Genomic DNA, 136,721 nt, shown 5'->3' on the forward strand with positions numbered 1-136,721 from the left:
CAGATATTAGAGGAAACTAGAAGAATTCAGGATCCAATCCAGTTTGTAGGTAAAGATCAAAACCTCAAAAACAATGAACAGGGCTAGAATCTAATAATGGGTGCACTGTAATTGTCTTCTGAAACTAATTTTTCTCTATATAGTCACCCCATTTCTATCAAAGATGTTGAAGTAAGACTAATTTGTAGCATAAGTTTAGGTTGATTAAACTTGGCCTAATTACTTACTTAAGTGCCACAACAATAGTGATTGAACACATAGGCTTTCTTTAAGTTTGCTTTGCTAGGACTTTTAATGGGCATCTCAGATTGGGCTTTTAAAAGCCTTGCCAGGCTAGGAAGCCAAGCCAAAGCCTCACGATCATACTTCATTTGCAATTGTTATAGGTTTGGGTGAATTCCTCTCTTTTTGAGGTCTGCCAAAATATCCTGACATTCTTGGCCCTGTCAGGAAGTGACTTTCCTTACTCACCTACAAGGCAACCATGTGACCCATGTATTCAAGGTATCAAACCCATTTTTCCCCAAGGGCTTTATTGGTTCCATAAAGTCATCCTTAGTTACTTAAAGTTGTCTGGCCATATCTGAAAATATGGCATTCCAGTCAAAGCCTTGGTAATATAAACAGCATTTCCAATTGTGTCCTGTTACAAAGAGAACAGGTTCTTACTGAACTTATGTAAATAAACATATTGTCATGAAAATAAAAATACTCATGAATAGTTTCTGAATTATGGAAGGATAAGGTAGAGAGAAAAAGTAATTGTTTCACTTTTGTTTACAAAGGCATACTTTACCAAACTGCTGTAAGCTATGGATAGCTTAAAAGAGAGGAGAAAAAAAAAGCTTCCTTAAATCTGGAAAACAAAACATTAACGAACCAGCAATGTGTCAAACAAAACATACAAAAATTATCCTGGCTGGGTGCAGTGGCTCACACCTGTAACACTTAGGGAGGCTGAGATGGGAGGTTCACTTGAGGCAAAGAGTTTGAAACCAGCCTGGTTAACATAGTGAGACCCTATCTCTACAATAAAATTAAATAAACAAATAAATGTCATTGGTTTATTCATCGCCATGTAATTTATTCTTGTTCTGTTTGATCTCGGTCAGCAGTTTCATGAACCCATCAGTGTCGTCATTCGAGTTCTGAAAATTCTGGCCAGGCGTGGTGGCTCACGCCTGTAATCCCAGCACTTTGGGGGCCAAGGCAGGCAGATCAATTGAGGCCAGGAATTTGAGACCAGCCTGGCTAATATGGTGAAACCCTGTCTCTACTAAAAATATAAAAATTAGTCGGGCGTGGTGGTGGGCGCCTGTAATCCCAGTTACTCAGGTTGCAGTGAGCCGAGATTGCGCCACTGCACGCCGGCCTAGATGACAGAGTAAGACTCTGTCTCAAAAAAAAAAAAAAAAAAAGTTCTGGAAATTTTTTTCCAGAGTTCTTGAAATTTTATTCAAGCAATTCTCCTGCCTCAGTCTCCTGAGTAGCTGGGACTAAAGGCACGCACCAGCATGCCCAGCTAATTTTTGTATTTGTAGTAGAGACAGGGTTTCACCATGTTGGCCAGGATAGTCTGCATCTCTTGACCGTGTGATCTGCTTGCCTTGGCCTCCCAAAGTGCTGGGATTACAGGTGTGAGCCACAGTGCCTGGTTCCAGCCACATTTTTTAAGTAATCAAAAATCTAATAAAAAACAACATGAAGAATAAGGAACTATCTTGATATAACACAAAAATCTTTGTTTCCAAGGTCAATTATTTAAAAGGTAAACAGAAATCTTCACAATCTCAAATACTCTAAGAAAACTTTGTCATTTTAACAAAGAAGACCAAATTAAAAGTTCTGCATCATCGTACTACTAATAAAGCTAATTTTAACGAAACCTTATAAATGAATCCATCTAATCTCACACAAGATAACATTTATTTTCCAAGATTTCTTTTCTATAGATCTTTTACAACTTAAAAAAATATCCGGCCAGGCACGGTGGCTCATGCCTGTAATCCCAGCACTTTGGGAGGCCGAGGCGGGTGGATCATGAGGTCAGGAGATTGAGACCATCCTGGCTAACACGGTGAAACGCTGTCTCTACTAAAAATACAAAAAATTAGCCGGGCATGGTGGCGGGTGCCTTGTAGTTCCAGCTACTCAGGAGGGTAAGGCGGGAGCATGGCGTGAATCTGAGATGTGGAGGTTGCAGTGAGCTGAGATCGTGCCACTGTACTCCAGCCTGGGCAACAGAGTGAGACTCTGTCTCAAAAAAAAAAAAAAAAACTATCAGTACTTTTTTTCCCCTACATTTTCTTTCTCATTCTGAAACAACCAGTTACTATATATATTAGCACAGCGTCAGTTATTTCTTTAAGGGGTTTTATAAATTAATTTGGTGCTACTATCTGGAGGTAGAAAAATATCATGTATACATAACATACAAACATACATATGTAGTTGCTCTGCAACTATAGTTGGCAGAGGCCAGACGCGGTGGCTCATGCCTGTAATCCCAGCACTTTGGGAGGCCAAGGCAGGCAGATCACTTGAGGCCAGGAGTTTGAGACCAGTCTTGCCAACATGGTGAAACCCGGTTTCTACAAAAATACAAAAAAACTAGCTGGGCGTGGTAGTGTGTGCTTATAGTCCCAGCTACCTGGGAGGCTGAGGCAGAATAGCTTGAACCCAGGAGGTGGAGGCTGCAGTGAGCTGAGATTGCGCCACTGTACTCCAGCCTGGGTGACCCAGTGAGTCTCTGTCTCAAATTAATAAATAAATAAATTTGACAGAGTATACAGTCTGGAGGGGTTTGAGGAGAGGGGATTCAGGTGACTGAGAAGTTCTGATGGGAGAAGTAGGATCCAATAGAGAGAACAGAGAGGCCTCATAGTGAACTGGGAAGAAGAGACTTCCAGCCTATGAGTCAGGGAGCGAATCCCCATTCAGAACAAGGAGCCAGGAGGAAGACCTTCCAACCCAGGAAGTTTTATACTTTTCAAAAGAAGCCTGGGACCTTAAAAATCAAAATCTGTCTTTACCAGTTAGAATAAAAGTTTGTCTACAGCCATGGCTCAGGAGTTTAACTCACCAATACATCCCCAATCAGCCAGTCAGGAGAGAAGACAAAGGCTGCAAAGTTGCACACTGAGAGTCCTGGGTTAGGCCGGGCACGGTGGCTCATGCCTGTAATCCCAGCACTTTGGGAGGCCGAGGCGGGCGGATCACGAGGTCATGAAATCGAGACCATCCTGGCTAACACAGTGAAACACCCGTCTTTACTAAAAAATACAAAAAATTAGCCGGGCATGGTGGCAGGCGCCTGTAGTCCCAGCTACTCGGGAGGCTGAGGCAGGAGAATGGCGTGAACCCAGGAGGCAGAGCTTGCAGTGAGCTGAGATTGCGCCACTGCACTCCAGCCTAGGCGATAGAGCGAGACTCCGTCTCAAAAAAAAAAAAAAAAAAAGAGTCCTGGGTGAGCGTCCTGTGGCACCACAATCATTAAAGAAAAAAATTATTCAGCCCTTGTCAAAGCATGGTAGGGAAGGCCTTATTCAGGAACACTGCCACCGGCATATGGACCACAGGCAATGGGGTTTTGCTGCAGGGGAGAGATCCAGCTCAACTCTGAATACAGCAGGGACAAGCGTGAACTGGTGGAGGGTGAGTGGATGGAAAATTACTAAGAGGAAACGTGAGTGATAAGGGGGATTCTGGCTAAGCTGACCTAAGAGGATTCTTGCTGAAGACAGGCTGGGGTGATCAGATATCACCTAGAGGATGGTGGAGGGATGAGGAATTTCATCAGTATTGTGGGGAAATGAAAGAGAGATCAGCCTGTTACTGTGTCTACATAGAAAGAAGTAGACAGAACAAGACTCCCATCTTGTTTTGTATTTGAGATGCTGTTAATCTGTGACCCTACCCCCACCTTGTCCTTGCAAGAAACATGTGCTGTGGTGACTCAAGGTTTAAAGGATTTTGGGCTGTGCAGGGTGTGCTTTGTTAAACAAGTGCCTGAAGGCAGCTTGCTGGTTAAAAGTCATCACCATTCTCTTAATCTCAAGTACCCAGGGACACGTATACTGCCAAAGGTCGCAGGGACCTCTGCCTAGGAAAGCTAGGTATTGTCCAAGGTTTCTCCCCATGTGATAGTCTGAAATATGGCCTCGTGGGAAGAGAAAGACCTGATCCTCCCGGAGCCTGACACCCGTGAAGGGTCTGTGCTGAGAAGGCCTCTTGGCAGTTGAGATAGAGAAAAGCATCTGTCTCCTGACCGTCCCTGGGCAATGGAACATCTCGGTGTAAAACCCGATTGTATGTTCTGTTTACTGAGAAAGGAGAAAACCTTAGGGCGAAAGGTGGGACTTGCTAGCTCAATGCTGCTCTTAATGCACTAAAAAGGTTTATGGAGATGTTTACATATGCATATCAAGGCACAGCACTTTTCCTTAAAATTAAGTCACAGAGATCTTTATTCATATGTCTTACTGCTGACCTTCTCCCTACAATGATCCTATTATCCTGTCACTTCCCTTTTTCTAAGATGGTAAAGATAATGATTAATAAATACTGAGGTATAAAAAAAAAGAAAGAATTAAAAAAAAAAAAATACTGAGGGAACTCAGAGACTGGTGCCAGCCCGGGTCCTCTGTATGCTGAGCACCGGTCCCCCGGGACCACTTTTTCTTTCCCTATACTTTGTCTCTGTGTCTCATTTCTTTTCTCAAGTCTCTCGTTCCACCTAATGAGAAACGCCCACAGGTGTGGAGGGGCAGGCCACCCCTTCAAGTATTGAGGGTGATCAGATATCAAAAGCAGGGTGGTTGTTGCTAAACTGGAATTCACGCAGATGGACCTAGGTTTAGGAGCCTGATAAACTTTGGCCAAGCAAATAATCTTTTGTCAATACAACACCACAATACTTTTCACTTTTTTTTTTTTTGAGACAGAGTCTCGCGCTGTCTGCCAGGCTGGAGTGCAGTGGCGCGATCTCGGCTCACTGCAACCTCTGCATCCCAGGTTCAAGCAATTCTTCTTCAGCCTCCTAAGTAGCTGGGACTACAGGTGCGTGACACCACGCCCAGCTAATTTTTTGTATTTGTAGTAGAGACAGGGTTTCACCATGTTGGTCAGGCTGGTCTAGAACTCCTGACCTCAAGTGATCTGCCGCCTCGGCCTCCCAAAGTGCTGGGATTGCAGGCATGAGTCACCATACCCGGCCTTGCCCACTGTTTTTTTTGGAGACAGTCTCCTTCTGTCACCCAGGCTGGAGTGCAATCTCAGCTCATTGCAACCTCCACCTCCCAGGTTCAAGCGATTCTCCTGCCTCAGCCTCCCGAGTAGCTGGGATTACAGGCGCCCCGCCACCACGCCTGGCTACTTTTTGTATTTTTAGTAGAGACAAGGGACAAGGTTTCGCCACGTTGCCCAGGCTAGTGTCGAACTCCTGAGCTCAGGTGATCCGCCTGCCTCGGCCTCTCAAAGTGCTGGGATTACAGGCCTGAGCCACAGGGCCCGGCTCACTATTTTTATCACTCAAGATTTTCGTCTGCAGCAGCTATTATTGGGGTGGCTACCTAATGGGAAATTTTTCTATTTCCACTATTCCTTCCACATTTATTGACAGGAAAGTTAGTCTCAGGAAGAGCTGTACCCTCACTTACTCATATCCTCCTTTTCCTTTTTTTTTTTTGAGACGGAATCTCACTCTGTCACCCAGGCTGGAGTGAAAGTGGTGCTATCTCGGATCACTGCAGCCTGGAACTCCTGGACTCAGGCGATCCTTCCACCTCAGCCTCCCGAGCAGCTCGGATTACGCCTGTAATCCCAGCACTTTTGGAGGCCGAGGCAGGCAGATCAATTGAGCCCAGGAGTTTGATACCAGCCTGGCCAACATGGTGAAACCCTATCTCTACCAAAAACATAAAAATTAGCCGGGCGTGCTGGTGGCGCCTGTAATCCCTGTTACTCGGGTGGGTGAGCCAGGAGAATCGCTTGAACCCGGGAGGCAGAAGTTGCAGTGAGCTGAGATCGCGCCACTGCACCCCAGCCTGGGCGACAAAGCGAGACTCCGTCTCAAAAAAAAAAATGTAGATACTGGGGTCTCACTATGTTGGCCTGGCTGGTCTCGAACTCCTGGGCTCAAGTAATCCTCCTGCCTCGACCTCCCAAAGCTCTGGGATTACAGGCGCAAGCCACCGCGTCTGGCCTAACCCTCCCTGTTTTGGATCTCCTGTTATAGTATTAGCAAATGAAAAAGCTCCAGACAGTTGAGCACACGCGTTCTTTGTAAATGATGACGTCTGATACAGTGATGCTTTTAACCGGGTCCTGTAACGCCTGTGTGTGTACAGTCTCTTCTGCAGTCTCCACTGAAGGTGGCCCGTCTGCGCGTCCGCTCCTGGCTTACCCTGCTCTCCCTGTTCCCTGCATTCCCGGCGCTCCCCGCGCTTCCCGCGCTCCCCCGCTCCCGGCATTCCCGGCATTTCCAGTTCCCGTCGCTCCTCGCGGCCGCCGCCCTCCGTCCGGCTAGCCCCGCCCGGGCAGCGACTGTTAGCGCGACCGCGGCCTGGGGGGTCTGGTCCCGCCCGCGCGGCCACGCTATTGGGCCGCGCGCCGCGGACACGCGCGCTACGCGCCACCGATTGGCGGCCTCCGCAGCCCGCTCCGCAGCTCCCCCAATGCGGGGTGGCCGCTTGCGGGGATTGGCCGCACGCCGCGAAGGTCCGCCCTCCGCTCGCCCGGCGCGGCAGGCGGGTCCCGGCGGCTGGAGGGCCTGGACAGGCTTTCCAGATGGCTGCGGCGGTCGGTCGGTGAGGCTCTCCCGGCTGTGGTCTGGCTGCGGGCGGCTCGGGCAGCCCGCGGGCGCCTCAGGTAGGTGCGGGGCGCGAGGGGCGCCCCGCGGGCGGGCGGGCGGGCGCTGCGGCCTGCGCGAGGGCGCGCCCTTCCCTCCCGCCTCCCTCCGGGACCGAGGCCGCGGGCGGGGCGGGGCCGGGGCGCGGAGCCCGGCCTTTGTGAGGCAACATGGCCGCGGGCGGTGGGGAGCGCGGGGTGGGGACCCCTCCGGGGCTGGGGGGCTGGCCCCGGGCCCAGGCGTTGCCGACTGTAGTGGCTGTCCGCCTGGGTAAAGAGGCTCCTCTCCCCGCGGGCCCGAAGCCTAGCATCGCCTTCAGGCGGGAAAGGTGTGGACAGGGACAGTGCTCGCCTGGGACCCTGCCGGCGTTAACACAGTTTGGGAAATCCAAGAAGTCGCCTAAGTCTTTTTGTCCATCAAATGCTCACGGGTTGAGTGTCACGTAGATAATTGGGATACGGTTTTATTGTAACAATGAGCATGGCGGAAATAAATGGAAGGTGGCAACCTGTTGACAGTGATGTCTGTCTGGTGTTAACCGATGGACTTGGCTTTCTTGTGGCAGGAGTCTGATTTGCCTTTTTGCATGCTTGCATGTACCTTGTTCCTGCACGGCAGTCCCGTCTATGGCTGTCGACTGTTCGAGGCCAACCACCAGGCGAGGATCCACTGTTTCCTGTCCAGACTAGACTCCTGGCTGTGGGAGTGGCCCAAAAAAAGGGAGTTAATTCACAAAAGGGAGTGAATGGCCAGCGCGGGGTACCCAGTGTTGTCTCTAAGTGCGGCATGTGAGGCCTGTTGGAGGATGACAAAAGGAACGGATGAGGTCATACTGCCGCTGGGTTGGGCGGGAGGCTGCAGCGGGAGAGACTTGACCAAAAGGCAGCATCCATGGCGCTGGCACTGGTGCTGGCCCGTCACAGCCAGTGCCTCGATTAGCCAGCACAGCAAGTGGACTAGGAAGAAAGGTGTTGTCCAAGTGTATGGGTTTTCTCCCCGTGCCAGGGGTCCAGGGGAGCTTGCTGTGAGCCCGTTCCTGTCTGATGGTCCTGTTGGCAAGTCAGGGTTTGCATCCGGTGTTTGGTCAGCTGGAGCAGTGGGGAGGCCTATGGGTGGAGAGCTCCCCTTTGAGCCCTTTGCGGCCAGGCACTGTGTGGAGCACTTCCCAGGGGCTGTTTTGTAGTCTCACCATGACCTTGGGGTAGGAAATGTACTTTCTGGCTGGCTTGCCCAGTCTTAGACTCTCTTGTTGTAGCCCCCTCCTTTGTGATGTCATCCAGCCTCCTGGCTTTAATGCCAACTTTCCTTGACGTCTTAACAGCTCCAGCCCTGGCCTCCCTTCTAGGCTCCAGCCTGGTGTTTCTGGCCATCTCTTCTATATCTCCGTGTGTTACTCTCGCGCCAAATAGCCACATCCAAACCAAACTCAAATCTTCACCCATGCCAAAACATTCCTTGGCCTGTCTAAAGTCCCTTTGAGTCCTCTCTTTCTTACACCTTCATGCAGTCCTAAGGAGGCCCTGTCAACCCACCTTCTATTTCTAAGCACAGACCGTTTTCCACCACCTCCAAGTTAACATCCTGGCCCAGCCTACCTGGTGAACCTCTAAGTCTCTTTACTGTCACCTTTGGTCCTCACTCCGTATCCACCACCTATAGTTTTTCTGGACACAGAGTGATTCTTCTTCTTCTTTTTTTTTTTTAAAGACAGAATCTTGCTCTGTCGCCCAGACTGGAGTGCAGTGGTGCGATCTCAGCTCACGCAACTTCTGCCTCCCGGGTTCAAGTGATTCTCCTGCTTCCGCCTTCCAAGTAGTTGGGACTGCAGGCTTCCACAACCACCACGCCTGGCTGATTTTTGTATTTTTAGTAGAGACGGGGTTTCACCATGTTGGCCAGGCTGGTCTCAAACTCCTGACCTCAAATGATCTGCCTGCCTCAGCCTCCCAAAGTGCTGGGATTACAGGCGTGAGCCACTGTGCCTGGACACAGAGTGACCTTTTTTTTTTTTTTTTTTTTTTTTTGAGATGGACTCTCAATTTGTTGCCCAGGCTGGAGTGCAGTGGCGTGATCTCCACTCACTGCAATCTCCGCCTCCTGGGTTCATGCCATTCTCCTGTCTCAGCCTCCTGAGTAGCTGGGACTATAGGCACCCGCCACCATGCCCGGCTAATTTTTCGTTTTTTTAGTAGCGACAGGGTTCAGCATGTTAGCCAGGATGGTCTTGATCTCCTGACCTCGTGATCCGCCCGCCTCGGCCTCCAAAGTGCTGGGATTACAGGCATGAAGCACCGCGCCCGGCCCAGAGTGATTCTTTTAAACCATAAGATGGAATAAAACAGAGGTGATGTAGATGCAAGCCAGCTTGCCTGCTTGTAAAGCAGTTCCATCACTTCTTAGCTGTGCGACCTTGAGCACATGAGTGAACCTTTCTTTCATAGTGCTATGTGAGAACTGGGTGAGTTAAAATGCTTAAAAGTGCTTAGAACAGGGCCTGGCTGAGGGTTGGTTGCCACCACTATCCTGGAATCAGCTGATGCCACTGCTTGGGCCTTCCTATCCGGTGGCCCATCTCTCTCACTAAAAGCCAAAGTCCTGGTAGCAGCCTTGGAGGACCAGCCCTGATCCATCTGCCCTCATGGACCTGGCCCACTGTCACATCCCCTCAGCACACTGCCCCAGCTGGCCACACCACATTCCTGACCCCAGCCCTCTGCGTTTCCTCTTAGTGTCACGTGGAACTTCCCCTCCTCCCAGCCCTATTACCCACCTGGCTTACTCCTCTGCCTTCACGTGGACACAGACCATGAGGCCTTCTTGGATCCCCCTTCCTAAAACTGCCTCCCCTTCTTCAGGCGCTTTCCTTGTTTTGTTTTTGCTTGAATACTTCTTGGCATGTGACAGTGCACATACTCTTCTTAGTTGTTAGCGGTCCATCACCCCTGCTAAAATGTGAGCTCTGTAGAGCAGGGTTTTGTCCACCTTGTGTCTGCAGCATCTAGGATGGTGTGTGTGTGCGATGAATGGAGAAAGCTTGTAGAGGGGAGGAAGGAACTTGACCAGGACTGCCCACCACTGAGCTCTGGGACCGGGCAGGTTTCCTGCTTTCCCAAGGAGCTCACTCATTTGCATGGCGCCAGACTTCCCTGCTGTGCATTTCTTCAGGGCCGCTGCTCAGCCCCTATTAGCACCTTTGCTTGGAATGTCTACTCTGGCTGCTTCTTTTCCTTCTGTGGTAGCAGGCTTCCCCATTCCGCCACACTGTTGGTCTCTAATCCCCTGCTCCTTGTAGCTTCTTCAAGTAGCTTTTGTGTCCCAGAATCACGATTGACTCACCAGGGTCTCTGTGGGACTGCCAGATTCTGAGGTGTCTGGCACTGGTAATCTGTGGCACTGGGCGCATTGACCCCTCGGTCTGTTCTCTGAAATGGTCTTTCTTGGCTGCCAGGAGACTGACCTCACCCCACTTAGTGTTCCTCGTGCCTGCCTGGTTGCCGTCCACAGCCTCCTGAGCGTCTTCGGCACTTTATAGTCAGTTATTAGCTATGTGCTATGTTTCCTGGATCCTTAGCACCTTTGATGGACACATCTTTCGGGACCTACTGTGTGAAATTCCCATTGGATTCAGAAATGTTAGGACATCCTAGAATCCAGGAAATGGGGTGACAGCACAGTGGTCATTGCCCTGCCAGTGTGTCCAGGCCCTGTGACCTTGTCTCCATGTAGTGCGTTCCTTAGAGTAGATTGCAAGTGGATAGTTGTTCAGTGTATTGAGTAAACCTAAACTAGTCTCTGGTTTTCATGTCGTGTCCCCTTCGAAGTACAGCCACCATACCCTATCCCTTGTTAAATGCGTGATGTCTGCATCTCCTGTTCTTTCCGGGAATCTTGGGAGGATGTTATGTCATGCAGTGCGGTTTGCATGTGTGCATCTTTACTGGTGTGCATGCATGTGCATGCACGCGTGTTCCTATGCACGTTCTGGGAGTGTGCATGTGCGTGTGTCTGCATGTGCTCCTCCTGCTCTGATGCAGGATTTTCCGCCTGCCCCCTCAGACCCATCTTCTCTGTTTCATGTTGTCCCTTTCTTCATGCTTCCTCTGTAGTAAAGCTTCCTAGAGTTTCATCCTTAACCCTCATCTCGAGGTGGCCTTCCTGCTGTGGGTTTGGCGACTACCTCCTCAGTGCATCCTGGCCTTCCGTATCTGGGCCAGTCATGGCTCCAGAGTTGTGGCCTTGGCACCTTCAGAGCCTGCCTGGAGGTCCCCTCCGTTCTCCTCGCTAGGCTCCTGCCTGCATGCTGGAATTTGGTTGTCCTTCCTTGTCTTTAGTTCCCTCTTTTCTCTGCTGTCCACTTCCACTGGGTCAACAAGTGCGGTCAGTTCTGTGACACTGTTCTTGGCCCATTGCCTGGGCCTCTTTCACACCTTTGTCCTCTGGCCTGGAGGACTGTCCCCGTGCCTCGGGTGCAGTTGCTTCTGCCTGGCACAGCTGTGGGTCTCCCCTCTCAAGTAGGAGCCTACTTGTGGCATGAGAGTCGCTTCACCTTCAGTGGCTCCTTATTGTCCCCAGGGCGGAACAGGCTGCAGATGGCACCCAGGCCTCTCTGTGCCTCGGCTCCAGCTGTCTCTTGTGGCTCCCCACCCCAAATCCTGGCAGGTCCCTTCCCCACAGCCACCCACCCCTCTCCTCCATCGGGAACAGAACTATGCTGCCACCTCTGGTGACCTCAGCACGCTGCATCACTGTCCCCGTCCACGTGCTACCCTGTGGGCCCAGGAGAGCCCTGGGGTCCCTGAGTAGCAGAGCGCCTGGCCATGCCTCTGAGGCCCCTAGTGCCGCAGAGTTGAGCTGAGGGTCTCGCGCTCGCCCTTTGACTGACCCAGCCCTTGCAGGTGAGTGGATTGCTGTGCTCCAGTGGCCTGAGGGAGGCCACGTGGCTTCTGTGTGTTCCAGAAAGGGTGCCTCCCACCGCATGCTTGCTTATCTGAGTTAGAAGAATGCTGTGGTGGAGTTTAGTGTAAATTTTTAAAATATTTTTTGAGCCTTATGATTATATAGTTTTTGTGTTTCTGAAGTAGGAATTAAAGTGGGCAGTTAACAAAATATTTAACTTTGGATTTGTTATAATTCAGGTTCTGAAGAAAAAAAGTAAGGTTAATTTGTTCTGATGCCTAAAAGGTCCTCTTAGGGAATATTATTTGAAGCCCTTTACTGTGCTGTTAACAGTGCTTGACTTTTAACTTGGTACCAGGGAAGTGGAAGGTTTCTGTCATTTTGTGATGATATTTTTAAATTTCTTTGCAGGTAGAAGAAGAAAGGTGCCACTCCGGCATGAAGACAGACTCGCTTAGTCGCCAGTCACTTAAGCTGAGTGCATTGTGATTTCCAATAATTGAGGCAGTGGTTCTAAAAGCTGTCTACATTAATGAAAAGAGCAATGTGGCCAGCTTGACTAAGCCGCCAGCACACAGCGCGGCAGGACGCGCCTGGGTCTCAGCGGACTTGTGCATGTTAGCTGTGTAGATTTATGTGAGGGCTTGTAAAACTCTGGTCTTGTAAACTAGTCTTAAGCGCTTTTAATATGGAGACAGATGAGAGCCCCTCTCCGCTCCCGTGTGGGCCCGCAGGAGAAGCGGTGATGGAGAGCCGAGCTCGCCCCTTCCAAGCGCTGCCCCGTGAGCAGTCTCCACCACCTCCCCTGCAAACGTCCAGTGGTGCAGAGGTAATGGACGTTGGCTCTGGTGGTGATGGACAGTCCGAACTCCCTGCCGAGGACCCCTTCAACTTCTACGGAGCTTCTCTTCTCTCCAAAGGATCCTTCTCTAAGGGCCGCCTCCTCATAGACCCGAACTGTAGTGGCCACAGCCCGCGCACCGCCCGGCACGCACCTGCGGTCCGGAAGTTCTCCCCTGACCTTAAGTTGCTTAAGGATGTAAAGATTAGCGTGAGCTTTACCGAGAGCTGCAGGAGTAAGGACAGGAAGGTGCTGTACACAGGAGCAGAGCGCGACGTGCGGGCGGAGTGCGGTCTGCTCCTTAGCCCTGTCATTGGGGACGTGCATGCTTGTCCCTTTGGCGGGAGTGTTGGTGATGGGGTAGGCATAGGGGGTGAGAGTGCTGATAAGAAGGATGAGGAGAATGAGCTGGATCAGGAAAAGAGAGTGGAGTATGCAGTGCTCGATGAGTTAGAAGATTTTACTGACAATTTGGAGCTAGATGAAGAAGGAGCAGGCGGGTTCACGGCTAAAGCAATCGTTCAGAGAGACAGAGTGGATGAAGAGGCCTTGAATTTCCCCTACGAGGTATGTTGGCAGCCCCTCCTTTAGAGGGCTCTTAGCAAAACCCAAAGAGAGATTTGGGAATTGCAGCATCTTTTGAAAGCAGGGAAATTAAAAAAGAAACAAAACCAAAATCGTCTCTGAGGTGGAATAACGTTAATGTGGAGAAGAGAAAGATGTAAGGAGTCCACATTTTTAAAGTTTCCTAATGAAAAGTTTGGCCCATGGATAGACCTTGCACCCCTGATCCAGCACCTGAGGCAACAGGTGCTACTGAGACGCTCCTTGGCAGTGTGTGCCCCGGACCAGGCGTGTTGGTGTCAGCTGGTAGCTTCATCCCGTTTGTTTTTCAGATGATCATGCACCCTAAGGGCACATCTAGGCCCCGTGAGAGCACCTTCTTTCTGTGTCTGTTCTCAGGAATGCTGTTGAGCTCTCCTGGTGCAGGAGCATGAGCGCCAGGGGCTCTGGTGTCTGAACAGCGTGTTTTGCAGGATGACTTTGACAACGATGTGGATGCTCTGCTGGAGGAAGGCCTTTGTGCCCCCAAAAAGAGGCGAACAGAGGAAAAATATGGCGGAGACAGCGACCATCCGTCCGATGGAGAGACGAGTGTGCAGCCGATGATGACCAAGATTAAAACAGTGCTCAAAAGTACGTGGGTGGGTCAGAAGTGGTGGGTATTCCAGGGCAGTGGAAGGGTGGTTACTTCCTTAGCAGAAATGCTTTGAGAGAGCTCTGGTACCAGGTAGTGGGCTGGGTGGAGGCATGTTTGAGGACAGGACAGTCATGTCTGAGGAGGGAAACACAGGATGTAAGGTTGCAAGGACGTCCTGGTGCATGACCCAGATTCAGATTCTGGTGTGGGCTATGGAAACCACAGAGCAGCAGGCACTGTGCAGAGGAATGGGAGGGGACTTCTGAGGGGGTCAGGAGGAGATGTTGGTGCATGCCAGGAGCCAGCATGACCATCAGCTGGAGGGTGTGGAGGCCAAGGGCAGAGGTGGGTGCACAGTGAGATGGCAGGTGATAGTATGTGGTCCAGGTTCTGGTTCTGTACCAAGTGTCACAGGAAGCCACCAGAAGCAAGTGGTGTTACCTGATTTTTGTTTAACAACATGGCTTCTGGGCCACACATGGTGCGTTTACTTCAGGTGGGCAGGGTGGAAGTGCCCTGGTAGATGTGGCACTTCCTCAACTTTGAGTTGAGGGCAGTGGGGAGAGCACTTGGGAGGCACCCAGAGTTGCGCTGTGAGGCTCTGTCGTTGATGTAGTGCAGGTGTTGGGGGAGTTGGAGTTGGTGGCTTGGAGGCACCTGCGAGGGTCCTGGTGGAGATGTGGGACTTGGTAGAGGGACTGAAGAGATGCACGGGGACTCGTGCTCACAGGTGAGACCCCAGGCTGAAGACTGAGGTGCAGAAGGTGGCAGGGTGCGACTGGGAGCAAAGCAAGGGGCGGGTGGCACATGGCCATTCTCCTTGGGCCATTGAGGGGACAAGTCAGCCATGCCAGGTGCCACATGTTGCTGCCTATGTCGTGTTGGTAGCAGTTAAGCAGGAGGGCTTTTGGGCTAGAAGGTTGCAGGCAGGGTAAACCTGGGGCTTCAGCTTCTGGGGCTGGGGACAGGAGGCTTGACCTCGGGGCCTCTAGGAGGCTGGTTTGGTGCTGCAGTTTCAGCAGGCTGATTCAGAAGGTAAATCCACGTTCGTCCTGCACAGCTCACAGGTCAGCAGCCATTCTGGCCTGGATGCCTGGATGCTCACAGATGGACAGCTGCATGTGATCCCTCCCTCAGGTGGCTGGGCCAACTTTGTGTCCACTCACAGTCACAGAGGAGCAGCCCCAGCAGACCCGTGGCCTGTCTCTTGCCTGGCTCCTTATTCACTTTGCTTCTTTTCCTGACTTAGCCCAAAGCTGGCAGGAGGCAGCTCCATCTGGACCTGACTCCGTGGGGAGAGCACCCCCGCAGTGTGCGTGCACCCCGACCTTTAACACTCCCTTCCTGGATCATCACCTGATGGTGACCTGGGTGCAGGTGTCAGGTCCAGGGTCAGGGCCACTTGATGGGGACCTGGCCCTGAGAGTCACTGGCCCTTTTTCCCCTTATGTATTTTTTTTTTTTTTTTTTTGAGACGGAGTCTTGCTCTGTCGCCTGGGCTGGAGTGCAGTGGCCGGATCTCAGCTCACTGCAAGCTCTGCCCGCGAGTTTACGCCATTCTCCTGCCTCAGCCTCCGGAGTAGCTGGGACTACAGGCGCCCGCCACCTCGCCCGGCTAGTTTTTTTTTTATTTTTAGTAGAGACGGGGTTTCACCGTGTTAGCCAGGATGGTCTCGATCTCCTGACCTCGTGATCCGCCCGTCTCGGCCTCCCAAAGTGCTGGGATTACAGGCTTGAGCCACCGCGCCCGGCTTTCCCCTTATGTATATTTTTTAAGATTTAATTTGCTTTCTTCTGTTTTCTAATTTTTTTGTTTGAGGTGAGGTTTTGCTGTTACCCAGGTTGGAGTGCAGTGGCACGATCATAGCTCACTGCAGCCTCAGCCTCCCAGGCTCAAGTGATCCTCCCCCCTCAGCCTCCCAAGTAGCTGGGACTATAGGTGTGTGCGGCCATGTCTGGATAATTTTTTTTTTTCTTTTTGAGACGCTCTGTCGCCCAGGCTGGAGTACAGTGACGCGATCTCGGCTCACTGCAAGCTCCGCTCCCGGGTTTACGCCATTCTTCTGCCTCAGCCTCCTGAGTAACTGGGACTACAGGCGCCCGCCACATCGCCTGGCTAGTTTTTTTGTATTTTTTTTAGTAGAGACGGGGTTTCACCGTGTTAGCCAGGATGGTCTCGATCTCCTGACCTCGTGATCCGCCCATCTCGGCCTCCCAAAGTGCTGGGATTACAGGCTTGAGCCACCGTGCCTGGCCATGTCTGGATAATTTTTAAAAGGTTTTTGTAGAGTCGGAGTCTTGCTGTGTTGCCTAGGCTGGTCTTTCTAAGTTTTTAATTTGTTCCCAATACCTGTGAGAAAGTTAAGTTTTAGTTACATCTTTGCTTTATGCTCTTCTCAGCAGTCAGGCCTGGTGGCAGGTGGCAGGTTGATAAATCGTGAACCTCTTCCTCACAACTGCCTATAAAGCAAAGAAGGGGTTGGGAGTAGTGCATTAAACTGACTTAGAAACGGAATCATTTGAAGCAGTGTTTTGTATGCTGCTGAGAGTGCAGCTCAGTTACAATGAAGACTTGTCACCTGGTCCCTGGGAGCAGTGGCTGACAGCCATGCAGTTTATTAGCAAAGCTCACCCAGCCCCAAGGCGCCTCTGGCCACAGCCAGGCAGGCAGGAGAGGAGTCCAGTGTCTACAGTGCTTACCAGATGTGGAGGCAGGAGCTGAGGCTGGGACTTGTATCTTGCACGGACCTGTTCTGTGCTCCTTCATGTGCTGGTTTGACACGTGTAAATTCCCACCTCAGGCCACATGCTATCTGTCCTAGGCCTAGAAGCATAGCAGTGAGCAAGGAGAGAGGAACTTCGAATCTTTGTGAAGACCCAGATAAACACATGCATAGTACCCAAGAATTTCTTGTGTGGGAGGTGCTGTGACAACAATTCCAAATGTTTTTACAGTGATTATAGGATGTTCTTGTCTTCCTGTGCAGGTCGTGGCCGCCCACCTACAGAACCGCTGCCTGACGGGTGGATCATGACATTCCATAACTCTGGAGTCCCAGTGTACCTACACAGAGAGTCTCGGGTGGTCACCTGGTCCAGGCCATACTTCTTGGGAACGGGAAGCATACGGGTAGGGGAGGCATCAGTCGTGACTTTAGGCTTGTAAGTTCTCAGACCAAAACGTGCACATCCCCACACACGGCACCGCAGCCAAGCAGAGGCCGGTGAAAGGCATCAGAGTTTCAAACTCTCGGGTTGTCCTTGTAATCCATATTGCAATTTCACTATCCACAGAAACACGACCCTCCTCTGAGTAGCATCCCTTGTCTGCATTATAAGAAAATGAAGGACAACGAGGAACGGGAGCAAAGCAGTGACCTCACCCCTAGTGGGGATGTGTCCCCTGTCAAGCCTCTGAGCCGATCTGCAGAGCTGGAGTTTCCCCTGGATGAGCCTGACTCTATGGGTGCTGACCCGGGGCCCCCAGATGAGAAAGACCCACTAGGGGCTGAGGCAGCCCCTGGGGCCCTGGGGCAGGTGAAGGCCAAAGTCGAGGTGTGCAAAGACGAATCTGTTGGTGAGTTTTTGAAGGACTCTTCCCTTCTTGCCTCCTGGGACCCATGAGCTTTGTTTTTCTAATGAAGGCCATCATTGTTCCTAGTTGTACTTGTCAGCAAGGGGCTGCGCACCTCCACTGTTGATGTGGCTGAAAGGCTTGTCTTTCTGTCCTTGCAAGAAGCTGCCTGGGTGCAGCACCCTAGGCTCCTGTCCCTGGGCTCTGCAGGGCCTGCATGCTGGGGAGATGGCTGCTGGCACTGGCAGTGGGCCCTTTTCTCTCTGGTTGTATGATCTTTCCCTAAGTCTTGCTTTTTCAGTAGGATGTGCTCATGTGGCATTGTTTTGATTTATCTTGATGAGCTCAGTCAGCCTCTTTAATCCATGACTCAGTGTTGGGAAACTGTCACCATTTTGTGGACAGTTCCCTCTTCAATCCTGCAATTGCTTGATGGATGTGTACTGGTGTTTCCCATTCTCTCTTCCGTGTCTTTTAGCCTAGTCCCACCATTTAAGTCTTAGTTCTCTCTTCAGGTGCGGCAGGTCTCTGTGAACCCACCTGCTGGATTACTTTGAAAGAGCACTTTCCATTTTCTAGGTTTCTGTTTGTCTGTACATCACTACCCAGCCTGTCTCATAACTCCGTGGAGTGTGGGGTGCCCTAGAGGAGCCTGTGATGGGGGCTCTTGCTGAGGATGGGGAAGTGGCCCGGGAGGAAATGTGACAAATGCAAGACCCTGTGCAGGGAGCTGCCTGGGTGTGTTGCTGACTACAGAGGTGGCCAGGATGGCCAGAAGGAAAAGAGGTGGTCAGAGGTGGCGGGCGCATGGAGCCCGGGTGCTGTTGGCATTCGGGCACCTGTTTTGATGCAGGGAGGAAGTCCTGAAGGCCATCTGACTTTTTTAAGCTTTCTTTTTTCCTTTTTATTTTTATATTCTTCTTGCCCCAAATGTAGTAAAAGAACGTCTCAGAAATTCATCCAGAAGGGACCTGCCAGAATAATCTGAGCTGCTGTAGGGAGGGCTTCATTCTTTGCTTCCCTCCACTTTGAAAGGGACGGGGAAGAGAAGTAGTGTAACATGACCTGGGCCTGCCCCACGCACTGGGCTGTGAGAACCTGACTCCTATGTTGGAAGTTAAGTAATTTGGTTCTCTGGTAAATCTGGGACAGATCTCGAGGAATTTCGAAGCTACCTGGAGAAGCGTTTTGATTTTGAGCAAGTTACTGTGAAGAAATTCAGAACTTGGGCTGAGCGGCGGCAATTCAATCGGGAAATGAAGCGGAAGCAGGCGGAGTCCGAGAGGCCCATTTTGCCAGCCAATCAGAAGCTCATTACTTTATCAGTGCAAGATGCACCTACAAAGAAAGGTATAAGCCTCTGCATTTTAACATCAGCAGACTGATTCTGTTTTTATTTCTAATGTGATGTGTTGAGGGCATGTTTTATGAGTTGCATTTCGTTCAAAGCTTATGTTTATCCCATGAATGCAGGGGTCTGCCACATTCATGGTGGCGAGCCCCTAGTTACTGACATGGTAACAGGAAGCTGTGTGCTAGCTTGTGGCACTGCTTCACACTTGCTGAGATGATCCTTTTTGTCACAGAATTTGTCATTAACCCCAACGGGAAATCCGAGGTCTGCATCCTGCATGAGTATATGCAGCGTGTCCTCAAGGTCCGCCCTGTCTATAATTTCTTTGAATGTGGTAAGTCTAACCTTCCCCATGTCAGTCCTAAAGAATCACAAGGTGTCACTTCAGTCAGGCCTGGGGAAGCAGGTGCTGACCACTAGCCCTCCTCTACTGGGATGGGAGGGAAGGGAAGGTAGAGAGCAACGTGCTGCAGATGGGTGGCTGGTTTCCTGGAGCCACGCCCCGTCCGAGTGGGTGGCTCTGCTTTCCCCCGTCCGAGTGGGTGGCTCTGCTTTCGCCTTCCAGTCTGTCCCCTCTCCCCACCTTCCTTTTGTCCTGCCCCATCTGCTTTGCTGGTTTCTGATCCTGTGTTGTCATAGACAGCCTTATTGCAAGCAAGTCCTCCCCACTGTGCACTGGGTCCTTTCCCTGGTCTCCTGGTGCCCCTGGGTGTCTGAAGGGTCCTTGGGCATGCATTTCCCACCAGCTCTGTTTTCCTTGGGCGCCCTCATCACACACCTTTGTGAAGACCAGTCTGTCTTCCCCTTGGAAGCCGGAGCCTGGGGGTCACTCATCCTTTGGGGTGGTGTTTCTTTGGCAAGCCACATCTTGTGCTTTCCCATTCCAACAGTCCTGTGTCCGTCTTTCATAGACCTCAGTCCCTGTCATAGGAGGCTCTGCCCCTCAGCCTTCTGCCACCCCTCTGGCTCACCATCTCCCACGTGCCCCATTTCCCTCCACTTTCCCAGCTGTGCCCTTTGCTGCTGCCTGTCCGCTGCCCATCTCCAGTCCTAGGGAGCCCCAGGTCTCTGCAGTTAAACACAGGCTGACTCTGTTCAGGGACAGCCCCTGACTGCGCCTTGTCTGTCGCTGTGGGCAGACTGTCTACACGCTTTTAATGTCTTGACTAGTATGTTTTAAAACAAGTAATTTTAATTTTAAGAGAACCCAAGTGAGCCTTTTGGTGCCTCGGTGACCATTGATGGTGTGACTTACGGATCTGGAACTGCAAGCAGCAAAAAACTTGCGAAGAATAAAGCTGGTAATGTGCTTGCTTGGGTGTCAAAGATACGTGCTGCCTGCCGTGTCTGCCTTGCTGCTTGGTTAGGGAGGGGCTGAGCAGTGGTGACAAGTGGGGGGTATGGGTGGGGCATGTTTATTTTATTTATGTAATCATCTACTTTGATTTTTAAAATTGCATGCTCATTAGAAAAGACTCAAATAGAGTAAAATGTGAGATTTAAAAGTAGAAGGCCTCAGCCGGATGCGGTGGCTCACACCTGTAATCCCGGCACTTTGGGAGGCTGAGGCGGGCGGATCACGAGGTCAGGAGATCGAGACCATCCTGGCTAACATGGTGAAACCCTGTCTCTACTAAAAATACAAAAAATACAAAAAATTAGCCGAGCGTGGTAGTGGGCACCTGTAGCTACTCGGGAAGCTGAGGCAGAAGCATGGCATGAACCAGCGAGGCAGAGCTTGTGGTGAGCCAAGAGTGCACCACTGCACTCCAGCCTAGGCGACAGTGCGAGACTCTGTCTTAAAAAAAAAAAAAAAAAAAAAAGAGGCCGGGCGCGGTGGCTCAAGCCTGTAATCCCAGCGCTTTGGGAGGCCGAGATGGGTGGATCACGAGGTCAGGAGATCGAGACCATCCTGGCTAACATGGTGAAACCCTGTCGCTACTAAAAAAAATACAAAAAACTAGCCGGGCAAGGTGGGCGCTTGTAGTCCCAGCTACTCGGGAGGCTGAGGCAGGAGAATGGCGTGAACCCGGGAGGCGGGGCTTACAGTGAGCCAAGATCGTGCCACTGCACTCCAGCCTGGGCGACAGAGCGAGACTCCGTCTCAAAAAAAAAAAAAAAAAAAAAAGAAAAAAGTAGAAGGTGTCTTTACTGAGTGACAGCTGGGCCAGTATGTCCCTCCCTAGTCCTGGCCCTGCACATATTCAGGGGTGTGCCTAGAGCCAACTGGGCTGTGCTGGGCACATGCTGTAGTGCTTGTTTGTTTTTAAACTGAGCAGCATGTGGGTATGCCAGGAGGGAGGAGAAGTGGGCCAGCGTGCTGTCGGCATCCTCCCCCAGTGGTGCTGGCTCTTAACAGCACTATTTCCTGAGTCCTCCCACTCCATGTTTGTGCCTAGCCACACAGAAGACCTGGCACAGCACAGCTCTGGGAAGGCCGTGTGTCCTGGTGAAGACCCACTGCCCTTTTGTACCATGCCCTTGCCATTTGCATTCATGCCCTGCATTCGTGGTAGTTGACATTCTTTCACGAAAAGCCATTTGCCTCAGCGTCAGGGTTAGTTGGCCTCTTGTAGGGTGGTGTTGGGTGTACAGCAGGCCCTGGCACCCACAGGTCGGTTCTTGAGGTATCTGTCATTGCCATGCGTTTTCCAGAAGACCAGCTGCCCATCTTAGAGAGATTCTGCCTAAGAGACTTTTGCAGCTCAACAAAGTGGGTGTGGTGGAGGTTTTGACAGATAACTTGCAGTAGGGTCTTGTGTGGGGGTGGAGATGCCTTGAGCGTGGCTGTGTGCTCTTCCCTCTGCGGGGTCACCCACTTTCCTCCCCATGTGCTGGAACCCACTTCCCCTGCCCAGACTCTGGCTGCCCTATAGACATCTTGGCTCCATGTCTTGCCAGCACTCATAGCTCTGTGGGGTCTATGGAGCCATCAGCCCTTGGCTATGGCACCTCTGACCCCAGTGGCCATGCCTGTGCTCTGCCCTCCGGCAGCCACCTCTAACGTCTCTCAGACCTGGCTGCATCTCTCCACCCACGCCAGCCACTGCCGTTGCCACCTGGTCTAGGTGCCTGCAGCAGCCTGGTCTCAGGCCTCCCTGTGTGGTCCAAGGCCCACAAAGCTGTTTTCTCGTGTACCACCAAAGTGGTTCCCTAACACACAGCTCTGAGCTCCTCCCTGCCTGCTCCCAGGACCCCAGGGTGAGAGCGCACATACCCAGTATGGCCTGTGAGGCTTTCTGGCAGCCTGCCCCACGTCTCTTTTCCTTAGAACGGGCTTTTCGTCTCTCCTGTCCTGACCCTGTCTCTGAAGTGCTGCCACTCCTCAGGGCCCTCCCTCAGCCCCTGAGCTGTGGGGATGGGAGGCAGCAGTGCACAGTTCACTCTGCAGGATGGTGAGAAGAGGGCAGTGCCCAAGCTTTACCCTCGGGCTCTTTTTTTTCATAGCCCGAGCTACACTGGAAATCCTTATCCCTGACTTTGTTAAACAGACCTCTGAAGAGAAGCCCAAAGACAGTGAAGAACTCGAGGTGAGTGTTGTGGTCCTGCCCTACTGGGAGCTGCGGGTGCAGTGTGGCTACCCTGCCCTATTAGTGTGAGTTGGGGGTGTCCATGGGCTGTGCCCACGCCTTCCATGCCCTGCAGGTTAGTCATCCAGCCTCCAGGTTCTTCTGTTTGTATTTTCATAAAAGAGGAAACTTGTCTGTCTCTGTATAAGCAGAGAAAAAAATGTCCTTTTTCTTAGAGATTTTTGTCCTCTGTTTTGCAGCATTGAGTGTGCACCGTAAATGTTGGGTACATGTAGGTTTGTGATGGGATTGAATCTTTGAGGCAGAGTCTACAAGATTTAGATTTATTTTTTATTTTTTATTTTTTTATTTTTATTTTTATTTATTTATTTATTTATTTTTTGAGACGGAGTCTTGCTCTGCCGCCCAGGCTGGAGTGTAGTGGCCGGCTCTCAGCTCACTGCAAGCTCCGCCTCCCGGGTTCACGCCATTCTCCTGTCTCAGCCTCCCGAGTAGCTGGGACTACAGGCGCCCGCCTCGTCGCCCGGCTAGTTTTTTTGTATTTTTTAGTAGAGACGGGGTTTCACCGTATTAGCCAGGATGGTCTCGATCTCCTGACCTCATGATCCGCCCGTCTCGGCCTCCCAAAGTGCTGGGATTACAGGCTTGAGCCACCGCGCCCGGCCTATTTTTTATTTTTTGAGATGAAGCATTGCTCTGTCACCCAGGCAGTGACAGACTTTGATCCTGACCCCACTGCAACTTTCACCTCCTGGGTTCAAGTGATTCTCCTATCTCAGCTTCCTGAGTAGCTGGGATTACAGGTGTGTGCCACCATTTCTGGCTAATTTTTGTATTTTTAGTAGAGATGGGGTTTCACCATGTTGGCCTGGCTGGTCTCGAACTCCTGACCTCTGGTGATTCACTCACTTCAGCCTCCCAAAGTGCTGGGATTACAGGCATGAGCCACTGTGCCCGGCCCTAGATTGTTCTTTATACACTTGACCCTTGAGCAATGTGGAGGTTAGGGGCACCAGCCTCTCATGAGGTTGAAAATTCACGCATCGCTTTCAGTCCTCCCAAACCTTAACTACTGGTAACCTACTCTTGACCAGAAGCCATACCAATAACATAAATAATTGGTTAACACATATTTTGTTATGTACATATTACTACAGCGGTCCCCAACCTTTCTGGCACCAGGGATCAGTTTCAGGGAAGACAATTTTTCTACAGACTGTGTTGTGGGGCGGGTATGGTTTCAGGATGACTCAAGCACGTCACATTTATTGTGCACTCTTAATTTTTATTGCTACATTATAATATGTATTGAAATAACTATACAACTCACCATAATGTAGAACCAGTGGGAGCCCTGAGCTTGTTTTCTTGCAACTAGATGGTTCCCTCTGATGATGATGGGAGACAGTGACAGATGATCAGGCATTAGATTTGCATAAGGAGCGCACAACCTAGATCCCTTGAATGCACCGATCACAATAGGGTTCATACTCCTGTGAGAATCTAATGCTACTGCTGATCTGACAGGAGACAGAGCTCAGGCATAAAATGAGTGATGGGGAGCAGCTGTAAATACAGATGAAGCTTCACTTGCTCATTCACTCCGCACCCCCGCCCCCTTCACTCGTGTCCTGCTGTGCAGCCCGGTTCCTAACAGGCCATGGATTGGTACCCGTCCATGGCCTGGGGGTTGGGGACCCCTGGTATATACTGTATTCTTACATTAAAGTAAGTTACAGAAAAGAATGTTATTAAGAAAATCATGGGCCGGGCGCGGTGGCTCAAGCCTGTAATCCCAGCACTTTGGGAGGCCGAGACGGGCGGATCACGAGGTCAGGAGTTCAAGACCATCCTGGCTAACACGGTGAAACCCCGTCTCTACTAAAAATACAAAAACTAGCCGGGCGAGGTGGCGGGCGCCTGTAGTCCCAGCTACTCGGGAGGCTGAGGCAGGAGAATGGCGTAAACCCGGGAGGCGGAGCTTGCAGTGAGCTGAGATCCGGCCACTGCACTCCAGTCCGGGCGACAGAGCGAGACTCCGCCTCAAAAAAAAAAAAAAAAAAAAAAAAAAAAGAAAATCATGAGAGAAAATTTATTTACTATTCTTGAAATGGAAACATCATAAAGGTCTTCATCCTCCACGTCTTCATGTTGAATAGCTGAGGAGGAGCAGGAAGAGGAGGAGTTGACCTTGGTGTCTCAGGGATGGCAAAGGCAGAAGAAAATTTTTGTATAAGTGGACCCATGCAGTTCAAATCCATGTTGTTCAAGGGTCAGCCGTATGAAGAACCATTTAAAACTAGCTGTAAACCGTTTTGGGTAAATGGTTATTTGTAGCAAGGGCTTCTGAAATTTTGAAGGCTACATTCTTATTTATATAATAGCTTTATTGAGATAGTTTACGTACCATAAATTTGACCTTTTAAATTATATAACTAAGTGGATTTTTGTATATTCAGAGTTGTATAACCATCGTAACTACCTAATTTTAGAATATCTCATCACCCCCAAAAGAAACTCCATACCCATTAGCATTCACTCTTAGTTCTCTCCAACCACCAAAAGCCACTAATCTGTCTTCTGTCTCTATATTAATCTGCCAACTCTGGACATTTCATATCAGTGGAATCATACGATATGTGGTCTTTTGTGACTGGCTTCCTTCACTTAGTGTGCTATGTCAGCTGTAGGTTTTTATCAGAATAAGGAAATTTCCTTTTCTTCCTGGTTTGCTGAGAGTTTTTGTAGGGATGTTAGATTTTGTCAGTGTTTTTTTGCTTCTATTCAGATGATCATGTATTTTTTTTTTTTTTGTCTTTTATTTTAGTAATATAGTGTATTGGTTTTTGAATGGTGAGCCAACCTTGCATTCCTGGGATATATTCCACTTGGTCATGACATATAATGAATTTTTTAATATGTTGCATTCATTTTGCTGGTATTTTGTTAAGGATTTTTGCATTTGTAGTTATAAGCAATACTGATCTGTAGTTTTCTTGTGATATCTTTGTCCAGTGTAACAACAGGTGCAGGTATCAGGATAATACTGGCCTCATAAAAATGTTTGGAACATGTTCCTTTTTCTTCTGTTGTGTGGAATAGTTTGTGAAGGATTGGTGTTCATTTTTTAAATGTTTGATAGACTCTGCTCAGTGAAACCTTCTGGGCCCAGGCTTTTCTTTGTCCAGAGCTACTTAATTGCTAATTCAATCTTACTTGTTATAGGTCTATTGTGATTATCTATTTCTTCTTGAGCCAGTGTTGATAGTTTGTGTCTTTTTTGGAATTTTTTTCCCATTTGATATAGATTATCTAATTGATTAGCATATATTTGTTCCTAGTATCCCCATATGACCCTTTTTTATTTCTATGTGGTTGTGATGGTCCCTTGCTATCATTCCTGATTTCAGTAATTTGAGGCTTTCTTCCTTTTCTTGGTTAGTAAATTGTTACACTTGATGATACCTCACAGGTCTCTGAGGCTCTGTTGTTTCTTCTCTGTTCTTTTTTCTTTCTGTCCCTCAGAGTGGATTATTTCAGTTGCCCTGTCTTCAAGTTTGCTCCTCTGTCTTCTGTCAGCTCAGGTTCTGCTGGTGAACCCCTCTAGTGACTGTTTCATGATTTCTATCCTTTTTTTTGAAATTCTCTATTGGGTAATGTATTGTTTCTATACTTTAATTCTTTTTTAAAAAAGTTACATATATAGGGTCGGGCGTGGTGGCTCACGTCTGTAATCCCAGCACTTTGGGAGGCTGAGGCTGAGGTCAGGAGATCGAGACCATCCTGGACAACGTGGTGAAACCCCATCTCTACTAAAAATACAAAAATTAGCTGGGGCGTGGTGGCAGGTGCCTGTAATCCCAGCTACCCGGGAGGCTGAGGCAGAAGAATCACTTGAACCCAGGAAGTGGAGGTTGCAGTGAGCTGAGACTGCGCCACTGCACTCCAGCCTGGTGACAGAGTGAGACCTCTATCTCAAAAAAAAAAAAAAAAAAAAAAAAAAAATATATATATATATATATATATATAATCTTTATATATATAAAATATATATATATATTTGCATTTTTTTGCTGGGGATAGAGATGGGGTTTCGCCATATTGCTCAGGCTGGTCTCAAACTCCTAGGCTCAAGCAGTCTGCCCACCTCAGCCTCCCAAAGTGTTGAGATGACAGGCGTGAGTCACTGTGCTGGCATTATACTTCAGTTCTTGAGACATGGTTTCTTAGTCCTTTGAGCATGTTTTCTGTAGGTGATGTAAAATCTGTTTCTGGTAAGTCCAGTCCTCAGAGAACGTGTATATTAAACCGCCTTTCCCTTCATGTATGGGCTGTCTCTATTTTCCTATTTCTTTGCTTGTCTCAGAATTTTTTGTTGTTGTTGAGAATTGGACATTAAAATACATGGCAACTCTGGAAATCAGATTACCCCACCTCCCTTAAGTTTGTAGTTTTTGTCATATGTCCTTGCTCTCTATTTGTGACTGTATCAGTCTGCTAGGGATGCTGTAACAAAGTATCACATACTGGGAGGCTTAAATGACAGAGATGTATAGTCTCAAAGTTCTGGAAGCCGGAAGTCCAAAATGAAGGTGTCAGAAGGCTAAGAGAAGGTCTTTCTCCATGGGTGGAGGATAGCGATCTTCATGTCGATAGCTTTCTCTCTGTGTGCATGTTGGTCTCCACATTCCCCATTTGTTAGAGACACCTGTCTCACTGGATTAGGCCCCACCCTAATGACCTCACTGTAACGTGATGACCTCTGTAAAGACCTTGTCTCCAAATACTGTTGCATTCTGAGGGACTTCAACATGTAAATTTGGGGGTGACAGTTTGCCTCATAATAGTGACTTTCCTAGATTGATTTTGTGAAGTGTGTATTCTTGTGATTTGTGGCCACTGAATACACTGGCCCCTTTAGCTGAGTGGTCTCCTGATGCTTGGACAGGGATTTTCTTTTTTTTTTTGAGACTGAGTCTCGCCCTGTCGCCCAGGCTGGAGTGCAGTGGCGCGATCTCCACTCACTGCAAGCTCCGCCTCCCAGGTTCACACCATTCTCCTGCCTCAGCCTCCCATGTAGCTGGGACGACAGGCGCCCGCCACTGCGCCCGACTAATTTTTGTATTTTTTTTAGTAGAGACGGGGTTTCACGGTGTTAGCCAGGATGGTCTCGATCTCCTGGCCTCGTGATCTGCCCGTCTTGGCCTCCTAAAGTGCTGTGATTACAGGCATGAGCCACCGTGCCCGGCCTGGACAGGGATTTTCTTAAATTCCCTGAGCCAGTAAGTCTCCCGGCTCGTGCTGAGGTCTGTGGGTCTGTGGGGCTCACCTGGTGTGCTCCAGTGGCTGCTGTCTTAGCCTTTGTCTGCCACCTGCACAGAGCCCCCAGGTCAATCAGCTGGGAGGTTTTCCTGGGCCCGCATGCAGTCATCTCCAGACATACGCTAGAGCCTTTCAGAGCCCCAAGGACATATCCAACTTTTCCTTCTCGGGTTCTTGGCCAGCCTCTTGTTTGCCCCGCTAGTGCCCCAGCCTCTTGCAGCTGCAGGGTGAAACAGTTGCTACTGACTCCTTTTGACAAATGCCCTGAGGAACTGGGTTCTTTTCACTGATTGAGGTCAAATAAAGGCAAGTCCTGCCATGAGGTTTTTCCAGAGAGTGGCCAGGTAGACCCAACAGTGACAGTTCTCTGGGCCTGGGGCCTTGAGGACCCATTCTGCATTGAGTGGCTACCACAGAGCTGGGGAGAAGGGCTGGGAATGGGGCAAGTTAAGATGCCAGCAACTTCTTGTTCTTTGCAAGACTCAGTGTCTTTCTTGAATCAACACTCCTCAGATTGTTGAAAGCCTTTCTTTAGTTTCCAGGGTTCTGAAAGAATTGATTCTGACCATTTTTGCTAGTGTTCTTGTTGCTTTGATGGAGGAGAGCAGATTTTGAAGATCCTTATTCAGCCATTCTAGAACTACTTTATGGTTTTGTAAAGTTTTCTCATCTTTGTGTACTGGTGCTGTTGTAAAATATGGTTAAGTGTCCATGGTAGTACTAACTTGCTCTTAAGTTTCTCGAACTCCTGGCTTCAAGCAGTCCTCCTGCTTCAGCCTCCCAGGGTGATGGGAGTACAGGCGTGAGCCACCACACCCAGCCTCTTGCTCTCAAGTTTCTACATGTTTTCTGTGCTTTTATGTAACTGCTTCATCGTGGACAGGCAGACAGATCGCAGGCCACACTTGGATCAAGCACAGTCTCCAAGTACTAGCTGCTCCAGGAAGAGTCACATTTGTCCCTTTTTTTTTTTTGAGATGGAGTCTCGCTCTGTCGCCAGGCTGGAGTGCAGTGGTTCGATCTCTACTAACTGTAACCTCCACCTTCCAGGTTCAAGCGATTCTCCTGCCTCGGCCTCCTGAGTAGCTGGGACTACAGGCGCATGCCACCATGCCTAGCTAATTTTTGTATTTTTAGTAGAGACGGGATTTCACCATGTTGGCCAGGATAGTCTGTATCTCTTGACCTCGTGATCCATCCGCCTCGGCCTCCCAAAGTGCTGGGATTACAGGCGTGAGCCACCGCGCCCGGCCACATTTGACTTTTATTTCTGAGTGATCCAACTGTGGGAAGAAAGATGGCTCCCAGGGAGGCTTCCAGGGTCCTCTGGGGAAGCGCTTGCGTAGACCCCAGCCCACCAAGACTCTTTAGCATGGGTTGTTGCAGATGATGGTGCCTGAGTTGTATGGGTCTCACGCCACCTTCCTGTTTGAGTAAAAGCCCTGCCTTTTCTTTGCTATGGGGTGGTGGAAATGTCCATGACCCACTATGGGTTCTGGCGCCAGAAGAGGGCCCAGCTGGGAGTCAGGTTCTCAGCCTCCGTTCTGGGGCTCTTCTGTGAGGTGGAGAAGCTTTTCAGAAACCATATTGCAAAGTAGTCTGAGAAAGAAGAGGTTTCCCCAGGTGGAGAAGGACATGGGGGTGGGCCACGTTGCCTGGGGCTTTTTCCACACCCTCCTCCAGGCCTCCCACGCTACAGTCTGTCTGGAGCTAGCGTCAGATCTCCCCAGGTAAGGAGCTCAGTGGAACTGCCACCACTTCCTGTGCCAGGTGCAAATGGGGACCCTGCCACCCAGCACAGGACCCCTCCTCATGCTTGGAAATTTGCTAGGACTCAGGGAACTCAGGAAAAACATTTTACATACGAAACTTATTTTTCATGAAGGGCTGAAAGTTCCTCCCCTCTGATGACACATTTGATCTCTCTGGGGAGCGCCCCCTGAGCCATCTCAGCATAAGCGCTGTGGTGGGGTCGTTTTGAATCACAGACAAACTTAGCGCTCAGGAAATCCTCAGGGTTTTAAGAGCTCTGTTCTGGGAACCTGAGAGAAGACCATGTATTTTTATGATGCCATGCCTTGGTTTAGGGTGCCTTTTGTATGTGTCCCTCCTGAGAAGCTCTTTGACCCTCTGATGTGTATATATGTCATCTGTCATGTCCCCATTTAAAAATCTGTCAGAGGGGAAAGTAGCTTTTCCCTCAGTTGTAAGGTGCAGGTATTAGACAGGGTTGGCTGTCTCCTATTCCTGGAAGTTCCTATTTGCTGGTCCTCCTGAGCGAGGCTCTCAGGTTGTGCTCCTGCCCCCTGCCCCTCCCAGCTGCCTGTGCAGAGGTGCCAACACCTGTCCTTGGACTGTCCCCTGGACAGCCTGGGGCGTGGGGTAGCATCCCCTCGTGTGGACTCTGGAGGTGGGGCAGACGTGTCAGGAGGGGTGGCTTGATGCCTGTGAGGTGTGGTGGCCACGTATGTGTGCTACTTGATTAAAAAGGGAAAAAGAGGAACAGAACTGGCATCATTTCCTTTTCATAAAGCTTGTGGTGATCTCTTCTTGGTATTTTGTTGCTAGCTTTGGGTTGGTGTTTCATGGCTATTAAATTTAGGTATTAGTGACCAAGTGTTTTTTTTTTTTTTTTCAACTTATTTTAAAATTTACATAGAGTTAAATTCACTTTTTCATGCAGTACTATGAGTTTTGACAAATGCAGTCATGTAACCAACACTGCAATCAAGATGCGGAACATTTCTGTACACTCCCACATGCTCCTTTGTTGGCCAAACTCTCCCACCTGTATCCTCTGGTGGGCACTGAACTTCCCCTGTAGTTTTGCCAGATCCTGAATGTCCTCTCAGTGGAATCACATGGTAGGTGGCCTTTGAACCTGGCCTGTGGCTTGGTGTGGTATGACGCATCCGTCACGTGGTCATTTGTACTCCTGAGTGCTGGCCACCAGGTGGCTGTGCCCCTCAGTGCATCTCTCCATTCTCCCTTGAGGGACACTGGCAGGTTTTTGGGTTTTGGTGATGGGCAGTAAGGCTGCTGTAAGGCTGTCCAGGTCTGTGTGTGATGGACAGATTCGTTTCCTTCAGGTAAACCGCTGGGTTGGGGTTGCTGGGCCATGCGGCAGGTGCACGCTTACGTTAGCATTGCCCTCACACCTTTCTCAGTCACTAGGTGACCGTGGAAATGTGTCTGTTTCGGGGCTCTCTACTGTCTCTTGAGCTGTGTGTCCTTTCACTGATGCCACGCTTTGCTGATGACCTGAAGTCTTGGAATCAGATAGTGGGAATCCTCCGACCTTGTTATTCTTTCTCAAAAAATTGTTTTGGCTATTCTAGCTCCTATGCTGTTCCATGTAGACTTTAGAAACAATATGTCCGTTTCCATAAAAAATTCTGGGCTGGGTGCGGTGGCTCACGCCTGTAACCCAGCACTTTGGGAGGCTGAGGTGGGTAGATTACCTGAGGTTTGGAGTTCGAGACCAGCCTGGCCAACATGGTGAAACCTCATCTCTACTTAAATACAAAAATTAGCCGGGCGTGATGGCGGGCACCTGTAATCCCAGCTACTCAGGAGGCTGAGGCAGGAGAATCGCTTGAACCCAGGAGACGGAAGGTGAGGTTGCAGTGAGCCAAAATCGTGCCATTGCACTCTAGCCTGGGCAACAAGAGCGAAACTCCATCTTAAAAAAAAAAAAAAAGCCTGCATTTTGATTGGAATTGATCCTGTAGATCAATCTGGGGAGAATGGACATCCTAACAATATTAAATTTTCCAAATCATAAATATAGTTCATCTGTCCATTTATTTAGGTCTTCTTTGATATCTTTCATGGGTGGTTGGCAGTTTTCATCACATAGGTTTCATCACATCTGTGTATATTCTACTAGATTTATAGTTAAATATTTTATGTGTGGCACTGTGGTGAATAGTACCTTAGTTCTGATTGATTGTTTATTGCTAGCATACAGAGCTAGAATTTATTTGTACTGACTTATTCTAGTAGTTTTTCTGTAGATTCCGTATCCAATTTTCTTCTTTTATTTGTTAATATAGTTAATTATGTTGGGATTTTTAAAAAATGTGTTCCTGGAATAAGTCCTACTTGGGCAGGGTATATATTCCTTCTCGTGTGTTAATGGCTTTAATTTGCTAGTTCCCCACTGCATCTGTGTTCTTGATGTTGATGTCATGGTACGGTTATTGTCGTCAAGTGAAGGGGAAATAGCCCTCCTCCTGAGTTTTTCAGAAGGGCAAGAGAGATATAGAATTGGTATCATTTCTTCCTTAAAATTTGGGCCTGGAGTTTTCCTAGTGGGAAAGTTTTAAACTACTACTGTATGAACTACTAACTATAACTACGACTACTCTGAACTACTGTTGAGTTTCTTGAACAGGTGTAGGGCTGTTGAGGCTACTGAGATAGTTTGTGTCTTGCCAGGCATTGGTCCATTTCATCTAGATAGTGGAATGTACAGGTGTCAGGCATCTGTGGTGCTCCCGCACGGTCCTTTGGCATCTCCCAGGCACTGATTGCTTAGGTTTCTTCTGTGCTGTTTGTCAGAAGCAACAGGGATTTGTCTGCAGGTCACTTCTGCCATCCATCTGCTCTCACGAGTTGGAGCCTCCACCTTTCCCTGGCGGGTTAACCCTCAGTAGCACGTATGGCTTTAGGCAGCTTGGTGCCAGGCATCCTGGCATAGGTCTTTTGCCAGAAACTTCTGAGCGTGCTCTCTAGCTTCCACAGCCACGGCTTCTCCAGGTCCAGTCCCGAAGCCACGGGGTATGTGGGTCCTTGTGGGCCAAGAGCACTGGACGTTGCTAATTGGTTGGCTGGTTGACAAGCCCTTGAGGTTCCAGGGCCTGATATCCTGGTGAGTGACCTTCCCTGGAAAAAGACCCGTGTTGATTTGCCCACTTGAGAGGAGCAGTGTCTTCTGAGGACCTATTTGAAGACCGTAGCCAAGCCATACCGTGAGGATTTTTCGCTTGCCAACCTCAGTGCTAGTGCCTTCCTCTTCCATGCAGTTGCAGCGAGTTGGCGTTCTTGCTGCTTACTGGAGTGGTAAGGGCAGAGGAGCTGCCTGCTGCCCTGTCTGTAGGGCCAGCATCCCTGGCCTTGGGGTGTGGGAGTGGGCTTGGCACACTGTGGGGCCTGCACGGCGAGGTGTGTGAATCATTTGATTCTAGGCTTCCTCTCTGCCCATGGGCCAGGCAGACTCCAGGTCCCTGCAGACCTCTCCAGAACAGGGCCGGTGGGGGAAGCTCTGTGAGGGTGTGGCTGATAGGTAATCTCCAGTACTTCAGTGTGTGGTCTTTTTTGGAAAGAGGATGATTGCGGATAGAATTAGTTGGGTTAACATGAGATCACACTGAAGCAGAGTGGTAGTGTGATCCAGTGTGTCTGGTTTCTCTAAGAAGAGGGAGGAGGGGCAGGGCTAGTAGTCCATATGAAAATCAGAGCAATGCTACCTACCATAGCCGAGGGGTGTCGGGGCCATGCTCCGTGGAGGCTCCTGAAAGAGGATGGCCCTGCTGAGGCCTTGATTTCAGACTTCAGAATGGTGAGAGAATAAACCTCTTGTTCTAAGCCACTGAGTTTGTGGTATGTTGTCACAGCAGCTCCCCCAGGGAAGTTGTCCATGCTCCAGAGTGGGCTGGATGGCATCTTCCTTTCACCCAGGAGGGGCTCTCAGCTTCAGCCAAAGGCCTAGTCGGGGAAGGCACAGCGGGCACTGCCTCTGCACCTCAGCTCAGTGCAGCTTCCCTATGCCTCAACTGTGCAGAATCTCCCCATCCCCTCGAGTGTAACTTAGGGAACTTGTTTACTTGTATGCCTCTCTTGCCCTTCCTGTGTGTGTTCTTGGGTTGGCTGCAGAGCCTGGGTGATGACACTGTTGGAAGCTGCACTGGGCTGGGCCCCTGCTGGCCACCTGGGGCTGGGCTCTGTGTGGCTGTGTGGGGCTTTGGCCTTTGGGGAGCTGGGCCTTTTAAGGCCAGCTTTTAGGTCTGGCTGACTTTCCCTCTCTTGTAGTCTCAGTTGTGGCAACAGTAAAACCTCTCTCCAAAAGTGCTTTATCTTTATATAGAGTTCTGAGAAAGGTGACTTGTAGATCAGAATCAGATCCAGATGAGGTGGGCCTGGCCAGCCAACCATGTGCCTGGTTGGGATGCCAGACTCCGTCCCACAGTGCTCAGGGTGGAAGGGTGCTGTGGGCTCTGGAGATGGGCAAGTGGATGGTGAGGTACGGAGCGTGTCCCATATCCGGTGGGTTCCTTGCAGAGTTGAGGGTATGATGTGCTAGGCGAGCTCACAAGAACAGATATTAAACATCTGGGGAAAGCCAACCCCAGGCCCAGCCGTGAAGAGGCCGGCGGCCCTGGTGGGGACTCATGAGCCTCTGCTTTGTGTTGTAGTATTTTAACCACATCAGCATCGAGGACTCGCGGGTCTACGAGCTGACCAGCAAGGCTGGGCTGTTGTCTCCATATCAGATCCTCCACGAGTGCCTTAAAAGGTAGGGTAGGGGGGTGCTTCCCCTCCTGAGTCAGGTCAGGGGAGCTCCTCTCTGGCGTCTCATATTCTCGTGGCTGTTTGTCCTAAGGCAGAGGCATGGCCAGGTTTCCCTGGTACACAGCAACTCCTTGGCCCTGGCCACCAGTCAGTCCCGCAGGCCTGAATAGGGCATGTGGAGAATTCCCCCCTCTGGCTAAGACGCAGTCGGGGGAGAGGCTTGGTCATTTCCTAAGGGCTTCCCAGAGCAGGCCTCCTCAGAGGCAGTTGGCTGCTCTGCTCAGGGGACACCACCTGTTGTCTGTTTTCTCTTAAAGAAACCATGGGATGGGTGACACGTCTATCAAGTTTGAAGTGGTTCCTGGGAAAAACCAGAAGAGTGAATACGTCATGGCGTGTGGCAAGCACACAGTGCGCGGGTGGTGTAAGGACTCCTTCCCTGCTGCCTGGTGGCTGCCGGGCAGGCGGCCCCTGGTGTGGCCCTGTGCCTCTGTGGCTTGGTCTCAGCTGCTGCCCTGGCATTGTCCCTGAGCCCAGCTGTGTGTGCTGGCCACCACACATTCAGCCTAAGGCAGACTTGCGGCCGTCCTGCCTGTACTTTCTCTGTCTTCTCCCTTTCCCCCCTGCCATCCCTGTCTCCGTCCAGCCCTTGTCCCTATGGCAGGAGGAAAGGCCCTCCTTTTCAAATAGCTAGCAGAATCCTGCTGCTCCCTGTTTCTGGAGGTGTGGGTCTTGGCGGGAGTGAGGCTCTCAGCTGCGTGGCTTTGAGTGGTGGTGGACTCTGAGGGCTACTCTCAAGGTGGCAGCTGTGTACTGTGAGACTCAGGTGCCCAGAGCAGTGGCAGAGTGCTGCCTGTTCCTGTAGAATGTGCCCTTGCTGGCCCTCGGGGTGTGGGTCAGGAGGGCTGGGGGCAGCAGGGGGCCCCGTGAACACTGGGTGTTTGTGGGTGTTTGTGACACCCTCTCTCCATGCTTGCTCTTTCTCTGTGTAGGTAAGAATAAGAGAGTTGGAAAGCAGTTAGCCTCACAGAAGATCCTTCAGCTGCTGCACCCACATGTCAAGAACTGGGGTTCTTTACTGCGCATGTACGGCCGTGAGAGCAGCAAGATGGTCAAGCAGGTAACTGGCCCTCAGCAGGTCCCAGGGCAGCCTGTGCTGCCACCCTGGAGTGTGTTCCTGAGGCTCTGTGCTCAGAGGGTTGCTCACAGCTGCCTCTCTCCTGGGCCACTTGTGTGGCTTTGTGGGCAGGGGGTGGGTCGTCCTAGCCACATCTCCCATCCCAGCCTGCTGGGAATGGTCAGTGAAATGTGGGTGATTGGGAACGCAGCCTGGGCCCAGCTATGTGGCTTGTAGGGAGATGGCTGAAGTGCAAGGCAGGGCCGGGCAGGAGATGCTGAAGGTGCGCCTGGCTCTGGGATATGCAAAGGCTCAGGAGCCAGGGCCAGCCCTCCCTGCTTGAAAGAGAGTATCAGGGTACCTCTCCCTGGTACCAGTGCCCACTTCTGAGGGGTGGAGGGTAACATGGGGAGGTGAGTGTTCACGTTCCTCATTTTCCCCAAATGATTACACAAACTCTCTGGGTTCTGGTCTGTGGAAGGGGAAGTAGTTGTGGAGGGGTTGGGGGTGCAGGTGGGGCGGCCCCAGGACTGTGTGGTGGGTGGGCCCTATGCCGGAGCCAGCTGCCAAGAGCAGGGCCTGCCTTTAGGTCCCTGAGACCATGGCCTTGGCACTGTCCCTGAAGAGGCCCTTACTCTGGACATGATAAGGGAGGGTTAGGGGGCCCACACGGGCCACCAGGGCGTGTTGAGGAACTTGAGGAGAGACATTGTTGGGAAGCAAATTGAAATGTAGGTAGTGCTTGCTTCTGCCTTTGCTGTGCATGGTCCTTGGCTCCGACGGAGGGAGAGAAGGCAAGCCCCACTCTGGCCCGGGGGTGGGAAACTTCCCTAAGCAGGAGGGGGAAAAGTCCCAGCCTGGCACAGCCACAGCTGGGAGGAGCTCTGGGATCCCGAGGAACCACAGCAGCCTTGGGGCTGGTCTAAGATGGAAAAGGGCTGAGGCCAGTCTGATGCTGCTCTGCAGTCATGAAATGTGCAGAGAGCTCAGTGCCTGGGGTTGATGGGCTGGGCTGCAGCGTGCTGTTCTTAACTGGCTGCGGCTGTGCTCTGGTTTCTCTCCTTGATGAGGGCTCTGGGCACCACGAGCACCTCACTTCCCTGCTCTGCCCATGGCAGGAGGCCACATAAGTGGCCTTGTGTGGGCAGAAAGGCCTGGGAGCCGTGGACTGCCCCTCACTCTCGCTGCTGTCAGTGGGCCTGACATCACTGAGGCGGGCGGTCAGCATGCAGTTATGTGGCCACAGCTCCTGGCTGTTTGGTGTCTGTCAGGCCCAGGGCGCACCTGCCTTCAGGGTTGCAGGCACACGACTCTGGGCAGTGGGCAGGCCATGGAGCTACAGCCTGCAGTCCTGAGCGTGAGGTGCTGTACTTCCCAGGAGACGTCGGACAAGAGTGTGATTGAGCTGCAGCAGTATGCCAAGAAGAACAAGCCCAACCTGCACATCCTCAGCAAGCTCCAGGAGGAGATGAAGAGGCTGGCTGAGGAGAGGGTGAGTGCCACCCTAGCGGGAGAGCTGCTGGGCCACGGCCATTCCTGTGGCAGCTGTGGAGGGACAGCAGACCCCAGGACCCGTGTCTGAGTTGACACCTTGGAAATGCTTGGATCCTCCTTCCAAAATCAGATACAGGCTTTTCTTTGAGCTTCAACATGTGTGATACTTTTTTTTTTTTTTTTTTTTTTTTTTTTTTTTTTTTTTTTTTTGAGACGGAGTCTCGCTCTGTCGCCCGGGCTGGAGTGCAGTGGCCGGATCTCAGCTCACTGCAAGCTCCGCCTCCCGGGTTTACGCCATTCTCCTGCCTCAGCCTCCCGAGTAGCTGGGACTACAGGCGCCCGCCACCTCACCCGGCTAGTTTTTTGCATTTTTTAGTAGAGACGGGGTTTCACCATGTTAGCCAGGATGGTCTCGATCTTCTGACCTCGTGATCCGCCCATCTCGGCCTCCCAAAGCGCTGGGATTACAGGCTTGAGCCACCGCGCCCGGCCGATACTTTTATAAATCACTTCAGTTTTGGTTCTGTTGTTAGAGAGCTGGCAGGCCAGCCTGGTGGTGGACCATGAAGGTCACAGCCTTGGGCCACCTGGGTCCCATGTCCACCCTGGGTGTTTGGAGGTAGGTCAGTGTGCTTGCCAGGGTTGAATCTGTAGGGCTTGGTCCTGATGAAGCCCCTAAAGCCACCTTGGGAACCTCACTCAAAGAGGGGTCTGTCAGGCTGGCAGTGGTGTCGTCTGTCCTCAGGCATCGTCTGTGTGGCCACGGCGTGACCCACCCGCCTGGGCCTTCTGGGTAGGAGTTTTCTTAAGTGTGGCAGTTCCCTGGCCTGGGTGAGAGCCCCAGGAGGTATCTGCCGCCGCCCAGGCCAGCAGGTCCCTCGCTGCTCCCTGAGGTGGGGCTTGGCCTCCTGGAGCCAGTGGGACTTCCTGGTTTGCCCCTGGTCGGAAGAGGGGCTGTGGGGCTCAAGGGCAGCAGGTGCAGGACACAGTGCTCCTGGCTGGGCCTGGGGCAAGCAAAAGCTGGGCAAGGGAGAAACACCCAGTGGGGAGGCCTGGCCTGCCACTGTAACTACACCCAAAATTCTTCACTTTTTGGTACATGTCCTGATTGCCAGGTAGGCTGCGCATGTTGTGCTCTGATGGCAATCCAGGGGGCCTCTGTAGTCAGGCTGGCCTGCCTCAGGCCTTCCCTGCTTCTCCTAGCCTGGCATCACAAGCACTGGTGCCCTTGGGCTCCAGGGCCTCCTGGCATGGTCTGCTGGGCTCTCCCTCCACCTTGTGCCCTCCCGAGCCTCTGCTGAGCCCCCCTCACTGGCACCCCTGACCTTTGTTGTTCTTTCAGGAGGAGACTCGAAAGAAGCCCAAGATGTCCATTGTGGCGTCCGCCCAGCCTGGCGGTGAGCCCCTGTGCACCGTGGACGTGTGAGGGAGGTGGCACGGGCCAGGGCGCGGGGGCCGCCAGCAGCACTTCTGAGGAGACCAGCAGTCATGCATCGTGCACCACAGTGTCAGGCCTCCAACCCAAGCTCCTTCCCTGTGGCCAACCTGTGGGCCTGGCCTGAGGGTGGAGGCTCTGGTGTACAGGGACAGTCACGGCCACACAGCACACATGTGGAGCAGCGGCTCCCCCTGGAAAGCTCCAGGCCTGAATGGATGGACTAAGCGACTGCACCAGTGGCAGCTGGTGACTGTGGACAGTGGTGGACCTTGCTTCTGTGCACCTGTTGCAGGCTCTTTTTATGAAGGCTTTCATGAATTTTAGTATGTAATATGCACTGATGACACATGATACTTGGATGACAGATGAGAGGGGATGGCTGAGTCCTGCGGCTGGCCCGTGATGCCAGGTGGCCCATGTGCCCAGGACGCCTGCAGGGCTGCTGCAGGGACCTGGTTAGGAGGTGCACATGGTGCCCTGCCCTCACCTGCCTTCTGTGTTTCCCCTTCTTTGAAAAGGTAGAACAGAAAAGAGTATTTTAAACCTTTTTGGCTTAAAATAAGCAGAATTTTAGTATCAGAACTACCTTTCTGGGATTGGAGGCAAACAATCAAGGTGGTCCTTCTCTAGTCTGGACATGATGCCAGCAAGGATGATGTCCTGCCACCTCCTGGAGTTGCCCTGGCCTCCTAGGGCTTCTTTTTCTGATGAAGTCTTAACACCCTAAAAGCACCTCTCTGGACACTGAGGCCCTCCCTGCCTTTCCTGGCCTCCGGCAACAGTTTTTTACAAAGATTTTTCGCAGTCGAGTCCGTATGTCCACCCATTGATTTTTAAAGCTTTTGTGATATCTTAGCATTTTGAAAGAGACTTTTACAGTGAGAGTAGAAGGTAGATTTGGAATCATGCATTTTAGCAAGTGGACCTGTTTAAACAGGAGGCAAGGGCCTTCAGTGTAGCCCATTCTTCATCCAGAGCTGTTGACTGACTGCAGCTTCTCTGGATGTCAAAGGCAGCTGCCCGGTGCCAAGCTTGCTTCTCGACTGGTGGCCCCTGTGTGTGGGTGTGGGATGGAAATGTGTTCCTGCCTGAGTCTGAGGCACCAGGGTGTCCTCAAAGGCACCTATGCAGGGTGCCATGCGCTTGTGGTGCACCATCTGAAGCAAGAGTCCAGCATTCTGCCGTGTCTGTCCTCCACCACACCCCCCACAGGTGGTACTGATGGCGTTTTTTTGGTTTTTTTTGTCAGAACAATGTTGGCCCATGGGCCGCCCACAACATATCCCTCCCTCACCACCTGTGTGACCAAGGTTGGCTTCTGTTGACCTTTAAAAAGGAAACCTTCAACTCAAGTTGCTGTAATTAGACACTTGCTTCTGTCTTGCTTCCTGTCTGCAGCTGTGAATAGTCATTTGACTGTGATTGTTGCCTCTGGCCAGCCAGATGCGCCTGTGAACCAAAGCTTTGTGCACATGTGTTCCCCTAAAGGTTGGGGAGCCTCGCTGCGTCTTGCTGTTCCCAGGCACCACCACCACAGCAGGTGCTGCCATACTCTCGTGGTCTCCGTGCCCCCCCCCCCGCCGTATGCCAAGTGGGGTGTGAATCTTACACACAGCCATGCTTCAAGGCTAGGCAGGGGAGCCTGTGCTGATGCCATCCAGGGCACTGGGCTGTGCCTGGAAGGTGAGCCTCAATTGTCTGAACACATAAAGCAAACTGTCCAGAAGGGAATGGCTAATGTCTTTATTCTTAGTGTGAGAGGCTGGCACCTTGTGGACCCTTGACTGGGCAGATCCCCTCCTGGAGCCTCTCTGCAGGCTGCACCCTGCCTTTGTAACAGCTGAACAGCACCACAGGATGGCCCCTTGGTTGTGAGGGCAAGGCTGGCCACGGAGGTGTTCTCCAACCCCGCACCCAGCTGGTGCTATTCCCAGACTTGTCTCTGCCTCCTCAAGTTTAAGTATCAAATCCAACATTCTGTTTAAAAGTAAGCTCTATGCCCTGACTCCCCTAGCTGTGGAGAGGGGCTTGCCCAGGCTGTCTGACCCTTTCCCTGGCACCTAGGCCCTGTGTTCAACCCCTGGCTTTCATCACAGAAACACCCCTCATTGAGCAGTTTATTCTGGCCCTCAGCCTTGGCTAGTCCACAAAGACCCTGCGGGTGGGGAACAGGCTGCAGGAGCCCATCTGCCTTCCTGGTCAGGCACCCTGGCCCCCAACAGCAGGCCAATCCTGGTGGGGCGCAGAGTTCTGTGCCCTTTGGCTGCCTACCTCTGAACATCCTGGCCAGCAAGCTATGCCTTTGCCGCCCCTAGGGCCCTGGGAGCCCTTCAGCTCCTGTCCCCATGATGGGTCCTGGGCCTAGGATAAGGGGAAGGCCCCAGTTTCTTGTGGGGTATCATTTGGGGGTCCTGGTGTGGGTTGAGCTGGAGGGCTATGGGGCTCCAAGACCCCTGTGCCATTGGGGTGCTCCACCCTCTCGAACAAGATGAGCATCTCACAGTGCGGGGTCTGTGGGAACAGGTCCACTGCCACGGCCTTGACGGGCCGGAAGGGGCTGCCCTTCACCCGGTTAGATGGGGCTCTGCAGAGGCTGTGGGGGGAAAAGGCAGGCGCCAAGGTCAGCCGATGGGCTAGTCATGGGCTTCTGTGGGAGCTGGGGGCTTGGTGCCAGGCCTGGCCCCCGTCCGGGCCCCTGCTGACACTCACTCCACAAAGTTGCCCATGGCTGCCCGGGGGTTGCACGAGACGTACAGCAGTCGCCTGATGTTCTCGGCTCTGCGGATGGCCAGGATCACCTTGGAATCTGAGGAGGCAAATACCAGCTGGGTCCCCACAGCCAGAGAGTGCACAACCTGGTGAGTCACCCCATGTGTCCTCGTTCCCGTGCCACCTCCTCAAGCAAAAGCCACTCACGCAAGCCGGCACGGGGTGGGTCCAGTATGGCTACGAGGTGCTGGGAGGCCAGTCTGCTCACCAGGGCGGGCACCAGGTCCTCAGCCCTCCCGCAGTGGAACTCCACGTTACTCAACTCTGAAAAGATGGCATGGCGGCCTGTCAGAAGGCCGCATGCCCTCCCAGCAGGGCCAGCCCTGGGGAACCCCTAGCCAAAGAGCTTGTTCGCTTGCTCTGCCTGTTGGGTAGCCCTCAAGCCCTGGCCGTGGCTGACGCTTGCAGCAGGGGTGGCGGCTGCCCCCGTCCCACCCCCACCCTCGGCCTTGCCACTCACCATTGTCCTGGGCATTCACCCGGGCGTCCTCCACGGCCTCTGGGCATAGCTCGACCCCAATGACTCTCTTCACCTTCTGAAACAGGAAAGTGTGGTGTCGCCCCACCCAGGGCTACCTCAGGGAGGGGAGTGCATGGGGCCCAGGGCAGCAAAGAGGAGCTGGGCCTGGGGCATGATGGAGTCAGTTGCGGTGCCTTCGAGCTGGGGTCAGTGGGGGTCTTGGGGGTGGGAAGAGGGTGCCCTCAGCAGGGCGGGAGGGCTCACCCGGGCCAGGGCCAGGCCAATGGTGCCGGTGCCACAACACACGTCCAGCACCGTGCTCCCTGCATCCAGCTGGGCCCAGTCCTGGATGACCGTGTAGAGCACCTCGGCTGCGGGTGTGTTCACCTGGGGGCAGGCGGTGCCCAGCATGTCAGTGGCTCCTCTCCTGTGGTGCCACTGGCGCTCTCTGAGGTCCACATTCCTGGTCCCTCAATCCTGCTGGGACCTCCGGTGTCCACTCCCCTACCTTGGTGCCCAGCCCCTTCCCTGACCCCATCTTGGATCAGCCTTGCTGATGCCCTCACCCAGCCCCCAGCTTTAAAAGCCAAGCCTGTGCTGAGCACAGCCTCCTCCTTGCCCCGCTTGGTTGAGGGCTCATGAGGCCCCACAGGCCAGTAGAGTGCACCTTCCCTGCCCCAGCAAGGGGGCTTTGCCTCTCATAACTCACACCAGGATCCCTGGATTCACCCAACTGCAGCTCCCACCCCTACACCTGACCCTCCAGGAGGTCCTGCTGGGCCTGTCTCCAAAAACAGGGCTGCTCCAGGTCCCCACAGCCTTCCTGCAGCAGTGAGCGGACAGTGAAACAGTGTTTCCCAGTCCAGAAGCCACCATGGCCTCCTTCCTGCCAAGCCCAGAGCAGCACCCCGTGGTAGTACACTGAGGGCCACTCCTCATCCTCCCTGTGACAAGGGCCACTACCATGTGTACCTCTAGATTGTCACGAGTCAAATCAGTGATAACAACCTCTTTCCTACTTCACCTCCCCTGTGGCTTCCCTGCCTGGATGCTCCCCCAAATCTTCCCACCTGAGCCCACTGTTCCCATCACGTCCTGATGGTGTGCCAGGCCTCCCTCAACATGTCCCCATGCCCACCAGGGACTCAGGGCTACCTGGAAGAAGGCGTGCGGAGAGATCCGGAAGGTCAGCCCTAGCAGGTCCTCGTGGATGCACTGGTCCCCAGCCACGTGCTCCAGGGGCAGGCCCTCCTGGCTGGGAGTCTTTCTGTGGGCGGAGGTGCAGGTTGTTAAGTGTCACAGTCCCTGCAGGGACCCACCCGGCCCCACTCGGGCTCCTCACCGCTGTCCCTCCTCCACGAAGTAGAGGCAGGTCACTCCACTGGCCCTGCCTGGCCCTGCTGTGAAGTGCTGTGCTAGGGAGGCTTTCAGCTCTGCCAGCTCCTCAGAGCTCAGTTTCTGGAGTAAGTGGTGAAAACGTCCCATCAGGCTGTGCCAAGGCCCACCCAGGCCAGGCATCCTCCCCCTGCAGGGCCCCCGTTGAGACCTGGGGGTGGAAGTAGGCAATGGCCATGGCCTGGCGGCGGCGGCTGGTACGCACAGTCAGCTGCTTCCAGTGGCCTGTGTACGTCTCTGGGTCGTATGCCGAGTATGGAGTTGACCTGTGGGAATCATGAGCTGGCCTGAGTGCCCAGGACTGGGGAAGCAGCTCCCCTGCTGTCTCCTCTGGCCACACCTTCCTTCAACTGGCTGAAATGGCAGGCACTCCAGAATTCCCGGGGCAGGATCCCCACCCTCTGCTCCCACACCGCACAGGACTTCCCAGGGGCCCTGTCACAGGTCCTCACCGGATGAACTCCTGGAAGGCCTTCACCACCTGCTTGGTGGCTTCAGGGATGTGCACGGTGTCAAACGGGGCCGCCACAGCACACGTCCCGCCCTTGTACTTGCCGAGCCGACAGCCCACGGTGTTATCCTCCCCATCCACCCCGACGCCAACCAGAAACTCACACTTATTACGATACTCAGTCTGCAGGGAGAGACAGCTGCACCTTACCCTGGTTGCCCAGCGCTTGTGCCTGGAAACCCTGATTTCCCCACAGGGGCTGGCAGTCAAACAAGAGGAATAGCTGACAGTTATGTGATAAGTTACCAGAAGAAAACAAAAAGCAAGGAGATCAACAGGAAGGGTGAGCAAACAAGTTTTCAAATCCCGGGATAGGGGTTTGTGGCCACCAAAGTCTAGCCTGACCTGCTGGGGTGATGGCCTGACCCCCTCCAGTGGGCAGCAGGCCTTGTTGTGTTTGTGCCTCTGCTTGAGCAGCCAGGGCAGCAAGGCACGGTTGGTGCTCCCGATTTCCCTGTAAGAGGAGCAGATCTATGGTTGGACTCCACCTACTGTCCCCCACCCATGCTAGGCCACTCCCCAATGTCCAGGCTCCCGATCCCTCCTTTAGTATCTCATTGTGCCCCCTGTAACATGGGTGTCCCACTCGCTAGCTCCCAAAGGGGCCGCCAGATCCTGTGCTGGGCCTCCCGACTGGTGCACAGGCAGGCTGAGGAAACACAGGGCCGGGCAGAGCCCCAGCCAGGAGGGGTGTCTTGTGCCCTCACTCACTTGGCGAGTTTCTGCAGCACCTGCTCACACTCCAGCTGCTTCCGCTCAAGCTGCTCAGCATAGGGCACTGTCCATAGAGGGGTCACCACGTCGGCCACTCGTGTTGCCGGTGGTTCACTCTCACCCTCCTGTCGCCTCCTCCTGGCCATGGGGTCGGCCTTCGGTCGGGCCAGGCGCACACTGAGTGGGCGGCCTTTCCAGAGGGCACCATGCAAAACGCGCAGGGCCTTGTCTCTCTCTGCAGCGCTGCGGAATGTCACAAAGGCGCAGGGTGGTTGCCCAAAGAGTTTGGTTTTGTGGGGCTGCAGGCCAAAGCGGCCCAGGAAGCGCCGGACGTCGCTGAAGCTGGCGTGGCGAGGCACGTTCTGCAGCTCCAGTTTGAAGATCTCAGAGGTAAACAAGTCATCCCTGATGTAGCTGTAGAGCCCAGGCTGAGGCCCCGGCCCTGTAGCTGCCCCACCGCCCTCTTTCTCCACCTCCTCCAGGGCTGCCGGAGCTGCAGGGAGCACCGAGACTGTAGGGCAGCTCGGGGCACTGCTGCTCTCCTGGCCACAGCTCTCCATGGGCTTCGGGCCCTGTGTGGAGACAGATGGGGTGCTAGGGTGAGGACTAGGCCCTGGGGCCTGGCCCCCCAGGCTCCCTTATGGCACACCCAGACCTCCGTCAGTGCACTCTGCACTCAACCCTGCCCCCCCCACCATTCTACCCTCCCGACCCCATTCCCGTCTCCTTTCCTCCCCCATCGCACCCTCCTCGTCCCCACCTATTCTCTGGCAGGGTTCCTGCCCCACCCCGCCTCCTCCCATCCCATCCCCGTCTCTACCCAGCGTCTCCCCGCACTCTACCTCGTTGTCGAGGTTCTCACTCATCGCTCAGGCGGTTCTCCGCCTAGACCAGGGGTGCCACGGGGGCCGCCTGGTCACCTCGTCCTGGGCCTGTCACAAGGGAAGTGCTCAGAGGGGACGTGCTCAGAGAGCCGGTGCAACGCCGCGAGGTCGCCGCCAGCCCCGGCTTCGACCCAGATGGGGCGGGACTCGAACCTGCGGTGCTCAGGTCCCGGTCTCAGGCTTGGGGCTGCACCGCCCGCCCGCCAGGGGCCCGCGCCGGCCGCACGCTTCGCCAGCCACTCTCAGTCCGCCAGCGCGTGCCGCGGAGGCCAAGCGTCTCTATGATCCTGACTTCCGGCAACGTCATAGCCACGCGCCGGCTCCAACCACTTTAGCCAGCTCTAGGGGCGCGCGTGGCCGGGACGGAAGTGCGCGCGGGGGTCGCCGGGAGTGCGCGCTCCTCTGGCTGACGGGCGGGCCGGGCATGCGCCACGGGCGTTTTGGCGGGAAGCGCGGGGCGGGCCGGACAATGAGAGTGTCCGCCGCCTGAGCCAATAAAGCTGTACTGGTTTTGAATCGCGGCGCGTTTCCCGCCGCTGGGGTCAGGGGTCGAGGTTCGGGTCGCGGGGCGGAGGGAAGAGCGGGCGGGCGGGAGGCGCCGGCGCCAGACGCGGAGGGAAGGAGCTACGAGTAGCCGCCCAGAGGCCGCGGAGCCAGCGACGACCGACCCAGCCGAGCCGCCGCCGCCGCCGCGCCCCCATGGCGGCCGCCAAGGTGCGGCCGGGCCCAAGTGGGGACAGGGTGGGTGGGCGGGCGGGGCCGGTGGGACCGGGGCCGTTATCAGCGGCCACGTGGGCGGCCCGCGCAGCCGCCACCAACCCCCGCCGGCCTGCAGGTTCGGCCGTCTGCTGGGCCTCGGTGGCGCGGGGTCGGGACGCGTGGGGTTTGGGGGCTCGAGGCGTGCGGAGTTGGGGCGTCTGGGGGTGCAGGCTCTGCAGAGGCCTGGGGGCTGCAGGGCGCCCGCGTGACCTTGGGGTGGGTTGGGGAGCGGCCGTTGCCACGCGGGGCGGCCCCAGCCTCCGGGAACTGGTGTGGGCGGCGGGTTTCCTGCGGCTCGGCCCACTTGGGGCTTCCCACTAGTACGGTGCATTTATTCCTTTCGTCGCCCACGCAGCACTTCATTCATTCGGTTCTCACGTCTGGAACCGCCTCTGGCCTCTGTGGCAGAAGCTCGCGTTCCAGCGTGGGGCACAGGTCCTGGACGCGCCGACCCAGGCGGCGGCTTTGTTGGCTGAGGTGTCTGGTTGAGTGCGGGCCGCTGCAGAGCCGCAGTGCTGTGGGAAACACTGAAGAGCAGCAAAAAGCTTATGTTTTCTTTTCCAGTTTGAGTCTAGTGGTGAAGTCTTGGGTCTCTTACGGATTTCTGGGTGACCAAGGCACGTGTTCTGGAAGACTAAAATATGATTATTGGTGCTCTCTTATCCTCTAAATTGGGTCAGGATTTCATGACTTTCACCGGTACAATTTATCTAGTTACTAACGTAATTTCTTGAACTGTGAAAAAATTGCTGGCAGAACTATGAATCCAATGTAAATACTAGCAGTCTTGTAGCGACTGTTTTCATTCTAGTAAGCAAGAGCACGACTATTTGCTAATTAGTAAAACCTGAAATAGTTACATTTTGCTTTAAAGTAACATTTCAAAATCTATTTCGACCCATCATTGTGTCCTTTGATCTTCACGCAGCAGGTATCCTCTGCATTTTATGGATGAGGAAGAAACTGATACTCAAAGAGATGAGGCAGTTACTCCCAGGCCACTCTGCAAGCGCAGCGCTGGCGGAGTTGTAGGGCCCCCCATCAGTTTGTGCACAGATCTGACTGATGTCTGTGAATCTGGGGGAGGGGCCCCAAACTCGGGTGTCTCCCTGTAGGCTCACACTGAGTGTATGGAGCTGGGCGTAAATGCAAACTTTTTCTAGTGTGGAAGGGAGGGCCTAATTTCTTGCTTTGGGGTGGGGCCCATCCTTGTAGCTGAAGTCCCTTTACTGTCGGGGGGCTGACCACTGCAAGCACTGGTTGGGCTCTGGCTGTGAGCCAGATCCATAGGCCAGCAGTGTAACCTCTTTGTATTTCCGCAGGACACTCATGAGGACCATGATACTTCCACTGAGAATACAGACGAATCCAACCATGACCCTCAGTTTGAGCCAATAGTTTCTCTTCCTGAGCAAGAAATTAAAACGCTGGAAGAAGATGAAGAGGAACTTTTTAAAATGTAAGTAGGCTGATATCCCAGAAATAGGACTCTTTAAGGTTGAAGTTACAGCTTTTTTGGGTGTCAAGGTCTTGGCCTGACTTTGAATCAGACTAAGGTTCTTTAAAGAAAGGGCCTAAAGTTGCTTGGTGACTAATCCAAAGTGGAAATTTAACCCATTCCTTTCATGAATCTTCACCAGGTGCCCTTGCTGCCCTGCAGCCAGTTGCATGAAGGGCATCCCGTTATTGCTGCTCTGTTCACTGACATGGCGGCCCCACTGCCGTTTCTTGCCACTGGCTTCTGAGTCCCTTTGGTTGAGCAGGGGATTTTAACTTTTTGCAGCAGAGTTCTTTGGCATTGTGAAGCTTATAAATCCCCCACCCAGTGTTTTGTTGTTGTTTTTTGAGCTGGAGCCTCGCTCTATCGCCCAGGCTGGAGTGCAGTGGCGCAATCTCAGCTCGCTGCAAGCTCCGCCTCCCGGGTTCACGCCATTCTACTGCCTCAGCTTTCTCCAGGCACCTGCCACCACGCCCGGCTAATTTTTTGTATTTTTATTAGAGACGGGGTTTCATCGTGTGAGCCAGGATGGTCTCGATTTCCTGACCTTTTGATCTGCCCGCCCCAGCCTCCCAAAGTGCTGGGATTACAGGCGTGAGCCACCTCGCCTGGCCCACCCTTAATACACAACATAATACTTGCGATTACATATGAAAGTAGGTGATGGTTTAGTTATTAAAACCACCTGAAAAGATTCTGTACGTGTGCTTGACACTTTCAGTTAAGAGCTATTTGCATGGCCGGGCGCGGTGGCTCAAAGCCTGTAATCCCAGCACTTTGGGAGGCCGAGGCGGGCGGATCACAAGGTCAGGAGATCGAGACCATCCTGGCTAACACGGTGAAACACCGTCTCTACTAAAAAGTACAAAAAACTAGCTGGGTGAGGTGGTGGGCACCTGTAGTCCCAGCTACTCGGGAGGCTGAGGCAGGAGAATGGCGTGAACCCGGGAGGCGGAGATTTTAGTGAGCTGAGATCTGGCCACTGCACTCCAGCTTGGGCGACAGAGCGAGACTCCGTCTCAAAAAAAAAAAAAAAGAGCTATTTGCAGTGGTGGGTACCAGCCTTGTGTCTTGTGACAGCGTCACAGCACCGCAGAGACTGGCCTGTCGCCTGTACTCAAGATTACAACAAACATCATGTTTAGTTACACACCTTAGTGAAATGAGATTGTAGTTTTTCCCTGTTCAAGTTAATGGAACCCCCCACCCTTGAAGTTGCTTTAAGAGAACAGGTTAAGGTTTGGTTGCTCTGGGGTGGGGGAGGGAAGCAGAGAGAGTCATTCCTACTGTGAGTTTCTTCTCCAAGGAAAGGGCCAGGAGGGATACCTGGGAAAGGAGAGCTGTGTGTCACCCTTTGGTCACAGAGGGTGATGGACATCTCCCTGAAGCCACTGGGTGGCCAGGTCTCCACTCTGCTGATGCATTGCTGCAGCCTGTTTGGGAGTAGCTCCTTGCTGGGGTGAAGTGCTTGCCTCTATCCTCTCACTGCCCACGTCGGGTGGGAGGTGCTCCTGGTGGCCTGGGCCCAGGCCCTCACTGAGGGAAGTGAGGCCAGCAGGGTGGGCCCGGGTCTTTGCGGTAAAGCCTCAGGGGCGTCCTGTTGGGGAACCTTGTGAGATAGTCTCTTGCCAGAATCATGTTGGGGCAGAGAGTGGAGTCGTCTGAGAGGCAGGTGGAGCTGTGCACAGAAGGAAGGCGCCAGCCTGAGCCCTGAGTGCATTGCTAGGTTCTGGGTGCCCTGGTCCCCAGCGGGAAGGGCTGTTCCTGGGCAGGAGGACCGGGTGTTGGCCAGGACCTGTTGCCTGGTTAGAGGCCTGGGCCTCTTCTGTGGGTCATCTGACCTCAGGTGATCCGCCTGCCTCGGCCTCCCAAAATGTTGTGATTACAGGCGTGAGCCACCGCGCTGGGTCGTCTCATTCTCTTGATTGTGGAACTGGAATTCAAGATGATCTGGAGTTTGTTGGGCTGCTGCGCTTTCTGGTGGTGTCGTGACGGAGGTCCTTGGCCCACACCTGATCCATGCTGTCTTTGCAGATCTCTGGGGCTGGGGTGCTGTTGCACAGTGACCATGGGATGCCCAGCCCACCCAGGGGGCTTCTTTCCGTATATTGGGCCATTTTTCTCTCATTTTTTTTTTTTTGAAACAGTCTTGTTCTATTGCCCAGGCTGGAGTATGGTGATGTGATCTTAGCTCACTGCAACCTCCGCCTCCCAGGTTCAAGCAATTTTCCTGCCTCAGCCTCCTGAATATCTGGGGCTACAGGTGCCTGCCACCATGCCCAGCTAATTTTTTGTATTTTTAGTAGAGATGGGGTTTCACCGAGTTAGTCAGGATGGTCTCAATCTCCTGACTTCATGATTGGCCTGCCTCGGCTTCCCAAAGTGATGGGATTACAGGCGTGAGCCACCGAGCCTGGCCTCTTTTTTTTTTTTTTTGAGATGGAGTTTCGCTCTTGTTGCCCAGGCTGGAGTGCAATGGTGTGATCTCAGCTCACTGCAACCTTGGCCTCCCAGTTCAAGGGATTCTCCTGCCTCAGCCTCCTGAGTAGCTGGGATTACTGGCATGTGCCACCATACCTGGCTAATTTTGTATATTTGGTAGAGATGGGGTTTCTCCACGTTGGTCAGGCTGGTCTCAAACTCCTGACCTCAGGTGATCCCCCCACTTCGGCCTCCCAAAGTGCTGGGATTACAGGCATGAGCCACCGTGCCCGGCTTTTTTTTTTTTTTATTTTTTTAAATAGGGTCTCACTCTCACCCAGGCTGGAGAGCAGCGGTGGGATCATGGCTCACTGCAGCCTTGAACTCCTGGGCTCAAGGGATCCTCCTGCCTCTGCCTCTTGAGTAGCTGAGACTACGGGTGTTAGCCATCACGTCCAGCTAATTTTTTATCTTTTTGTAGAGATAGTTTCTTGCTTTTTTGCCCGGGCTGGTCTCCACTGGGGGAAATATTGTGACTGTAGGTGCAGTGGGGCGATCTGCGCTCACCGCACGCTCTGCTTCCTGGGCTTAAGTGATTGTCGTGCCTCAGCCTCCTGAGTAGCTGGGATTACAGGTACCACGTCCAGCTGACTTTCGTATTTTTAGTAGAGACGGGGTTTCACCATGTTGGCCAGGCTAGTTTTGAACTCCTAACCTCAGATGACCCTCCTGCCCCGGCCTCCCAAAATGTTGGGATTACAAGTGAGCCACTGCACCTGGCCATCTTAATTCTTTCGGTTGTGGAACTGGAATTCAAGATGACCTGGAGTTTGTTGGGTTGCTGCACTTTCTGGTGGTGTCATGACAGGCAGTTCTTGGAGCCTGAAGAAGGGCTGGGGCGTGCGTGGAGGCATCGGGTCCTGCAGTGCAGGGTTGTCCTGTGTCCTCCCGCGCAGGCCCTGCATGTGGGCTGCAGGTCTGCACTCTTACTTCATGGCTTTTCTTGCAGGCGGGCAAAACTGTTCCGATTTGCCTCAGAGAACGATCTCCCAGAATGGAAGGAGCGAGGCACTGGTGATGTCAAGCTTCTGAAGCACAAGGAGAAAGGGGCCATCCGCCTTCTCATGCGGAGGGACAAGACCCTGAAGATCTGTGCCAACCACTACAGTAGGTGGCCTTGGGCGGGCGTTCATGCTGGGCCCAACAATCCTCAGCAGCTCAGCCTGGGACCTTCCGGAAGATTCTTTCAGGGCTGACTGGGAACTGGGGAGTGTGTTATTACATGGAGTGCAAGTTTGTGGTGTGTTTGTTGAATTTAAAACCAGAAATACGTTTTTCAGACATGCCTCTGAACTCAGAGCAGGCCTGCAGCGAAGCTTAGAGCACACGGGGGTGTGGAGTCAGCCAGACGGGCCCTGATGGGAGGACGTGGCGCCCAGGCTGGGCTCGGGATGAGGAGTGAGTGCTGCAGGGCAAGGGGGCGCTGTGTGTGTGTGGTGTCTGGGGAGTGGGGGATGGTGTCTGGGAGGTTGATGGGGAGTACGTGTGTGGTATCTGGGGGGCTGTGGTGTCTACTGGTGGTGGTGTCTGGGGTGTGTGGTTGGGGGTCTGGTGTCTGGGGGTGTGGTTGGGTGTGGTGTTTCCGGGTGTGTATGTGGTATCTGGGGGGGGGTGTTGTCTGGGGATGTGTTTGGGGGTGTGTGTGTGTGGTGTCGGGGTGTGTGGTTGGGTGTTTGGGGTGTGTATGTGGTGTCCGGGGGGCTATGTGGTGTCTGAAGGTGTGGTGTGGTGGCATTTGTGGTGTCTAGGGGGAGTGCAAAGTGTGTGGTGTCTGGGGGAGGGTGTGTGGTATCCGTGGGTATGTGTAGGGGGCATCTGGGGGGCAGTGTTTGGTGTCTGGGGGGGTTTGTGGTGTTTGGGGGTGTGTGATTGGGTGTTTGGGGGGTGTGTGTGTTTAGGGGGGTGTGTAGTATCTGAAGATGTGTGGTCTGGGGGACTATGTGGTGTCTGAAGGTGTGGTGTCTGGGGGTGTGTGTGTGGTATCTGCGGGTGTGTGTAGGGGGCATCTGGGGCGGTTTGTGGTGTCTGGGGCGGGAGGTGTGTGGTGTCGGGGGGGTGTGGTATTGGGGGGTTGTGTGGTGTCTGGAGTGGGTGTGGTATCTGAGGGTATGTGGTGTCTGGAGGGGGGTGTGTGTACGCGAGCACACGTGAGATTGGGGGTGTGAGAGCAGATGTGTGAGGTGCCCAGGCACCAGCCTCCCCAGTTATGGTGTGTTCTACTCTCACCAGGATCTTCCCTGGGGAGGAAACGGGAGGGGACGGGTTTGAGAAGGTGACCAGGTCCTGGGCGCCTGTGAAGCTACATAAGTAGAGGGCCTTGGGCAGATTCAGCCAAGAGCTCCAGCCACCCTGTGAGGGGTCCAGCCTGGCCTGCAAAGAAGTGACAATAGGTTGTCCCAAGTGTGTCTGTCTGCCAGCTGTCCTTAGATTGAACCTGTGCTGCCTGGCTTGGTGGCATGTTGGAAATATACTTGTCCTGGGGTGTCCCTCGGTAAGCTCCCTAGTGTCATTTGGCCGAGTGTCATGTGTGTCTGGCAGGGCAGGGCCCCTCATCCCAGGTGCAGGATGACTGCTGGCAGGAGTCTGAGTGGCTCAGCCCTTGAGGGCAATGCAGAGGGGTAGACGGTGGTCTGCCTGTGCCGTGGGTACCTCGCTGCACGGCCTGGCCTGCCAGACTTCCTTGGGAACTGGCTCCTGGATTCCCCGCCCTCCCTAGCCAGCATATCTAGTCCTGGGGAAGCTTGCACTCTGACTGGTCCTCCTCCTTGAGCTCAATATGAATCATTTCTTTGGGGGTCTTCCCTTATGCCCTGTGCTGCTTCCAGAGCCTGGTCAGGTTGTAGGTTGTGTGTGCATCATAAGTTGGTCCTGGGCCCCTAGGCATCTGGGCAGAGCCATCTGCGTAGCCAGTAGTGTCTTGTGCCCATCATGGGCCCTTATTAGACAGGGAAAGTGGCAGTGGGTAGAGGCTGGCCTCTGGGTAGGGTGTCGGGGAGGCTGTGGGCTGGCTTGGGGGCGGGGGGTGAAGGGGGCATGCAGGGGGCCTGCATCCGCTGTGGCGGGCTGCAGTAGGTGAGACCCCCCAGCTCCCAATTCAGATGGTGACATGTAGGGGTATCCTGGGGGTGCATGTGGCCTGGGCTGGGCCTGGGCACCTGGGATGGTCCGAGTTCTCAGGGAGCTGTTCTGAAGAGTGGTCGCCTGCAGGGCCATCTCCCCTTAGGGCTGCCTGTGCCTAGGGAGTTGGGGTGGAGGCGTCCATTGCAGGCCGTGGCTCTGTCTCCTGTGTCCTCCAGGCATCCGTCATGGGGATGCAGGTGGGCACTCATGCATCAGTCATGGGGATTCATGGCCATGGCCCCAGTGGGCTCCCTTCTGGCAACTGCCCCACTTTCTAGCCTTCTGCTGCCCCCCACTTTCAGATAGGCTGGCTCCATGTGTTGGGTTCCCTCAGCAAAGTCTGGACCCCCTGGGCCTTGTGCCCTGATGTCTGACCTCGGGCTTCTGACTTCACGGCCGGGGTCAGGATGATCGGGGTTGGGCTTGAGTGCAGCCCTGGGATACAGCTGGGGCCTGCTTTGCCAGCTCTGCTTCTCTGTGTGCCAAGTGGTGTTGAACACGGCTCAGGATCTCCTCGCAGAGATAGCTTTACGGTCAGGGAGCAGGCTGCCCATTCCTGGTTAGGATGGTCCTGGTTTTAAGTAAATATGGGGCATTTTCAAAGACGTTTGAATAAAACTCAGGCCCTGTGGTACTTTGTCTAAGCCTGGTTCTCCCACCCCAGACTGACCATCCCCGTGTTGTCTGAAGCAGACCCCTCAGGTTGGTGAGCAGGGTGCTCTGTGGCCCAGGGCTGGGTGGGCTGGCCTTTGCAGTCATCCCACCATCCTCACGAGCTTCTCTCTCCTCAGTCACGCCGATGATGGAGCTGAAGCCCAACGCAGGTAGTGACCGTGCCTGGGTCTGGAACACCCACGCTGACTTCGCCGACGAGTGCCCCAAGCCAGAGCTGCTGGCCATCCGCTTCCTGAATGCTGAGAGTGAGCCAAGGGGCCCTGGGGACCTGCCTGACTTAGGGCTCACCTGCGTGGCAGTGTGGCGGCTTATGTGCAACAAATGCTGTTGCCTTTTGGGGAGAGGTGGCGGTAACTGGAAAGTGTGTCGTGTGGGCTGCCCTGCCCCGCTGTTTGGGGGCCATGCCCAGACTGAAGCCACGAGCAGTGCCTTCCCCGTAAAACTCAAAGCTGTGCCAAGTAGCTGCTGAACAGCAGTGGCCCCTCAGCCGCCTTGTGGCTGGCACTTTGGTTTGCTCTCCAAGCTCCGGTTCCCATCAGTTGATGCAAAACCTGAGACCCAACCCAGGGCTTCCTCCCAGTGTTGATCCGTGTGCCAGGCTTTGGCTTACTGGGGCCAGGGGCCCCTCATGGTTGCCTGGGTGCCCACATCTCTCCTGTGGAGAGATCCACAGGCCCAGGCTGATCTCTCCCCTGCTCAGAGGTCTCTACAGTCTAGATCGTCCAAGCTGCGTCCATTGGCTCCTGGAGTAGTCAGTGGGTACTGTGGCCTGGCGCCTGGTAGCTGACCGTCTGGTGCCGAGTGACCTTGTCCTTGCCCTGGGAGTGGCTGCCCCAGCAGCCCTTCCAACATGGTTGGGAGCCAAGACTGTGGCAAAGAAGCCCATGCCCCTTGGTTGCCCAAGGGTCCATGCTCTCCACCGCTCTGCCCAAATGGTTACAGTCAGATGAAGGAGACAAAAGGCCAGGGCCGAAGTCAGGTGGTCCAGTCCTTTCTTAGGTCAGAAATTACCATGAAATGGGTCTTCTGTGAATCCCAACTCTTCAGACCCGGCAGAGCGTGTCCCTTCCACTGCTCATAGCTCTTAGGAAATCTCTCTCTCTTCCACAGATGCACAGAAATTCAAAACAAAGTTTGAAGAATGCAGGAAAGAGATCGAAGAGAGAGAAAAGAAAGGTGATGTGGTGCCATGGGTGGGGGCGCTTCTTTGCAGACTCACTCTGCACCTGACTGTACTTCCAGGCGGGTGCTTTTTCTGTCTGCCAGATAAACATTCCAGAGTGCTGTGGCTGCCTCACCTATCCAGGGCGATGCAGCTCCCTGGGGACACAGGTGCTTCCTGGGGAGCCCTGAGCGCTTGTCAGTGTTGCTGGCCTCACGTCCAACTGGGCAGGCATTGGAGTCCGGGCACTGCCTGGAGCTCACCAGAAGGTGCTTTATGATGGCCCTCGGTTTGTCTCTCAGAGGGCTTGGTCACCTCTCCTGTGAGGCTGGACTGCAGCTGTGGTGGCAAGTGACCAGATGTCACTGAGCAGCCTGACTAGGCAGTGCTTGAATGCATTCACTTGGCTTCCTTTGGTCATTGAATTTCAAGAAGACAGACTCCAGGGGCGGCTTGGCCAGGCAGGAGTCTGTCCTGAGGGCGGGCAAGCCGCTGTGGGTGGGTGACAGTGCTTGGGACCGTCCTGGCGAGGGCCATGTGCTTGAATGCACTGTGCTTCTGTTTTCTCACTACTGCTTGTGTTTTAGCAGGATCAGGCAAAAATGATCATGCTGAAAAAGTGGCGGAAAAGCTAGAAGCTCTCTCGGTGAAGGAGGAGACCAAGGAGGATGCTGAGGAGAAGCAATAAATCGTCTTATTTTATTTCCTTTTCCTCTCTTTCCTTTCCTTTTTTTAAAAAAATTTTACCCTGCCCCTCTTTTTTGGTTTGTTTTTATTCTTTCTTTTTTACAAGGGACGTTATATAAAGAACTGAATTCAACTTTCAGGTTTTTTTTTTGTTTTGTTTCTAAGTTTTTGCCCTATTGAAGATGACTTCAGAAAATCCATTCCCCAGTCATGAAAATGTACTGTGCTAACTTTCTTTTCCATAGTGGAAACACTTATTTATAGTCATCAAAAATAGTGAATAAAAAACACATTTGGAACCTGGACCAGATGGCAGGATTGTGTGTGTACGGGCCCCTGTGCTGTGAGCACTGCTTGCGTAAAAGCCCCCCAGGTGTATGTCCAGGCCTGTCTGCAGCGCAGGTGGGTGCTGCACCTCACTATAGCCTGGGTTCCTCAGAGACATCCTGGTGTCTGAGGTCGTCCGTGTGTCTTGCTGTGGGTCTTGAAGCTGAGGTGTCTGAGCTGGTGCTGGTGAGGGAGCCTGGCCAGGGGTGTCTGATGCCAAGTGTGGTACTAATGCACAGCTGTGGGCTGGGCAGCGTGGGCTCTGCCGAGGCAGGCTCCACTGCGCCTTATGGCCTGAACAGCCACTGCTTTTTTCTGTGGTGAGGAAGGGTGGGCTTTCTGTGTTTTGAGGAGAGAAAGGAAGACCATCAGGGTACCTTGGCTTTGGAGCAGGAGGCAGTAGCCAACTGAGTAGGTCTCTGGCATCGGCCAGGGCTGACTGGCCCCTGTGGTGGAGTGGCCACTGTGGAGGGAAAGGCCAGTCTGGTGTGCTGGGTGGGGCTCAGCCCTGTAGCCCTTCTGTTGGAAAGCCTGTCATACCTTGACCTTGGAGAAAACTTCCAGGGTCTTGGCCTCCTGAACTTGAAGTCCACACTTGGCAGTGTTGGAGTTATGGGCATCTGCAGTAACTTTAAAGAAGGAGATGTTTTCCAGTGTGCCATTGGGGGTTGTCACGTGTAATGGATTGTCTCTGCAAACAGCATCTTAAGTGTGTGGTCTCAACTGCCATAACGTGCCCTGTCACCATTTATCATGAACCAGACATGCTTCACTGTGAGGCTGGCTGCCTGCTGCCATCACTTGCTCTTTTGTGCCCTCCACCTGGGCCTGGGCCCAGTTCTCTCTGGCCTCCATGTGCTGTGTCGTGTCTGGTGACTGCCAGCTGGTTTAAACACCAGTCCTTTGTCCCTCTGGGGCAGGGGTCCCCAACCCCTGGCCTACTGACCGGTACAAGTCTGTGGCCTGTTAAGAACTGGGCCACACAGCAGGAGGTAAGTGGTGGGCGAGTGAGCTTTACCACCTGAGCTCCTCTCAGATAAGCAGGGCATTAGATTCCCATAGGAGTGCGAACCCTATTGTGAACTGCACATGTGAGGAATCTGGGTTGTGCACTCCTTATGAGAACCTAATGCCTGATGATCTGTGGTGGACAGTTACATCCTGAAACCACTCCCCTACCCCTGATCCATGGAAAAATTGTTTTGCACCAAACTGATCCTTGGTGCCAAAATGGTTGGGGACCACCGCTCTGGGGGATGTACTTCCAAAGGCAACTACTCTCAGGTTTGTTCATTTTTACATAAATGGGAACCACTTTATGGTCTGTAGCATCAGCCAAGGCTGACTTGGGTTGGCCCCTGTGGCAGAGTGGCCCCTGCAGAGGGAAAGGCCAGCTCAGGAAAGAAGGCTGTGCTGACTCCTCGTGGTTTCCAGTGCCCTACATGTTCAGAGAAAGTTCTTTGGTAATGAACTATGGAAATGATCCCTGAAAGTATGGTCCTTGCTCCTGGTTTTAAACAGCCCAACTGAAGACTCCTCACTGGCATCTTGCCTGTGTTCTGTTAGCTGTAGCCCTCATGCTTGTGGACGGCTTTTTAGCAGGTTGGCAGGGGGACAGTGGTGCACTTTGCACCCAAGAAGAGAGGTGAAGCCTGTGCCCCGTGCCGAGTGAGGTCCTTGTGTTGGGAGGGTGACGCTGTCTACTGCAGATGGTGCCTTGCTGTGCCATGTCACCCCTGGGGCCACAGGCTGGGGGTACAGGTGTCAATTGGAGGCTTTGATGTCTGTGAAAGGGAGGGCCCCATGCACTGGCTGGAGCTTCCAGGAGGGAAGCCCTTGGCTAGGACAGGCACCCCATGCCCCCAGCACAGAAAGGATGTTTAGCATTCTGTATTTGATTTGGGGTTCTAATAAAATTCCAGGCTGACTTCCTTCATCTGGGGATGGGAGAAATGTCTCCAAGGAGAGTCCTCAACAGTGGGAAGGCCCCTCGGAATGGCTGGGATACAGTGCCATCCTGTGGTGGGGCTGTGTTGCAGGGCGCATTTGAGGATGCAGCTTGTTGACACTGCAGGATGTGATGTGCTGCAGGAAGGGAGCTGTGCTGGCCCCACGGGAACACAGGGTAGGCTCTGCAAGGACACCCATGTGGGCACTCGCGCCAGCTGTCCAGCCCAGTGTGTTTCCAGTGGGTCCCCTTTGGCAGACAATGGTGAGCGGAATGGGGTCCCGCCGGTGCTAGGGACTGTGTGAGAAATGCAGTATGGTTCAGCCTTCCATCCCAGGTCTGTCCGCCAGGCTGCAGGCTGGGGAGCCTCCTGCTTTCTGCTTCATTTTCCTTTTCCCTGGGATCTCAGCTCTTCTTGGGGAGGAAACTAGGGCATGGGCTCAGCATCCATGTTGGTGGGGGAGGCCGGTGCCGACCTCACTCAGTTCTCTGTCTCCAGTAGTGGGTCTGTACTACTGGGGATCCCTCTGCCCAGGCCTCTGTGTTAAGGAAAAGGGATCCCAAGGCCAGATGCAATGGTTGACACCTGTAACCTCAGCACTTTGGAAGGCAAAAGCGGGAGGATCACTTCAGGCCAGGAGTTCAAGACCAGATTGGGCAACATAGTGAGAGACCCTATCTCTACAAAAAAATTTAAAAAATAACCTGGCGTGGTGGTGCACGTCTGTGGTCCCAGCTACTTGGGAAGCTGAGGTGGGAGGATCACTTGAACCCTGAAGGTTGAGGCTTCAGTGAGCCATGACTGCACCACTGCACTCCAGCCTGGGTGGCAGAGGGAAACCTGTGTTAAAAACTCAAGGGAAAAGGCATCTCACCAAGTAGGCCTGATTCCGCTTCTTCCCACGGTCAGCATTTGGTAGTTTACTCCAGGGTTCAGCTGGTGGAGGAAGGTGACTGTCCTGGCACCCTGCACAAAGCATGAACTTGGAGTCAGACCTGGACCCTGAGAGGTTCTGTGGTGTGTACCACTAGAGGAGGCACTTCCTTGGGGAAGGTGGGAGCAAGGGGGAGGCTAGAGATGGGCGCCAGGTGGCAGGTGTGTTGCCAACCGAGAGGCTCACTCGTGGCCACTGCAGAGCCCAGGTAACGAGGCATCTGCTCCAGTGGTGTCTGCTCTAGGCTTACTATTGTGCCCTGAGACCCCTCCACTGCCTCAGTGCTTGTGAGCACCCCAGACTGGGCCTCCTGGAGCAGGGCACCCTGAGAGCAGTGCTTACCACCCGAGCTGCCTGGGAGAAAGCCCATCACCATTTCTGCTGTGCAGCAGTTAGCTGCATTAAAGGCTGGGTCCGGGCCCCAGTCCTGGGTTCTTCCTCCAACAGCCACAACCCTGGCCTGCCCACCCTGAGGAGCTGGGGCCGGATGCTTCCCCAGGCGAGCAGGGGCCTCCAGGCCAAGGAGCCTCATGCCTGCACAGCAGGGTAGGGCCGCATGGGGTTCTGGTTGTAGGGGAGCAGACACTCAGGGCTGGGGGTGATGGGTGAGGTCCCCCCCCACAGATCTCCACCTAGGGAGGAGTCTAATGGGTCTGGATTTCAGAACAGGGGGTGCCTTGGGCATGTTGGCGTCGCCGAGGACAATGACCCTCACTGGGGAGGCTCCGGAGCTTGACTGAGGGTCTCCTGCTGGCGCCGCCTGCTCTGCCAGGGGGAACCCACACGAGGCCCCGCCCACAGCGCCGATGGCCCCGGTTCGGTCCACCTTAAGCGGCAGCGGGGCGGGTGGGATTTCCTGCGGGAGGAGACGCTGAGGGCCTATCGGACAGGGCCGGGGCGCCGGGCTTCCCAAGGGGCCCGCCTCGGAGAGGATGGGGCTTCAACCTACCCTCTTTCAAGCCTGCAGCTCGGACCAGGACGCGGAGGGCCTGGCGCCCGCTGGCCGGGCTCCTCCAGCCCAGTGGCCCGAGGGAGGGGTGCGAGGTGGTCAGGAGGCAAAACAGCCACGACACCGCTGCGGTGTCACACCCGCGCCCCCTCGTGAATGCCAGGGGGCTTCAAACCAGAGGGGTCGTTAGGGAGAGGGCTGCGTCCACAGACGCCCCCGAGGCCACCTGCACCCCTCGCGGCCCGGGACCAGGGAGCCCTGGCCTTCGCCGTGGTGACCACCGGCCGGCCGGGCCGCAGGGGTGCGTGGGTGCCCGGCCCCCGAGAGCCGCAAGCGCTCGCCGGGTTGGGGTCCCCGAGCCCGCGAGGCCCCGCCCCCTCCGAGGGTCCCGCGAACCGGTGGGCGGCCCGCGGGACCCGTCGACTCGCCCCGCCTCGTCCCTCCTCGCCGCGGCCCCCGGCGCCTGGTCCACCTTAAGGGGCGCGCTGACATCAGCGCGCCGCCGCCGCCGCCGCCCGTGGGGTGGGATTTCCTCCGCCGCCGCCGCCGCCGCCGCCGCCGCCGCCGCCGCCGCCGCGGGTCCTGCGCCGCGTCCAGTCCGCCCGCCCGACCCCGGCCCGACCCCGGCCGGCCCCGCCCGCCCGGCCCCGGGGAGGGATGCGGCGGCGCGGCGCCCAGGATGCCCCGCAGCCCCGGGACGCGCCTCAAACCCGCCAAGTACATCCCGGTGGCCACGGCCGCCGCGCTGCTGGTCGGCTCCAGCACCCTCTTCTTCGTGTTCACGTGAGTCGGCGCCGCGTCTGGGAGCACCGGGGCAGCGATGGGCAGGGCCCGCACAGCCCGGGCACGGGGGCGGCGGTCGCGGGGGCTGGCGGGGCCCGGGACAGTGGGCGGGCGGGGCGCCGGCTGCAGGCGACGGCAGTCCCTTTCCCCGCGCCAGGGCCGGGGGAGCTGAAGCCGTGTGCGGGCATCCCGGGCACCGGGTTGAGTCCCTTGTGTGGGGACACCAGTGCGGGCTGGGCACCTCGGGAGTGCCCTGTCGGGGAGCGCTGGGCCCGGGCAGGGGAGGAGGCCGGGCTGCTCTGGGTGTGGCTGCAGCCCTTCCCTCCCCATGGGGCTCCCGAGGGGACGTGGGCCACCCAGAGCCATGAGCCCTCTCTGCAGGTGGCTGTGGGTGCCTCTCGGGTCTCCTCCTGGCTGCCCGCCCCAGGCCAGAGTCAAGTTGTCCCCACGTAGGTGTGGCCTGGCCTGGTTGCCACATGCCTGCCCCACAGCCACTGGTGACCCGGGCCTGGCCCTTGGCCTCCCTCTCAGGAAGACCCAGTGGTCATCACAGCTGGAGGACCCAGGCCAGGCCACACCCAGGGCTCGATGTTAGCATAGCACCTCTGTGGGTTGACCATGGTGCACACCAGGAACCTTGAGGTCCTGTTTCTGGGAGTGAGAGCCCACGCCTGCAGGACACTGCGCCCCTCCAGCCTCAACTTCTTCACCCAAGATACAGGCTGGCTTAGGACCAGAGAGGCATGTGGACAGCACAGCCTCTCTCTGTGGCTGTGGGGTCACCACAGGGCTTTTTCAGGCACAAGGAGGGTTGGGGGCTCCAGGCTTCGGTTGCACAGATCTTCAACCACCCACCCCCCTTCCACCAATCTGGGGTTGAGACATAGCCCAGGTGACATGAACGATGGCGACCTATTCCAAGGTGGGGCAACCCCTGAGCATGTGAGCCTGGAGAGGGGCAGGTAGGGGCTGCCTGACACGCATCACCTTTGCAAGAATTTGGGGAGTCGCTGCGTGCATGGTGAAGCTGAATCGGGTGCCCGTGGAGGCGAGAGAGTTACCTGCAGGCTGGGGCTGGGTGGGCACCGCAGGCTGCCAAGAGCATGTTTAAAAAAGGCCTGTGTGGACGGGCTTATTTCTGGCTCGGGCAAGCCAGCGTGTTCTTGTCACTCAGTGCTGGTGTGGGGCAGAGAGAGGTGGGTGGTGGGCAGCCTGGGGAGCCTGGCCTGGGGGAACACATCCCACCAAGGCTTCTGGAAGGGTGGGCCCAGCCCAGCGCTGGTCCCCAGGGCCTCTGTCAGTGTGGGGGTCTGGGTTGGTTCCTTACTCCCTCCATGCAATTCAGTGTCCTTTCTCATGACTTCAAAGGTAACGTGTGGGCCGGGCGCAGTGGCTCACGCCTGTAATCCCAGCACTTTGGGAGGCCGAGGCGGGCAGATCACCTGAGGTCAGGAGTTTGAGACCAGCCTGGCCAACATGGTGAAACCCCATCTCTACTAAAAGTACAAAAACTAGCCGGGTGTGGTGGCGGGCGCCTGTAATCCCAGCTACACAGGAGGCTGAGGCAGGAAAATCGCTTGAACCTGGGAGGCGGAGGTTGCAGTGAGCCAAAATCGCACCACTGCACTCCAGTCTGGGTGACAGAGCAAGACTCTGTCTTGGAAAAAAAAAAAAAAGTAATGTGTGTTCTTTTTGGGGAACTTGTGAAATACAGAAAAAAAAATATGGTAAGAAATTAAAATCAACCCTGCACACTCCCCAAATCCTGTCCTCCTTGGACGGCTCCTCTGTTCCTGGCACCACATCTGCAGCCGGCTGTGGTGGCTGCGGCTGCTGGTTCCCTCATGTGTGATGTCAGAGGGCCCTTTCCGTGACTCTGCCTGTGAACCTGACCCAGCCCCAGGCATGGAGTGCTTGGGTGGCTCCCACTCTGCTGAGCACCAGTTTCTCCTCCTCTGTTCTGGGGTTCTGTTTCAGCGACACCAGCAGTCTTGAGGTATGGGGTTCCTTCTTGGGGCAGTGCGGGCCATGCCTGCACCCAACCCTACACCTGGCCTGTGCTGACCTCTGACGGCCCTGCACATGGGAGAAGGTGCCATGTGTCCCTGTAGAAGGATGGTGGCCCGGGTGCTCACCTGGGTTTGATGTGCAGTGGCCACCTAGCAAGGCTAAGAAGCCCTGCTTCACACCCCTGGGCTGAATGGCTGTCAGTGATCCTGGCCTCTTCCCCGACCCGCCCCAGCTCTGCTGAGCTCCTCCAAGACTGCTCAGTTCCTGAGAAGGGGTTCTGTTGGGTCGGCTGGCCCATTGATGACACCCATGGCAGCTGTGCTGATTCTGAGTAGGCAGGGGTCCAGGCGGCCCCCTTCGTGAGGCAGGCCACTTGTCCACCTGTTGCCCAACCTCCTGCCCTGTATCTGGTCCAGGTACACAGGAAGGGGAGCAGGTTGCTCCTGTGCCCCTTATCCCTGCCCTCAGGGCCAATACAGGGTTCCTGACTTCACTGTTTGTTCCTTGGACGTTACCAGACAGTGAGTGGCCCCAGCCCCGTCTCTGCACTCAGTAAACATGAGTTGCTGCCAGGGGGGCAGCTTCACCCATGCACCAGGTAGGCAGGAGTTCTGGGTATCATGTGGTGTGGGGAGCTGGAGGCCTGAGAACCAGGGACCCCTCCATCAGCCAGATTGCCAAGGGTCTTGGGACCAGCAGGACATTCACACATCTCTCTAGGAGGGTCTGGGCATGGAAGCATGCCAGGTTGTGAGGGGTACCCTCTCAGGATGGGGCACATACAGCAGGGCAGCTTGTCAGAGGCCCTCTTCCTTCAGGAAAGCTTCCCAGGATTTTGTTGTTGTTGTTTGTTTGTTTGTTTGAGACAGGGTCTCACTCTGTCGCCCAGGCTGGAGTACAGTGGTGCTACCTCGGCTCACTGCAGTCTCGACCTCCTGGGCTCAAGTGATCCTCCCATCCCAGCCTTCTGAGTAGCTGGGATGACAGGTGGGCACCCTCACACTCGGCTAATTTATTTATTTTTTGTGTTTTTTTAATAGAGATGGGGTCTCGCTATGTTGCCCAGGCTGTTCTCCTGAGCTCAGGTGATCTGCCAGCCTTAGCCTCCCAAAGTGCTGGGACTACAGGTGTGATCACTGCTCCTGGCCCCTTCCTATGTTTCTGGGTGTTTTGTGTCCCGCTGGGCTGCAGAAGCCCTTTACACTGTGGCATAATGCTAGGCTGGGTCAGCTGCTGGCAGAGGGTTCGAAGACTCTTAGGCCAGGCTCCCGAACCTGCCCTGACTTCACTCCAGAGCCACATTGCAGAATGACAGGGACCCTGTGAATGTCCAAGGGCTGGGGCTGCCTGACAGGCTGCCAATGCCTGGGGCTGAGCCAGGCTGGCTTATCTGTCTCTGGGGCATCTGGGATGGTGTGGCTGGTCCCTAGATCATCCTGAGTCCTCTCCTTGCCTGGAGGCCCAGCTCAGGACAGCAATCAGAACAGGCCCTGGGCCAGACTAGCCTTGGGGGGCCAAGAGGGACTGAACTGCTGACTGGGACCTCATGAGTCTGGGGAGCCTGGGGGTGAAAACTCAGTGTGAGCCCCCCTGCTGGGATCTACTGAATGTGGCCTGGGGTATTCCTGGCCCCCGAGACTCAGTTTCCCCATCTGTCCAGGTGTCTGTAGGGATTGGACAGGTAGGTGCAGGTACTTTGAGGTCCAAAGGCCTGGCCTGACAAGGGCACAGCAGCTTTTGTCCCGCTGGTCCCGGGTGCCCCACAGGCGAGTGCCACTCATACACAAACAGTGCTAATGAAGAACCTGATTTAAATGAAAACGTCTGAGTTAAAATTTTCCACTCCACATTTAGCTGTGGCGGACATTCTGCCCCTAAGTCACCCCCCCTTGCTGGGCGGTGTCTCCCTGCCAGCCCAGGCGGGACTTGGGGCCTCAGCCCGGGTGGGGCCTATGGTGGTGGTGCATGTCCCAGCCTGTGGCCCTGGATGAGGGATTGGAACTTTGGGGCTGGGCCCCCCGGACCTGCCCTCCGCCCATAGCTTGGCTGGAGCCAGCCAGGAGGGGCTCAGAGGGACATGGCGGGCCAGACACTCCACCTCCAGCCCAGGCCCAGAGCCTGTCTCTGCCTGGCCCTCCGACAGGCAAGCGTGGTGTGCACCATCAGGTCTGGGTGGAAGTGGAGCCTCCCCGAGCCAGGACCCAGACTACTGGCTGCTGGGCCCTGCCCATAGGGAGTGTGTGTCTTCGAGTGTGCCTGAGCATCCGCACATGGCCTCCCCTGTCTCCATGTGTCCTCATGCATCCTTGCATGTCCTCATGTGTCCTCCCGTGTTCTTGCACATCCCTGAGAGTGCTTGTGTGTCCCCACACTTGTCCTATCCACAGAGGAGCAAAGGGAAGCCCAGAGAGTGGGAGGGCCACGTCTGAGGCCAGAGTGAGGGGCAGCTGAGCCGAGGCTGGATAGGGCTGGATGTGGTGTGAGGAGGCGTGTGTCTGTGCACACCTGTGTTCACGTGTGCACACACATCGGTCTTGGGTGAGTGATGTGCAGGCATGTCTGCATTCTTGCATATGCGCCAGCATGTGCACGTGTGCATGTCTGCATGCAAGTGTTCATGCATGTATGTGTCTTGTATGCAGATATGATTCATGTATGCGTGTGTGCCTTCTGTGCACCAGAGCAGGTTGTCTGTGTGTTTATGTGTGTACATGCCTGTATATTTGTGTGTGTGCACACACCCCCGTGCACATGTGCCCTGGAGCATGTTTGTGCATATGTCCATGTCTTCACACATGTGTCCGTATGTGCCTGCACGTGCTCCACATCTTCTCCCCCACTGAGCCCTGAGAGCTCTGAGCCCTGGTGGGTTGGCCTGTGAGCTGGTCCCTGTTAGGCAGGATCCGACCTTGGGGATTACAGAGCGGACAGTTGCCTCACCCTGAAGGACTGGAGAGGTGGGCAGCAGCTCAGGTCCCAGTCAGAGAACCCACGACAAGCCTCCCTCACCCCTGGCTTAGTGCCCATAAGGGCCCTCACAGGCATGTGGGCCGGTGGTACCCGCACTGGCCGGGGGGACCCGGTCACACTATAGACTTCCCAGAGTGGCCTCGTGGCTGTGAGGCTGCTGTCTGGCCCGCCTGGCGTGGGAGAGTCCAGGCTCAGGGAGGACACAGCAGTACCGCCTGCTTGGGCTGTCAGGGAGCTCAAGTCAGCATGGGGTTCAGGCCCCACCTGCCTGATGGGCGAACGCACTCCCGAGGCCCCAGTTAGGGCCAGGAGGCAGGCTAGCAGCCAGCGCAGGTGCAGAGGGGCCCCGAGGTTTCTATCCTCAGGTCAGCATTGGGAGGATAGAGACTGCCTCCCTCCTCACAGCCCAAGGGTTGACCAATGGCACTTGCCCCATCCCTTCCCAGAGCAGGCTGGCCCCACAGGCACCATGAGGGCCTGTGTTTGGTTTAATGCTCTGCTGTCAACATCTTAAAATTTTCTGTAATTTTTAAATAAGGGGCCCATAGTTTCATTTTGCACAGATTACGTAGCCAGCCTTCCCTAGAAGGCTTGTGGGGAGCACAGGCCCTGCCTCTCCCTGGAGGGCTGCTCACCTGCCTGTGCCCACCTTGCTGGGCTGACCATGCCTTAGGGACCTGTGGTCCTTGCTGAATGGCGTTGCATTGGAGGCCAGGCATGTTTGAGTGCTGCCTGTGTGCCAGGCAGGGCTGGGGAGGGTGGAAGGAAGCCTGGGGGCTGGGCCACTGGGCAGGGACAGGGAGAGCCCTCCCAGCAGAGGGAGCTGTGGCCGCAGCTGTGTCCTCACCCCGGGGTCTGTTCCACGGGCTGGGCCCTGGACAAGAGGAAGGGTAACTTGGGCTCCCGGCCCTGCCGAGGATGGCTGTCGTGGGAAGCAGAGTCTTTAAATAGCCTCTTGCTTTCCACTAAAAATAGTGAAGCTCTGCTGCCGTGGAGGTGGTTGCCGGGGCGGCGGGGCTGGCTGCTGGCCAGGCGGGTGTGGGTGCAGCAGTGTGGCCACGTGCGCTGGGGTGGTAAGCAGCGCGTGGGCCCCGTCCACTGCTAGTGGCCACGGAGGTCAGGGCTGCTGTGGGGGATCCCCACTAGCCTCCCAACTATGCAGAGGACCTGGGTACAGGGAGGGACGCAAAATCCTGTGTTCCTGTCCCTGCTGCTTGTCACAGTAGCCGTCTCAGGATGCGCAGGGGAGAGACGAGGAGCCTGAGGCCAGAGGGGCTTCTCGGAAGCTGAGTGGGTGGATTTAGGAACCTGCTTCAGGCCGTGTGGCCCGAGGACTGGCAGGTCTCCTCAGAGGGGACTCAGGCCAGGCCCCTTGAGGGCTGAGGAAGGCACCTTTCAGGAAGATGTGTGAGGGCACACCTTACAGGGAAGCTGCGGAGGGCAGCCTGGAGTCCTGGAAAGCTTCCCGGAAGAGGGGGTGGCCTTGGAGCCAAGTGCTGAGGGCTGGGAAGATGGGAAGTGGTGGGGGACATTGTGTATTTCTAGAGTCCCTAAGTGTTCTACTTTGTCATCTGGGGAGGGAGGTGACAAACTCAAAAGAAGGGGCTCTCTGGATGGGGCTGTGCCTGTCTGGGAAGTCGGGGCATCACATGCATTTACTGACCAAGGATTGAGGCTCCCCACACCCCAGAGTCTCCCTGGTGAGAGGCCCCACTGTGCCAGGGATGGGCCTGGATGAGGCGTCGTGGGCGCGTTTTCCATCTGGGGCTCCCACCTCCAGCCTGTGCACTGTCCCCGGCCCCCGCCCCCCGCCCTGGTAGTGGAGCCCAGGGACATCACTGGAATGGTGTGACCTTAGGCCTGTGGGCCTGTCTGAGATGGCTGCCCTGAGGCGTTGCCAGGTCAGGGCACGGGTAGCCCACATGCTGTACTGATACGCACAGCCTCTGGCGGTTACTCGAAGGAGCGATGTGGCTGAGGTTTCTTGGCAGGGCTGTGGCAGCCTCCCCACTGCCTTTGAGCTCTGAGGGTGACCTTGCAGGCCCAGTCTGCCGCACCACATAGCTCTGCCCCTGCATCTCCTCTGCACCCCCAGACTCCACTTCTGCCCCCACTGTCTACTGCAGGTGCCCATGGTTGACACGAGCTGTGTCCCCAGCTGTTCCCGTCTACAATGGCATCATCTTCCTCTTTGTCCTTGCCAACTTCAGCATGGCCACCTTCATGGACCCTGGTGTTTTCCCCCGAGGTAGGGCCCTGTGCTGGGCAGCTCATCTCACTTTCACTAGAGTGTGAGTGGCTAACTCGAGACAGCCTCAGGGGTTCCTCGTGGGTGGGCTGGACTTGGGGGAGGGATTCACCTGCCAGGAAAGTCAACTTCGTGCTCCCTGCCTGGCTCCTGGTCTGCAGCGGATGAGGATGAGGACAAGGAGGACGACTTCCGGGCCCCACTGTACAAGAACGTGGATGTGCGGGGTATCCAGGTCCGCATGAAGTGGTGCGCCACGTGCCACTTCTACCGCCCGCCGCGCTGCTCCCACTGCAGCGTCTGTGACAACTGTGTAGAGGTGACCGCCCTGCTGCCCTGCGCTCCCCCAGCCCTGTGCCACATCCCTGCCTGCCATGTGCCCTGACGCACTGCTCCCGCCCAGGACTTTGACCACCACTGCCCCTGGGTCAACAATTGCATCGGGCGTCGAAACTATCGCTACTTCTTCCTGTTCCTGCTGTCACTCAGTGCACACATGGTGGGCGTCGTGGCCTTTGGCCTGGTCTACGTGCTGAACCACGCTGAGGGGCTGGGAGCCGCACACACCACCATCACGTATCCTTGGTTCCTGTGGGCCTCATTGCAGAGACGATGTGGACCGGGGACACGTTCACTGGGAAGATCGAGCCTCAGAAGGCTTGGTTCCTGCCCAGGGATCCCCAGCGGGCAGGTGGCCATCCCTAGGTTGGGAGGGGGTTTGTCCACAGGCACCTGCTCCGTGCTGCTGCGATGGGGTCTGTGGTGTCCTGGCCTGCGCTGTTGGCCTTAACAGGCTAGCATGGCTGTCATGTGTGTGGCCGGCCTCTTCTTCATCCCTGTCATTGGCCTCACTGGCTTCCATGTGGTGCTGGTCACTCGGGGGCGCACCACCAACGAGCAGGTGCAGACCCCACGGGGGATGGGCGGCCCCAAAGGGCAGAGAGAGTTGGGGCTGCATGGGGACAGGGTGGGGCCTGGGGCACCCTTGTCAGGTAGCTTGTGCAGCTGTGTTGAGACGAGGCTCCAACTCTGAGACCGCCGTGTGGGGTCACGCCTGCCCCATCCCCTGTGCACATCCTACCTGTGGACAGTGTAGCCACCAGTGACCCAGAAATCCCACAGCTCCCTGCAAGGACAGGCCGGGTAACCTATGTGAGGGGCAGCCCTGGGCTGACCCCGCCCAAGCCACTTCCCACGAGTACCAGCTTCTAAGGAACCCCAGCTCCCCTGCCCAGCCCCCTGCCCACCCTTCCCTGGACCTTGGGAGGCCAGGCTGGCTGAGGGTCCTGCATCCACAGGTGACTGGGAAGTTCCGCGGGGGTGTGAACCCTTTCACCCGAGGCTGCTGTGGGAATGTGGAGCACGTGCTGTGCAGCCCCCTGGCACCCCGGTGAGGCCCGGCCTGGGCAGGGTGGTGGGGGGCCTCTGCTGGGTGTGGGGCGGGCAGCCTTAGACCCTCAGCTTGGTCCGTTTTGGCTCTTGCCAGGTGTGGCCAGCCCTGCCCTTGTGTGTTTGTGGCAGGTGGGCTGGCTACTGACCCCGTGCCCTGGTGCAGGTACGTGGTGGAGCCGCCCCGGCTGCCGCTGGCGGTGAGTTTGAAGCCGCCTTTCCTTAGACCTGAACTCCTGGACCGAGCTGCACCGCTCAAGGTCAAGCTTAGTGACAACGGGCTGAAGGCTGGCCTGGGCCGTAGCAAGGTGGGGGCCTGGGCTTGGGGATGGGCTGGCAGTCAGGCCCGTGGATGGGGAAACAGGCAGGTTGGTGGGGGCCTACAAGAGGTGGATGGGGCAGGTGGAGCTGTAGACGGATTCTGGGGAGGGGACCAGGTCCCAGGCTAAATCCCTAGTGAAGCCCTGCCCCTCATCCAAGCCCCACATACCACTGACCCCGCCCCCTCCCAGTCCAAGGGCAGCCTGGACCGGCTGGATGAGAAGCCGCTGGACTTGGGGCCGCCACTGCCCCCCAAGATAGAGGCTGGCACGTTCAGCAGTGACCTGCAGACCCCGCGCCCAGGCAGTGCTGGTGAGGTCGGGGCAGCCACACCTAGGGAGGGACGTGGGTTGACCCCCATGTGACCTCAGTCTGACAGTGGTCTGCATCCCCAGAGAGTGCCCTGTCGGTGCAAAGGACCAGCCCCCCGACGCCTGCCATGTACAAGTTTAGGCCGGCCTTCCCCACGGGTCCCAAGGCACCCTTCTGTGGACCAAGCGAGCAGGTAAGGAGGCCTAGCTTGCCCCCTGGCAGGCCTCGTCCCCCAGGCCCGCCTCCAGGACCTCTCCCCACAGCCCTTACCCCATGGAGGCCCCACCTTCAGAGCCCCGCCTCTCCAGTGGAGGCCACATCCCCTGAGACCATGCCCCTCAGGGCTCTGCCTGGGTCACCAAGGACCTTGTGTGACTGGTAGGACCCTGCCTGTGTGCACCCAGAACTGGGACCCATGAAGGAGAGCAGGGTGTCCTGGAAGGGACTGGCGTGGGCCATCCAGGCTTAACGTCTGTCCCTTGGCTGGCATTGCCCTAGACCAGGTGGGCGGCTGCCCCCAGGAGCACTGTGTACTAGGATGCCTGGAATTCCACCATTAGTCACTCTGTAAGGCCCACGGGAAGACTTCGGAAGAATTTGAGACGTGCTTGAGAAAGCATATTTCTCTTCCCTGAGTTGCATGAGTGCTCTGTGGTCGCTGGAGTAGTAGGCAGTGCGGGGCGGTCTGTGCAGTGAACCAGAACACCCAACAGTCCCACAGTGTCATCCTTCTTTCTGGGCCACCGCAAAAGGCACCCTGTGGCTGGGCCCTGTGCACCTAGATGAGCCTCATCCCCGGGAAACTCTCCCCTCAGGATTGATGTCCTTCCTGGAGAGAGTCACTGGTGGAGCAGTGAGTCTGGGCCTCCTTGGCCAAGGGTCTGAGTCTGTAGGCATGTAGGGGCCGTGCCTCGAAGGAGGAGGCAGCCCTGCTTGGAGATGAGGGCTCCAGATACATCATCTTCCTGGGACTCCTGGGTCCAGTGGGGGATCGGGTCTGGTTGGCCAAGTGCATTGAGCCCACATTTGCCCTGATCCCCTTCTGGCTTTGTGGTTCCTGAGGCTCTTGCCCCAAGCCCAAGTCCATGCCCATGTGCCTGTCACAGAGGCTAGACGAGGCCCCTCCTCCCTGTGGCTGTCCTGAGTGGTGGGCCCCTGGGGCTGTGTGGCTCCAAGGGCAGAGCCCTAGGTGTCTGCAATAGCCAGCTGTGGCCTCCCTCCCACTGCAGAGCCCCTGCCCCTTAGCCATGGATGCTCAGGAACAGGGCCTTGGGTGCTCAGGGACAGGACCATGGGTCATTGTGTGACTCTTACGGCTCCTTGAGGCCCAGTTCCTGAGGCCACGGTGCCAGGTGTGGCCCCTGTGGGTGCCGACTGGTGGCTGTAGGTAGGGTGGCAGGCGGGCAGTGGTGAGAATGCCTTCTCCCTACAGGTTCCAGGCCCTGATTCCCTGACCCTGGGGGATGACAGCATCCGTAGCCTGGACTTTGTGTCCGAGCCGAGCCTGGACCTCCCTGACTATGGACCCGGGAGCCTGCATGCAGCCTACCCGCCATCTCCCCCGCTCAGCGCCTCTGATGCCTTCTCGGGCGCTTTGCGTTCCCTGAGCCTCAAGGCCTCGAGCCGGCGGGGCGGGGACCACGTGGCCCTGCAGCCCCTCCGCTCCGAGGGTGGGCCCCCCACGCCCCACCGTAGCATCTTTGCCCCCCATGCACTGCCCAACCGCAACGGCAGCCTGTCCTACGACAGCCTGCTCAACCCTGGCTCACCTGGTGGCCACGCCTGCCCCGCCCATCCAGCAGTTGGCGTGGCCGGATACCACTCACCCTACCTGCACCCTGGGGCGACGGGCGACCCGCCACGGCCCCTGCCCCGCAGCTTCAGCCCCGTGCTGGGCCCCAGGCCCCGGGAGCCCTCGCCTGTGCGCTACGACAACCTGTCCAGGACCATCATGGCATCCATCCAGGAGCGCAAGGACAGGGAGGAGCGTGAGCGCCTGCTTCGCTCCCAGGCCGACTCACTGTTCGGCGACTCAGGCGTCTATGACGCGCCCAGCTCCTACAGTCTGCAGCAGGCCAGTGTGCTGTCCGAGGGCCCCCGAGGTTCCACGCTGCGCTATGGCTCCAGAGACGACCTTGTGGCTGGGCCCGGCTTTGGCGGCGCCCGCAACCCTGCCCTGCAGACATCACTGTCCTCGCTGTCCAGCTCCGTGAGCCGTGCACCGCGGACGTCGTCCTCCTCCCTGCAGGCTGATCAGGCCAGCAGCAACGCCCCGGGGCCCCGGCCCAGCAGTGGCTCACATAGGTCGCCTGCACGCCAGGGCCTGCCCTCCCCGCCCGGCACTCCCCACTCACCGTCCTATGCAGGCCCCAAAGCTGTCGCCTTCATCCACACGGACCTCCCAGAGCCACCGCCCTCACTGGCCGTGCAGAGGTGGGTGCCGGGAGGTGCGGGTGGGCTTCCTGGCACAGGGCAGCTGTCCAGCCGTCCGCAGGGCCCCTCTTGGCTGGGCACTCATAGGTCATCCCAGGGGCCTGAGGTTTTCTCTGGGGTCGGGACAGGGAGGATGCGCCTCGCCCTGCCTTGAAGGCCCTGGCTAGCCCGTGTGGCCCAGCTCTGAGGATGTCCTGGGCACGCTCTGGGGACAGGGTATGAGAATTTGTGTCCTGAGCCCGACAACTCGTTCCCCCAGAGCTGGTGTAGACCCGGCATGTGGGAGGCCGTGGGGCTTTCTCCTTGGGGCCGGTGTCATGCGGCAGCCTGGGCCTCCTTTAGGCCGTGGCTCTGGCTTCCTGAGTCACAGTGGCCCTGTCCACCTGGGGCTCTCCCTGGGTCTCCTTTGCTGCATCTCTTGGAGGCTGGGGCTGAGGACATTACCTAGCAGCACAATGTGCCACTGGGTGGCTGGTCCCTGGCCCTCCCTGTGGGACATAGTTCTAGGAAGCAGGGGTTTCCCTGCTCGTAGGTGGGGAAACTGAGGATTGGAGAAAGCAGGCTGGCTCCAGGCAACCAGCAGGTTGGTAACTGAGAAAGTGGGGTCAGCTGGCTCGCAGGCCCAGGCCCAGGTAGGAGAACTGCACACCTGCTGGGGCCAGGACCCAGGCTGCGGCGCATGGTGTCCTCATGGCGTCTGTCGCCTGGTCCAGGCCTGGAAACCTCAAGCACAGGCTCAGCTGTTTCCCGTCTGCGGGTGCGGCCCCAGGGGGAGAACCCAGCCCAGCCCAGCCCAGGCCACTTGGCCACAAACAGGCTGAGGGCACAGCAGTCCATCCAGCCCTGAGCAGACCTCCCCTACCCCACAGGGTGGGAGTCTGTTCAGCTTTTGTGGAGTTGGGGAGGAGGCTGTCATTGGGTGTGATGAATGGGGAGCCCGAGACCTAGAAGTGGGCAGCATTGCAGCCAGGCAGGGATCGCAGCCCTGGGACAAAGGGCTCTCGCCTCGAGAAGGTTTAAGCAGCAAGGGTAGAGCTGCTGTTGGTCAGCGCTGGTGGGCAGGAGGGCAGCCCCTCGTTTTCCTGAGAGAGAGCAGGAACGAGGCCAGGCAGAGTGACCAGGCTCCCAGTGCAGGGCAGGACAGGGGCTCCGGTCAGTGCCCACCTGGCTGCCCCATGCTCTCTGTGGCCAATGCTGCCTAGGAGGGACCCAGGGACCCGGGAGGGTGGTGGCAGTTGTGGTGACATCTGTCTGTCCTGTGACGGCACAGCTGCTCCCCAGGCAGGCTCTGCATCTCCCGCCTGCTTTCCAGGTGAACCCTCCGAGCCCAGAGGGCAGGGACTGCCTGGGGCCCCACGACCCGGCTATACTAGTCCACGTCCGCGTCGTCTCTGTCCTGCTGCCTCCTCTGTCCTCTGTCCCCATGTGTTCCTGTGTTCACCGTGTGCATGCGTGTATGTGCTTGTTTTGATGCAGGGACCACCCTCAGCTGAAGACTCCCCCAAGTAAGCTTAATGGGCAGTCCCCGGGCCTGGCCCGGCTGGGACCTGCCACCGGCCCCCCAGGGCCCTCTGCCAGCCCTACGAGGCACACGCTGGTTAAGAAGGTATCCGGCGTGGGTGGGACCACGTACGAGATCTCGGTGTGAGGACTGACTGCCACCCATCTGCTGTGGTGCCACGGGGACCAGGACCCCGCAGCGCGCTCCCCCCCCACCGACTTCTCTGCCCCAGGGACAGGAGGGCACCCCAACCTGGTGTGGACCCATCAGCGGGAGAGAGTGCCACGCCTCCACAGCTTGCCCCAAGCGCTCTGCCTGCCCGTCCACTCATCTGCCCATGGGGAAGTCGGCTCACTGGGTCAAGGGCCACTGGGCTGTTCTGTGTCTGTGCCCGTCCCATGGCTGGGGCAGTGAGGGGCCCCAGTCAGCCTCTTTGAGGCACCCTCTCTCAGCCAGGCTTGGCCCACTCCCATCACCCATGCACCCCAGATCATCGCCAGGCCAGCCCCCAACAGCCCCCTTACGGATGGGTCCCAGAGATGGACAGAGACATCCAGAGCCCCCGCCTTCCTTCCAACACAGCCTGTGGGCTCCCGGACCGAGTGTCCCCCGCCAGGCTACTCCTAACTAACACGTTGCCTTTCACAGACCCCGCTGGAAGCTTGTAGCTTGGCAAGGCCGATGCTTCTGCCCTGGCCTGCTCTGGGTGGTGGTGGATAGGTGGACAGACGGCCGGCCAGCCAGCCAGCTGTGGCGGGGGGCCCGGCTCCATGTGTCCTATGTTGCCCGGCGGGCGGGCTTGTGTCCCGTGTCTGTGTGCTGTGCTGCCGCACCGTGTCTGATGTGTCAGTGCTCCGGCCGCCGCTGTCCCTTTCATCAAAGCCTTAACCTTTGCTTCATGCTCTTGTGGGAGGCGACGGGGGGCAGGCGGGAGCAGGCACGGGGGTGATGCTGCCACAGGGGGCCAGTGACACCCAGAGCCCCCTCCCCAGCCCTCAGGCCCTCCCTGCCAAACTGGAGAATCCCCGCCCCAAGGCATGCCACGTCCCCAGCCCTGGCCTGGCTGCGGTGCTTGCGCCACGGGAAAGCACACTGGGGAGGGGTCCGTGCTTCCCTTGGTGTCAGGGACCTGAGAGTAAGCACACGACAGCGTCCGCTTGCGTTGTGTCTGTTTTATGTTTTTATATCTACATCTATATATCTATAATTTTATTAAAAAAAAGAAAAAGTTATTTTGATTCTTTCCTTGGGCAAGGCCAGGGCTGTTGCTGCAGGACACCCAGGTTAGGGGAAGGCAGGGGCCAGGCCCCAGAAGAGGGGGTGGCTGCTGTCTGGCGTGCAGGGGTAGGTGGGTTCCTCAGGGGCATTTCTGCCGACTTGGGCCAACTCAGAGGCCTGCGAGGAGGGGGCGGCCAGTGGTCTGTGACTGGGAAGTGTGAGGGTCTCTCGTCTTGGGTCTGTGTCAGTTCTGGCGGTGACAGGGTGTTTAGGGGAAAGATTTGGGTCTGCTGCTACCCACAGGGGAATCCCAGGAACCCAAGAGCCTGGGGAGATGAAATGGGGGTGCATAGGGGCCACCTGCTGGCTCAGGGCCCTGTGGGGGCTGCTGAACCTACTGGAACTCTCCTGCCTGCCAAATCCCAGGGGCAGGGCTGAGGGAGTGTGAGGGATGTGCAGCTGTTCGGGGCTGAGACAGCCTGGGCTGGGGCTGTCCAGTGCGGGAGGCGTGCAGGCTATAGGGCCCGGAAGCTGACCTCCACCTTTCTGCTTCTCTCTCACGGACGCCGCGGCCCACAGGGGGCGGATTGGCACCTGCACCCGTGGATGGGGGCGGCGTGGCCAGCCTTGGGTGCCTCCTGGGCTGCACCTGTGCCACCTTGGCCGCCCGGAGGACCGCCCACCACTGCGGGCCCCCTGGAGCCCGGCCGCTGGGGCGGCCCCACGCGGGGCCATGTGCCGCCTGCACTTGGCTGCCTCCAGTCTTTTCCCCAGCCTCTCTGGGCCCTAGCAGGATGACAAGTAGGCAGCTCTGGGGCCCAGGACAGCCGAGCTGGGGACCCAGGAGGTCAGACTACCATGGACCCTCGGGCAGGGCTGGGGGTGGGCTGGGCTCTCTGCTCCACCAGCCACAGCTTGACAGACTCCCAGCCTGCCAGGGCCCGAGACCCTGTGTCCACATGACCTCAGGAAGTCCCTCACCTGCTGCAGGGTGTCCAGCACCCCACAGGGGGCAGCCCCAGAGCTGTGGGGACCAGCACGACCTTTGTCCAGCCTCCCTGTCCAACCAAGCACTTTAGACTAAGCCACTTCCTCCTCGGGGAGCCCAGGCCTCCGTGGGTTGGGCTGGGTTGGGGGGGGTCTCAGGTTGCCCCCGAAGGTCTCTGCACTCCTCCTGCCCTTCCCCTGACACATGAACAGATGCCTTAACTTTGTGGAGCTGCCAGCCTGGTGAGCCACTGGCCCCTGCCTGCCACCAAGGTCCTGTAGTCATGGCCAGCTCTGCCTGGGCCCCACTGGGGCTGCCTGCACCCAGAGACGATGCTGCTGGGAGCTCAGAGGGCCTGAGGCCCAAGCCCTGTGTCCTCCAGCAGTGGTACGGCCTACAGCAGGGTGGCACTCTGGCCAGCCCTTCTCCGGCACAGGGTCCCCGTCCCTGGGTGCACCCTGGGCTGCGGCTCTATTTCTCCCATTTGGGGATGAGAAAGCCGCAAAACTCTTCTCTGTTGTTCTTAAGGGCACCCCTGCTAATGAATTCCCCAAATAAAATTTTTGGTGTTGATCTCCACAGCTCTGTCTACCAATGTGGTCCCCTGTACCGGACAGGGCCCTGGGTTGGGGAGGTGACAGGACCTGGGCAGGGTGGGTGGCGGCTAGGCAGGGAGGGGAGTTGCATGAGGGGCATGAAGTCAGTGGATCATCATCAGGTTCAGCACTGAAAACCTGACCTCTGAGGTCCCCGGGAAGGCCTGGCCCAGGGGGCAAGACCTGAGGATCCCCCGGTCCTCACTGCTGTTGCCTTTCAGTGGAGACCTTCCTAAGACGCCTTAGGGGTCAGGGCCCTGTGCAGAGGGGTTGCCTTCTGGAGGGCAGGTGGGATGTGGGGTGGGAAGCCAGCCCTGAGGCTGGGGTCTCCACCCTGACGGACCCTTGTTGCTGGGTCGCCCGGTGTCCCTCCCTCAATTTCCACAGAGACATGCTCACCGGCCACATATGTCATGACTCTATGTCCAGCCACAGGCCCAGCCCTCAGGACAGACCCCGCCTCCACCCTTCTCTGCAGCTCCTGGCAGGGACGGTGCACAGTGGTGCTATGTGCAGGGGGCCAGTGCAGCCACTGGGCATCCGGGGCAGTGCTGGTCGCCTGGCCGCCTCCCTGGGGCCGTTGGGCTTCCGGCCTAGAAGGGCAGGAAGCCGTCCACCTCGAGGCGCAGGAAGGGGTCCAGCAGGGCCCGGAGCTTCCAGACGGTGGCACGGCTCAGCAGGGGCGGGACCAGCCCCTCGAAGGGTGTGGGGTTCACCACGTACACGTAGGCAGCGGTCCAGACCAGCAAGGTGCCCAGCAGCAGCCTCAGGGTCAGCAGCCTGCGGGCGGCGGCGGTCAGGGGCAGGGGCGTGCGGGGGGCCTGGGGGCTGGTCTCTGCCGCGCAGTCACCTACCAGAGCTGGCCTGCCAGGCTCTTGGAGCTTCCCAGCTTTGGCCTCCCTTTCTGTCGGGGAGGGGCTGGATCAGAGCCCACCCCGAGGGTCCAGGCTGAGGGCAGGGATCCCTGGCTTTGGGAAACCCTCCTCAGACAGGGGTTCCCCCACCGCAACCCTGGCCCCTTCCTTCTGGACAGGCTCCTGCAGCCTCTTTTCAGATGCCCCAGCCCTGGGCCGCCCTCCTGGAGCCCATTTCTCCCCCTCGCCCAAGTAGGGCCCTGGGTGGGGAGGCTGGTGTCCAGACCCAGAGTGGGGCGTGGGGGGCTCACTGCCATGCTCACCATCTGCTGCTCCTTCCTGGCTCGAGTGCGGCACTGGGCCCGCTCCCTGCAGGGGCCTCACTGTCAGGACCCCATGCCCTCCACCCCCAGCCTGGCACCCACCCCCTGGCTCAGTGCTATGGAGGTGGGGGGTCAAGGATGGGTCTGCCCTGTTCTGACCAGGACCCCTTCCGAGACCTTGCTCAGCCGGCCTGGCCCCTGCCCCCACGTCACCTGAGTATCTCCAGCTGGATATCCTCCATCTGGTCCAGCACACCCCGGATGTCCTTCTTCAGGTTCTGGGGGCCAGAGGAGGTAAGCACAGCAGGCCCCTGGCCCCACCCTCCCCGGCCTCTCGCCTGTCCGGCCCCGTCCTTCCGGGTGCTGTCCTGTGGGGACCTACCAGGAGGCCCGTGGCCTGGTTGTTCAGGGCCATGTGCATCTCAGCCACGCTGTCCCACACCTGGGGGGAGGTGGGGTCACGCCTGAGGAGCAAGACCCACTGGGTGGGCCCCCAGCACCCCTCCCCCTCAACCAGGCAGGCACCTCTGTGATGACCATCTTCTTCCTCTCAAAGCACAGGCGGATCTGCTGCAGCTCGTTCTGAGGGTGGGGCCAGGGGTGGGCTTGGGCAGCATCAGCAGGGTGGCTGGTACCTCCCTGCCGGGCCCACCGGCCTGCTGCACAAAGGTTCCTCCCCCACAGCCCCTCCCGCAGGCCCACCTGCCTGCTGCACGAAGGTTCTTCCCCACTGAACCCCCCCAGGCCCACCGGCCTGCTGCACGAAGGTTCCTCCCCCACAGCCCTTCCCCCAGGCCCACCTGGGACTGCTGCACGAAAGCCTCTTGCCCCTGGCACAGCTCCCGCCGCAGCAGCTGCAGAGGTGCCCTGTTCCCCAAGGGCTGTGTGCCAGCTGGGTCGGGGGGCTGTGGGAGAGCCCCCAGATCAGCCCCAAGGCTGTGGGCTAGTGGGGCGTTGGCTGCATGGGGTCCCTGGGCCCTGTACTTACCCAGGTCAGAGCAGTGCAGCTTGAGTGTTCAGGACACAGGGGCAGGAACTGCTGCCCCGGCCCTAGGAGGGCCCCCAGCTGCTCTCGAAGGTCCTGGTTCTGCCTTTTCTGGGGGTGGGGGGCAGAGAGAGGGGACTGCCTGTTATGGCCGCTCCTGGAGCTGGGGCTGGGGCAGGGGTACCAGGCGGTGGGTGGGGTGCTCACCAGGCTGTGGTTCTCCTGCTCCAGCTGCAGGAAGGACTGTTCTGCAGAGCCCAGCGGCTCTGCAGAGGCCAGGGCCCCTCCCTCTGGTGACAGGGCTGGGCATGGGCAGGGTCTGGGCTCTGAATCAGTGGATCCCCCCTGCCTGGGAGCCCCCTGGTTCGACCCTGGGTGCAGGGGCCAGCCCCACCCAAGCCCTGGCTCCACGTCTCCTTGTCTTGGCCCCTCAGGGTCTCTCGCTCTCTGCTCCTGGCTGGACAGAAAGAACCCAGGAGCCTCGCCCTCCACTCTGGGCCCCCTGCCCCCTGTCCCTGGGACTGGGAAAGGTCTCTGGGACTGCACTGAGTGAGCAGAGGAGATGGGGCCCAGGCAGGGCCACCCTGCAAATCCCTGGCAGGGCTGGTCCAGGCATTCTCCACGGCTGCTGGAGGCTGGCGCTGGGGGACACTGGGGGTGGGGGTGGCCACAGGGGCCCAAGGTTTTCAGCCCCTCCATCCCTCCCTGCAACCCCTTCCTGACCCTGGGTCCAGGCTCTGGCCTGTCCCAACCTGCCACCCTCTTACTGAGGGCTCTGGGTGACCCACTGGCTCCCAGGCTGCCCCAGACAACAGTCACAAAGGCCTGGGTGCAGCCAGGGAAGTCACAATGGGCCCCTCCCACCTGGTTCTGAAGTTGCCCCGCCTGATGACCTCACTGCCTCTGACTCACCGACCCACCATGTGAGTTTTTTTTCTTTCTTTTCATGAGAAGGGAATCTTGTTCTGTCACCCAGGCTGGAGTGCAGTGGCACAATGATGTCTCATTGCAGCCTGCAACTCCTGGGCTCAGGCAATCCTCCCACCTCAGCCTCCCAAGTAGCTAGGACTACAGGTGTGTGCAACCATGCCCGGCTAATTATTAAATTTTTTTGTAGAGATGGGGGTCTCACTGTGTTGCCCAGGCTGGTCTCAAACTCCTGGCCTCAAGCAATCCTCTTGCTTCAGCATCTGAAAATGTTGGAATTACGGATGTGAGCCACTGCACCTAGTCTGGTTGTTTTTCTTAAGATGTAAACCAGATAATACACACACACACACACACACACACACACACACACAGTGGATTCAAAAAATATTAAACAATAAAAATGGTGTCCAAGCCTTTCCCACCTCTGTCTCCTGTCCCTGCAGCCAGGAGCCCTCCTCTTTAAGCTCCTCCTGGAGATGAGCTGCCGTCCCCTGCCCCTCGTTCCCACTGAAGAGGTCATCCCGTAGCCCAGCTTTTCTTTTCACCTGATGGATCTCTGAGTTTTTTTTTTTTTTTTTTTGAGGCGGAGTCTTGCTCTGTCTCCCAGGCTGGAGTGCAGTGGCCGGATCTCAGCTCACTGCAAGCTCCGCCTCCTGGGTTCCCGCTATTCTCCTGCCTCAGCCTCCCAAGTAGCTGGGACTACAGGCGCCCGCCACCTCGCCCGGCTAGATTTTTGTATTTTTAGTAGAGACGGGGTTTCACTGTGTTCGCCAGGATGGTCTCGATCTCCTGACCTTGTGATCCGCCCGTCTCGGCCTCCCAAAGTGCTGGGATTACAGGCTTGAGCCACCGCGCCCGGCCGGATCTCTGAGGTTCTAAAACATTCTTTTCTAGCTATGTATTGAACACTTACTTTCTGCCAGATCCAGTACATGCCATTGTTACCCTCTGTTTATGGGTGGGGAAGCTGAGGCAGGAAGCCCTTTAGTCACCTGCCGAAGGCCACGCTGTTACCGGTGGGACGGGATTTGGGTGGCTGAAGAGTACTCATGCAACAGTGGGGTCGGATTCATGCCCCGGGCCTGTTCCCTCCTGCTCCCTGGTGCTCCTCATGCCATCGGCCCCGCTGCCCCTCACTGCCCCTGAGTCCCAGTGCCTGTGTCTTCCTTCTTGAACCCCTCAACCCTCAGTTAACCCTCAGAAAGCTGGCTCGGAGAAGTCCTCGTGTGGTAGGAACAGCCCCGTTCCCTGCTCTCTCAGTGTCCTGGCCCTGCTGCAAGGTGACTTCGCCTCCTACATCAAGAGGCGGGTCCTGGTCTCCACCCCTGGGCTCTGGGCCGGCCTTGAATGCACTTGGCCAACGGGATGCTCCTAAGCTGCTGTGGGTAGAGGGTGGCACGACACTTGTGTGCTGGGCCTGGACCTCTCTTGCTTGGCTGTGGGGACTGTCCTCTCTGTAGGAGGCCTGGGCTGGGCTGCAGGATGAGAGGTCATGGGGCAGGAGAGGCTTCTGTCAGCCCAGCCGGTCCCCAGCTGCCTGAAGATGGGTGGACAAGCCCAGCGAGACCCCCAGAGAACCGGCCCAGACGCAGCCAAATTGCTGGCCATGTACCGCCGAGCCCCGGGCTGTCGTGGTTGTTTTGCTGCTGAGTTTTGGCGTGGGCTGTGACGTGGGAGGAGACACTGAGAGGCCTCACAGGCCTACAAGCATCTTACCCTGACTTCGCGCCTGCTGGACATCTGGCTGGGGAGAGAATCGGGGCCAAGGGCGTTTTCCCACAGGACTGGAAGGCCGGTCGTGGTCCTCGGTGGTGAGAGCTGGCCGGGCCGCCAGCTTTCTCCCCGGAAGCCTGTAGGGTCCCCTCTGATCCCTGCACCTCTGGGGGTCACACCAACTGCGGGTGTTTCCTTCCTCACAGCGCTGGGCACTTGGAGAACACGTTCTGCCTTGAGACCTGGCATTTCTTTGATAACATTTCTTCTCATTTCTTGCTCATTCTGGAACTCCTGTCAGTCAGATGTTGGGCCTTTTGAATTGATCCTGTGAGTCCTTCTTTCCACCTTTGTTTGTAGATAGACTTCCCTGAATCCAAACACACACACTCTTTCTCTGCTTTTTAAAAAATTGGTTTTGGGCCTGGACGTAGTGGCTCACACCTATAGTCCCAGCACTTTGGGAGGCCGAGGCAGGCAGATCACTTGAGGTCGGAAGTTCCAGACCAGCCTGGCCAACATGATAAAACCCAGTGTCTACTACAAATACAAAAATTAGCTGGACGTGGTGGTGGGAGGCTGTAATCCCAGCTACTCAGGAGGCTGAGGCAGGAGAATGGCTTGAATTCAGGAGGCGGAGGTTGCAGTGAGCCGAGATTGTGTCACTGCACTCCAGCCTGGGCAACAGAGCCAGACTCTGTGTCAAAACAAATAAATAAGTAAAAATTAAAAATTGGTTTTGGATTTTAGCAGTCCCGTTTTTCATTTCCAAGACATGTCCATCGTTCCCCAAGCTCCCCTCTTCTTGTTCCAGAGAATTCTGTTCTGCTCTTAGGGATAAAGTGGGTTTGGGGGAAGGCAAATCTTTTCTTTCTGCATTTTCTCTCTTGTGGTTCTGTTTTGTTTAGTCTTGGAACTTCCCATGAGACTCAGTGCTCAAATGTTTGGCTTTTCCTTCTTTTCGATCCCTGTTTATAGGGGAGGCAGGCAGAGCTGCCGGGCACTCCTCTCTCCTTTTTAACTTGAGGAAGCCAGACACCCAGGTCTTGGGAGGGAGGCCTCCTGCCTCCAGGCAGCATCTCGAGCTGCAGGGCTGTGGTCTGGAGTGGGGACAGTACCAGCTCCCACTGCTGTCCTGCCATGCTTGTTCGCAGCACACGTCTCCTCACACCAGTGACGAGGCCACTGCTTGGCTGCTGCTTGCCTTCTTCCTGCCAGGCTGTCCTGCTACGTCAGCCTCCACTCTCCACCTCAAGTGTCTCGAAATATCTTGTCTGCAGATGACCTCTCTCCTGTTCTCGGTGCCACGTGGGGCCTCCCCAGCAGAGGTGGCTGGACACCTGGTCCTAGCTGCCAGAGGCTGTTTGTTTAGCTGCCAGAAGGTGGCGGCATCCTCCAGGACCCTTCCCTAGCCTGTGCCCTTTTCATTCTTTGCTGGAATGTCGTGGGTCTCAGGAGGTGCTGAGCTGAGAGACCCCATGGGGCAACTTGGGATGGGGGCTAAGGAAGGCCTCTTGGAGGAGCCCTGAGGCGAGGTGGCCCTGGGGTGGGGTGGGGGAGGTCCTGAGCAGCAGGGGAGGGGGCTGCCCCATGCTCTCTGTGTTCCTGAGGTGGGGGGGGTTGCACCTTGCTCTCTATGTCCCTGAGTGAGTGGGGCGGGGGCTGCTTCCTGCTCTCCGGGTCCCTGAGTAAGTGGGGCGGGGGCTGCCCCCTGCTCTCCGGGTCCCTGAGTGAGTGGGGCGGGGGTTTGCCCCCTGCTCTCTGCATCCCTGAGTGGGGTGGGGGCTGCAACTGCTCCGTGTGTCCCCAGCCTGCCAGGTGCCCCACAGGGGCCAGGATGCTGAGGAGGGAGAGGTCTTCATGGAGACAGGTGGCCCCTGTAATAAGGAAGACAACACTGGATTCCTGGGCGAACAGCAGGGTGGGGTCCTTAGGTCCCAACATAGGTGTCCAGGCTCAGATGAGATTCCCCAGTGGCCCCGAGGGGGTGCCCGGGACACCCTGGGTGGCCCAGTGTCCTTCCATCACCCTTGCCCCTGGGCACTATCCTCCTTGGCCTGGAAACCCTGAGCTCCCTGATGCCCCCGCCCCTCTCCCCACCTGTGCCAGGGAATCTCCCCACCTGTGCTGGGGAAGGCTGCTGCTCTCTGTCAGCCCTGGAGCCCCTCCTCCCCCAGCTCCTCTCACCCCTCCCTGTGGTCCTTGCCAATCACCCCGAGCCCGAAAAGGTAGGGGACTCTTGGAGAGACGGGGTCCTGGATCCCCAGCCCTGGGATCCCCCACTCACAAGGTCAGATATGCTAACAAAGGCCAAGCGCCCTGCCAAGCGGTGTCCTGGATTGGGGTGGGCATGGGAGTTCGCCTCAGGTCCAGGCTCCGGGATGTCGTGCAGGACAGGGCGCGGCTGCGGCCGTGGCGGGGGCACTGGCTGGAAGCCGGAACTCCCGGCCTCAAGGGCGGAAAATGTGGCCAGCACTGCATGCTGGGGGGCCCATGGCCCCGTTGCCAGGCAGCGCCTCCCTGGACGCCAGTTGCCATGGAAGCCGGTTCCTGCCCATGTTGCCACGGTGTCCAGGTGGCCTCGGGGAGCCTGGTTCAGAGGGACCGCCCTGTGCCCTTGCCCCTCCTCCGCTGCCCAGGTATGGGCTGGGAGGGCAAAGAGGAGGAGAGGCTGGGATGCCCAGCATGGAGACCCAAGTCCTTCCTGCTGGAGCTGGGCTGTGGCCCAGGGCAGGGGCCAGATGTGGCTGTTCTGCTGTCCGCACTGCGGACTTGATGTTCATACCCCAAGCTCATTTTATTTATTTTCTATTTTTATTAAGACAGGGTCTCACTCTGTTGCCCAGGCTGGAGTGCAGTGGTGCGACCACAACTCACTGAAGCCTCCAACTGGGCTCAAGGGATCCTCCCACCTCAGCTTCCTGTGTATTGGGGACCATAGGTATGTGCCACCATGCCCAGCTAAGTCTTTTTTTTTTTTTTTTTTGAGACGGAGTCTCGCTCTGTCGCCCAGGCTGGAGTGTAGTGGCCGGATCTCAGCTCACTGCAAGCTCCGCTTCCCGGGTTTACGCCATTTTCCTGCCTCAGCCTCCCGAGTAGCTGGGACTATAGGCGCCCGCCACCTCGCCTGGCTAGTTTTTTGTATTTTTTAGTAGAGACAGGGTTTCACTGTGTTAGCCAGGATGGTCTCGATCTCCTGACCTCATGATCCGCCCGTCTCGACCTCCCAAAGTGCTGGGATTACAGGCTTTAGCCACCGTGCCCGGCCGCTAATTCTTTATTATTTTGTTTTTGTAGAGACTGGGTCTCGCTATGTTGCCAAGGCTGGTCTTGAACTCCTGGCTCAAGTGATCTGCCTGCCTCAGCCTCTCAAAATACTAGGATTACAGGTGTGAGCCACCTCGCCCGTGCTTGGCTGCTCCCAAGTATATCTCAAAAGCCAAGAAACAGGCCCTGAGTGGATGGAACTTCGGGTCACTGGGCCAGCTACAGCCCTCAGAGGACTCCATCTCTGTGCCCCCTAACCTGGGCTCCTGGCCCACACCCTCCCAGGCTGCCCTCAGAGCTGCCCTACGTGGAGGGTTGGGAGTCCCAGAAAACCTGGGACCAAGAAGGTGGACTGGCCAAGCCGTGGGCCCTGACATGGGCACTACCCTTCATGTCCTCCCAGGGCCTGGGCTGTGGCCTGAGGCGTGAGCGCTCCTTTGCCTCAGGAGGGGAAGAGGTGCATGGTGGCCTTCAGTCAGGCCCATGGGGTTCCAAGAGTGTTCTTGGGCCTCCCAGGTTCCCCTAGACTCACAGTCAAGAGGACGGGTCTGTGGGGGGCTGTGTGAGGGATGCGGTGGCCTGCAGAGTGCCCCACCCTGTCCAGGGCCAGGGTGGCGAGTGGACACATGTCCTGAGTGCCGGGCAGCCTCCCCGGCCTTCCCACCCTGTGGGGCACCCCTGAGGGGACAGAGAACAGATGGGGGCTGGGTCCTGGGAACAGGGTGTGGGGGAAGGGCAGAGTGCTGGGGATGCCAGGCCCATGACCTCCCTGTCCCTGGGGCTTCCCCATGTCAGAGGCGAGGCTCAGAGAGGTAAGGGCACCCCCTTTGTCTGCCCTGTCCCCAGCATGGCCAAGCCGCTCCCAGGGTGCGGGCGATGACAGGCCATTTGTCTCCCTCCTGGGTGAGCCTCTGGACATGGATTCTCACACTTTTTATTTAAGAATCAGAGAGATATAAGAATGCCAAGGAAAAACCCTCTCATGGACAATGCAACCCCAGTAAATGACTATTAGCCGGTGTGGCCAGGGCTCCAAGGCCCCAGGAGGTGGCTGTGCTGGGGCTGCCAGGCCTCTGGCTCCAGAGTTGCCTGGGCTGAGCTGAACATGCCCACCCCTGCCCAAGCCTGAGACACCCTGCCCCTGAGGAGACCCTGGCTTGGCCAGTCCACCTTCTTGGCACTCCCTGCCCACCTACCCCTTCTAGTCAGACAGTGGAGCTTGGGGGCACAGGGTGGCAGAGTGCCTGATGGTCGGTGCCAAGGTCATCTCCCAGGTCCTTGTTGGGGCCAAGAGCCAGGACTCCTTGCCCATCCCCGTCGCTGCCCTGTGCCCGCCCAGCACCTCCTGGGGACTAGGCTGCCTGTTGGAGCAGGAAACACAGTGCTGGGCTGTGAGCCCCTAGGACCTGTCTCTGTGCCCCAGGACCAGGCTTCTGGGTTGAGGGAGAAACCAGGGGCCGGTGAGGAGCGGCAGGGCTCCCGGAATCCCTCCATGCCCGCCTCTCGGTCTCCAGGACTTGTGTGCCCGTACAGGCTGGAGCTGTGGTGCAGTTCCCAGTCTCACCACCAGATGGCACCATGCCCCTGCAGAAGCAGTGCCCAGAGCAGGCCAGGCGGTTCTCGGGAGCTGCAGCCGGGGCATCCCCCCAGCCGAAGCTCTAGCAGGGCAGGGGCAGTGCTGGGGGAGCCCCCTTCCCACTTGGATCCGAAGTTCCCATGGGGGCCTAGGGCAGGGGCTGGCCGGGAAGTCAGAAGTTCCCTTGCTGAGTCGAGGGTGTCTATCCCACATTTCACATGGAGACGAATCATCCCAGACACCCCGGCACTGTCCTGGGGCCGTTTGCCACCCCTCCCAAGGGGCAGGGCTCCTGTCTTGGGGCCTTCCCAAACATAGTAGCCTTCGGGCAGCCCTGGCCTGGCCCCAAGTTGTCCCACTTGTCAGTGGGCAGCGGGGTCTGGGGGAGGAGTCCCAGCTCCTGTCCAAGGTCATGACTGCCCCTGACCAGGGTGTGGCAGCCACTGTGGCCTGGGTCAGCGAGGCTGTGGCCAGAGAGTGGCCCGGGTGTAGGCGTTGCTCTCAGCTAAGAGACAGCCCTTCTGGAGGAAGAACCAGGAACCAGAGGGATGGCTGGGTTCCTAGCCCACAGGAGGCCAGCTTAGGGTCAGCAGGGGACCCCGGCAGGAACTGCAAGAGGCAAACCACATGGAGAGTCACCTGAGAGGGAATGACGGAGGCTGGGGGAGGTGGAGTCCCCACCTCCAACTGCTGCCTCGGCCCCCACAGCAGGCGAGGGCGGGAGGCTGACCCTGGCTCTGGCCTGGGAGATGCCACCCGGGCCTTGGTCTGGGGCGGAGGGCTGGCCAGGAGGCTGGGTACGGCCACTGCTCTGGAGTGACTGCACCATTTCCACCCTGCTTGCCTCATTCTTCTCATGAGGGCCTCAAGGGGACACATCAGAGGTTTACTGGGGGCAGGGCTGGGGAGGGATCTCAGCACTGGCCTTCTGGGGCCATGTGTCCGCTCTGCCCCTTTCTGACCTGGACTGGGGCCTCTGCCCTCCCCCGGGCCTGGCGACAGAGCCCTTTTGGAGGCCCTCAGGCCCAACAAGCCTGGTTCTTGGAGCCAGGCTGAGGGCTGGGCTGTATCCTGGTGGGGTGGCGTGGGGTGGGAGTGAGGCTGGGAGCAGGTCGAGGTTGGTGCCTCAGGCTCTGGGGAATGGGCCTGGGATGGCTGGAGAGTGGAGAGTGGCTCTCTCAATCCTGGGCTTTGGGGTCTGAGCCCAGCCCTGTGCCGAGGCAGGCCGTCCCCCCGCAGCTCTGGATTCCCATGTTGGTTGGAGTCGCGGTGAGAGGTGCTGGGGCCTCCCTCACCTCTGCCCAGGACACGCAGCTGAGAAGTCACGCTCTGCTGCCTGACTGTAGGGGTTTCAAGCCCCACTGGGGCCTCCAGGTGGGCCCTTGGGCAGCAGGACCTCGTGGCGGGAGGAGGGGGCCCTGGGAAATCAGGGACCAGACAGGGGAGAGAGAGAAGGCGGGAGCATAGTTGTGGGTGTGGTTACCCGCCCCTTCCTGAACTGTTCCTCCCGGCGCACCCCACTCCAGTCCTCTGGGCCAGCTGCCAGGGGGTGCCCGAGGCCACCTGCCTCCCCAAAAAGAGGTCACCTTCAGAGCCAGTCTTTGAGGCTCCTGGTGACCTCAGCCTGTTGCCCTTGACCCTGAGTTCGCCTAGATCAATTGGGAGGCCGCTCTTTGGGCCTCAGTTCTCCCATCCTCAGGGAGCAGATCCTCTGTCCCCTGACAGCACCCCTCCTCGCTGTGCCACCACCACCGCCAGGGTTCTGACCTGTGGATGTTCCCTAGGGGGTGGCTCTGGGCCCTCAGGCAACCGGCTACTCTGGGTGGTGGTTTGCATGTGAATAGTGTCACACTTGGGTCCTTTGCTTGAAGTTGGCTCTGCTGAGTGCAGCCTGCAAACATTTTCAGGAAACTCAATCCACAGCTGGAGGCTTGGGCTTCTACCCAACCCAAATGGCCCCCAGCCAGCCAGAGAGCCACGAGAATCCAGCCACTAGCAACTGCTAGCAAGAAACCCACTACCAGCCGTTCGCAGATGGACAGCAGCTGACCCCACCTCCCTGCCCCTCTGCTGACCAACCCAGCAGCTCCTTGGGTGGGTGTGGCCGCCCTGCTGCCCCCACCTGCTCCAGGACCCTGTGCCAAGCGGTATTTCACCTCAGCGGGGCCTCGCCTCCCTCAGAGCTGCTCTGCTGCCTGAACTGGCAATGTCATGGGTCCTCTGGGCACCAGTGCAGTTGGGTGGGACCAGCTTTGGCCAGCAGGTTGGGGACAGGTGGGTAAATCCTCCTCCCTCTATGCTGTCTCCACTTTCCTCCTCCTGCCTGGCTTCCCTGTCTTTACCCCACTCTGGCTCCCAGGGTTGCACTGCTCAGAAAGCTGTCGCTGCCGGGCTGCTCGCAGGCCTGATTTTCTTGGGAGCCTGGGCTCCCAAAGAAAAGACCCTGACCAGCCCTCCCACTCACCACCCACACCACCAACCAGCTAGCCAGCAATCGGGCCAGGAGTGATCAGGAGGGGCCCACCCGGCCACCCACCCGGCACCTCCAGCCAGACAACTCTGCCCACTCAGGGCCATGAGCTGGAGGTGCCAGGAGCCTTCCGGGAAGCAATGTGAGGCATTCTTCTTAATAAGTCCTGCATTGATGATAAAGGGCCGTATCAACCCCTCGCTGATGCGCAGTGAGTGGCTTACCATACAGGGGAGACGTTTAATTTATCTCGGAAACTGGGCGTAAGTTATAAAAATGGTAATTTCTTGAAGATTCAATTACGTGTTTTCATTGTTACCCTTGGTAATCAAGGAAACGATTTTTTATAAAAGGCCGTGGGATGATCTCAGGAGAGGAACTGGGTTGGGTGGGAGCTTTGGGGACAAAAAGGAGGGCAGTGTCTGCTGGGGACAGGCAGGGCAAGTGGAGCTGAGCCGCCTGGCTCACCAGTTCCTCTAGCCCTCCAGCTCCTCCAGTTCTCTCTGGCCTCAGTCTTCCCATCTGCCGATGGGCCCATCTCTGGTAGGGAGGGTCTGTGTTTTGGGATGAGGGTTGATGAAGTGAGGCGTGACTCCTGGGCCATGAGGGTGGCTGTGAGGGTGGCTACATCCCTTCCCCTCCCTGCCTGGTGCCTGAGCAGTCTCATCCATCTGCTGAGGCCTCTGCAGGGAATAGAGAGGGGTTCCTCGTGGAATGCGGGACCTGATTTTTTCCCCAAGTGATGTCTTGGCTCTAAATAACATCTCCAGGATTAATGGTGCCGGCAGCCAACAGCACCAGGTGATTGGAAAAAGGGTTTTATGGCCCCGTGGGTAAAATTGAACTTGCATCCGAGGTGTATTTCCAAGATGGGATTTTCCTCCCTGGCAGAGGCGGCACATTCCATGCTAATTATAATGGCAACTCCTCGACATTCATCACCCGCAGTGAGGGGGACACCGGTCTGGGGCACAGGGGCAGGGTGTCCCTGGAGTCACCTCCAGGCCCCCTAATCTCAGCAGACCCTGGGGGGGCTGTTTCTAGGAGATGCGCCCTTACCCATTGCGGGGCCAGGGAAGGGGGAGGTGGGAGCCCCCAGGGGATGAACGAGCTCTAGTTGGGCTGCACCAGGGAGGAGGCTGGAAGGAGGCCCCAGGCTGAGGGTAGGACCCAGCTAGTGCCTGCCCAGGGACCCACAGGAGCCTCGATGAGCAGACTCCGGGGAGGGGCCTTGCCCATCTTGTCGCAAGGGGCTGGAGTCCTGGGCTGAGCTGGGCAGTTGACCTTAGATCCGACTCTTGTCTTCCCTGAAAGTCTTTTTACCCCAACTCAGGCTCCTGCAGCCCAGCACAGCGCCCAGCCAGGATGGGCAGGAGGAAGCCCTTCCTCCGAGGGGCCCTCACCGCACCCTGCCTGAGAGGCCTCGAGCCCCAGGGCTCTTGTCTCAGCACCGGGCCAGAGATTCGGGAACTATGGGAGTTTGGGGGACCTTGGTGGCTGAGGGTTGTGATCGTGGAGGACTCCTTAAGTTTGGAAGATGAGGCCCACTTTCTGCACAGCCGATAGGTCATTGTCACAGGGACACTGACCACCAGCACCAACCTCCATTCCCCGCCAGGGGCACCTGCCTTTATCACCCATTTCCCAGGTGAGGACAGAGGCTCAAAGAGGGGCAGGGTTCCTCTGAGGTCACACAGCAGGTGAGCAACAGAGCCAGTGTCCTCGGGGTGTCCTGCCCGGGGCTGAGGTGTGCCCACATGCAGGAATCCAGGGGTCCTTGGGCCAGGGCCCTGCTAATAGTTGGGGGCTGGGGGAGGGAAGGGAGCATTGCCAATCCTGCAGCCCCTGCCCTGGCGGGTAGGGGGAAGACGCATCCCCAGGAGCCCGAGGGCAAGGTGGGCCCATGCTGTTCCCTCTAATCTGCCACAGGTGAACCTGACAGGAGTGGGGATGGACCCTGGCATCCCCAGGGAACCTCCTGGAGTAATCACTCCATATGCTCGCAGTAAATACTGGGCTCTTCTTCCCCTCCCAGTAATTGAACTTATTTACTTTTAACTAAGATTAAATATTCTCTGTGAGCTCAAGATACTGACTGCCCTGTCAGGCTCAGTCCACTCGCTACTCTTCCTGCCTCCAGGGACTCCCCCAGGCAGGGAGGGACCAGGCAGCCCTAGGGGAGCAGAGTTGTTTCTCCAGGAAACTCCGGGTGGAGAATCCATTTACATCATCACCACTGTCACCATGAGCATGGCCATAACCACCATCATGGCCAGCTCCACCAGCATCACCACCACCACCACCACCATCACCATCACTACCACCACCACCACCACCACAACCTCAATCACCTCCACCATGACTACCACCACCGCCACCATCACCATCACTACCACCACCACCACAACCTCCATCACCCCCACCATGACCACCACCACCACCACCACCATCACCATCACTACCACCGCCACCACCACCTCCATCACCTCCACCATGACCACCACCACCACCATCACCATCACTACCACCACCACCACCACAACCTCCATCACTTCCACCATGACCACCACCACCACCAGCATCACCATCACTACCACCACCACCACCACAACCTCCATCACCTCCACCATGACCACCGCCACCACCACTATCACCATCACTACCACCACCACCACCACAACCTCCATCACCTCCACCATGACCACCACCACCACCACCACCACGACCACCATCACCATCACTACCACCACCACCACCACCACAACCTCCATCACCTCCACCATGACCACCACCACCACCACCATCACCACCATCACCATCACTACTACCACCACCACCACAACCTCCATCACCTCCACCATCACCATCACTACCACCACCACCATCACCATCACTACCACCACCACCACCACAACCTCCATCACCTCCACCATGACCACCACCACTACCACCACCATCACCATCACTACCACCACCACCACAACCTCCATCACCTCCACCATGACCACCACCACCACCACCACCATCACCATCACTACTACCACCACCACCACAACCTCCATCACCTCCACCATCACCACCATCACCATCACTACCACCACCACCACCACCACAACCTCTATCACCTCCACCATGACCACCACCACCACCACAACCTCCATCACCTCCACCATCACCACCATCACCATCACTACCACCACCACCACCACCACAACCTCCATCACCTCCACCATGACCACCACCACCACCACTACCACCATCACCATCACTACCACCACCACCACAACCTCCATCACCTCCACCATCACCACCATCACCATCACTACCACCACCATCACCACCAGAACCTCCATCACCTCCACCATGACCACCACCACCACCACTACCACCATCACCATCACTACCACCACCACCACAACCTCCATCACCTCCACCATCACCACCATCACCATCACTACCACCACCACCACCACCAGAACCTCCATCACCTCCACCATGACCACCACCACCACCACCACCACTATCACCGTCACTACCACGACCACCACCAGAACCTCCATCATCTCCACCATAACCACCACCACCACCACGACCACCACCATCACTACCACCACCACCACCAGAACCTCCATCACCTCCACCATGACCACCACCACCATCACCATCACCATCACTACCATCACCATCACCAGCACTACCACAACCACCACCACCACCATCACTACCACCACCACCACCAGAACCTACATTACCTCCACCATGACCACCACCACCACCACTATCACCGTCACTACCACCACCACAACTAGAACCTACATTACCTCCACCATGACCACCACCACTACCACCATCACCGTCACTACCACCACCACAACCAGAACCTCCATCACCTCCACCATGTCCACCACTGCCACCATCACCATCACTACCACCACCACCATCACCACCACAAACTCCATCACCTCCACCATGACCACCACCACCACCACCACCACCATCACCACCACTACCACCACCACAACCAGAACCTCCATCACCTCTACCATGACCACCACCATCACCACCACAAACTCCATCACCTCCACCATGACCAACACCATCATCACCACCACTACCATCACCACCACTACCACCATCACTGGTTCCACACCACCATCAGCAATAACACCACCTCCATCGCTACCTCTGTCACCACCACCACCATCACTATGGTCACTGTGACTGAGCCCATTATCACTGCTGTCATCAGCACTGTCAAGCCCACAGTGGGTTTGAGGGCTGCCATTGCTTGGCACCAATTTCTCAGGCACAGGAGACTCCATGCTGGTCTGATTGCAATGGAGGGGATGCCTGACAAGGCTCTTTATGGGGTGGGCATTGTGGAGTGGGAAGGGAGAGGCTAGGGCAGGCCTCGAGGACTTCATGTCATGGGCAATCTCCCCGGCCTCCTTCTGTCTCAGCAGCACCTCACGCTTCTCCTTGACTAAGCTGGAGCAGAGGAAGCAGGCACGGGTGGGAGAAGGGGCAGGGGCAGCCACAGCCACCTCCACCCAGGCTGGAGAATAGCCTCCCAGTCTCCTTAAAGCGAGGGGCCACCCAGAGGAAGCACCTAGCCATTCTCGCCTCCAGACTCCACCCAGTGCTTGGATAGCCAGGGAGGCCTGCTTGGGGTTGGGGCTGGGCACTCAGCCAAAGGGGCCCAAGAGCATGCCGTGTGCAGACCTGCTCCCATGAGGTGGTGAGAGCCTGCTGCACCGGTCTTCTGCCCCGAGCCTTGGCTTGCTTATCTGTGAAAGGGGTGACGTGGTGCCTACTGCACAGCAGGCCACAAGGGCAGAACAACAGGACAGAGTGAGGGCCGTAAGGTGCTGCCTCGTAAGAGAGCTGTGGACTGACCTTGAGGGGTAGCCCTGTGTCCTTTCGCTGAGAACAGTGGGAAGTGAGCTGCGACTTGGGCCCACAGTGGTGGTCTTAGGCTGCCATGGTCACATAATGCCACCTCCCAGTGCCTGCGGCAGCACCCCTGGGCTCTGCAGCCCCAGCCAGCCGTCCATGTGGCCCATCCTGTCCTCTCCGGGCCCGTCTGTGTGCACCCAATGGAGTGTCTCCTGTCTCCTATGGCTCCCCGAGGCTGCTGGTCACAGGGCTGATGAGGACACTGGAGGCCGCTGCAGGGCTGGCCGGGAGCCCTGCGGGATCGCAGCAGCCTGGGATCTGCAGCTGGGGCTGACCTAGCACAGCAGACCACTGATGCCACCTCTCATGTGGCAGGTGCTTCACAGCCTCCCACTGCAATCCAACCGGCAGGACTCGGTGCCAGGTCAGGCCCATCCTGGGGACCATTGAGGACCTGTATCGGCCACAGGGCTTGCAAGCAAGGGCACCCCAGGGCCCGGTGGAAACAGCTGGAGGGAGGGTTCAGTCACCCAGGCCTGCCCAGAGCCCTGCTCAGCGCCCAGGGTGAACTGATGGGGGCAGCCTGCAGGCGGTGCCAGCAAGAGTGGGGGCTCTCCACAACAGGGTGGGCCCCAGTCAGCCTCACCCAGAGCAGGGAGGGAATGTGTGGACGTACAGGAAACATCTCCCATGTCCAGGAAATATTGTTAACAATTGAAAATGTTAAATCTTGGTGACATTCCCGATGGCCAGATAATTAATATAAGAGCAGATAATAATTACTTAATGATTAATAACTGCACTGAATAGTTTTCAAAGTAATTGTGATAAAGAGAATGTTAAATGAAAACTCATCAAAGTTGCTGATGCCCCGTACAGAGGGCACCTTAGTGCTGGGGGTGGCCACGTCGACTGGGCCGAGATTGGCTTCCCCGGCCTGCTGTGTCCTGGTGGCACGTATGGGGGGTTGTTACCCATACTTGGAGTGTGAGGACGCCCCCCGCAACACACATGGGGTGAGGACCCTGCACGCACATGCAAAGGCAGGGGTGTCTCTTAGTACTGGGCCAGATGGGCAGAGTCTGTCTCTCTTCCTGCCTCACTGGGATCGTGGATGGCCATGGGGTTGGCTCAGGAGTCTGCCCTGTGCCTGCAGGTGTTCTGGATATCTGGGCTAGTGGGTGGGGTATCATCTGCCCCATGGGCCAGTCTCTGGTTCTTCGATTGCCCCAGTCCCTCCAGGCCTTGGGTGAAGCCCCTGCACCATCCAACTTGACCTGCCATGTTCCGGGGATCTAGCCCAAGGCTACTTCATCTGCCAGTTCTCGCTAAAGTGTGAGTGATTGCTTGGTGCTACCCTAATCTTGGCAGCCTCATGTGTTTATTGGTGTGGAGGCTTCAGCTGCAGGGGGATGAAGAGGCCGATCCCAGGCAAAGCAGGCCTGCTCCCTCCACCCTTAGGCTACTGGCCCTGGACAGTGGCTGGAAGTTGCCAGGAGCCCAGGTCGGGGCAGGCCCTGGGGACCTATTGCCCATCACATAAGCCAGTTTCTCTGATCCTGGTCCCTTGCCTTGTCTGGCATGCCTCCCAACTGACACCACTGTGCAGCTCCCTCACCTCATCCTCTGAACAGGACCGTCCTGAGTTGTTACAGCTTCCAGACACCTCGAAGCCACCTGGTCCCCTGTCAGGCTGATGCTGTCCAGACATGGCCTTCCATGAAGCCCTGAGTGCACACGCTGGCCTGGACACCAAGGATGAGGGACCCTGGCACTTTGCCTCTCAGGGATGCTGGGTGCTCACCCACAAAGACCCAGAGGGAAGAAAGGGAGAAAAAGTCTGAAGGGCTTGTGACCACCTTGGGGTCTGGTGGGGCCAGGCGAGGTGGCCATACCTGTAATCCTAGCAGTTTGGGAGGCTGAGATGGGAGGGCTGCTGAAAGCCAGCCTGGGCAACATAGAAGACCCTGTCTGTATGAAAAATAAAGTAATTAGTTGGGTGTGGTGGCAAGTGCCTGTAATCCCAGCTACTCAGGAGATGAGCCCAGGAGTTGGAGGCTGCAGTGAGTCATAATCGTGCCATTGCACTCCAGTCTAGGTGACAGAGTGAGAGCCAGTCTCAAAATAAAAAAATAATAAAACAAAAGAAGAAGGGCTTCCGGATCACCCTGGGGCCACAAGGGGATCGGCTGGCTCTGGAGGCCACAACTCTATTCTAACCACAGTGGTAATGATGGCTTTGGGCAGGACCACCGATGGCACAGAAATCACTGGTTAAAAGGCTGACGCAGACGGGCCTGTGGCTGAGCTCAGCTTCCCCACAAGATCCTAATTCCAGAGAGAGGAAGGTGTCCTCCTGGTGGAGAGCCCTCGGAGCTCAGCCCATGAAGGAGAGACACGTGGTGCCCCTGCTGCAGCTGCTGCTCCCCAAGTCACCAGGAAATGCAGACCACTGTCCGCGGCCACTGCACTGCTTCCCTTGTTCAGAGGTTGTCATCCCACAGTGATGGCAAAGATGACAGTGACCACAGGGTAGGTGAGAGCCCAGTGGGCTGTGGGCCAGACAGGTGCAGGCCCAGCCTCAGCTTCCCATTCCTGGCAGGGCCAGGGCACCGCAGATGGGGCTCTTAAACTGCTCTTGCTGCTTCGAGAGTAAAATGTTTCAAGGCACAAGATTTTAAAAAGGAGGCACCTGGAGACATGAAGGCCAAGGGTGACAGCCTTGTGGGGAGGGCCATTGGGGGCCTTCCAGATGCTTGGCACAGATGGATGCTATAGGCTATGGGCCCGGCAGGTGTGGTCCCGGCCTCAGGTTCCCCGTCTCCCACTTCTGGGAGCTGTGCCTCCCTTGTGGCCTCTGTTTCAAGGTCACTTCTGGATGGGCAAACAGAGGCCCCGTGGCTGGGTTTGTCCAAGGTCCTGAAGGCCAGTGTTGGAGCCCCCAGGTACTTGGCTCCTGTGGCCCCCACACCGCTACCCCCAGCCCAGGCCGTCAGGTCCAGAACCTCTTGCCCTCCAGCCTGGGGTCACTGTGCTGGGAGTGTGCCCCGACCGGCACTCCCTCATTAGCCGCATCCCAGCTCTGTATTCTGGGGTCAGAGCCCTGGGGCTGTTGTCCTCCGGGCCTGGCTGCTCACTGAGGCTCCTCCAGGGGCCCTGCCACCCACGTTGTGTGCCTGCAAATGTCCTTCCCATGAGAGCACCAGCACCATGGCCCTGACCCCCTGCCCTGCCTCCCCCATCATGGCTCCCCACCAGCCCAGCTGAGCTGCTGCCCAGAGCCCATCACCTCCCTATGCCCCAACTCGATCCTAGTGCCTGGCATCAGCCTGGGAGGGGCTGATGATCTTGGGGGAGGATCCTGCCACAACTGTGGGGCCTGGGACAGGGATGGAAGTCCAGGCCTCCAGGGAGGCTGGGAGGCTGGTCCCAGTCCCTGCTCAGCCATTAGGGCTGCCCCCTCCCCACGCTGGCCTCAGTTTCCCCATGTGTAGTGTGGGTTTACGGTAAAGGTGATGCACTGCCATGGCAAGATTTGTTATTGAGGGTCCTTTGAGCTGGGCCAGTGCAGTGTGAAGTTCCCGTGGGACCCCCTGGGTGGGGTTGGGCTGTCTCAGGAGATGGTCCCAGCTGCTATTTCATGTATTGTGAGGACACCAAGTCCCACCCCAAGGCCATGAGGGCAGAAGGCCAAGGCCATGAGCCTTCTCTACTTAGAGACATTTGCCCTGGGGAGCAGCTGTTCCCAGACCCTATGTGCCTCCCCCATGAGTGATCTGTGGACTGCGGAGGGCACTGCTTTCATCTGCCCCAAAGCCAGTGGCAGAGGCTTTGTGGGATGAGGGTGGTTTATGCTCTCAGAGGCACTGGGCTCAGCCAGTGGCTGGGATAGAACCGGGGCCCCCAGGGGCAAAACATCAAAAGTCGACTGAGCTCCTGTCCAGGGCTTGGATGAGTTGTGACTGGTGCTGCCCCAGTACCCAGGCTCCCCCAATGCACCTGCCACATGGCAGTCCCTCCCCAGGTCTCAGCACCCACCATGAGTCCTTCAGGATTAGGGTGATTGAGTGGCCTGCCTCACTGGGCTTCCCGTTAATAATGCATTCCTGCTAATAACCTTCTCTACTGTGTGTCATTAAACACATCCTCTCGCTCGTGGGTAGTGGAGCAGCTGGTGGCTGGGGAGGCCCAGACCCCCAGGAAAGAGGGGACCCTGGGAGGCTGGGGGTAGGAGGGGACAGGGCTGGTGCACCACCTGGGAATAGGTAGAGGGGCTCCAGCTCTGGCAGCATCATGAGATGCTTGCGGGGTGGTAGGGCAGCAGGGCAGAAAACAGCCTACAGGGGCCAGGCTGGGGGCTGCCCTCCTCGTCCTGTGGTCGTTGCACTGTGGGAATGGGAATAAGGGCAGAGCAGTGCTAGTGGCCCACAGCCCTGGGGGGCAGCAGTCCAGGGATGGTTACAGGACAAGTTTTGCATAAAAACAGGCTTGAAGGCAGGTGTGGGGTGACCCCTCCTGGAGGTGACGGAAGGGAGCAATGTGGCAACGTCCTGGAAATCATGGTCAGAAGGCCCAGCTGGGGACTGTGGCCGGGAAGAGGCACTGCCCCCACCCCCACCAGCCAGGGTCTTTCCCTTGCCCCTGCCCACTCCTTAGGGCCCCGCACTGTCAGCCCTGCCTGTGGGTTTCTGCCCCATGGGCAGAGCGTCAGACTTAGCCCAGGTGGAGGACACGGTTGGTCCTGGGGGCAGGTCGGGGGAGTCCCAGGCCAGAGCCCAAGACCACCCAGGGGGAGCCCTGCCCATGCCTCATCTGGTGGACCAGGGAGGAGTCCTCCATCAGGCATGGTTACAAAACTTCTCAGACTTAATTAAAATCAATCTCCAGTTACTCAGATGCCATTGATTTGGGTCTTGACTGATGGGGAAAATATGATCATCATCATGGGAAACGTCGATGGGAAGTGCCTGGGCACAGGGCTGGTCTGGACCCAACACAGTCACGGAGCCCCCGCTCTGGGCCCAGCCATGGGGCTCTCATGCAGAACCCTTGTCCAGGTCCTTTCGGAAGGGTCTACCACATGCTGCTTTGGTGTCCCTAAATTCTCACCCCTGGCTGAACCCAAGGGCCTCACAGAACCGGGATCCTGCTGGGCTGATGGGAGGCTCAAGGGTGCGTGTCTTGGGGCCGGCAGCAGCCAGTGCTCCATGGAGACCACCTACCCTCGTCACGTGACTGGGGTCCTCTCGGTGTTGCTCCAGGGACCCTGGGCTGGCAGGACTAAGTCTAATTGGGGATCCAGGGCTCCTGCCCAGTCAGCCCCAGTGAGTGAGTGCAAGAGGGAAGGGCCCTTTGGTCAGTGCTGCACCCTTCGCTTACGTGGGCTTTGAGGCCTGGACCCAGCCCAAGGCCCTTTGGGCAGCAGATGTCAGCACCTCTGTAAGAGGCAGCTAAGGCCAGACTTCTCCGTCTAGCCTCAGCAGGGAAGCAAGGGTGGAAAGCAGGTAGAACATCAAGAGGTAGAATATCAAGGTGGAAGGAGGTGATGCTATTAGGGATGCTGGGGAGAAGTGCCTTAGACCAGAGCACCTGAGGTTCTCTTCTGGCCTTGCAGCCTGGAGCCAGGTCTGGGACCAAGAGGCATCGCCGCTGTGAGGCCTCAAGTGCAGGCCCAGGCAGAGGAGACCTGGAGGCAGCTAATGTCGGGGAGGGTTGACTGGGGATCGTAATCTAGTTTTCTGTTTTTCCTTGGAAAAAGAAAGACATAGCCCCTAATTTACCTGCCCTTAAAATAAAAAGTGACAGGCTGGGTGCATTGGCTCGTGCCTGGAATCCCCACAGTTTGGGAGGCTGAGGCAAGTGGATTGCTTGAGCCCAGAAGCTGAAGACCAGCCTGGGTAACATAGGGAGAGGAACCCCCTCCCTACAAAATAATACAAAAATTAGCCGGGCATGGTGGCGCATGCCCATAGTCCCAGCTACTTGAGGGCCTGAGATGGGAGGATCCTTTGAGCTCTGGAGGTGGAGGCTGCAGTGAGCTGAGATTGCACCTTTGTACTCCAGCCCAGGTGACAGGGTGAGACCCTGTCTCAAACAACAACAACAACAACAACAACAAAGCAACAAACAAACAAACAAACCAAAGTCACATAAAATGTCTTCATAAATACAACAGAGGCAAACCTCACGTGATTTCTGTTCATGGCCTTGGAGGGGCCAAAGGCCCAACAGGAGTGAGAGGAGGAGGGAGGGGAGGGGTGCGAGGGCCAAGGGTGGAGGCTGGGAGGGCTGGCATGGCGGTCTGAGTCCACTGCAGGTGGCAATACTGGCTTTGGTGTCCTTGTTTCATCTCCTGTGACCTCTGCCCTTGGTGTGTCCCCAGGTACCTCCTGTGGGCTCCTGGCTGCGGTGGGGTGGGAGGAGGAAGCTGAGGGTGGCCAGGATCTGTGTCCATGGAGGGGTGTCCAAATTCTAGTGGAGGGAGGGCTGGAGGGGAGTGGGGAGGGCCTTCGGTCAAAGCCAGGTGCTGGGGTGTGACGGGTCTCCATGGCTGCCGGGACCTTGCGGCCATTCCTGGGACATGCCTTCCACCTTAACAAGGGCCCTGGGTGTTCCAGGGGTCCCCATCCCCTGCCCCTGGGGGTTCAGCACACAAAGCCCAGCCTGGGGCCTGGGCCATGGTGGCCAGGGAGGTCAGAGTGCGAGGCCTTGGTGACCTTCAGGTGGGCGATGAGCCAGGGGGTGTGGACATATGCACAGTGCCGGGCCTGGGTCCTGCGCTTCGTCAACCCTGCACACCTAGACCACAGCCTCTCCAAGCAGGGCCCGGCTTGCTTTGTGCTGAGTCTTTTGTTACTTTAATTAATGCCCAGCTTCCTGACGCTTAATTAAACTGGAATTGCTGCATGTCCAATAGCTGAGCATCCCATTAGATACAAGTTAATGCAACTGTCGCAGCGGCCGTGAAATGAGGCTGGCACGGCCCACAGGGAGGGATGCAGAATGCATCTTGGAGGACGGTGTGGCCCGACCAGGCAGCTGCACACAGGGCCGCACTGAGCCCGCACTGGCCAGCCCTCAGCCCACCCAGTACTTCCACAAGGCCCTTCCCAGGCCCCTCGAGGAGGACTCCCCTTGTGGGCCCCTGGCCTCCATCTCCTCTGCACGCCCGAGGGCAGCCTGATTGCTTCCTGCTGAAGTTTGCTGTTCCAACTCCATGAGAAACTCAAACCGGTGTATTAACATTTGGAAAATGCAGAAAAATCAGAGAAAGGAAAGTAGGGACCCCCCCACCCCAGAAACAAGCCGTCCTCCCATGGGCCTGCCTTTCAGGCTCCACAGGGGCTACAAGATGCTCTCCAGGGCCTGCAGTGGGGGCCGGGGCAGGAGCTCTGGGAAGTCGTCGGGCAGAGGCCACATTGTGAGGTGCCATTGGTTCCTCGGGAGCCGGAAGTTCTAGGATGGGGGGGGCAGGGCTGGGAGCCAGTTCTGGGGGGGTGAGGCGGGCTGGGGGTGCTGGGGGGGGCGATACCGTGCACCCACCAATCTCCGGTGCCACCCTCTCACCCTGATGGCCCTGTGTCCAGGGCAGCCTCAGGGTGCCCTCTGCCAGTGGCCAAGGGCATTGTGCTTGGTAGGTCCATCACTCCAGAGTCTTTTAAAATTAGACTAAATTAAATTATAATTAATTTTAGAGATAGGGTCTCGATCTGTCACCTAGGCTGAAGAGCAGTGGCACCATCGCAGCTCACTGCAGGCTTGAACGCCCATGCTCAAATGATCCTCCCACCTCAGCCTCCCAAGTAACTGGGACTGCAGGTGTGCGCCACCATGCCCGGCTAATATTTAAAGTAACTGGGACTGCAGGTGTGTGTCACCACACCCGGCTAATATTTAAAAACTTATTTATTTGTTTGTTTGTTTGTTTTTAGATGGGGTCTTGCTCTGTCACCTGGGCTGGAGTCCAATTGTGTGATCACAGCTCACTGCAACCTTGAACTCCTGGGCTCAAGTGATCCTCCTGCATCAATCTCCCAAGTAGCTGGGACTATAGGTGCAGGTCACCACACCTGGCTAGTGTTTAAATTTTTTTGTAGAGAGGGGTTTTCACTATGTTGCCTAGGCTGGTCTCAAATTCCTGGCCTCAAGCGATCCTCTCACCTTGGCTTCTCAAAGTGCTGGGATCACAGGCCTGGGCCACCATGCCCGGCCAGCCCAGACTCTTGGTTCAATCCCCTAGAGGGCTTGAGTGGGGCGAGGAGGTGGCAAAGCGGGCAGCGAGGGGGCTGCCCTGGACAGGTCTCCCTGTCTGCCTACCCGATGGTGCTGAGCGTCCTCTGAACTGGGCTCCCAGGCTAGACCCGGTGGTTCTGAGGCAGGAGCAGCCTCCCCCTGGAGGCCAGCTCAGGTGGCAGAGACCTGGTCTGCCCTGGAGCTGTGGAGCGGAGGGTAGATCTCTGGTGCATGGGCTGCTGGGCCTGGCTCTCTCTCAAGCTTGTTTACTGTCTGGGTCCTCCTCTTTGGGGCCAGGGCTGCATGCACCTTGTCTCCGTGCTGCACCTCTGCGGTATTAGCTTGGTGCCTGTGAGGGGCTGGGTATCTCAGGAGATCACAGCGGGTCCCGGCATCACCTGGTTGCATCCTCCAAGGACTCCCCGCAGCTCAGTGTCTGTGGAGCAGGGGCGAGGTGTTGCCTCCCATGTTCCTGCTTAGAAGGATGCAGCCCTGGAAACTCTCACTGTGGAGCCTCTGAGCCCCTCATCCGCAGAACAGCAGTTGCTGCTATTTGCACAGAGAGCAAATCCGGGGCATGTTTGTTTAGTAAGATTGCCTCTGCCGGGGCCTGGCCCAAGGGACAGGCCAAGCACAGAGGGGTGGGGGCTCTGTGCATACTGAACACCCCTCGAGAGTGGCTCTGTCCATAGCCGGACCACTCTGGAAGTGACGGCACTGCAGGCCTGAGGGCTGGAGCAGTCCAGTTGGACACTATGCCCACACAAACAACAGGGGTGGGCGCTGAGGGAGGATCCTGCTGCCCTGCTTAAGCCCTGCAGCCTGTGGGGCTGTGTCCACCCCGGTCCCATGTTGCTTCTACCTGCACACTGGCCCCACCATACCAGGTGCCGTCTTGCCCTCCAGTCAACCTCCTGGGGCTCTGAGCAGCCTGTGGTAGCACCCGACCTGGGCGGAGGGTTGGAGGGGCAGCCCCCTTCCCTCTGTGCAGGGAGCCTGAGTGGGGTTCTGTCTTGCTATGAGACAGTGGGGCGGGGAAAGAGTGGCAGGTATCAAGTGTAGACAGCAGATGTGGATGCATGTAGGAGGCTGGGCTGGGGCCAAGAACACGGCCCTGGAGTCAGGGATGCTGGCTTCATGTCCTCACTCTGCCATTCAAGAGCTGGGGAACCTTGGGCAGGTAGTGTAGGAACAGGGAGAAGTCTGCCTGGAGCACGCGGAGGAGGGCTGTGCTGGTCAGGAGGCGTTTTGGGGAGAGGGCATCAAGGGAGGTTGACTTAGGGAAGGGGGTCAGAATGCAGAAGAAGTGGGTCCAAATCCCGCTTCAGCACTGAGACCCTGCTTCGGCAGGGGTCCTCAAGTTTGGCTCCACCCCCTGAGGGTCCAGTTACTGCACATCTTGCCCACCCAGGAGCTGGGGGCCCTGGTCCTATTTCCCAGGGAGCTGTTGGCATTTGTGGGTTCCTGGCTGGGGTGCAGATGGGCTCTGCTCCTCTGCCCTGCCAGCACTTTGTACCGAGCCCATCCTGCAGAGACTCCAGGGGGCCATTAAAGATGGCCACACATTCCTTGACCCTCTGTGTGTCTGTCAGTCTTCATCCCTCCCTGGACCTAGGCAGGAACTGGACACCTTTGACCATTGGTGTTGGGTGGACATGGTGCTGCGCTGCACCCCAGGCCCTCAGAACCCGGCTGTTCCACTTTCTGCTTTTGACTCTGAGCTGCCTTGAAGGAATCTGACCATCGGGGAGAGCCCATGGAGCGGAAGGGCCTGTGGGGCTCAGCCCTGTGACCAGCCTGCCAAGGCCAGGCCTGGGCACACAGCTGGGGCTGAGTACACTGAGCGCCCCCTCGATGCCACGCGCAGCAGAAGAGCCACCCACACTGCCCTGCTGGGCCCTGCCTGGACTCCAGACCCACAGACCAAGCACACAAGAGACCCGGCTGCTTTGTCAGGCAGCAGCAGGTAACCAGGCCCTTATTTCCCCATTCCCCTGCCATCCTCTCAAATCCTGTAGGGAGAAAGCAAGTGAGGTCCAGTGGAGGTTGGAGTGAGGGTCTGACTGGGGGCTTTCTAACTCAAGTCTGAGTCCCATCCAGCACCAGTGCCACAGAGGAGGGTGACTGGTGCTGCTCACACTGGCAAGCTCCTACCTAGGCCTCGGAGCCCAACTCCACAAGGCCCCTGAAACACCCCTTTAGGGCACCGCAGCCCCCTTGCCTTCCTCTGCTATGACATCAACCACTCTGATGGTATTTGTGGTTTGATGTGTTTAAGTAAAAGGCTTGTTGCCAAGTTTAATTGACCCCATATGTCTGCCTGAGGAGGCCGTGAGCTGTTAAGGGCAGGTGTAAGCTGGGTTCTTCCCTGGGTCCCCATGTCTTGCTGGGCACTCACAGGGCACACACGAGCATGTGCGGCAGGGGCCGGGACCAGCGGGGGATGGGGAGGCTTGGCACCCACGCCCCCGCTGCCCACTGTTTCCACTGCAGCCTAGGAGAAAACAAGGACTTCACGGCTGTCACAAGCATTTCATCTTGTGCATTTTACAGTCCACAACTGCTGTGAATGCTGGGCTCCTGTCAGTGCTAGAAGATTCATAAAATGCGTGTGAATTATTTTATTTTATTGTTTTGAGATGGAGTCTCACTCTGTCACCCAGGCTGGAGTGCAGTGGCGCGATCTCTGCTCACTGTAACCTCCACCTCCTGGGTTCAAGAAATTCTCCTGCCTCAGCCTCCCAAGTAGCTGGGATTATAGACGTGCGCCACCACACCTGGCTAATTTTTTTGTACTTTTAGTAGAGACGGGGTTTCGCCATGTTAGCCAGACTGGTCTCAAACTCCTGACCTCAAGTGATCCTCCTACCTCGGCCTCCCAAAGTGTTGGGATTACAGGCGTGAGTCACCCCGCCTGGCCAAATGCATGTGAATTTTTATGTTCAATTATTCCAGGTTCCCTGCTACAGGGAACCTATACAGGTTCCCATGTGCAACCCACCCCTAGGTCCCTGCCCAGCCCATGCTCAGCAAAAGCCAGCCCCACACCCACCCCACATCCTCTTGGCTGGTAAACACTCTCCCCCTTCTTCCTTCTCCCACCACATCTCAACTGCTGGAAGGGAAGAGCTCCTCAGTCTACTTGGAGTCCCTCCTGCACAAGAGGATCCAGGGTGGTCCAGGAGGACCCAAACTCTGGGCAGTGGATCGGGGATCCAGGGCTTGTAGGGCTACGCACCCACCAGGGCAGGTCCCTCAGGCTCAGCCTCCCCACGCCTCAGTTTCCTCTCCTGAAAAGTGGGCTTGTGACTGTAAATGTTGCAGGGAGCTGCTGAGAAAATGGCTGCTAAAAGCTTGGCAGGAAGTCATTGTGACCAGGGATGGGGCTGGGGTGTTTCTGTCAGGCCAGGGCTGGAGGCAGGGGCTGCCTGGGGTCAGGCAGTGCAGGGGCGTGGCCGGCGTGGTGGGCGCATGGGGATTGGCTCATCAGTTGCGGCCTCACGTCCCTTCATTACAGTGCCTGCAGAAGATGTTCTCTGATTAGTCTGCTGAATTATGAATTAGGTTCCGGGTCCCTGTGCAGCTGTTCTCGGCTTGTCATCCCCACCACTTTATTTCCCCATCTGCTTATAAAACCAGGAGCGCCGTCCCGCAATAAACACTTCAAACGCTTTTTTTAGGGGCTAATTAATTGTGTTGCATTTCTTCGACACAGCACGCAAGCTGGACCTGCCCCGAATTCCCAATGCGGGTGCGGGTGCGGCTCCCGCTGAGCACCTGGGGAGGGAGCTGGGCCTGGAGCCTGGGGGGCTGCATGGGGCCACCCCAAGTTTGCTTTCTCCAAGGCAGCCCTCCAGCTTTATGTGGCGGGCTGGGCTGTCTCAGAAATGCGCCGGTCACGTCAGGTTCCCCCCAGATTCCCCCTAGGCACCCTTTGGCTGAAGTCCTCCTGCTGGGACCATTGGACACTCCTCAAATTATCTGTGGCACATCCAAGGTCAAGGTCACGCCCTGCTGCCAGCTACAGTGCTGACCCCGAGGGCCCCACCTCCCAGACCCCCTGAGCATTACGCTAAGCCCTCTCTGCCTTGCCTGCCCAGAGCACCTCCGTCCTCCAGGACCCCCTCGGCGAGTGCGGTGGGTAGGTGGCCCGTCTAGGCTAGCCAATCTCTCCTCGGATCCATGCGCCTCTTTGGAGAAGGCCTTTGGGAGCCCCAGCCCTGCTGTGCACTCTGAGGCCTCACTCTGTTTGAGGAACCCAGAGAGCATCACGGGGGAGGCTTAAAACAATGACAATAAGAAAACAAAATCACAATCACCAAGTCACAAAACAGCTAAGAGGCAGTTGAGTTAGGCAGCCGCCCACCGGTGCCCAATGCCAGGAAAGCAGCTGTTTAGGAACTGAGTCTTAACGCGGGCTGCGCATAGTCAGAGGAGGTGTTCATCCTGTGGCCAGGCATCGGGGCCTCAAGCCAGCCCTCCACGGCAGGCAGAACCTTGCCCAGCTAAAGCTGGAGCCTGGAAGCATCCACTGCGTGCATCTGGCAGGGTTGGGGGTTCTTTGTCCCCAAGGCCAGCGTGGCTCCTATGGGCCACCATCATGTCCACAGGGACTGGCGGGAAACTGGGTCTGGGAACTCGCACCCTCTGGTTCCTCACGTCCTCATCCTCAGGCGCACTCCCAGCCCAGCAAGGGTCCTGTTTTCCAGCCGTGGGCAGGATGTCGCTCCTCTGCTCCATCTATCTAGAACTTAGGGTGCCAAGGCTGGTGGAGCCTCCCTGCAGCCCCAAGGAAGGAGGCTGGGGCCAGAGAGGCCCTGGGGTGGAGCACGCCTCTTCCTAGTGAACCTCAGATCCCTCGGGCACCCGTGTTCCCCACTGAGGGCCTGGGGCCACAGCACTCTGCCTGTGAGGGGTGGGCGCTTGGAGGCCTGGGGACGTGTGCTCCCACAGGCACGTGGGGAGAGCCTGCTGAGTACTGTCTTGGTGCTGGTTCCTCATACTGGCCCCTGACATAGGGCTTGGCCTAGCAGCTTGTTGGGGAGGTGGCACGTGGAGCAGGATGGGGACCAGGAGTTGGTTGCTGTGGGCTCTGCGGGGCGTGAGGGCTGGCGTTTGCCCCAAGCTCAGTGCCCGCCTATGACCACACCTGCTCATAAGTGACCTCTGGGTGGCCCAGGGGTGAGTGGAGAGTGGACCTGAGCAGGCGACACGGGCCTGGACGGGAGCTTTGTCTCTCTAGGAGAAGGCAACCTGTCCTGCCAGATCTGGCATCGCGTCACCCCAAGGCAGGCCTCACAGAGCCCTCGGGAGCCCCACTTGGAGATGGAGACACGCTTCCCTGTGGCGGGGCTTCGCTCAGAACATTTTTATGGGCTTAATTGTTATGCTTTCATTTAATTCTGGGTGTCATTCCATGTCAGCCAAGCCCGACAGGCTGGGATTTATGCCTCCAAATTATGGGGCTCAGGCTGCTCAGAGGTAAAACAATTACCCATCAATCAGCCACCAACCGGCTTATGCTGGGGCTGGCAGCCCCATTAGCCGGCATAGGTGGCCATAGCCCAGCAAGACCCCTTGAGGGGCAGGACTGCCTTCGAGGGCAGGACAGCCTGGGTGAGGTCTCACCCCAGGTTGGCCCTGTGCTGTGGCAGGGCGCAGCTCTCTGGGGAGGTGGCCACTCAGGGAAGGAGCCCAGGGTCCACATTCACACCCAACTGGCTCCAATGCTGCAGCCCTCGGCCTCCCACATGGTGGTGTGGCCCCAGGTGGGCTGAGGGTGACCCCCCGGAAGATGCTGCAGCATTATCAAGGGCAGGACTAAGTGTCGCATATGCTGGGGGCCTGGGGGTCTGGGGGGCCCTGGCCAGCCATGGTCACTCCGTGGGAGGGGCAGGGTAACCGGCCTCCTGAGCACACCCATCCCTAGGAGGGAGGGACCAGGTATGACCCACTTAACAGGGAGAGAAGCCTTGGCTGTCAGAGGGAACACCTGGGTCTGTCATTGGGAGGACCTCCTGGCCTGGGCTTGAGGCCTACCTGGATCTGTGCAAACGTAGATGTGGGTAGGGTGGGTCAAGGGAGGGGATGGGGGCACGGGAGGTGTGGCTGGTGCAGGGGAGGTGGGGGAAGGGAGAGGAGGTGGGCAGGGGAGGTAGATTGGACTGGATGTCAAAACATCTCAGGAGTGGGGATTGGGGAACCTGGGCCACAGAGCGGATCCTGTCTCACCTTGACCCTGGTGTGGTTGAGTTGGCGGCAAAGCCAGGCCCCGTGGTACTTTACCCAGGGAGAGCCTGTGCCTCTTGGGCACTGCTAGGCCAGCACATAGCAGTCCTGACTGAGCGCCTCCTGTCTCAGGTGGTCTCCCAGATGCCCGGCTGGCTGCTCATGGGGAGGGGGCTGGATGGGACAGTGCTGGGAGGTGGGCTCCCCCAGCCCCAGTGACCCTCTAGGCCAGGGTTGGCTTCTCTCCCTGCAGAGACCACCCTTCCCTGCGCCTCTGTCCAGCTGCCCTGGGATTCGTGTCCCAGTCTGCCCAGTGTTCATCCTGGGTGATCTGCACATGGGCACGGTGCCTCACCAGGTCAGGGTGGTGTCCAGGTAAGCAGGTGGAGGACTCTCCTCACTGCCCAGCAGTGCTGCCCCAGCTGCTCTGACAGCCAACCTGGTCCCCAGCTGGGGCATCTCACACCCAGACCTGCTGCCCATTGGTGCAGGGCAGCCTCCGCCAATGCAGACACTGTACTTCGGTCTCTGGGACCCCCTCTGCCCCTGCAACTCGACACTCTGCTCCTGCCCTGCTGGGAGCCCACATCCCTGGACCCTCCCTCTGGCAGTCTCGCCCCATGACCCTGCTACAGGCCTGCCCTACCACCCCTGGGCATACTCCCTCATCCCGGGGCTGTGCAGTCGCGTGTGGACTCCCAAGGCGGCCTGTGGCTCCCTGCTCACGGGGGGCTGAAAGGGGGCTTTCCAGTCACGCCTTGCCCTGGCCTCCTGCCTAAGTCCCTAGCCCTCATGGGCCAGGCACGGTCCTCAGGTGCTTGGCTCTGCCAAGGCTCTGAGACTCTGCCCTAGAGAGACCCTGGCCCACCCCGCCTGCCCCTGCAGCAGTGCCCCAAGTGCCCCCGAGCCCGGCCTGGCTGCTGCCAGGGTGACCACCAGGGGCAGGCAGGCAGATAGAGGGTGGTGGCTGGGCCCAGTGTATCTGGGTGACCACAGGGCCTGAAGGCGTGGTGGCCCTGTCCTGCCTTCAGCCTGCTCGGGTCAGAGTGAAACTGGACTCCTAAGTCAGGGTTGGGTCCTCCCAGGGTTGTGTCCTCTGGGACCGGGGGCGAGTCACTCCGCCTCAGTGTGGTTGTGGGCAGAACCTCCCACATGTAGCATTGAAATCTTTCAAACTGAATGGGAAAAGCCCCACGTTTTCTGAGCCCTATTATCATAGACCAGTACTGTCCTAAGTGTATTCTAGGGACAGACAGTGGCCAGCCCTGTAGCTCAGTCATTTCTGTCTAAAGGGTGAACAGGCTGGGTGCAGAGCTTGAAGATCAAGGTGTTGAGTGGAACCCAGTGGGCCACGCATGGCTCTGACACCCATGAGTCATTCACACGATGCCACTTGCTCATTGCTGTCCCACCCCAAATGCAGCACTAGTGGGCAAGATACCCTCGGCATATTACCTGCGGGATGTGGCTCCAGCTCCTCACTCCCAGCTCACTGCTGCCTCAAACTCCTGGACTCAAGGAATCCTCCTGCCTCAGCCTCCTGAATAGCTGGGACTATAGGCATGTGCCACCACACCTGGTGAATTTTTTTTTTTTTTTGGTAGAGAGGGGATCTGTCTATGTTGCCCAGGCTGGTCTCAAGTTCCTGGGCTCAAGTGATCCTCCCACCTCGACCTCCCAAAGTGCTGGGATTGCAGATGTGAGCCACCACACTCAGCCTGCTCATCCTTTAAACAGAAACAACAACTGAGCATACAGGGCTGGCCACTGCCTGTCCCCGGTGCCTGTGCCGGGGGTGACTTTCCATCTGGGGCTCAGTGTTGCGGGGTGGGAAGACCTCCTGGGGCCAACATGGCTTGGATTGTCAGGGCACGTGGGTGGCTGTGGGGGCAGAGTCCTGCAGTGGCAGCAGGGCCTCTGGGCTTCTTGCTCCCAAGCTTGAGTGGCCATGCTGGCATTTGGAGCCTGGGGAGCTGCTGACAGTGCTGGTCCTGCCCGCGGAGGAGGTGGTACCAGGCTGTTTGGAAATGTCAGGCTGATGGGTGGCGGCATTGCCCAGTACCTCACCCCTGCTCCCACGCCAAGAGGCTGGACACAGGCTGGGGCCCTGGTGATGGAGCCAGGCCGGGAGCCAGGAGACGCGACTGGGCAGGGAGAGCTGGCTGGAGGCTCCCAGGCTGCGGGGGATCTGAGGCTGATGGACGAGGGGCCTCTCCTTGCCGCCGCAGCTGCGGCCTTGGTGGGCCGGTCGATGCGGAAGAGTGATGGTGCACATGGGGCGGTGGGGCGTCGGACGGAGGTTTATTGATGTCGGCTGATTTCCCTGGGGGCCCCTTGCTGGCAGCAGCCACCATGCTCCCTGAGAACTAACTGTTTCAGGCTGGAAGGGTGGTGGGCAGCATGATGGATGGACTCTGGCTGTTGGCTGGCTGGGTCTGGATGGAACCCCGAGATGGGCACACTGTGGGCTGTGATGAGAGTGCTGTGGCGTCCCTGGGGGAGCAAAAGGAGGCCACTTCGAGGGTCTGTGCTGGGAGGTAAACCTGAGAGAGGGGAGACAACATCCCAGGGTGGGCATGGGCAAGGGGCAGAGGGCATGGGTGACACCAACGTAGGGCCCAGGGGGGTGAGATGGAGGGGCCTGGGTCTGGGGCATCAGGAGAGGCCTGGGACTCTGGACCTGGTCCATCTTGTCCTCTGTGTGAGCACCAGCCCTTGCAGCCGAGCCCTGGGAGGCACCTCCTGCCCACGCAGCAAAGCTCAGGGCTCTGTGGCCTCCTCCGGGCTCCCAAACAGCAGGTTTGCTCCCAGCTGCTTCCCCAACCCTGACACCTTCTAGGATCATGCGATTGCCATCCCCAGGCCTTGGCCCTCGATGAGGAAGGGCCCTTCTCCACCTGTGGCTCTGAAATAGGTCTCATGATGGTGCCAGTTTAAGGACAGGAGCAGTGGCTAATCCAGTGGTCATTACTGCATGGGCTGTCATGCCCTTCTCTGTCCGTGCTCTCTGAAGAGGCGGGGGCTCCACTGCCGACTGCCACACAGAGGAGCATGGCCACGGAAGGAGGCTCCTCTGCTCTGAGCAGGATGTTAGCTCCTTGGGCCATGCTGAACTGAAGGACAAGGAGAGGCAGGGGTGGGAGGGCCCTGGGCTGGGTTGGGCCTCACAGATGGCGTGGCCCTGTGGACAGTGAGTGGCCTCTCCTCCCCAGGTCTCGTCCCCTGAGCCCTGCTCCTCCTCCTGGCCTCCCCTGGCCCCACACCTCTCCCACTGGCTTCCTCTCCTGGCCTCTTTCTCTCTGCTCCTTGTCTCCATCTCTCATTCCTCCGGGCCTTGCTTCACGGAGTCACCAGCCCATGTGACAATGTCCACTTTCCCCGGCCTCATGTCTCCACCCTAGAGTGGGAATCTGCCTTTCCCGGCTCTTAGGCCACACGAGATCATGGAGACACATGGCTGCTGCACCCACGCTGACCTGGCTCAGCCCTGGCTCATGATGCTTCCTGTGCACCCTGGTCCCATCTGTACCTCAGTTTACCCATCTGCCACACAGGGCTGAGGGCATCTGCCTTGCGTGTGACTGCCAAGCCATTTTGGCTTCCTCACGTCTGGCCACTCTGTGATGGACATGGCTGTGCCCTCCGTCTGCCCTGTGTGGACCTGGGCATATTAGCCCCTTCCACAAGCCTGGTCTACAGACGAGCACCCACGGGGCTGGCAGTGTCTGAAGAGTCTTGGGCAATGTCCACTCACCTCCCAATCTGGTCCCCGCTCTGCTCAAACTCAGACTGGAGGATCCCCCAGGGCAGTGACTCTAGCTCAGAGCCTAGCTGAGTGTGCCCCTAGCAACTAGGTATGGCCCAAGGTCCAGAGTTGGAGCCTGACCTCTCTGTGCAGGGCCTCTGGGAGGTCCCCAGGCCCCAAGACAGCTCAGGGCCAGTGAGGTAAGGACAGGTGGCTATTTGAAGCCCCCAGTGGGGGATCCTGCCTGGGGCCCCTGGGCACAGTGGAGACAGATGGCTGCCGGCAGGACACATGCCCCCATCCTTCGGGGCTGGATGCCTTGGATTGGGCATGGAGCAAGGACCCTGGCAGACACAGAGGCCAGGGCGGGAAGGGCCAGGGCACCGGGCAGTCTCTTGCCCTGTGTCAGGGCTCCAGGCCTATGGTGGGGCTGGGCCTACTCACCCTGTCACTTTCCCCACACGGCTTCGGGGTCCCAGGGGTTCAAGGCCCCTCCTGCCTGACTCAGTCTTAACTTTTTGTTTCTTCTCATTACAAAAGGAGCATGTTCAAAAGAACCCCACAGGCCCCCATGAACTCCAGAGTCCTCCATTAACCCCGCAGACTCTCATGTACCTCACAGTCCCCCATGAACCCCATAGTCCCCTATATACCCCACAGGCTCCCATGTACCCTACAGTCCCCCATGCACCCCACAGGCCCCCATGTACCCCACAGGCCCCCATGCACCCCACAGGCCCCCATGTACCCCACAGGACCCCATGCACCCCACAATCCCCCATGAACTCCAGAGTCCTCCATTAACCCCGCAGACTCTCATGTACCTCACAGTCCCCCATGAACCCCATAGTCCCCTATATACCCCACAGGCTCCCATGTACCCTACAGTCCCCCATGCACCCCACAGGCCCCCATGTACCCCACAGGCCCCCATGTACCCCACAGGCCCCCATGTACCCCACAGGACCCCATGCACCTCACAGGACCCCATGTACCTCACAGGCCCCCATGCACCCCACAGTCCCCCATGAACTCCAGAGTCCTCCATTAACCCCGCAGACTCTCATGTACCTCACAGTCCCCCATGAACCCCATAGTCCCCTATATACCCCACAGGCCCCCATGTACCCCACAGGCCCCCATGTACCTCACAGGCCCCCATGTACCCCACAGGCCCCCATGTACCTCACAGGCCCCCATGTACCTCACAGGACCCCATGTACCCCACAGGCCCCCATGTACCTCACAGGCCCCCATGTACCCCACAGGACCCCATGTACCTCACAGGCCCCCATGTACCTCACAGGACCCCATGTACCTCACAGGCCCCCATGCACCCCACAGTCCCCCATGAACTCCAGAGTCCTCCATTAACCCCGCAGACTCTCATGTACCTCACAGTCCCCCATGAACCCCATAGTCCCCTATATACCCCACAGGCCCCCATGTACCCCACAGGCCCCCATGTACCTCACAGGCCCCCATGTACCCCACAGGCCCCCATGTACCTCACAGGACCCCATGTACCCCACAGGCCCCCATGTACCCCACAGGCCCCCATGTACCTCACAGGCCCCCATGTACCCCACAGGCCCCCATGTACCTCACAGGCCCCCATGTACCTCACAGGACCCCATGTACCCCACAGGCCCCCATGTACCCCACAGGCCCCCATGTACCCCACAGGCCCCCATGTACCTCACAGGCCCCCATGTACCCCACAGGCCCCCATGTACCTCACAGGCCCCCATGTACCTCACAGGACCCCATGTACCCCACAGGCCCCCATGTACCTCACAGGCCCCCATGTACCCCACAGGACCCCATGTACCTCACAGGCCCCCATGTACCTCACAGGACCCCATGTACCTCACAGGCCCCCATGCACCCCACAGTCCCCCATGAACTCCAGAGTCCTCCATTAACCCCGCAGACTCTCATGTACCTCACAGTCCCCCATGAACCCCATAGTCCCCTATATACCCCACAGGCCCCCATGTACCCCACAGGCCCCCATGTACCTCACAGGCCCCCATGTACCCCACAGGCCCCCATGTACCTCACAGGCCCCCATGTACCTCACAGGACCCCATGTACCCCACAGGCCCCCATGTACCTCACAGGCCCCCATGTACCCCACAGGACCCCATGTACCTCACAGGCCCCCATGTACCCCACAGGCCCCCATGCACCTCACAGGCCCCCATGTACCTCACAGGCCCCCATGTACCCCACAGGCCCCCATGTACCTCACAGGCCCCCATGCACCCCACAGGCCCCCATGCACCCCACAGGCCCCCATGCACCCCACAGGCCCCCATGTACCTCACAGGACCCCATGTACCCCATAGGACCCCATGTACCCCACAGGCCCCTATGTACCCCACAGTCCCCCATGAACCCCACAGTCCCACATGCACCCCACAGTCCCCCATGCACCCCACAGTCTTCCGTGAACCGCACAGGCCCTCATGAGCTCCACGGCCTCCTGTGAGTCCCGCAGCTCCTCACAGCCCCCATGCGAGGGCCTCGCTTCTGGCCGCTGACTGACTTGCCAGTTTCCTGGAGTTCTTCATCCAACTTTCAAGGTTGCCGAGTCCCAGGAACACCTCAGAAACCTCATGAAACAGTGACAGGTTGTCAATCAAGCGGCAAGGTTGACATGTTTGAGCAATGTTCAGCCCGGGAGGCACTGGGGCCAATTAGAAGAGACTCCCAGGTAGCAGAGCCCCTGGGCTCAGGGCTACAGGGTGGATGGTCAGCCCTAATGCTGCTGCCCCCACCCAAGGATTTCTCCCCAGCCCTGGACTTGGGGCTGAGGGACTCCTGTACCCTCCTGGCCACCTGGACAGGATCCCTGTTGTGGCCCAGCCTAGGGCGTTGGCTCAGACCGCACCTGCCCAAGGATGGAGGCTGACACCCAGGAAGCAGCTCCTTGCAGCGCCCCCGGCCTCCGTGGGGCCCCTCTGGGCAGAGTGACCTGGGGAGAAACCTGCTTCTGTGAAGCAGGTGAGGATGCTGCCTTGCGGGCTGAAGGCCAAGGGGAAGAGGCACACTAGGGCCACTCAGGCTGGCCAGTGGTCAGAGCGGCCACCCCTCCCCCTCCACAGGCTCTGGCGACCACTGTTCTGTTTAGCCCCTACCCCTCCCCACCTTTTAAAAAGACGGGGTCTCACTCTGTCACCCAGGCTGGAGTGCAGTGGCTCAGTCAGAGCTCACTGCAGCCTCCAACTCCTGGACTCAAGCGATCCTCTCGCTTAAGCCTCTGAGTAACTGGGACAACAGGTGCGTGCCACCATGCCCAGATAATTTTTTAAAAATTATTTTTTGTAGAGATGGGGGTCTCACTTTGTTCCTCAGGCTGATCTCAAACTCCTGGCCTCAGGCAATCCTCCCTTCTTGGCCTCCCAAAGCCCTGGGATTATGGGAGCTGGGTTCCCAAACACTCTCTGCTCTTCCCTCCACCTGACATCTCCCTCCCCAAAGCTCTGCCCCATCCCAAAGTCCCCACTGCAGATGCTGCCCCTCCCAGAAGGTAGCTGGGCATGGGCTCTGCAGCTGGAGAGGTATGAACTGGGCCTCCCTGGGCAGCTTCCTGTGAGCTGCGCCATGCACAGGTCATGGGACCTTCCTGGGTAGGTTGAACTGGGAGGTGACAGAGACCCTTCTAAGGTCCCTATGCCGGGTGCTGGGCTGCAGTCACATGGTGCCCTCCCCACGAATCTCTGAGGGATGGGTGTGCCTCCCTCAGCAGCACCTGCAAGGACCAGTGGGGAGGGGCGAGCATCTTTGTTCTGTCCAAGAGCCTTTTTGGAGCATGAGCATTTGCCATGTGCAGGAGAGAGCCATGTTCACTTTCCTTTCATGGCTGAGTTTGAGATGTCTGGATAGAGGGTCATCGGCCAAGGCATTGATAAGGTCTGCAGGGAATACACTGTAAAGGACTGAGCCTGGAGTGGGGGCTATCTCTCCTGCTCGGGCTGGTGTTGGGGGTTGGGGTGGGCGGGGTGACGCTGCCACTCCTGGCCTGGATATATGGAGCCTTGGGCAGTCCTGCCTGTCCCATGGCTTTGCTGGACACAACAAGAGCTGCCATATGTCATTTGTGTGGGAATCATTTTGCTGTTTGAGCAAAGCTGGATTTGTGAGTTTGCTCACCAGTGTGGATGGGTGACTTCTGACCAGGAGGCTGCCTGTTGTCTGTCCTTTACAGAGGACCCTCCACACCCAGGGTAGAGCTGGGAAGAAGGAGTCCTGGGGAAATACTGAGTTAAACAAGGCTGACGTGTCCTCTGCAGGACTTCTCAGTGCCTTTAGCATGGCGGGTGTAGGTGATTCTGAGAGATGGCCAGGTAGCCAAGGTGTGGACACCACCAGGTGAGGGCTGCTGTCTGTCTCCTCTGCTTACACTCCTGTGCAGGGAGGGACTTGAGGGTGGGCCTGGGGAAACTGTGGAAAGTAGGAGTCTCTGTCCCCAGACACTGTCTCTGAAGTGGGGCCAAGATTCAGCCATTTCATGTCTCCACTAGGCAGTGCTTACAGGTGTTGCCCAATATGGTCTGCATTGATTAAAGGTAGAGCTTTCCGACCATCAGGTGGGGGTGCTCTCCTGGTGCGTGGGGCTGGGAGGCAGAGCCCTGTCCTCCTCCTGGGGCTGAGTGGAGCTAGAGCCAAAGGGCAGGGGCTTGCGCCTCCCACAGGCCCAGCTGTGTGGGATCTCATGGCACACTCTGCTTTCATTCTGTTTGCACGGATACCTTCTATTTGCCACCTGCGATGCTTGTTTTCCATTTCCAGTGGTGCTGTAAGACTTCCTTTCAAAATGTAATCACTTAAGTTAAAAAAGCCCATTCGAAGAAAACCCTTGCGTAAACAATAGTGGAGCAGGTGGGCGGGTGGAGCCGGTCCTTGGAGCCGGTGTGTGGGCTGGGGGCAAGCGGGAAGGGGCGGGGTGGGGAGGAAAGGGGAGCACGGGGTGTGGGGACCCTCCCATGGAAACTCCCAGCACCCCCCCCAACCTTTGTTACTGCCTGGCTCTGCTGGGCCCCCTGGGCTGCTGTGTGGTGGCCAAGGCTGGCGTTGGCTGCCCAGATGCCATGGGGTCTGCATGAAGCAGGGGTTGGGGGACAGCGTCACAGGAGGAGGAAGACCACCCGGGGGGACACACAGGGGCTTGTCTGAGCCCCACGTGAGGATTAACAGAGGGGATGCATTGCAGTAAAGAGCATGAAGCTGCTGTGACCGTTGCCTCTGACTGCCCATCTTGCAGGGCCACGCCTGCACGTAGCCTCTGGGCAGGTGCCATGGGGTCTGCCAAGGCTGGCGTTGGCTGCCCAGATGCTGCCCAGCCCTGGGGTTCCATAGTCCTCCTGGTCCATGGCCACTGGGGCCTCACAGTTTCCAGCTGTGCTTTTTATTTGCCTGTTAACCTCCCAGCATACTTATTCATGACCAAAGTGACGGGGAATGGGTTAAAGTCCGAAGTGTCCTTCACTAGCAAGGGGCTGCTGGAAAAGTGGGACTCCTGTCCCAGGCCACTCTGGGTGGTGTCTGTGTCCAGGGACTCTACAGCCAAACCCAATGCAGCTGGGGGCCTTCCACCCGCAAACCCACATGAGCAGTGGTAAGGACCTGCTGTATTGAGCCAGCTCCTCACACACACCTTCTTCCCAGAGGGTAAACTGAGGCCTAGGGTGTTGCCTCTAGCCTGAGGCTGCATGGCTGGGCGGAGCCAGGCCCTCACCTCTTTGCTTCTTCACCTGCCCAGATCAGGTGTTTGGATGCTGAGTCGACTGGTGCCCAGGGCGACAGGCCCTCCTTCCGTCTCACGGACCCTGCCCCTGAGGCCCGTGTGTTGGGGCTGTGTGAAGGTGGCCCTGTCTCCTTTCCAGGTGAGTGGTGCGCACCCTGGTGAGCAAGGACCCCAGGCCCTGGCTGCAGAGCCTCCCTGTGGCTGGAGGTGTCTTCCACACGGCCAGTGGCCGGCACGAGCACTCTGGGGTCGTACACTTGAGATGGGCTGGAAGGAGGGGGCATAGAGCCTTGCACAGACAAGGGCAGCTCAGGCCTGGGTTTGAATCCTGACCTAGGCACCCTGTGGTGAGGACAGCCACAGGCCGAGGACACTGGTGTCCAGCATGTGCCCAGCTGTCACCTCCACCCTGGGTTTGGCATGGGGCTGGCAGCAGGCCGCAGAGGGATGGGAGTCAGAGTGAGAGGGAAGCGGTGGGAACTTGGGACACTCTGTGGGCTCCATGGGAACAGCACTGGCCCTGTGGTGTGGGCAGCCTCAGCAACTGGGCAGGGGCTGTCAGAGCCCAGGGAATGCTCCCAGAAAGTGGGATGGGAGCCCAGAGCCCACAGCCCCTGATATCACTCAGCCCGGAGAGGGCCTGCTGCCTCTACCGTGCAGACGAGGAAACTAAGGAGGGCCCTTGAGTTCCCTGCCCAGGCCTCACAGAGAGCAGGTGACAGCTGGAGCCACTCCAGGCTTGTCCGCCCCCATGAAGGGATCCCCAGGTGCCCACCCTCTTCCTGCTGCCTGGGGGCATGACTCCTACTGCTGACTTGAGAGTGAAGCTACTGTCACCGCCTCCCTCCACACCTGGACCAGCCTGGGCCATGCCAGGGGCATGTCTGCTTCAGGCCCCATGGGCCTCCTGGACTTGACCATTTAAAAGCATGTGTTAGGGCTGGGCGCAGTGGCTCCCACCTGTAATCCCAGCATTTTGGGAGGCTGAGGCAGGCAGATCATTTGAGTTCAGGAATTTGAGACCAGCCTGGCCAATATGGGGAAACCCCATCTCTACTAAAAATACAAAAATTAGCTGGGCCTGGTGCCTGCCACCTGTAGTCCCAGCTACTTGGGAGGTTGAGGCAGGAGAATTGCTTGAACCTGGGAGGTGGAGGTTACAGTGAGCCAAGATTGCACCACCGCACTCCAGCCCGGGTGACAAAGTGAGACTCTGTCTCAAAAAAAAAAAAAAAGCATGTATTGGGACTACAGTCAACAATAATTTATTGTGCATTTAAAAATAACTAAAAGTGGCCGGGCGCCGTGGCTCACGCCTATAATCCCAGCACTTTGGGAGGCCGAGGCGGGCGGATCACAAGGTCAGGAGATCAAGACTATCCTGGCTAAGACGGTGAAACCCCGTCTCTGCTAAAAATACAAAAAATTAGCCGGGCGTGTTGGCAGGCACCTGTAGTCCCCACTACTCGGGAGGCTGAGACAGGAAAATGGCGTGAACCCGGGAGGCGGAGCTTGCAGTGAGCCGAGATCACGCCACTGCACTCCAGCCTGGGTGATGAGCAAGACTCCATCGCAAAAAAAAAAAAAAAAAAAACGAAAAAAAAAAACACAAAATAAAAATAACGAAAAGAGGCCAGGCGCGGTGGCTCACGCTTGTAATCCCAACACTTTGGGAGGCCGAGGTGGGCAGATCATGAGGTCAGGAGATCGAGACCATCCTGGCTAACACAGTGAAACTGAAACCCTGTCTCTACTAAAAATACAAAAAAGAAAAATTAGCTGGGCGTGGTGGCGGGCGCCTGTAGTCCCAGCTACTCAACAGGCTGAGGCAGGAGAATGGTGTGAACCCGGGAGGTAGAGCTTGCAGTGAGCCGAGATGGCACCACTGCACTCCAGCTTGGGCAACAGAGCTAGACTCCATCTCAAAACAAAACAAAACAAACAAACAAACAAAAAACTAAAAGAGTATAATTGGGGTGTCTGTAACACAAAGAATTGATGAATGCTTGAGGTAATGGACACTCCATTTCCCCTGATGTGATACTAACCATTGTATGCCTGTATTAACATATCTCATGTACCTCATATCTCATGTACCCCATAGATATACCCACCTACTATGGTCCCACAGAAAAGGCATGTACTGAGGCCAGGCACAGCGGCTCACACCTATAATCCCAGCATGGTTTGGGAGGCCGAGGCAGGAGGATCACTTGAGGCCAGGAGTTCAAAACCAGCCTGGACAACATAGCGAGACTCCCATCTCTACCAAAAACAAAAAAACTTAGCCAGGTATTGTTATCTGCACCTATAGTCCCAGATACTTGGGAGGCTGAGGCAGGAGGATTGCTTAAGTCCAGGAGTTTGAGGCTACAGTGAGGTCTGGTTACACCATGGGTGATACAGCAAGACTATTTCTCTAAAAAACAAACAAAAAACAAAAACAAAACAAAAAAAGCATGTGTTTTCCTGTCCTCTCACCACCCCATGACAAAGACAGTACTCGCTATTGATACAAAAGGTGTGAAATGCCCACATGCTAAGGAAGAGAGAAGCCCCCAGAACCCAACCTGGGGGTGATACAGAAGTGCTGGAAATGGAAGAGTGTGGTCCCTTTAAATGATATGAAATAGGGGAAGGGGGCTGGCCGCGATGGTTCACACCTGCAATCCCAGCACTTTGGGAGGCTGAGGCAGGCAGATCACCTGATGTCAGGAGTTCGAGACCAGCCTGGCCAACATGGTGAAACCCCGTCTCTACTAAAAATATGAAAATTATCCGGGCGTGGTGGTGGACCCCTGTAGTCCCAGCTACTTGGGAGGCTGAGGCAGGAGAATCTCTTGAACCTGGGAGGCGGAAGCTGCAGTGAGCAGAGATCAGACCATTGCACTCCAGCTGGGCAACAGAGCAAGTCTCCATCTCAAAAGAGGGGAAGGAAAGTGCTGGGTAGAGGAAGGCGTGGTCCCTGGCTAGGGCTCCACCCCCACGGACCTAAGTGAGGACAGGCATTTCCTGCCCAAATGTTGCACTTCCCAAGACCACCCTCGCCTGCCATGCCCCATCCTCTGCCTATAAAAACCCCTGAGACTCTAGCAGGCAGATACTCAAGCAGCTGAACATTGAGAGGAGTGGATCAATGGAAGAACACACAAGAGGCTGGACGTCGAGTGGAATCCACCAACAGGCACTGGCAGGCCTGTCATTTGGGAAGCCGGCTGCAGCAGAATGATGCGGAGTTTGGCTGGGGCAGTCGGAGGAGAGCTCAGGCCACCCAGAAGAAAACCATCTCCCTTCTGGCTCCATCTGCTGAGAGCTACTTCCACTCAATAAAACCTTGCACTCATTCAGATTTACACAAGGCAAGAACCCCAGGATACAGAAAGCCCTCTGTCCCTGTGATAAGGCAGGGGTCTAGTTGAGCTGGTTAACACAGCTGCCTATACATGGCTAAACTAAAAGAGCACCCTGTAACACGCCCACTGGGGCTTCACGAGCTGTCAGTATCCACGCCTAGACACTGCTGTGGGGTCAGTGCCCCACAACTTGCCCGTCGGTATGCTCCCCTACAGGGTTGAGCAGCAGGGCACCGAAAAAGCGAGCCACACTCTCATTGCATGCCCTGTGAGGGGTACAAAGGAACTTTTCCTGTTTCAGGGGAATGGTCCGCACTGCCTTGTCTAGCTTTTCTGCCCTGACCTGTGAGGACAGCATGGCTTGGGCTCTGTCCACAACTTGTACTGGGAGCCTGAGGCTCTGTCACTCACTCGGCTGCTTTTTCCTGTGCTACATGAAGCCCAGGAGCTGGCTGTGCAGGTGTGTCTGAGATTTCACGGACATAGACGACTCCAAGACAGCTCCTTAAACACCAAGCTCAAGCAGGTGTTGCCAGCTAAGTGAGGTCGATTCCTGGCAGCGGATCTCAGGGAACTGGCCTTGGACCCCACCTGCCTGCCCACCCCCCGCAGGCAGAGACCTTTCTAGAAGATCACAGATGCTGCTGCGGGATGGATCAGGTCCCAACCCTGGCTGGGAGTGCTGCCCGACAAGCTGCTGTAATTCTCAGTTCTGCTCCAGAGGCCTTGGAGATGCTGCAGGGAGGAGGGTGGGCAGGTGGGGTTGGGGGTCAGCGTCACAGGAGGGGGAAGGCCATCCATGGGGTCACACAGGGGCTTGTGTGAGCCCTGCATGAGGATTAACAGAGCATGCATTGCAATACAGAGCACAAAGCTGCTGTGACCTTCCCCTCTGATCGCCCTCACAGGGCCTAGCCTGCAGTAGCCTCCTGGGTAGGCACACCCCTGGACCCCTCCCTGGTGCTCTGCTGGAGGCCATGCTGGGCTCTGGGATCTCAATGTGCAGAGCTCTTGAAGACCCACACTCCACCCTTGGGCCCCCTCTTCCTTCCTGGGTCCTGGAGGGGGCTGTTAGGGGGAGTGAGACCACACCGCCCCTGAGCACCTACTGTATGCAAGGGCCTGGCATTTGCGAAGCAGGCCGCGGCCATCCCAGGTGGGAGTCAGGGAATGGGGGTCTCGGAAGTGCTGGCTCTTCTAGTGGCTGTGGGGGCATCAGGGGCCTTGCTGTGTATCCGTGCGCTGAGCGATCCTCTGGGGGGCTGAGCGCTGGCAGGAACCCATCACGTTTCCCAGGGGCAGGGTTGGGCGTGAGAAGCCCTATCCTGCCTCTCAGCGAGGCCATGTTTCACACTCCACAGATACTTTGGAGGTGACAGATCTGGGTCAAGACTGGCCTTCCTGGTGAACGGCCTTCAGATGGACGCTGGGCGGCAGGTGGTCCTGGGCTGCCATAGTTGGTCCCCTGTGCTGGTCCTCAGAGCAGCCTTCCTCTCCCCTCCCAAGACACCCCATCCCCTGACGAGGCCAGCGAGCAGCTGCTGTGTGCCCACCTTTTGCTTAAACCCCAGGATTGCCTTACCCAGATGGGGAGCCTTGGTTGGATTGAAGGGGCTTGCTGGAGGTGCAGGGGGACGGGAGGGCAGAGCCCACATGCATCCTGAGCTCCCTCATCGTCCACACCCCATGCTCATCCCCCCAACCTGGCCCTGATGCTGTCAGCCCTCAGCTGGGGGACAGACCCCGGGGACCTTAGAGGCAGGGCTCCCGCAAGCACTTTGCTGCACATGCTGTTCCTGAAAATGCCTCAAGCCCACCAGGGCAGCAGGCAGCAGGGTCCGTGGGACAGCCAGGAGTCCCGCTGATTGTCCTGAGGGGTCACCCCAGCCTCAGGAGGAGGACCTGCCCTTCTCAGGGCCCTGCTGCTGCTCCTTCAGCTTGCCTCCTCCATGCTGGCCTCTGGGCTGCTCACACAAGGAGTAGAGGAAGGAATGAAGAAAACCAAAGTCAGACCACTACCAGGACCAGGCGGCAAGAGACCAGGCCTGGACGCCACTTGTGACTGGGGGTCTTGGGCTGCTCAGCACATCCCTCTCAAGGCATATACACAGTGCAGCGGTAAAGGCTGTCCCATGTGGGGCTGTGTCAGGTCTCTGTGGGAGGAGGTATGTGGCAGGCCCAGCTAAGTTGATGGATTCGGATCCATGCATTTGGCCAGCCCCAGTCAGGGCAGATTGCAGCAACCGCCTGCTTAGCACTGGGCAGGAGGAAGTGTCCTTTCTAAGAATGGAGGGAGCTCCTGCTCTCAGGCCTCAGGAACGAGGTGCTAAGGGGGCTTTCAGGCATTAGCCTCAGTTAGGAGGAGCTCCCATGCCATGCGATTGGCTTTGCCCTGACACTGTGTGCCTCAGGCAGGTCACTCTGCCTTCTGTGTCCTCCTCCTTGGTGGGCTGGTGGACTGAGCCAGGAGTCAGGCTTGGGGCCTGTTCCAGGCTTGCAGGCAGGAACAGGCCTGGGACACTCCAGAGACAATATTGATGCTGTTTCTGCCCAAACAAATGCCAGCTACTAATTCCAAACTCTGTTGGAAAAACAGAAATCAAGGCTCACTTGAACGGGGAGGCTGGCCCTTGAGGAGCAGTGTGGTGTTGGGACCCCAGGCAGTGATTACGACAGGACAGGCAGGCAGGTGAACAGAGCTCTCGACCTTAGACATGTCCCGTGTGGCTCCCCCAGTGACCCGGACTTGGGGCAGCACGTTGGGGGTCAGACCAGTGGTTTCTTGGGGACTTGGCCTCGAGGGGCACCCCTCATCCCTCAGCGCCCTCCTCTGCAAAAGGGAAGCAGGACCTGGACATGATCCCCTACCCTGGCTCCTGCCATGTTCCCCTGACTTTATTTATCACCTAGGAGGCTCGTAAATAATAGTTGAGGGGTCAGCGAGCGAATGAACTAGCCAAAAAACCGGCCGGGGAATGCGCGTGCAGGTGGAGAGAATGGGTGCTGGGCTCGCCCGGGCACAGGTTCACAGGCCTCTGGATGCAGCTCACCCTGTGGGAGCCCACAGCCCTGCAGGCAGGGCAGCCTGAGGGCCGGGACAGCTCCACCCTCCTCCCGAGGTGCTGGTCCGGGCCTGTTTCCCCATCCATGTGGCATCTTGATCTCTGGGTCCTACCACATCCCTTGGATCTCAGGCTCCTAGCCAGAAGGGGCTCCCACCACCATCTCATGACCTTCTGAAGCCCCAGCCCTGGGTGTGCACCTTCTTGCCAGGCTCCATGGGCAGCAAGCACTTGCCCCTGGCCTGCTGGGCACTGCACCCAGGAGGTGTCCAGGACTTGCTGGGACAGCTGTCTGCTGCTATGTCCTGGTCTCGTGTCCTGCCTGCACCTTCCGGGTTGGGGAGCTTGGGCAAGGCTCTTGGCCTCCCCCACCCCCACCCTAGTGTCCCTCAACCCTCCCCCGGGACATGGGGTTGGTGCCTGTATTGGAGGAGCTGGTGGGTCAGGCAGCTCTGGCCTGCGAAGTCGGCCCTGGGTCTGCCAGCCGCCCCTCTGCCCTGCCTTTCCCGGGTCCCGCCTCCCCTTTCTAGGGCTATGGCTGCTTGTGGACAAGCGTTCATGGGTAGGAAACAGGGCCTCTGAGAGCTCCTGGCCTGGCTGGGTCCTCAGTGTGTGGGTCTGCGAGCCAAGCCCATGCCAGGCAAGGGTTTTTACCTCTCTGAGCCTCAGTTTCCTCGTCTGTAAAAATCAGCAAGGGGATGTCTCCTTGTTGGATACACAGCAGGACTGAGATTATAGCCGCAGCTGGCCCCACCCCAGCCCCTGGTCAGGTGGGGGTGCTGCCATCTCCCAGCATCCAGCCCGGGCCCCTCCCTCACCTACTTCGAGACCTCCTGGCCCCACATGGGCACCCAGCGTCCTTGTGGGCTCACCACAGGCTGATGCCCCAAGCCCATCCGTCTGGCCTGGCAGGGGGCCCGACTGCTTGGAAATGCCAGTATCTCCTTGCAGACCCCTGGTCAACGCCGTAGATTCTTCCCTCTTCTGTCATGGGCCCCAGGAAGGAGGGTGGGTGGGGCCCTGGGTTGGTGCTCCACCCCAGAAGGCCCCAGCTCCTGGCAGGAACCCCCTCCCCCTGCAGCCCCTCCTCTGGGAGCCACTGCCTCCCTGTTCATTCCAGGCTGGATGTGGCCCCCATTATGACCCTTTCTCTCCAGTCCGTGGGCCTGGGGTGGTGGGTGGCTCTGGCCAGGCCCTGTGTGGCCTCCCCAGCTTCCCCTTCACCCCCTTCTTGTGGGCATGTGGCACATTCTAACTACAAGCTGATACCACTCACTGAGGGCACTGAAAAACCGGAGAGCCCCAGGAGCCAGGTCACGTGGTGACCCTGACAGAGACACTCCACAAGGTGTCCCAGCCAGGCAGCTTTCCACAGAGTGGCCCTGGGTGGGGGAGGCTTTTAGGTTGGATGCTTGGTTAGGCACCTGCCAGGTGACTCTCAGCTGGGGGCAGAGAACCCGGGGCCAAAATCTGGGGGCCGTGGTCCCGGGGCGCTTTGCTGGGCCCCACAGCAGGCACATGCCCTCCCACCACGCAGGGGAGCTCCTCCTGCCCATGAGCCCTCCCTGCACTTCCTCACCTGTCCTTACCCTGCCCCAGGCTCCAGCCTGCCCTAGAGCGGCCTGTCCCTCAGGCCCTCCTGGCCATGGGGTCAGCCTGGTGCCTGCTGTTTTGCCCTCAGGACGCCTTTCTCCTGACCCCTGCCAGGAGCCCTTAGCATTCACTGAGTCTTGGAGGAGTTCCCTAAACACACCTGTGTTCACTCTGGAAGGCTGAGATGCGGGGGCAGGCGCCGGTGGGTTAATGATGTTGGGTGGGGCCCTCAGTGGAGCCAGAGAAGGCCCTCCCAAGGCCAGAGGGGAGGGGGCTGGAGGGAGGGGCAGTCGGGCCATGGTTGAGATTGAACTCAATTACTGAGCAGCCAGTCTGCCAAATTGTGGTCTCCCGGCTTTCATTCTACATTAAAAATTGATCCGAGATGGGAGAAGTGAAGGCAGTGGCCATGCCACCGAGAAACATTAGCTGTTCTATGAGGCTGCCGGAGACACAGCCTCCTCCTCCAGGAAGGCTCCCAGAGGCAGCTCCAGACCACCAGGCCCGCTTCCTCCATGCTCATCTGCCCTGTGCTTGCCTCAGATGCCGGGCAGATCAGGAGCCCCTCTGAGTCCCCAGCCGGGCCTGGGTGGGTTTGTGTTTGCACGAGGAGCCCCTGGTCCTCACAGGTTCCCCCTGCGGACAGGGCAGTCCATCTCGTCCTCACCCCCGCCCACTCTGCCAGGGCTCCTCTGTCCCTGAGTTCTGCCTGAGGGGTTGAACCACCAGCCCCGGGACGGGGGAAGCCCACTGCACACCACCTCCCTGACATCCCGGGACATCTTGCAGACAAGGAAACTGAGGCTTCGAGAGGCAACTGTGTCTGAGCAGGGCACACAGCCGCAGAGCCGCCTTCTGCACAGCTCCCACTTGCACCCGTGTCTCCAGGGGAGCTGAGATTTTCCAGGGGCAGGTCCTCAACTCTCGGGCATGTGGCTGGGCCCTTCCCGACCCTCAGAGGAGAGCAGGAGCCACGGGACAGGAGTAGACATGAAGAAGCCTCCGCAGGGTTGGGCTTGCCCAAGGCGGCCTGTGGCCAGCGCTGGGGTTCACGGCCCCAGTGGCCTTCTGAGGGAATGGACAGGTCTGCCCCACCTCTCGCCTTGGCTCAGACTCTCCGTGTGCTCACTTAATGCGGCCGCCAGCTGCTGCTCCCCCATGGGGTCTCGCTCACTGCGTGCTGGGCTCTGCTGCTGCTGTCAGTCCTTGGCCTTGAGAATTCCTCTCTGTGAACATGTGTTTCTCTCTGTGAACATGTTTTGCCTTCCACAGACCTCCTTAGCCTCATCAGAACCTCCTGCAATGAGTTTCCTGGTCCTGTGTGGGCCAGGGGCCTCCTGCCTCTCCAGCCCCCCAGGGTCCACAGTAGCCTGTCCTTCTGTCCTGCGGCCTCGGGCCCCTGGGGTGTGGGGGGTCTCCTGTCCTTCCCCTGAGCCCTGGGGCACGGGACCCCTGGGTGGATGCCCCACATCCTCATGCAGTGTGCCCACTGCTGGCCCCAGGCCCATCGCAAGGGGCCCTGTGGAGTTGAGACAGGAGCCCACCTATAGGCCCTGTGTGGCCTGGAAGGTAGGGATGCCAGAGGAGCTCTCCTCCAACACCCCTGACTTCCAGACTTCCGGAGGGAGGGACTTCCACTAGGAAATTGACCCTGGATGGGCTTGGTTCCCAGGAACTCACTTCGAGCCTCCAGGAAACAAATAGCCCCAGAGGGCAGGATACTCGGTGTCAGAGGCACAGGAGTGGGCAGGGTCGCCTGGGTGCCAGTGACCTCCGCCAGCTCATCCTTTGTTCACACCTGGGTGGGCTGTCCCTGGAGGGCTCTCAGGGTGGAGGTGGGGGCTGGGTGGGGGCAGGGCAGGAGCAAAGGCTAGTGAGGCCTGCTGGGTGGGAGGTGGGGGTGACTGCTCTCTGGCTGCCTTAACTCCATTCATCAGCCCGCAGGCACCCCTATCCAACCCCTAGTCTTTGAAGCCACAATAAATATTGATTTGGGCAAATCGATGCATTTTTAAGGACCTGGGTCGATAGCAAAGTTACAAGGATCAGGGCAAAGTCATCTATGTGCTCAACTCCAGCACTGAGAAGAGCCTGGCCAGAGCTAAAAGGCCACCGGCTATGTCCCGGGTACCAGTGCCACCAGCTGGGCTACCCCAGGGGATGGGCAGTGTGGCCCCTCACTCTCACCTGGCCACGGCCAAGTTGCGGTTGACTGTCAGAGTTCGACTGCCTGTCTCTGCACCTCCCCAGGCCTGCTCCCTGCCCAGCTCCTGGCTGCATGGCTGCCTCTCCCAGTCCTGTCTGGGTGTCTTCCCTTCAGGATCCCAGACACCCCTATGGGGTGCTTGGCACCAGGATCTGAGCAGTTCTGCACATGGTAACCACGGGTCCAGGGTAGAGCTGAGGGCCCTCATGCGACGCCTCCCTCGGGCTCTCATTGTGGCCCTACCCCTAGATGGGAACTCATCGCCTCATAAGCTGCCTCTTCCCTCTCCACCCCCAGCAGTGCCTCACCCCGACCCTAGGCCACAGAGGGGCACCTCCCCAAATGCACACACCAGCCTCGGCCTGCTTAAGGTCACCTGGCCATCTCTCTGCTTTGGCCTCGGCCTCCATGTTTCTGCTGTCTTCCTCTTTGACTCCCCGTGGGGTCTGTGGAGACCCAAACACTGCGGGCCCACCTGGGTGCTGTTTCGCACTTGGCTCTCTCCACTCTGTCCACCATCCACGGTTCAGCCCTTCATCCAAGCTCCCCAGGTGTCTCAACTGCCCTCTTTAGAGGGCAAGGCTGGGGCCCAGGACCCTGGGAGGAGGTGCCTGTCCTCTGAGTCCTCCTAAGCCAGAGGCTGGGCAGGGATGTGCTCAAGGGCAGTGGGCATCTGGGCTGAGCCCTGCCCCCTCCTTTCTCCTGACATCTCCTGCCTCCCCGCCACCCTGCCTGGTCTCCTTCCCTCTCTAATCATTCCTCATGGCTCCAACCCACTCTGTCTTTCTTCCTCTCCTCGAACTTCAAGGCTGGGTCTAGTGCACTCCGGTGAGGCCACCTTATTTATGAGAATTTGGGAAATGCAGATGTGATGTTTCCAGCTAATAGCCCCAAATCACTTGTGCCGCCCCATTAGCAGGGAAACCATCCTGTGTACATTACATACCACCTAAGTGGGAGCCAAGACAGCGGTTTTATGACCCCATAAAACTTTGGGAGTTTATTGCTATTGAACAAACATGTAATCCGATGCTTCAAGTTCAATATATGTAGCCAGCAGCATCTAGAGCCAGCCATGGCCATGGCTCCTACAGCTGGGCCAAGCTGCTGAGACATCTAGGGGATTTGGAGCCAATTGGCCATTGATCTGCTGTAGGACAGGGGCAGGATTTATGGTGGCCTTGCAGAGCTGGTCCTTCTGCATACTAAACAGTCCAGAGGACAGCAAGGGGAGGGCAGCTGCCTGGAGCCTAAGGCAAGTGGCTGCTTGTGGGTTGCTGGAGCAGAGGCTTTAGCAAAGGGGTATCCACCTTGAGGACCTGCCCCTGTAAAAACTCAGCTTCCTTGGAGACTTGGCTGCGGTGGGAGCCATGCAGAAGGTGGCCTCTGGCTGTGTGCCCTGCCCTTCAAGAGGCACCGTCGCCTCTTGAAACCTGTTTCCTTGTCTGCAAGATGTCCCAGGATGATTTGTTGCCCAAGAGGTGGCCCAGAAGAGCTCCTGGAAGGGAGGGGCAAGCAGACAGGCCAGGGCAGGGGTCAATGGCTAAGCCTTATCCACCACAGCCCCTCACCCAGCTCCCATTCATCCACTGTCCACCATCCATTCATCCAGGCACTCATCTATCTAACCATCCATCCCTCCACCCATTCATCCTTTCACCCATCCACCTGCCACTGATTTATCCATCCATCCATCAATCCATCCCTCCATCCATATACCTATCCATCCATCCATCCACCATCTGTCCATCCATCCATCCATCCATCCATCCATCCATCCATCCACCGTCCGTCCGTCCATCCATCCACCATCCGTCCGTCCATCCATCCACCATCCGTCCGTCCATCCATCCACCATCCATCCATCCATCCATCTATCCATCCTTTCATTCATCCATCCACCTGCCCATCCACCTGCTCACCCATCCATTCATGTGTCCATCCATCATCCATCCATTTACTCAACTGTCCATCTGTCTATTCATCCACCCACTCATCCATGCGTGTATCCATCCATCTGCTAATCCATCCATCCACCCATCTATCCATTCATTCATCCCTCCCACCATTCATTCTTCCATTTGTCCACCTGTCCACCCACCATTCATCCACACAGCCATCTCTCTACATAGCCATCTGTTCATCCCCCATCTACTCACCCATCCATTTTCACCTACTCACTATCCATCCACCCACCTGCCCATTCACCCACCTATCTGCCCATATACTTGTATGTCTGTTCACTCATTCATTCACCCTCCATCCACCTGCCCATCTGGCCTTCTATCCTTTTCCTCAAAGCTGCCCCTTGTCCAGGGACAGGGCTGTCCTTACAGTCGCAGAGATGATTGGAGCCTGAGAGAGCCAAGGTGATTTATCTCACCATGCAGAAGGTGCTGGCATTATTGCTTGCTCAGGACACTCTGCATCCTCTTGCCCTGGGCTCACATCCCAGGAATCCCTTTCTCATGTCTATGTTGCATATACTTATTGTAAGTAAAAGAGAACCTTATGGCCGACAGTAGTTTGTTCACTTCCTCCCAGTCTTATTGTGTGCACCTATTCTTTCTTCCAAGTTCACAGTCTCTCTGGGCTGGTATAGCGTGCGTTTCACTCACCACAGATGTCTATTCAGAAGCTGGTCCATGGTGTTACTCTCCCAGCATTGACTTAAACATTTCCCCACTGTTGGATAGTGTAGCTGTTTTCACCTTTTTGCAGTTATAAATATGCTGTGGTCATTGTCTGAGCCAGCAGAGTGAGGTCCGCCCTTCTGACTGTTTAGTTAGCATAGATTCCAAGAAGGGGCATTCATGGGTTAAGCATCTCATCACTTGGGACACCACTTGTCTGATGACAGAAACCTGGCCCTGTGACCCCTGCCCTTGGTGGAGGTGGGAGGGCCTTCCGTGGCGCGCGGCCGGAGGGGCTGGGGTGTGCTCACTCTGAGTCTAGTGGGTCTCACATGTGGGCAGAGTGGGGATAGGGCAGCCTGCTCTGTGGTTCATCCCACGGCGTCTAGGTTGCCTTGTCTGCAGTTTGCTCACGTTGCCCTTGGTGTTGCTGCTTCAGATAAGTTCCTGCCATGTTAATGCTATTAATTTTTTGTCATGTTAGTGTCAAAAATTTACCCACCTCATTGCTTGTCTTTTAGCTTGATGTTTTCCTTTGAGCCACCTGAGAGTTTAGCTTCTACACAGTCAAAGTGAACTCATCCTTCTCTTTATTCTTGGAAAGTTTCTTCTCACCAGGGATTCGGTAAATATTTGCTTCTGTTTACTTCCTGTTCCTTTCAATGGTTTAAGTTATCTTCTGTCAGCATCAACTTATTCCCCAGCCCACATCCACAGGCCTCACGCTCATTAAGAGGATGCCCTATGGCCGAGCGTGGTGGCTCACGCCTGTAATCCCAGCACTTTGGGAGCCCGAGGCAGTCGGATCACTTGAGGTCAGGAGTTGGAGACCAGCCTGGCCAACATAGCGAAACCCCATCTCTACTAAAAATACAAAAATTAGCCAGGCATGGTGGTGTGTACCTGTGATTCCAGCTACTCAGGAGGCTGAGGTGGGAGAATCGCTTGAACCCGTGAGGTGGAGATTGCAGGGAGCCGAGATCATGCCATTGCATTCCAGCCTGGGCAACAGAGTAAGAGTCTGTCTCAAAAAAAAAAAAAAAAAAAAAAAAAAAAAAAAAAAAAAAAAACGTGAAAAATAAGAGGACACCCTGGGTCCCTCCCTCTCTCCCTCCCTACTGCCCTTCCCTTCCTTCCTTCCTTCCTTCCTTCCTTCCTTCCTTCCTTCCTTCCTTCCTTCCTTCCTTCCTTCCTTCCTTCCTTCTTGCCTGCCTGCCTGCCTGCCTGCCTAAACTTTTCTCAATAGCCTCAAGGCTGCAGCTAAGACCTGCCCCTGGCCTCAGTGACTTGGTGGCACAGATGTGCAAAGAACAGAAAGCAGAAATTCAAACAGGGCTGAGGGATGTGTGTGGGGCTGCTGGGGGGCTGGGGGAGAGTGTGGCAGGGTGAGCTGAGGACGCTGGAAAATTCTTGTAGCTATGACTGATGACGGTGGCAGGTGCAAAGGGTGGCTTTTCGGGAGAGGCATATTTTGGCACGTGCTCCAGCACCAGGAGCAGGGGTGAGGTAGCAGATGGAGGGGAGGAGGCCATACACCTGGGCAGGGGCTGGATGGGACTGGCTGACAGCTGACCTCCCTCCTGTGCCCAGAGAGCCATGTCCTGCTTGGTGGCCCGCATGGGATGAAACCTTTGTGGTCCCAGCTTCTGATCACTGGAGGTGAGAACTAGTTTTTGAGAGATGGGAGCAACTGCTGAGACCCAGGGGCTGGGGCACGGCCCAGCGTCTGCTTTTGAGAGCTTCGCCATGGCCCGTGTGGAGCGGACAGCAACCACCAGGGAGGGGGCTGGGTGTCCCAGCCTGTCTGCCAGCTTCTTGGCCCCACCTGTGTTTGCACCTACTGGAGACAGCTGGGTGGGTTCCAACCTTGGTGGTCCTGGGTGAGAATCCCAGCTCTGCCACTCATGTGAGATGAAGGCTGAGCCTCTGCCCATCTCAGAACCTCAGTTTTGTCACCTGTACAATGGGATGGTCAGTTAGCAAGGAAATGCGTGTGTGTGTGCCGTGTAGTGCCCGGTGCACGGGAGGCGCTCCCAGAATGTTTCAGAGGTGATTCTATTCAAGGACTTCCTGGGCCCCTTGGTCATGAGACTCTGAATTCCCAGCCTCTGACCTGAGTGCCACAGCCCCTAGAGGGTTCCTGGCCACTCCTGGGTCTGTGTGGACCTCACTCCTTAAAGCCTCCCATGTGCACGGAGGCACGACACCCCCAACTCAGGGGCAATCAGGTCTTTGGGGATTGATAGAATTAGGCCCGTGGAACGTGCACTTGCTCGCTGTGAAGCCGCAGCAATCTTGCTGCTGCAGGGCAGAGGACGTTCTGAAGTGAACGTCCCCTTGGCTCCCTCACCGGCCTCCTGCGCCAGCAGATGGTGCCCGATGTAGTGGCCAGCACTGGTGCCCCTTGCCCTCTGAGCAGCAGTACCATCGAAACCCACCTTCCCGGCAGCTTAGGATCACTGCGGTGGTTTCCAGTCACAGATGCCCTTGGCAGGGGCTGTGGGACTGCAGGGGAGACGGAGGTCTGGGCCCTACCACGTGGAGGCAGCATGCAGGAGGAGCCCATTCCTGCCCTCCGGCAATACAAGAAGCCTATGGGGGTGCCCAGGGGTCAGGGACCTGAGATATGTGATCACTGAAAGCCAGCATGCTCACCCCCAGCTGCCAGAGGGGGTAGTCTTCAAAGAGGGCCAGGCCCTGAGAGTGAGCTCCTGTCCTGAGATGGGCAAGGGAATATTCCTGGGACACTGCAGAACTGTTACTAAGCCAGGCACAGATGGGGACCAGGCCCCTCGGCCCCTAAGACAGGGCTGGCCCATGGATAGAGCACAATGGCCCTGCCCTTGGGCACAAACCCGACAATTAAGTGAGATGGAGACACAGGCTTGGCTTGTCACCAAGAAGAAAGAGGCACAGAAGCAGCTACAGAGTTTCTTGCTTCCCTGTTTGGGTTGATGCTGGCTCAGCTACCAGAGCTGGCCACAGGAACAGAGGTCAAGACCCAGAGGGAGGGAGGGGTCGGGTCTGCTTTGTCCAGGGCTGGCTGGCCGCACGAGGGCTCTGAAGCTGTGGCAGAAGCAGGTACCAGGTGGTCAGTGTAGCTCTGTGGCCAGCACCCAAAACTGGACATGGGCTGGGAGCAGCCTGAGATGCAGGGCAGAGGACAGCAAGCCATGAGTCTGAATAGCCCCTGTTCTGGAAGCAGTGCTGGGAGGTAGAGGCTGGAGGGGGTGTCTCACAGAGCCTGGTCTGCTGAGACACAGGCTGGGACGGGCTGCTGGGTGTACTGTCCCTGGGGGGTGCAGGGTGGCGAGTCAGGAAGGCCCCAGGAGCAGGGTTGGGGCAGGAGTCAGTGAGCAGGGCAGGATCCTCAACTGGTGGGAGGGGAGTTCTCCAGCCTGGGATGGAGGGGTTCCCTGTACCAGCCCAGCGTTTCCAGTGCAGCAGCCACGTCATTATGGTTGGAATGTGACCCCATTAGCCCTGGGGTGGGGCTGTTTGACATCCCGAGGATTAATGATCAGAGAGAGGAGGGGCTGCACCGCTTCGCAGCAGGTTGAGTTAATTATCAGCCTCCATTGCACTTGACCTGTGGCCGACACCCGCACGTGTCAACTCATTACTGCTAATTGCAGGGACTCAGTGACCTCTCCGAAATTCTGTCACCTCTGTCACGGCCCCTGCCCTGTGGAGGCCTGTGGAATGGGAAGTGGGGAGGGGAAGGAGAAGGGGGCAGAGTCAGCTGGAGCCTCCTGGCCAGGCCTGGAGTCACCCTGTCCTGCCACAGCTCTCATGGGTTTAGAGCGGGCCCTGGTCACGGGTTGAGAGCAGGCCCTGGGGCAGAGGGTTTGCAAGGGTCGGGGTGGGTGTTCTGAGTGGGTCTCATTCCCCAGTCTGCCCAGCCTGGCTCCACCCCAGCTCTGCTGCCCTGTTACTTTGTCCCCCTGTGTTCACCCTCCATTTCCTGCCGGGGACACTCCAAGGCCTGCCAAGGTTGGAGCAGGAGTGGGACTCAGCCATTCAACAAACGCTTCCGTGGTTATGCAGGGCTGGGCATCGGGGTAGGGGCCGACCGAGACCCTCCAAGCATCAGATTGTCCAACTGCTCAGTTTTCACTGGGACAAGTGCCTCGCTGAGAGCGAAGGGGGCTGTGAGTGCCCATCAGGGCAGCCTGGACAGGTCCCGCCTCTCACGGCTGCCCCACTCTCTGGAGCTGCCTCAGTGGCAGATGGCGCTGTCCTAGAAAGGTGAGGCTGGAGCTGTCTCTTCCACCGGGGTGGCCAAGGTCGCTTCCAGGGTCTTCCATGCAGGCCTCCAGGGTCACCCTGGGTGTGGCTGAGGGCATGCAGACCACACTGTGCTCCCACCACCCCCCATGCTCGTCGCTTGCCTGGCATGCTCCTCAGCTCTCCTGCCCTGCAGAAGCCGTGTGGTCTCCCCTGTGAGCAGAGTCGGGCTCCATGATCCTCCGGAGCAGCTCCAGGGACTCTCCCCAGGCAGAGGGGGCCCCGGGACCTGCCAGGTCCGCAGAAGTGGTCCTTGTAACTCTCCCTGGGGGCAGCCTCTCGTGCATTCTGGCAGGGGCAGCCCCTCCTCATCACAGGGACCCTGTGTGCCAGGCCCCAGCTGTGTTGTCGCTGAATTATGGATTTAATAGCAGAGAAGTCTTGCAGGCCGCTTGTGCTGGCTTAGGAAACCAGGGCCCAGCCGGGGCCTGTCACCGTCCTGGTGCCGCCCTGCTCCCTGTCGGCGCCACAGAGCAAGCGGAGAGATTTATCTTCCCAGCTTTACGAGGTACTAACGGAGGAGGCTGAGAGGCAGGAGCTGAATAATTGATGGCCTTCTCTGGCTCAGAATTTGCTGAAAATGACAGGGCGCAAGGCAGAGGGACCGAGAGTGCTGACCACAAAATGCTGAGAAGCCACTCAGGGCGGTCACGGCCAGAAGGAGGACCCCCCACTCAGGACGGCGTCACAGGCATTTGGGGCGAGTGTCAGAGACTCCTGCCCTGGGTCATTCCAGGGGGCCGGGATCCCCAGAAGCTGGGCCTAGAGGCCCACAGGGCTGGCTCACCCCTACTTCCCTCTCTCACGCCTGTCATCACCCGTGCTTCAGCCCAGCAACCCCATGGTTTGTTGGCCCTGTCCATAGCCCCCACTGCCCGCTGTGTGCTGGGTGTGGGCCTCCGAGCTCTGCTCTCAGCCTCCTTAGCCCCAGTAGAGGAGTGGAGCATGGGGGTTTAAAATGGGGTGCGATGTGGAAGCGGGTGGGCTGTGGTGCCCCCTCAGCCCCTCCTTTCCTAACAGCCTCAGCCTCCCCCCAGGAGAATCCCCCACCTGCTGAGCACATCTGGCCTCTCCCCAACATTCTGTCTCCAGCCAGGAGATCTCTACCCAGTGCAATAGTGAAACAGGAAAGGTTCCCTTGTCCCCCTTGCAGGGTGCAGGGTGTGCAGCGGGGGAGTGGCTGGCTTCTTCAGTGCCACGCTGCTCACACCTCTAGCGATGCATACAGACGGGCAGGCTGTGGGGCTCTGACCCCACAGCAGTGTCTAGGGGTGAATGTTTACCCCTTTTGAAACCCCAGTGGGCATGTGTTACAGGGTGGTCTTTTAGTCTAGCGGCCTATAGGTGGCTGGTGATAGTCAGCTCAATTAGACCCCTGCCTCATAACAAGGACAGAGGGATTTCTGTATCCCAGGGTTTCTTGCCTTGGTGTACCGAAAAATTGGATCACACGTGGGCTTGGAGAATGAGTGCAAGGTTTTATTGAGTGGAAGTAGCTCTCAGCAGATGGCGGAGCCAGAAGGGAGATGGTTTTCCCTTGGAGTCAGGCAACATCCTCGGGATGTCCAGCAGCTTGTCTTCTTCCACCAATGTGCTCCTCTCGCCATCCAGTGGCTTCTGTCTCTGCCTTGCTAGGGTCTTGGGTTTTTATAGGCACAGGATGGAAGCATGGCAGGCCAGGGTGGTCTTGGGAAATGCAACATTTGGGCAGGAAATGCCTGTCCTCACCTAGGTTTGTGGGGGTGGAGCCCTAGCCAGGGACCACGCCTTCCTCTACACAGCACTTCCCTTCCCTCCTTCTCTATCATTTAAAGGGACCACGCTTTTCCCTTCTCAGCACTTCCTTTCCATATCAACAGGAGGCCAGGGACCGGCTGGACCCCTAGGAGCCAAGTCCTACGGATAGGTGAGCTGGCACCCCAGGGCAAACACCTCCACTGGGAAAACCTGACTGCCCAGAGCTGGATTCTTTACTTGTTAAAGGGGCCATGAGTGACACAAGCTTGGCCTGCTGTACCTTGAGGAAGGGAGAGGCTAAAAATTTTGCCCTCCCTCCTAAAGCCAGCCAGGCTCTTTATGGTGGGGGAAGGAAGGATTTGTTTATTTGCACTCTTCTGAAATAAAAGTTTTCTATCTTCCCTCCTGGCTGGAGTTGGGAGGGCCCCATGGGTGGGCTATGTGATGTGGCACAGGGTACTCAGGGCAGGGCTGGGAAGGGTGGGGTGCAGGGGCCACCCACCAGGTGCCTGGGCTTGCTGCACTGAGCAGGCATGGGCTCCGGCACCCCCTCACTGTCCCTTCCAGGCCCAGCCTGAGTTCAGGGTCCAGGACAGGGTCTGGCCAGCAGGCCCCGGGCCTCTAAAGCGTTCCCAGCCTCTGGAGTGTGTGTGATGATGAGTGTTCACGGAGCTTCCTGCGTGCTGGGCCCTGGGCTTCTGAGAGGGCC

The 136,721-nt window shown here is 57.1% G+C and overlaps 5 protein-coding genes, 1 non-coding gene and 1 pseudogene across 10 annotated transcripts; 4 read left to right on the forward strand and 3 right to left on the reverse strand.

The window, feature by feature from the left end:
- The first annotated feature begins 6,714 nt into the window (after window positions 1-6,714).
- DGCR8 (DGCR8 microprocessor complex subunit) lies at window positions 6,715-39,853 on the forward strand. 2 transcript variants are annotated; one of them, XM_030914106.1, is made up of 14 exons: window positions 6,715-6,867; window positions 12,155-13,151; window positions 13,622-13,781; window positions 16,773-16,915; window positions 17,080-17,362; window positions 18,512-18,709; window positions 18,946-19,047; window positions 19,916-20,014; window positions 22,161-22,243; window positions 33,982-34,082; window positions 34,396-34,502; window positions 35,071-35,198; window positions 36,574-36,687; window positions 38,032-39,853. In XM_030914106.1, the coding sequence occupies exons 2-14, from the start codon at window positions 12,432-12,434 to the stop codon at window positions 38,113-38,115; spliced, it is 2,322 nt and encodes a 773-aa protein (XP_030769966.1). In that variant the 5' UTR covers window positions 6,715-6,867; window positions 12,155-12,431; the 3' UTR covers window positions 38,116-39,853. The 2 variants fall into 2 exon arrangements, with proteins under 2 accessions (XP_030769966.1, XP_030769967.1); XM_030914107.1 differs by lacking the exons at window positions 6,715-6,867; window positions 12,155-13,151; window positions 13,622-13,781 and adding an exon at window positions 14,037-14,130.
- Window positions 39,854-40,235: 382 nt separating this feature from the next.
- TRMT2A (tRNA methyltransferase 2 homolog A) lies at window positions 40,236-45,210 on the reverse strand. 2 transcript variants are annotated; one of them, XM_010388435.2, is made up of 12 exons: window positions 44,819-45,210; window positions 43,974-44,548; window positions 43,608-43,716; window positions 43,204-43,385; window positions 42,903-43,017; window positions 42,699-42,814; window positions 42,512-42,623; window positions 41,621-41,743; window positions 41,357-41,432; window positions 41,044-41,160; window positions 40,837-40,933; window positions 40,236-40,720 (listed from the first exon to the last, which is right to left on the reverse strand). In XM_010388435.2, exons 1-12 carry the CDS (start codon window positions 44,840-44,842, stop codon window positions 40,489-40,491), a joined length of 1,878 nt encoding a protein of 625 aa, XP_010386737.1. In that variant the 5' UTR covers window positions 44,843-45,210; the 3' UTR covers window positions 40,236-40,488. The 2 variants fall into 2 exon arrangements, with proteins under 2 accessions (XP_010386737.1, XP_030769968.1); XM_030914108.1 differs by having other exon boundaries at window positions 43,204-43,716.
- A 101-nt stretch (window positions 45,211-45,311) lies between these two features.
- RANBP1 (RAN binding protein 1) lies at window positions 45,312-55,547 on the forward strand. Of its 2 annotated transcripts, none has more exons than XM_030914109.1 (6): window positions 45,312-45,574; window positions 46,942-47,078; window positions 50,548-50,705; window positions 53,510-53,638; window positions 54,504-54,569; window positions 55,143-55,547. In XM_030914109.1, exons 1-6 carry the CDS (start codon window positions 45,560-45,562, stop codon window positions 55,241-55,243), a joined length of 606 nt encoding a protein of 201 aa, XP_030769969.1. In that variant the 5' UTR covers window positions 45,312-45,559; the 3' UTR covers window positions 55,244-55,547. The 2 variants fall into 2 exon arrangements, with proteins under 2 accessions (XP_030769969.1, XP_030769970.1); XM_030914110.1 differs by having other exon boundaries at window positions 45,417-45,574; window positions 55,146-55,547.
- LOC115893071 lies at window positions 54,603-54,727 on the forward strand. Its single transcript, XR_004053027.1, has one exon. It is a non-coding gene; the product is annotated as a small nucleolar RNA SNORA77 (small nucleolar RNA).
- A 1,332-nt stretch (window positions 55,548-56,879) lies between the features above and the next one.
- Window positions 56,880-57,071, reverse strand: LOC115893119 (annotated as a pseudogene).
- Window positions 57,072-59,923: 2,852 nt separating this feature from the next.
- On the forward strand, window positions 59,924-76,149 carry ZDHHC8 (zinc finger DHHC-type containing 8). 2 transcript variants are annotated; one of them, XM_010388433.2, is made up of 11 exons: window positions 59,924-60,184; window positions 67,291-67,412; window positions 67,574-67,731; window positions 67,816-67,988; window positions 68,211-68,313; window positions 68,711-68,802; window positions 68,968-69,109; window positions 69,314-69,434; window positions 69,518-69,627; window positions 70,867-71,867; window positions 75,166-76,149. In XM_010388433.2, the coding sequence occupies exons 1-11, from the start codon at window positions 60,081-60,083 to the stop codon at window positions 75,374-75,376; spliced, it is 2,337 nt and encodes a 778-aa protein (XP_010386735.2). In that variant the 5' UTR covers window positions 59,924-60,080; the 3' UTR covers window positions 75,377-76,149. The 2 variants fall into 2 exon arrangements, with proteins under 2 accessions (XP_010386735.2, XP_010386734.2); XM_010388432.2 differs by lacking the exon at window positions 75,166-76,149 and adding an exon at window positions 73,344-74,597 and having other exon boundaries at window positions 59,971-60,184.
- A 614-nt stretch (window positions 76,150-76,763) lies between these two features.
- Window positions 76,764-79,031, reverse strand: CCDC188 (coiled-coil domain containing 188). Its single transcript, XM_010388431.2, has 9 exons — window positions 78,540-79,031; window positions 78,336-78,443; window positions 78,148-78,252; window positions 77,873-77,929; window positions 77,730-77,789; window positions 77,561-77,625; window positions 77,336-77,393; window positions 77,025-77,074; window positions 76,764-76,950 (listed from the first exon to the last, which is right to left on the reverse strand). Exons 1-9 carry the CDS (start codon window positions 79,029-79,031, stop codon window positions 76,764-76,766), a joined length of 1,182 nt encoding a protein of 393 aa, XP_010386733.2.
- Window positions 79,032-136,721: the final 57,690 nt, after the last annotated feature.

Source organism: Rhinopithecus roxellana, chromosome 13, assembly GCF_007565055.1.
Source record: "Rhinopithecus roxellana isolate Shanxi Qingling chromosome 13, ASM756505v1, whole genome shotgun sequence".
In the NCBI taxonomy this organism is placed as follows: Eukaryota; Metazoa; Chordata; class Mammalia; order Primates; family Cercopithecidae; genus Rhinopithecus; species Rhinopithecus roxellana.

What these genes read in the sequence shown, in the direction of transcription:
- DGCR8 (XM_030914106.1), top strand. Translation starts at nt 12,432, where the DNA reads ATGGAGACAGATGAGAGCCCCTCTCCGCTCCCGTGTGGGCCCGCAGGA. An exon ending in TGGGAACGGGAAGCATACGG is followed by an intron (nt 16,916 to 17,079) that starts GTAGGGGAGGCA and finishes CACTATCCACAG; the next exon opens with AAACACGACCCTCCTCTGAG. An exon ending in CTCCACGAGTGCCTTAAAAG is followed by an intron (nt 34,083 to 34,395) that starts GTAGGGTAGGGG and finishes TTTCTCTTAAAG; the next exon opens with AAACCATGGGATGGGTGACA.
- TRMT2A (XM_030914108.1), bottom strand. Translation starts at nt 44,842, where the DNA reads ATGAGTGAGAACCTCGACAACGAG. An exon ending in TTCGTGGAGGAGGGACAGCG is followed by an intron (nt 42,624 to 42,698) that starts GTGAGGAGCCCG and finishes CTCCGCCCACAG; the next exon opens with AAAGACTCCCAGCCAGGAGG. An exon ending in GGTGAATGCCCAGGACAATG is followed by an intron (nt 41,161 to 41,356) that starts GTGAGTGGCAAG and finishes CCATCTTTTCAG; the next exon opens with AGTTGAGTAACGTGGAGTTC.
- RANBP1 (XM_030914109.1), top strand. An exon ending in GAAGAGGAACTTTTTAAAAT is followed by an intron (nt 47,079 to 50,547) that starts GTAAGTAGGCTG and finishes CTTTTCTTGCAG; the next exon opens with GCGGGCAAAACTGTTCCGAT. An exon ending in CCGCTTCCTGAATGCTGAGA is followed by an intron (nt 53,639 to 54,503) that starts GTGAGCCAAGGG and finishes TCTCTTCCACAG; the next exon opens with ATGCACAGAAATTCAAAACA.
- ZDHHC8 (XM_010388433.2), top strand. Translation starts at nt 60,081, where the DNA reads ATGCCCCGCAGCCCCGGGACGCGCCTCAAACCCGCCAAGTACATCCCG. An exon ending in CCCTGGTGTTTTCCCCCGAG is followed by an intron (nt 67,413 to 67,573) that starts GTAGGGCCCTGT and finishes CCTGGTCTGCAG; the next exon opens with CGGATGAGGATGAGGACAAG. An exon ending in TGCAGCCCCCTGGCACCCCG is followed by an intron (nt 68,803 to 68,967) that starts GTGAGGCCCGGC and finishes GCCCTGGTGCAG; the next exon opens with GTACGTGGTGGAGCCGCCCC.
- CCDC188 (XM_010388431.2), bottom strand. Translation starts at nt 79,031, where the DNA reads ATGGAGGGGCTGAAAACCTTGGGCCCCTGTGGCCACCCCCACCCCCAG. An exon ending in GCTGCACTGCTCTGACCTGG is followed by an intron (nt 78,253 to 78,335) that starts GTAAGTACAGGG and finishes GCTCTCCCACAG; the next exon opens with CCCCCCGACCCAGCTGGCAC. An exon ending in CTTTCGTGCAGCAGTCCCAG is followed by an intron (nt 77,930 to 78,147) that starts GTGGGCCTGGGG and finishes CCCCACCCTCAG; the next exon opens with AACGAGCTGCAGCAGATCCG.